This window comes from Corvus moneduloides, chromosome 2 (genome assembly GCF_009650955.1).
Source record: "Corvus moneduloides isolate bCorMon1 chromosome 2, bCorMon1.pri, whole genome shotgun sequence".
NCBI classification, from domain to species: Eukaryota; Metazoa; Chordata; class Aves; order Passeriformes; family Corvidae; genus Corvus; species Corvus moneduloides.
In genome coordinates this window covers 12,421,695-12,565,873 of record NC_045477.1, presented here as the reverse complement: position 1 = coordinate 12,565,873, position 144,179 = coordinate 12,421,695, and the positions used below count along the sequence as shown (strand labels likewise).

At 41.8% G+C, this 144,179-nt stretch overlaps 1 protein-coding gene and 1 long non-coding RNA gene across 2 annotated transcripts; both read left to right on the top strand.

The window, feature by feature from the left end:
* Positions 1-61,529: 61,529 nt before the first annotated feature.
* Positions 61,530-66,232, top strand: LOC116438425. Its single transcript, XR_004237730.1, has 2 exons — positions 61,530-61,704; positions 65,223-66,232. It is a non-coding gene; the product is annotated as an uncharacterized LOC116438425 (long non-coding RNA).
* Positions 66,233-95,225: 28,993 nt separating this feature from the next.
* Positions 95,226-113,999, top strand: C2H21orf91 (chromosome 2 C21orf91 homolog). The gene is made up of 5 exons (XM_032097346.1): positions 95,226-95,259; positions 95,654-95,783; positions 108,234-108,749; positions 111,848-111,910; positions 112,970-113,999. Exons 2-5 carry the CDS (start codon positions 95,660-95,662, stop codon positions 113,128-113,130), a joined length of 864 nt encoding a protein of 287 aa, XP_031953237.1. The 5' UTR covers positions 95,226-95,259; positions 95,654-95,659; the 3' UTR covers positions 113,131-113,999.
* The last annotated feature ends 30,180 nt before the right edge of the window (positions 114,000-144,179 follow it).

Here is a 144,179-nt window from a genome sequence, read left to right as displayed (position 1 = left end):
CCCCCCCACCAGAGTAATGATGGCCAGAACCCAGTTGCCTGCTGCCTTGCAGCAGCTGTTTGTACCATGGAGCTGCAGTTATGATCAGTTTTGATTTTTTCCCTGTTTCCAGAAAATTTATTATCAGATTTTGGACAGTGCAACAAAAAAATTCAACCAGCAAACCAGACAGCAGATCAATAAGCAACAACAACTGACAGAGTGACCCCACAGAGCTACTGTTTTGGTATTGTCCACACTACTCTCATGAAATCTGTAGGTTTAAATTACCTCTGGCAAAGGAACAAATATGCCAATGACTAAGATATTTTGTAAAAAATAGTCACAGTAAGTGCTGTCACCAGCTGCAGATGTATTTATGATCCAGGAGCTCCAAGTCACATGCCCCTCAAATGGAATTGGTGTTCAAGTACTCCTCCTTCCAAGCATTACTGTTTAATTTAATTAGATATCTCCTTACTCAGTCATCCTGCTGCTGTGGATCTCAGTCCCAAGTGTCTGAACAAGTGTCTGCCCAGCAGACCCATTTGCCTGGAAAAGACTCTGCTTGTGGACAAATGAGGAAAAGTTGGAACTCTCAGGTCAGAATTCCCCAGTGTTCCTAAATTCTGGTGAAACAGCAAGGAAGGAGAATAAAGAAATTCAAGAAGTCCCCATGTGTCAGCACTCAAGCACAGAAAAAGGACTGGCTCATTGCTGGGGTTCCTGGTAACTCTGACAGACAGACTAGACATAAAATGAAAGGTTGAAAGCCCAAACTCTCTAGAGATGTAGGGAGTAAAGCTGTGATTTGGAGCAGCATTCAGGACCAAGCAGAAGCTGAGGGAGCTCTGTGATGTTCTGATGTTCTCCAGGCTGAGGTACAGCAATTGAACTGACACATATCTGCGTGGTCAGGAGTTTGCTTCCACTCTGCCTGGGTAACTCCAAATCTTTGTGGAGAGAAGTTGGGAAAGAATTCCACTTGATTTTTGAGTTCAGTGTCAGCTAGTGAGTTTACCGGAGAACATCTTTTAAGGCTTTCCTTGGGCTGCAGATAAAGAAAAAAGGTGTAGGGGGAAAAAAACAAAAGCAAGATTCCTTGCCAAAGTAAAACTTCTCTGATGGGTATGTACATGAAAGTTTTAAAAAGTGGTTGTACCACACATTAGAGAGAGAGAGAACTCCTTTGTGAACTGCAGCTACAATGTAACCAGGGAAATCCACCATCCTCTGGCAAACCAGAAAAAGCAGTTACCAAGAAGTCTTTGTGTGTGCAGAGGTGGGAATGTTCCAACAGGCAAAGCAGCGGGTCCTTTGGGTTTTGCTTCCAGCTTGTATCACTTCCTTTTTCTCTCTGAGCCTGAGCAAGCTAATCCTCCATCAAACTCCTGTCAGCTAGACACTACAATTTCGATTTGGTGCACCTGCTTTAGTCCAAGAAGGACTGGGATTATGTTCTGGCTTATAGCAACGTCTCAGTACCCAGTGTCTTGGGTTGTGGTTTTGCCACATTCACTTTGCTGCCTGGACCATCTACTTGCAATTGCAGACTTGACTTTTAATGTAATTAGTGGCAGAGCTCTGCTTTTTAATGTCTAAAGATTTCTTGGCTGCTTCTCCCAACCTGCTGCTCCCAGTGCTTGAAGCCCGCATTGAGCCTGAAAGCCCATTACTGGCTGTCATCAGTGAAATAAGATATAGGAAAAAAATGCTGATGCATCATTTACTGCAAGTGGAAACCACTTAATTAATATAGTAGTTTTATGTGTTTAGTAATTAAAATTTAATTAATTCATTTTCCCTCTAAGTGTACGAAAAGGGTAACTACTCCACTAACGAGTGCTTTATTTATTGTTTTAAAGGCATTTGGATATCATCTTAAGAGAACTACAACATTCTCTTCATATGCTTCCCTTTTTTCCTTCCAGCTAACTCATGAACTAAGAACTGAATCAGTAGAAATTATGCTCAGAGCTGATGGCTCATCTATTTCCTTTCTTTGGCTGCCTTTACAAGTAGGCAAAGAAGGTGCTGACTTGGCAGGCTTCAGAGCCAAGACTTTTTAAGACCAACTAGTGATTTGGAGTTCTTATGTTTTATATGCCTGGCTTGAAGCGCTGTAGAGGCAATTGATTTTCAGAGGAATAGCACTCAGCACTTTGTAGAAATCCAGGCCCTCTCTAGCACTTTCAGAGTTATTGAATACTTCTGAAAATCTGGGCCCAGGTCTTTGAGTTCAGGATCTGACAGTGAAAATTCAGGTGCAGTTTTTCTCCAATGGTTCTGAGGGCTTGGGCTTCCAGACCCCTTTGGAGGAGAGAGGTTCTCTTCAGATATCTCTTTCCACCTTCTCATGCTCCTTTAGTTTCCTGCTGTTTAGGAGCTGGGAGGAATTGGCACAGATTTTAGATGAAAACAAAATGCATGATATATGCTTCTTTGGACCCCTGGAAGTACTTTGAAGTTCAGCTTGAGATCACAGGTATTTGGGTGGAAAGCAGGATGACAAGAGTATTTTGAATTTCTTATTTTGGATAGAATTATAGGTAGATTCATAGAAGAGCAGGAGTTCTGTTTTCTAGCCAGTGCCCGCTTCAAGTCACAAGTCAGAGAACAGGAAGAGCACAAAACAAGGCCACAAAACCAAAAGAGTTGTATATGTACACACTCTCTCCTGGGATGCAGCAATCCATCAAGGAGTGCAGGCAGGGAAGAGTGTGTGCCTTCTGCCTTACTTCCTGGATCATCAGGAATCACACTGGTTGACTTCTCTGGCTTCCAGCAAGATGGGGCTAAACATGTTTTTGGGCCCCAGTGTGGGAGTAGCCAGAGAGGAATAAAGTTTATAAAAACAAACCTGTCTGCATTCCAGCACTTTCTAACCAAGTGAAGCACTGAGAGAAGAGCAGTACCTACAAAGAAGGTATGATTTTTTTCTGCCCAAATACCTAACAAACAAAGAGATCTTTTCACCTGACAAAAATGTCTCAGTTTTCATCAGTAGGGACTATTCCACAGTCACTGAGCAGGGCTTAGGTTGGCCTGTGTCAAGTAGAACAGTCTGAGACTGAACAATATAAATGGAGTGAAATAACAAAAATCTTGGGTGGGGGGGTTTCTGCAGGTTAAGAAGCAGTTGACCTTAAAACAGAAAATTAAGCTGTCAGTCTAAGATTGACAGCTGTGCTGTGCTATCCAAACTTGAATCATGGGATCCAGAGACTCTTCAGAGTGGGTTAACTCAGCACCTCAAAACAATGCAAATATCAATTTTATAGCTCTCCTAAGCAAACTTGTGGTGCAAAATGGGAGAGAAGATGAGGGACATAAATTAGAGCAGTACATTAATGATAGACCTATAAACATGCACCAATCTCTTCTGGAAGAAAGGTTATAGGGGAAGTGAATAAGTATTGTGATTTCTCTACATTTCAAGGGCAAAAAATTACTCTGATTTGCTGTTCTCACTAAAATACTTTCCTTTTTAGCTATCATTATTGCACCCACATTTTGGACAGATTTGGACAGAATTTAAAAGCAAAAAAAATCACATGCAAGACATTGTGTGGCAATTGGTGTGACAAATCAACTTCACTTTAAAAGTGGTTCTTCCTAAGAACCACTTCAGAGAGACTTAACTTAATCATAATACAAGGACCAGGACAAAGAATATCTAAACATCCAAAAAACTTTCTTTAAGTCATTACAAGCAATATCTTTCCATCCTTCTCTTTGCCCCACTGCTATCATAAGAACCAGCTTTCAGTATTTTAATATTAGATATTTCCCCGCATGCATAAACTAGTTAAATTACAATATAAATCTGAATAATATTTATTCCACTAATATGAAATAATCTCCTTAAAAATTCAGCATTGTGAAACTTGAAGTAGATAGAGAAAGCTTAAGTGTTTTCTTAGGAATTCTTCTGCTAATCCTCTGTCATACCAACTGAAATAATGTAAGAGAGTAGAACAGAAGAAAAAAACCAGCAAATCCTGTAATACCCAGTTACTTTTTAACTGCAGTGAGCTTTTGCTAATTTATTATCAGAGGAGCTTTGCTTTTGGACAAGAATAAAATTAGTATATGAAACTCATTATTGTCCTCCAATATTATTATAATTATAGAAAAGATACTATTACATACAGCATGCTGTCCAGTTGCACTTCCACCATTTTACTAGGACCTTTTGTTAGACACCTGCTATCTTGTCTATAAGTCCATGAGACAAAAGATCAAGGGTTTTTCAAAATTTTTCTTTTCCTTTCTCAAAAAACTTCCGTATAAAACCTCATAATATTGCTCACTGTGAAAATACATGACACTATAAAGGAAACTAAATTTACTGACTTTTTAATGCCACCCTCCATAAGAATGTCTTTTTTCAGACATATCTGGTGCCTTTTAAAGTATCAAATCTGATACTTTGAAAAAGCTAAACAAACCACCAGTCCTTCAAAAAGGTTGACTTTTAAGTCAGTGAAACTAAAATAGATGAAATAGCAAACTAGACACAAAGGTCTCTCCTACTTAAATCTGAAGATTTTTCTTCACCAGCCAAATGGCAAAAAGTACAAGAAGTCTTGTTTGATTTGTCTCAGACAAAGTATTCTAAGTGTATTTCCATATAAAGGAAGTATTTTTGCCAAACTAATCAACAGAATTTCAGCAGAGAAATGTTTATTTGACAGCTTTTTCAGTACACAGTATTTCATTAGCAGGCATACTGCACTGCTTGGGCAAAGCAAGGGGAGAGACCGATCACAAAAATTAAGGGTAAAAATTCTCTCAGGTTTAGGAGTGCTAAGCTTTGATAAATTCTAAGGAAATATATTCATCTCAACCTCCTTAACTTCTAATTCAGTGCTTCCCATCACACCATTACTCTAATGTGTAGCTCATATATGTTCAGGCTGAGAATATTTCTTGAGAAAGACTTGCAAAAATGGATTGCTAAGATCATGTGACTGAGATGAGAAAGAAGGAAAGGAAAACACCTTTAGGTGTTTTACAGGATAAAGTAAAATTTGGATTTAAAATATTTTTTGCCAAATTCACACCCTTGAAAATCTTAGTTATGCTCAGCAGAATTGTGGTAGATGTACCTCAAAAAGCCATATGTCAGAGATTGTTAGTACCTCAGAATGCTAATAAATTATCTCTTCATTCTATGAAATTTGTTTGAGGTTAGATAGCAACAATTCTGCATTTTGTTCATGCACAATTTGAAAAACCAAATGCACATGAATATAATTGGGACAAACAAGCACATTTTAGGACTATCTTCTCTTCAAAAGCACTCATCCTCTTGATCTGATGAAATCAAGACTAAATAGGCCTCTATATAATTTGATTTGAAAATGTTAAAAAATAATAATGAATAAAGCATCACTTTGACATATGAGCAATTTTAAATCTCTTTTATAGACAAAAAAATGTTAGGAAAATAGATTATCACATTTTTCCACTCTGTTGTTTCTCAGAAAAGATAAACCTGTAAAATAACAGTAATTAAACAATATGCCATAAATATTATTTAAATATGATATTAAACTTACAAGCCACCAAGATGAACAAAGGACTGGAGCACCTCTCCTGTGAGGAAAGGCTGAGAGAATTGGAATTGTTCAGCCTGGAAAAGAAAAAGCTTCAGGATGACCTGATTGTGGCCCTGAAGGGAACCCACAAGGAAAAATGGAGAGAGACTGTTTACAAGGGCATGGAGTAACAGGACAAGGGGGAATGGCTTCAAACTAACAGAGAGTGGGTTTAGATCAGATGTTACAAAGAATTTCCTTGCTGGGAGGATGGTGAGGCCCTGGCACACATTGCCCAGAGAAGCTGTGGACTCTCCATCCCTGCAAGTGTTCAAGGTCAGGTTGGGTGGAGCTCTGAACAACCTGGTCTAGAGGAAGGTGTCCCTGCCCATGGCAGGAGGTTGGAACCAGATGACCCATAAGGTCCCTTTCAACACAGACCATTGCATGATTCCATAATTCTAAGAGACTTGCAGCAAATATGCTGTTCTTGATGTGGTTCAGCTAACTGGGCATGACAACAGTAAGAGCTACACTCTCCCTGGAGTGGTGGCAAAAAAGCCCCTGGCCCCTTTTGCCCGCCTATGCTATTTCCAGTCTGGTCCTAAAGCTTTACAGGAGGGGTTTGCAATGTCTTCAGTGTAAATGAACTTGGGGGAGCCATGAATGTGCCAAGACCCTTCCCTGCTGAGAGGAGTGGAGGATTTCCTGCCCAGGGAAAGGGAGGGTAGACAGGGCATCCCTGTCTGTTTTCTGCTTCGGTGATCTTTAAGGTCCCTTCCAGCCCAGTTCCATGACTCTATGATTCCATGATTCTGCATTCATAACTCTGTTTGTGCAGTTGTCAGATGCCAACACAGATTGAAGCAGCAGACAGGTGGGATGAGAAATTCTGTGCTACCCTGAGAAGGTTGTGAATGTGGCTTAAATGCCCCAGCAATACGCACCTGAAGATTGTCCAAGTGAATGTAAAACACACAGGTGTGGCAGCACAACATTAATCTGTCAGCCTCTATTTCAAGAAATTTATACATATCCAAGAAGACTTAGATCTTCTTTTTTTATTCTCAGGTCTGACTTGTAATCAATAAGCACTATTAAAATTAAATCACCTCATTTGCCAAATGCCAGTCAAAGGATTACGAAAGCAAAATATGCAACTAATATTAATCTCAAAGCTGCTCAAAAATAGAAAGTAATAATAAAATATTGACAGTTTAGGAAATGTTAAAATGTAAATACTGAATTTATTTTAGAAAGTTCTGCTTTAACTGTTCCTGTTTGTTTTCCCAATATTGCCGTTTTCCTTTTTTGTACTGGACTCCCTGTCTATCTCTTGCTTCCTATCAAATATTGGACTCTTACCATTTGCTGAGCTGATGTTCAAGTCCTGTTCATAGTGTATGAAAAGAGATACAGTTTGAGGTGATCACTTCATAGAACAGGCAGCAGAATGAACCACAATTTGCATGAAGCAGCAGGGTTTCCCTTCTGAATGAGAATTTTTAGCACTGGTGGGTTTATTTTCTTTTTTTTTTAATGAAGAAAAACATCTGTCTTGTATTTTTAATGTCATTCAAAAATCTGAGAATATCAGAAAGTTCTGAAAATACCCAATTGTCAAAAGTTTTGCTGTGATCAATGTTTAAAAATGTTTAGCAGCCCTCAAATTGAGTAACTCAATTGTAAAAATCTCATTTTTTATCATTTTGGTCAGAAGTTTATTAAAGTCTGTTAGCCAAGCATCCAAGATTTTATGATGCAATTTTAATGATCAATCACAAGACACAAAGTAACACAAAATCATCATAAAGGTCATGGATATTAACTGATAACTGGATATAACTAATCATATCCAATGAACAAACAAAAGATGCAATTGATTTGTGTGAACCAATCTGGTTGGACAATCTGGTAAACAACAGTAAAATAAAGGGATATAAACTTCTTAGCTAGTATTTCACAAGAATAATTCAGCCAGTTTTTGCACAAAATATAGGTAAGGCTGGAGAAAACGAGGAAGAACAATTAGGCAAATTAATCCCCACCTCTGCAGTGCTGGCTGACCTATGGCAATGGCTGAACCCGAACAAACATTCCAGTGAGCACCGCCTTTGGAAGAGGGATACGTGCAGCAGCTCTCAGTGCTTGTATTTCATCAAGTAAATACTGCAGGGGGTATAATCAGCAGAATTAATTCAGTTAGACTGTGTCAGAGCCTGCCAAAAGCCCGTGCTTGATCGTTCACTTCTTCATGAGCATTGCCAGCAACTGTGTCACTAGTGCTAAGTGGCTTGGGTGCTGCTGGTGCTGCATGAGAAGCCATAGGAATATGCTGAGCTTTGTAAATGTGTCCATTTTATACAGTCCATGAAATTCATGCTAATTGATCTGAAAGAAAAAGCAGCTCCCAATCCATTACCATGTCTTCCAAGTGCCTTTTAAGAACCAGCAAAATCAATATGTTTCTGTAAATAAAATATGAACTATATCTGTGTGGTTATAAATTTGATAAAAAGTGGTCAAATTTAAACTAATAACACCTTAATAAAATACATATCTGTATATTGGCAATTATGTCCCCATGGCCACATTTAACTTGGAAAAAAAACAACAAACCTATGAAAACAAATACTTCCTCATGGGTTGGAAGTAGATGATCTTTAAATTCCAAACCAACCTATGATAATTTACTATTATGAGAGAGTTTTGCCTTTATGTTTTGCTGTTTTCTAAATGCATTTTAGTGTTGTTATTTTAATTATATTTTAGCTAGGTTGAAAAAAGGCCTACAAACTTATGCATGAACATAAGGGTCTCAGGCAGTCACCTGTGGCTGCAGCTGTGGGCAGATGTGTCTGGGTTTATCCTATCCTGAGTTGTCCTATGCTCTTAGAGTGTAGACCTCTGTGAGCTCAGCTCTGCACCCTAAGTCCAGCGCTCAGCCAAAGAGCTGCAACTTTACCAGCACACATTTTCTGTAGGAGAAGCTTAGTCTTTGTAGACTGGAGACTTGCCCCATTTTTCCAAGCCCAAAGTTAGTCATGCTTCAATGGAACACCTTTCCATGTCGAAATGCTCCCCGTGGTGTTCAGGCAGTTTACGGGGTGTGTGCTGGCTGCACCTACCAATGCCCACAGCTCTGGCCAGACCATTAGCTATGATGTCCCAGTGCTTGCTGCCACTTTAATTCAATGCTGCTTTTGACTCTTCTTTCTTAACTTCACAAGAAATGCTGCCAGCTCCTCACTAGTGTGTCCAGCCAAGAGATTAATGTCTTGCAACCATGAAGCAACCTATTACAACACATCTGTTCCTTTGTTGCCCATCATGAAGTACTGTTGGCTCTCAGAAATGAAAAATCCTGTCAGACACTTTTATTTTAGTTTCTCTTATCTATTTTTCACTCCGCAAGTCCCCAGTGACTCTTCCAGTTTAACATTCAATTTGCATCCATTTGTAGCTGAAGAAAAAATTATCTCTGTATTTTCAGTCTGCCAGGTGCCTCTAGACCATGGCACTAATCAGTTTATGGGAAGTTTCAGCAAAGGCTGGCCTGTCACAGATGAAGTTATACAGTTTTTATATAAATGAACGAAGGCCAAAACCACCTCCTTTCTTTGGGCAAGTGGTATTTTGGTTTTGCTCACACCCACTGAAATAAAAGCCACCAATCCACAATGCTAACCCTATTTTATTAAGGCATTGGCTCCAAACTGCCCCCTGAATTTTTTTCAGCCAGTTTAATTCTGCGCTTTCTGCTACAGAACCTCAGCAGAGTTAAAACCCCAAGCTGTCTATTAAGACTTAAAACCCATGAATGCTGAACAGTTTTACACATCAATGCTTTTAAGGTATTATGGTTAGCTACATCACAGAGAAATAACTTGCTGGCTTCATTTCTCTCCTGTGGTATCTAATTTCCACTACACAGTATTTAAACATGTTTATTCAGTTATGGGTTTGATAGTTTTAGAACTGGCATCTCAGTATCATTCACATTTTTAAAGCTACCAGTTGCTATGTTTTCACTACATTTTCCAGACAGGAAAGCAGGTTATTTCTGTATTCATCATGTTCAATCCATCCTATCAAGTTAAGTTCCTCAGTGTAGTGGTTTGGTCCAAAATACTCATTACTGTTTACCTTCTGTGAGATAAGAATTAGGAGGAAAGCAAAGGAGGCACAAAACTTGAAAGAATATAAAGAAGTTTATTAGCAGACCTAAAAGAAGAAAGAGGGGGAAAAAAAATCATACCACACCTTCAGAACACTTCTCCTTCCCCCCACCTTTCTCCCTTCTCCCACTGACAATGTAAAAAGACAGCACTTGAGATGTTCAGTCTGTTTACCACTTCCATAATAACCTTGTTCAGTCCATTTAGGAAGAGGAGTCTCTCTTGCCCTTGCTATGAAAACATTATCACAACGAGCCAGCCGCCCAGGTTGGTTCTCTGCTCGCATGTGAGTCCCTTCCCACAACTTGCAGCTTTTCCCACAACTGCTTTCGAGGGTCCACTCTTGAATTACTGGGGTACAATTTTAAGGTTGAGCTGTTCAGAAACAAAAGTTCTCTTCACCCATCTCTGGCAGCATTTCACCTCTAAGAAGAGAGGCCCTTCTCCTTCTGTGGGAGCAAAGGGTCCTCCTCATCCTCATCTTTAGGGCTATCTCTGGGGGCATGTCTAGGAACTGAGGTCTTCTCTTCCATTTGGAGCAAGAGTCCTCATCGCTTCAATCTCTCCCTGTTCAAACTTCTCATCAAATTACAGCTGCGTCAGCATCTGCCTATCTCAGCGCAGGTGCTTTTGCTCACAAGTACAAGTTGAACGCTCCACCCCCCCACCTTCATGAAATTACAACAGGTACTCTGATGCATCGTAGCTTTACAACAGAATTTCAGCTTTAAGCATCTCCTCTTTCTTCTCCCTCAGGTTTTCAGCTCTTCACAGTACTAAAAGGGTTAATCTCACCTAGGCCTTGCAGCTGGAATGTCACTTATCGCTGTTGGTCAGATGATCTTTTGCTGGACCGCGGTGCAGCTTTAGCTGAATCTTGGCTGCACTGGAGAGGGGGGGGAGCCAGGCCAGTCCGTCTGCCCACAGCAGGGCTGTGGGGGGGTTCTGCAGGTGGAACAGGGCCCATCAGCTCCAGGATGGCTGTGGCCTGGCCCGGCCTGGCCCGAGCAGGGCCTGGGCCGGGCCCGCTGGCCCCCACACGGGGCCCGCAGCCACCTGTCCCAGCACCGGAAACAAGAGAGGGCTCTGCCCGGGGTGTGTCTGTTCTTAAATGTGGATCACAGAGGCGGTCAGAATTTAAGTGGCTTAAAAAATTGTCCATAATCAAACTGGCCAGCTGATAGGTTCTGTCAGGTCATAGAGGAGCTGTAAGTACCCCTTTGCAAGAACATCACTTCCGGGACTATGCTTTGCTTACCCATGACACTCAGTGCAATAAAAATTCCCAAGTGGTAGTTCCTTGAAAAGGTGTTTTCCAAAAAGATTGAAAAAACATGACTTGTGCTCTGGTTTCAGAGCCCTGGCAATAATTTAGGCAGCAAAAGTGGAACAAGATAACTCCCCCGTAATTTTTCCCTTGTAAGTAGTGTAGAAATATAGGATAAATTAAGTTGAAGGTTACTTGGGATTGGAGCTTATATGGCCCATTCCCAGAATTAGGAACTATTCTCTTTTGATGTCATCTTTCTTAGAAAAAGTAAAATTAAGCAGAAGATGATTTATAAAGGCATAAATTATGAACTTGTAATAGGATTATAGTTTGTCTGGTATTAGTCCTTTGAAAATTCACCTGTGTCCTGAAAAGTATAAACTGCCCCTCCAGAAGAGCACCTTCTGATCAGAAGGAGCAGACAGATACACTTGTGCCTGGTAATGTTCAGCTTCTCTCACAGTGGTTCCAATTTAATGCCTCTTCAGGGTTTTTGTCCCCTTGCCTATATTTCAGAGAAACAAGACAATGTTTGTTTTATCTTGCAACCCTGCAATAAAAATAAATTATTTGTAAGCATCACTTAGTATCACTTTTGGCACCGTATGCCTTTTTCTGTGCTCAGCATAAATCAGTGAATGCTTCATTTTTTAAATTTTAATATTCCTATGATCACAGAGTCACATAATCATTGATATTGGAAAAGGGTCCAAGATTATCAAGTCCAAAATTTGACCAATCATCACCTCGTCAACTAGACCATAGCACTAAGTGCCATGTCCAGTCTTGAACACCTCCAGGGGTGATGAGTCACCTATTTCTCTGACAGTTTCAATGTTTAACAACCCTTTCTGTGAAAAAATTCCTTCTGATGTCGAACCGGAACCTCCCCTGGTGCAACTTGAGGCCATGTCCTCTTTTCCTGCCATTTGCTGCCTGGGTGAAGAGCCCAGCCCAACCTGGCTACTCCGTTCTGTCAGGGAGTTGTAGAGAGTGATAAGGTCTCCCTTGGGCCTCCTTTTCTCCAGGCTAAACTGCCTAGCAGAAACACTTTCCATTGTTCCTGCAAATAATCCCTCAGCTGTTGTGCATCCTACAGCGTTTGCAAATATTTGCAAAGCAATGAACTGTAGTTCTTGTTTCAGCATCTTTATTCACTGGATGCACACAGGCCTGACATTGGTTGTGTGTAGAGTTTTCTCCAGTCCTCTGGAGGACTCATTTTCATCCTTGCTGCCACATGCCTCCTTTATTTGTAGCTGTCTTGTGTCCTGTTTACTGTGGTTTTCCAAAGCCTCGTGAGGCTGTGGACAGGCCAAGTGGGCTCAGAATTTCCTCAGTGAGTAAGAGCAAATAGTGACAGGACAGGAGGGAATGGATTCAAACTGACTGAGAGTAGGTTTAGATTAAATGTTAGGAAAAAATTATTTTCAGTGGGAGTGGTGAGACATTGCAACAGGTTACCCGGAGAAGTTGTGGATGCCCCGTCCCTGGATGTTTTCAACACGAGGTTGGATGGGGCTCTGAGCAACCTGGTCTAGGAGAAGTTCTCCCTGTCCACAGCAGAAAGGTTGGAACAAGATGATCTTTAAGGTCCCTTCCAACTCAGGCCATTCCATGATTCTATGAGGTTGGAGTTCAGAAATCAGGGCCAGTGTCAGAGTGGTGACCAGGTGATGGAGCTCTGTCTCACAAGTAGGTATCACAGATGTGATAACCCTGTTGTCAGATGAATTAGAGCACTAATCACCGCCATTAGCGCCCGTGTGCCTTTCTTTTCTTGCCAAATTCTAATGGCTTCCTAAGTGATTATTCCTGAACTCTTCCAACAGTTTCTTTAGGGGGGACTTATCTGGTCAAAGAGAACTCTGCAGCAAAGATATCTACAACAGTGTTAGTGATTTAGACTGTGCAATTACAGAAAATACACACTTCTAGGGTGTACTTCACCTTACTCTAAGGTGGTTTCCTTAAATAGATTAGACATATTCCAGAAAATCCTTCTCTCCGGTGCCTGTACAAACCATTTGGGGAAACAGGAACAACCTAGGTATCTGAAATCAAGTAAGGTCTATTAGTATTTCCAGATTTCTTTGAAGGACTCACAGCAAAATATGCCATATAGTCTTATATCAGTAGTACATTTGTGGTGATGCGACTTTTATTTTATTGCATTTTTATATGTTCTCTGTACCCCGATGGTTCATCCCTACCTTCCCCACTCCCACTCCCAGTTGGTTTGCCCTAGACCCAAGCTGCTCCCCTGGTGCTCCCTATGGTTATTCTCCTCCCCTTGTTCTGGCTCTTTCCCTATCAATCACCCAAACCCCTCCCATTGTTCCCGAAAGTTCAGTGTCCATCACCTGAAACCTCCCAGTTTACCCTTATATGGTCCCCGTCAATCCCCCGAGGTCCTGCCCCTCTGGATACCTCCCCCTTTGGAAAGCCCTTAAACCTCAATGCCCCATTGGGGCATGTGATCCCTTTCCCTCCACCCCTTGAGGCTATTGGCCTAAGTGAATGTCTATCCCCGTCCCTATCCCTCCCCTAAGGACCTCTACTGGTCCCCTGTTAAGCCCTCCCAATGGTAATGCCTCCCCTTATTAGGTATCACCCAGAGTTGCTTGAAGCTGTTCTCTGAGGAGACCATTCAATAAACTTGGATTATCTCCTGTGGCAAGCCTCCTTGCTACTTTTTATCCTCTCCCTCGTCCGGACTGATGACAGCCACTGTGCCTGGAGCTTCAGCTCCCCTGGGTTGAGCTGAACTCCAGGGGAGCAGCTTCAAAGCCAAGAGCCTCCGGCTGCTCCCCGCTCCTGCCACACACCGCTGAAGCTAGCCTGGACAGTGGTCAGTGGGGGTCATTGCAACATACGTTCTTTCATGTTTTCACTTCTCTCAAATCTTCTGTGTTTCAATTTTTTGACATAGAATGCAGAATGTGCAGGGTTTGTATAATAAGCAGATCTCCTGCCCACTGTAGCTGAAAAAGTTGAACACGTGAGTGTCAGGACCAGATATGTAGAAAAATAAAATTACTTTCTGCGTATCTTCTGTTTTGATGATGCCTGTGGCTTGAAGGGGCAGCATAGGGCACTGTTTAAAATCCGTCCAGCTGTGCTTCACATTTCAAAGACTATTTGTTATATCCCTGCTATGCCTGGTGTTCAGTGATCAGCCTGGAGAAGAAAAAGCTTCATGGTAACCTAATTGTGGCCTTCCAGTCCCTGAAGAGAGTTCACAGGAAAGATGGAGAAAGACTATGTACAAGAGCATGGAGTAACAGGACAAGGGGGAATGGCTTCAAACTAACAGAGAGTGGGTTTAGATCAGATATTACAAAGAATTTCCTTGCTGGGAGGATGGTGAGGCCCTGGCACACATTGCCCAGAGAAGCTGAGGCTGCCCCATCCCTGCAAGTGTTCAAGGTCAGGTTGGGTGGAGCTCTGAGCAACCTGGTCTAGAGGAAGGTGTCCCTGCCCATGGCAGGAGGTTGGAACCATATGACCCATAAGGTCCCTTTCAACACAGACCATTCCATAATTCTAAGAGATTTGCAGCAAATATGCTGTTCTTGATGTGGTTCAGCTAACTGGGCATGACAACAGTAAGAGCTACACTCTTCCTGGGGAGGGGGAAGAAAAAGCCCCTGGCCCGTTTTGCCTACCTGTGCTATTTCCAGTCTGGTCCTAAAGCTTTACAGGAGGGGTTTGCAATGTCTTCAGTGTAAGAGAATTGTTGGGGGAACCATTAATGTGCCAAGACCCTTCCCTGCTGAGAGGAGTGGAGGATTTCTTGCCCAGAGAAAGGGAGGGTAGACGGGGGGGCCTTTTCTCTTTTCTGCTTCACCAGCAGCAGAACAGCAGTCGGGTAACTATCTACAGCACAAGCAGTCCAACTAACTTCTCACTCTGCTGGAAGCGTGACAAGAAAAGGGGAAGAATGTTCTAGAACACAAAAAGAGACAGATGGTCTGTTAAAAAAAATTAGCGGCAGCAAATCTCTCTAAAAGGCAGTTGGGGTTTACCCAGAAAGAAACTGAAAGAGCCAGAGGAAGCCAAATTACTGCTGCTGTTCCAATTTTATGGATGCACAGTTGGGTGAACCTTCAAAATAGAGGGCCAGAGTCTTCCCTGCATGTGTTTCAGTAGAGATGCCAGTAGTGAATTTAGCAATCAATCAGCAGTCAAGGCAAGGCGGTCCAAATGTAATGTTTGTATTGAATTTTCTGGGCAGGGGTAAGATGAGGCTGAGGGTTTTCTCTCTCTTTCCTTTTCTCGTGTCTCAAATTTAACTGTTGGAAGATTCTCAAAGCAATACATCTGTGAATAAGGTAGATGGGATGCTGAGAAGTAGAAGTTTATTAAAGCTATTGGATTGTGCAGGTAACTGATTAGAAATCCCATCCAAATACTGTATTTCTCTTTGACCTGTGCTAAATGCTGAGACAGGAGGATTTTCCCATTTCTGCAGAACTACCAAGGCCCTGTTTCTGCTCCTAGTGTTTTAATTCCAGTAGGTAAAGCATATTAACAAGAACAGCAGTCTCTCAAAGGGAAAAAAACTGTTGAATTCTGTGACAATTACATTTGCTTCATTGCAACGAGGTTCACCATGCCAGTATGTATAAAACAAGATGCAAGTGGCAAAGCTGTCATCCATGCTTGCACAAAGGCCAACTTCTAAATCAGCAGCAAATGGTCAGAATGAGAGCCTTGTGGCTCAGATCAGAAAAGGTGGCACTGGTTGCTAGGGCAGCATGGACAGTATTGAAGGATGGTGAATGAATAAAATATGTTCGGGAATTTAGTTACTGGTGCTGGAGAAGAAACTGGGGAAACCTTGTGGAAGGTCACTGAGCCATCACATGTGTAATGGGAACTTTTAGAGGACAGAATCGAACCCTTTATTTTTTTCAAGCACAGGATAGAATTGAAAAGGTAGAGCCTGTGCACAAACCAAAGATGCCACAGCCACCTGCTATGATGATCACCAAATCCTGCAATGGGTCACATTGAAAGGGACCACAGTGGGTTATCTGCTCAAGCAGGTTCATCCCAGAGCACATGGCACAGGATTGTGTCCAAATGGTTCTGGATATCTCCAGTGAGGGCCTCCACACCCTCTCTGGGTGATCTGTTCCAGTGCTCGGTCACTGCACAGTGAATTTCTTCCTCATGTTCAGGTGGAACTTCCTGGGCATCAGTTTCTGCCCAGGGCCTCTTGTGCCATTGTTGGGCACCACCGAGCAGAGCCTGGTCCATGCTCTGACCCCTCCCTGCAGACACTGACAGACATGGATGGGGTCCCCTCTCAGTCACTGAGTGACTCAGCAGAAGTCAGTATCTCCAGGCATTGGGTCTGCCTAGGCAAGGTGCACAGGACTGCTTTGTGATTATCTTAAGAAGAATTTCCCATTTGGGTCCAGTGACCTGTGTTAGTTCTCCTGTGCATGGTATCTTGGTTATAAGGCCTTTTTGTACACTGCCTTTCTAGAGAAGTCTAACCAGTCACACAAAGACAGGCTGTTTCTAGAGGAATGCAGTCAGGGGCAAGTACCTGCAATTGCCTTTTAACTTCACCAGTAAAAAAGAAATTACTGTTTCACATTGCAATACTTCATCACACCAACCAATCCTCAAAAATAAAGCACCATGTGTGGGATACCTGCTTACCTCAACTGAGAAACTTTAACTGGAGAGGAAGAATTGGGGATGCTGAAGATGAATCTCATAGCAGCAAGGGCCACGGAAGCAATACTTAGGAAGCTCAGAAGATGGAAAGTGAAACAAGTTGTGGAGGTACACTGAAACTGGTGTTGCTCTAGTTGTATTTGCTGACAGACCACAAATCAATTCACAGTGAATTTGCAATCCCAGTTAACACATGAGGCAAAGAACCAGGTTCTCACTACCTGAAACCTGATATGGAAAACTGTTCCTTAGAAAGAGCACAGTCTCTCTGGGGATTTTAATATTCACATGTAATCCTGGCATCAGCATGCTTGCCAAAGAAAGTGCATTTTCTTGGACAAGCATCACTTTATAGTCTTCAATACAAATACAGGGGTCGTATCACTTTGTGTCTGTTCTTTATTCTTTACTCTGCTGTACCATGCACAGACAAAGACAGAAGGAATTAACTCTTTGAAGACATTAAGCAGCATTTTCTCTGGAAATATTGACTTAGATTTGAAGAGATAGGGCAGGGAACCAACAAAAGCTGCCACAGAGCAGAGTGAGCAGCAGGGCTCAGTACAATAGGAATGGGTGGAGTTAGAGGACTGATACTCTTTCTCTATCCTTCAAGTCTGGCTGGGAAAAAAAAGACACACAAGATGAAAAAGGAATCTCTCATCTGTCAAGTGACCTGGGAGACCGTGAGACAAGTCTGGAATTCCTACCTATTAACGAGGTTGTGATCAGCTCTGCCACTCAGCTAGATTCTGACAGACTTTCCAGATAAGTGAAAGTCAAATCAGAATTGGCTTTATGAGACAAAGTCCTGTTTCTGTTTCTGACATTAGGACCTCATATCTATTCTATTATTGTTCATGTGAAAAAGAACCAAACTTGACCAGCACTAGAACAAGGACGTGTACACATGGCTACATTCTCCTTTGCCTCCCCCTGCAAAACTTGTTCCAGAATGTGTTTCATCCTGCCGTGTAAATATGGCTGCCTTTGTATGTCCTTAGGTTAAATTTTGATTCAGAACAATTTTAATGAAATCAAGCTGCCTAAAGCTTTGTTCTGTTTTCTCTCTCAAGATTTTAATCTCTCCAGTTTCATTATAACAAGACTAAATGTACGTGCCTAAATGTGACATTTCTAAAGCTCTAAAGCAGACTGAAACACCTTTTGAGACAGAAAGCAGTCGTCTGAAAATGCTGATCTACATTTCTGGCCAAGAAGGAACAATAACTCTGTGCTTTCCCAGCATCAGTTCACTCCAGCACCAGTTCACAGCACAGGGCTTATTTGATTTTCACTGATTGCCAGCAGCCTCAAGGGGCCAGCTGCTTTAGCAGCTGGAGACCAGCCAGGAGTAAAGTGGCCCTGGCCACCAGCCCCTGTGCTGATGGCAGGAGAAGGAGGTGCACAAACTACTGCAACAACTGCTCAAAGATTGCTGAAATGGGGCAGAAAACCAGCAGCTGCCAGCTACTCTGGTTTTAAGGTCAGCTTTGACCCAGCAAACTGATGCAAAACTGTCCTCCTTTGGTGGATCTAGCTCCATGCATGAGCTTCCTTACACTTCTTTTTCCCTTATCTTATTATATTGGAAGCATAAAGTGGTTGGCTGTAAGGAAAAAAAAGCCTCCAATATATTTGCTTACTTTCTAAAATCAATTCAACTTAAAATTTGTTTGTTTTCTGCATGTGTACTTAACTTCCTTTTCTCCAGGGGATAAAGCCAGTAGAAGGGTACTTGTGGTGCTTTCTTAACAATATATGAGGTTATTTTAAGGGTCAAAGTAGCTTTCCTTTTGAATGCCACACTTTGGAGTAAAAATAAAAAGCCTCTTTTCTAGTATTATAGGCACACTTAAATATTATTTTCCTTGAACTTCCAGTTATTAGTAAAAGTGGCATTCTCACACTAAAAGATGTTACAAAGCAGCTATGGGTCAATTGACAACAGCAGACTTATACCAAAACAACATTTAAACAGGAAGTTGTGTGTACTTCAGCAGATTCTTAGTAAATCACCTGATAAATTACCCTGTTGTAGCTAAGCTGGGTGAAATTGTTTCAAAACATATTTGCCCAAATTTCATCTTTTGCAATAAACCTTCTGCATGCCTCCAGTAAAAACACTTTTTTTTGCCTTTTTGTCTCAAACCTGTATATTAAACGTGTTGCTAGAACTCTGGCCAAAACCTGAAAAATGCAAGTCTCATTTTTAGTAGAAATACAATAGCAACAGTACTGAACTGTTCTGCAGTATCAACAGTGCTTAAATCTATTCAGTTAGCTGCCTTCATACGTCTCTAGATAAATACTCTTGAAATAAAATTTTACCATTAGTTGTTATAGGCTAGGGGATTTGCTTGTACCTGAATTTATTTTTGTGACAGTTATTTGACCTAAGTGAAAAAAGCCCCTTTATACGTACAAGAAGTGGGTTTTGTCAATGGGTAGTTTGAATAAGATCTTTTCATCCTTTTCAGAAGGATTATTATACATAAATATTTTACAAAATAACCTAGTCCATTAACAATTTAAGGTTCAATGTGTGTGCTTTGATAAATACTATAAACATTCTAAAAAGTTATTCAAAAGAAGATAATGAAATGCCAGATTTTGCACATTTTCAAAATTTGAATATTAAAAGATGTGCTTTGTTAACGACAATTGATTTATGCTGATTCAGGAGTTGGCCCATATGGATATTTTCCATGTGTGTTCCCATAAGTTCAAAGATACTGTTAAAAAATTCTTAAATGGAAAAACATCACAGTATAAATAGATGGCTTCTTTCCCTCACCTATGCACATACAAAACCAAGGTAAATATGGAAAATGCACTTTCTAAATACGTAAACACACTTAGATGTAAAATCTAAGGCTTTGTGCACCTAGACAGATGAAATCCTGAGCACCTTTGGGATCCTAACATTTCTAAATACCTTTGTTGTCAGAGGAAACCTATACTTTCGAGCAACCCTTCACATCAGTCTATGTGCACTTCAAAGGTTTCTGTCTACCTTTTGAAGTGCACTATCCATATCCAACACTAAAGCTTTTCTAAGTGGAGACTGGCAGCTGCAAAAATAGACTGTAAATCTGGTTTCAGCCAGACTGTAAGTAGATTTAAAGACATATTTTAAAAAGTCCTGAGAGCCTGTCTTGATTACAGTGCCAAGAATTTCTACCTTGACATTTTCACTCAGTAACTCCTTTCCCTAGTGGCCCATCAGAAACCTCTCTGCTCCTCATCACCTCCCCTTAATGCTTCTTAAGACAAAACAGGGCTGGAGATGAAGTCCCTGATGTATAATGCCTCCAATGAAAGGCTGGAGAAAATGGTCAAGGCATTATCTGTAGATAAAAACACAAGTATTCTTTCCACATGCTGCTGTGTGGACGGTAATAGGAACAAGATAAACGCTGTGTGCTTGTGTCTGTAATTCTGTTATAGAAAGCAGCTGCTGTGGACTGCGTTCTTCCATTCTTACTCAGAAGCTTCCTCTGCTGCTTCTGTGCTCTGCACTGGAGTCTTCAGTCCACAGCATTTTGAAGGTACAGAACAGCACTAGGAAACTGGGAACCTAAGTCACTTCTTTCTGTACCATTAGATGTCAAAATGCTTTACAAAGGCACCAGATGTAGTTACTTCACAATACAGCTGTAAAAATAAAGGTACGTCATAGACACACACAATCTCTTTGAGGTTGAATTGATCTCTTTAAGCCCACCAAGGACACCAGTGTCAGAGCAAGGAACAGGACCTTGCAGTTTAGGTGCCCAAAAAATTATTACACCAATGAATCCGTGGTGGTTTTTTAGTCTATGGCATCTGGTATTCATAAAGAACACAGGTATTTGTTACAGCTTGAAGTTTCTCATTTGAACGTCTCAAATCCTGGCCTTCTGAACCCAAACACCATACAGTGACTGTCAGCCTTTTCCATAAAATGAGTCTCTGTTACTACATAAACCATTTTGAGAGTGTTTTCCTCTGTAGAAGCAGATGGGATTTTTGCAAAGCACCTACCAATGACCATCAACAGGAAAAACATGTCTCATTTATTGAGACTGAAAGAGCAAAAGAACTTCAGGATCCCTCTTTCTCAGAGTTTGGTTTAATGTTGTATTTAAGTCTGTTATGGTTCTCTATTTGATTGTGATGTTTGGCACAGTTAGAATCAGCATATTCTGGAAATGTACAATTATTTTGAGCTAGATCACCTTAACAGACCTTTGAAGGAATGATGTCAGATAACTTTGTAATATATGGGGCCCACTTACATTGAGCTTGTCAAAATTTTAAATGGATGAATGTCAGTGCTGGCAGGAGACTTGGCTTCTTCCTGGAAGAGTATTTTATTTTGGTTTACGTAGCAAAAGAGAAGGAAAATGAGAAGAGCAGTTAAGACACTCTGGGTAAACCCAAAATAGTTTGAAAATACCCAGGGAAGGTTGATGAGATATTGAAGTGTTGCTGTTTTTTCCTAAGATGAGAAGAAGAAATTATTGCTTTTGATACCTCTGCCAGTAGCTTGAAGCTCTTGCTTCTCATTCCTTCCTGATCAGTGTTTTAGAGAAACTGTTCCAGTTCCTTCCTGTGCTCTTACTGATTCCATTTTTGGTAGAGCTCTATAGCAGTGCAGGATTTATCCCAAATTAAAGCACTTGCAAAGACAGTGTATTACATTCACTAAAGCTTTGGCTTACTTTTCAAGATTTACTGTGAGGTTTTAATATAACTATGGAAAAACAAGTCTGCCTCGTTTTTTGTTTATCCTTTATATTTAGCATTACAAAATCCATATAGTGTTTAGTCCTGTAGTGTTTTCATAGAAAAAAAAGTCTTAATGTTTAAACAGTACAGAATAACTTAGCGATATTAGTATTTGCATTTTTAATAAGTAGTGTCATGATGCCCAAGACTTGCTACTGAAAATTAATTTTCAATGAAGAAATTATTTACAGTAAGAATACACTGGAGGAACAGTAACATCTGGCTTAATTCTTTGATTTCCATTCTGATAAGGCTGTAAAATCTAATAAAATTAGTAACAAAAAAGCAAGCATCCTAGAATGTTTGGAGAGGTGGAACCTCTGTACTATAACTGCCTTGTCTAGATCTGCTTTCCAGTGTATTTATTGCATTAAAATGTAACAGTTCACAGTAATGGAGAGGTGTTGTTTTTTCCTTTAAAAAAAATTATAGGACACCCACTCACCCTGTGCCTGCTAAGCTGTGCAGCTTCTCCCAGAAAGGGATCAAGCCATTTCAATATCTCTTAGCCCTTGTTCTCTGCTGCAGCCACCGAAGGCTTGCTTCGTCTCCTTGGTGCACTTCCAGAGAAACATCTCATCTCCATCCTTCTCTTGGATCTGTTGGTGTCCTTGATTTTCCCATGCTTTCCTGTTACTCCCTAACCTAAGTATTGTGAGCCATCCTCTCCCCTAAAGTCCTCTTTTTGTTAGAGTAGCTACAGGGTATTAGTTGTGGGACCAGGGCTCTCAGCCAGGCCATCCGCCCTTCTAAACTGGGGGCTGGGATCTTGGCACAGGAAAAATGTGGACCTGTTGGAGCCAGTCCAGAGGAGACACCAAGATGATCAGAGGGCTGGAGCACTTCTCCTTTGAGAAAAGGCTGAGAGAATTGGGATTGTTCAGCCTGGAAAAGAGAAGGCTTTGGGGTGATCTAATTGTGGCCTTCCAGTACCTGAAGGGAGCCCACAGGAAAGATGGAGAGAGACTATTGACAAGGGCCTGGAGTGACAGGACAGAGGGGAATGGCTTCAAACTGACAGAGTAGGTTTAGATTAAATGTTAAAATTCTTCCCTGTGAGGGTGGTAAGGCTCTGGAACAGGTTGTCCAGAGAAGCTGTATCTGCCCCATCGCTGGAAGTGTTCAAGGCCAGGTTGGATTGGGGTCTGAGCAACTTGGTCTGGTGGAAGGTGTCCCTGCCCATGGCAGTGGGGTTGGAACTAAATGATCTTTAAGGTCCCTTCCGATCCAAATCATTCTGTGATTCTACGATTTTCAAGCTCATGTCTGAAAATGCACATGCATATATATGTGCACATATGTGCAACATGCCCTGTGTAATTCAGGTGAGTTCCTCTCAGCTTGACATTATCTCTGTAAGGCCTGTGCAGAGCTCAGCAGGCAGGGAGGGGGAGCAAGAGGCTATGGAAAACAACATCTCCCATGCTTGGGGGATGGGCTGTAATTAGAATTTTACTGAACTCCAGCTGATTTTACCAAACTCAAGTGAGTTGTGTCCAGCACATGTTCAGTGCCCTTGTACTGTAGAATTGGCAGTATGATGAGCTGGGACGTGAGCCCATAAGCCCACACAGCTTTGCCAGGGGGTTTACTAGAAGTGGTAGGATACCACAGCTCTACAACTGCTCCAGCAAACCAGGGTATATCCATTCTCTCCCATGAGCTCCAGTCGAGGCTGCACACATGACTGGCCCTAAGCATGTGTCAAAGCCTTGCTCTCTCTTTAGCAAGCAATTGATATGCATATTTTTAATAAAAATTATGCAATAAAGTGAAGGAAGCACTAAGCTGTTTTGTTGAATAACAAGCCTGAAATAATTTCCTGGGTTAAGGAGAGAGGTTAAGAATGAAGTACACCCTTGGACAGAAAGTAAATGCCTAGAAGTTAAGCAGTGATTCACCACAGAGACAGGGAGGGTAGTCTGATGATTTGCATCATCTGAGACATGTTACTGGTACAGCCTGTAATGAACCAACTCTTTGGGGATGGGAGTCAAGATCCACGATCTCCATATTCCCTGAAGAATGTCTCATAGAATCTTTGTAAAGTTTTTAAATATCCCTTTCCAGGTTTTGTGCCTGTTGGAAAGCTTTGCTTATTCAGCATCTGGAGGTGCCAGCTTCAAAAACGATGGCTTAGCCCAGGGGCTTAGCAATTAGACCCTGATCCATTAAGATACTCTATCTAAGAGCTCTCTGAACCCACTCCTTGCTCCCTCCCCAGTGCAGTAGCAAGGAAAGTAAGTAATGTGCTTTTCACCTTAATGGTATTTCAAATGAAACATGCAGTTAAGCAGATTCATATTTGCAGGATTCCTTCACATTTCAATTTATTTGAAGAATTCCTTCTCTTCTTTAAGTTTTTAATTATTCCTTGTTTTTTCCTACATTTTACAGCTAATGCTTTAGTATTACTGTCACAATTGTTTTGAAATTTTCCAATCCTGGTAGGTATTTTTGCATTGCACAGAAAAACGTGAACTCTGGACCATTTCCACAAGAGATACTCTGCCATAATCCATGATAATTCTGGTAGAGCAGGAGAAATCAGCAGGCTAGTCCTAGTCAATACATTGGAGAGAAATTGATTACAAATATGTGTCATTAATTTATGCCGGTAGAGGGTTTGTTTATTCTGAAAATTGAGACCTCAGACTGGGCTATGTTTTAATAAGCACTAACAAAATGCTGTCTTTTTTTAAAAATACTCTCAAAAGTGCCAGACATGGTGTGATTCTTGGGGCTGTCCTGTACAGGGCTGAGACTAGGACTTCAGAGATCCTTGTGGGTCCCTTCCAACTCAGGATATTCCGTGATTCTCTGATTCCATGGTGAAGTTGTACAGCTCATGAACAGAACTCATGACCTTGGGCATGGCCTACAATGATGGTTCCCCAAATGTGCTCATCATCAGGGATATCTCAAAATCCTTTCCTGAATCCATTTGGGAAAATGGTGGCAATGCTAAAATTTCACCAAAGAAGAAAAAGAATTCAATAAAATTCACAAATAAATGCCATAACCTGAAAGGGTAAAATACAAACATTTTGCTTTAATGACTGTATTTTAGTCAGTACCTAGTGAGAACATGCTGGGTGTGATGGGTATAGATTGTGGTTACAGCCAGTGTGACAGCACATACTGTGCCTGGAGACACTGATGTTTCCCAAAGCCCCCCAGTCAGAAACATGGCTCAGCCTGCTCTGGCTTGAGCATCATCCTTTTCCTGTTCCCTCCTCTTCAGGAGAAACAAGTACCTGTAAACTCAGGAATTGTCTAGAGCAGGATTGAAACAGTCACCTCTCTGTCGATCCCTCAGTGGGTCACAGAGAGGCAAACACAAAAGCACTTTAATCTCATTTGCATTTTATGTCATCAGAATGTCTCTAGGGTCTCTAACACATTGCACTATAACTAATCCTAAAAGTTAAAAAAAAAAAAAAAGTAGGGCAAGCCCTGCAAAAATAATCATATTAGAACTGAAGTGATGAGATATTTGTATTTAAGGAGGATCATTTTGACATTCTGAGCTTTTATTCTGCATCCCTTTCAAGCTTTCAACTTTTTGCTTATAGCCAAGAGGGTTACAGTCTTTTTTTCTTCCTTTTCTGCTGTTAATTTATGCAACATTTGACCCCATAACCTGGGCTTTAAGAAAAATGTTCTGTATCACAGGGCACATAATAAAATTGAGGGAATGCAGTTTTTTTTGATAATGGTTTTGTACAAATTAGTATTTTTTGAATGCTGCAAAAAACAGCACTCATTTATATGTGGATAGGAGCATGTGTAAATACGTACATCAATGCCTAATGACTGCCCTTGTTCATGGGACATTGTGAGTACACACTTGTTTTCTTGAAGTATCCAAAATTCTCTCATTCCTAGTCCAAAGACTCTATTTAGAACTTTTGTTCCTGAAGTGCAAAGTGTTTTCAATCAGATTAATATTTTTTTCAGAATGTTATTTCATTCAATAGTCTAATACTGTGTACATCCATGAAAGGTTTCTTGCATGTTTTCCTAGTTTGCTTTAGGAGTGTGAAATATAGGTTGAGTAGTCATTGTTCTATTCTATCAGTTTCTAGACTCTGTAATCTTTTAATAGTCTCTTCAACTCTTATCTATTCTGTTCCTAATTCCTCATTTTACTGCTTTGGTAATCTGATTCTAGTGCAGAGAAATCTCCACCTTCCTCACTTTTTAAATTCAATGCAACAATGACTTATCTTTTGGTATAGTTCGTCATTTCCTTTTAGCTGGATTTTTTTTACTGAATTTTCTTCTGTGCTCAGTTAAAAAAACATTACAGCAGAAATAGCACAATCTGTTGCTAACCTGTAACCCTACCAAAATGTATTACCAAACCTCAAATGCAGAGTAGGGAAAATTTAGGCTGACCTGTGTCCTCTCAAAGTGCCACAAGGAGTAGTGATTCTCCTGAGTCAGTTCCAGTGCCTGTTTCTAGGGGCCACTGAGCTGAAAATAAAGGTTTTGACTGAATATCAGCTTAAATCACTAATTGCCCTGTTCATTAAAGACCCCACGGCATCAGAACAGGTTTGCTCAGGACTTCCTTCCTGGTTGTAATCCCTTTTCCTTTTCTATTCCTTTTTCCTAATACAGTGTTGGAAAAATGCTGCAAAAGAAATCCTGCTTCCTAAAAATTCTTCCAGTTCTATCAGCACACAAATCAGCCGCAATTCAGTGGTGCTCTCTGGTCTGATACAGCTGCTGTCCTCCACTCCTCCTGGCCTTTTCAAGGCTGCATTAAAAGTCCCTCACCGACCTTGATAGGCAATTCCTTGCACTCCTTCAGAAACTAACCCCAAATATGGCACATGCCAGTGATAGGGAAGAGAAAAGCAAGCCCAAGAAAAATTTTCCTAAAGGTATTGGCCACTCTGACTCAACCCAGGGGGGATTATAGTAATTGCTCGACTGATAGCAAGAGGTAATAAATCTAAGGGCTGTGTGAGTTCTGAAGAGCTCAAGTCTGTGGAGAACCAAAGTGTCTATGCTTCTTTTCTTGACATAGACAGAGATGAGGCCAGAAATCACCTGCCAGTCATCTGCTTCAGAAAAGAAATGCTGAAATTTCCCAGAAACCTGTGATCTCTTGGCCCTATTGCAATTTTGTCTAATGTCTGCTGGTATTGTGGTCAGTGCTAGAGATGTGCACAGTACAGACAAAGAGAGTTTTGCAACCCAGTAAACAAGTCATTTCTGGATTTTGGAAATAACTGGTGAAGACCAGGAAAACATCTGGAAGTTCTCAGGCCATGATACTTCTCCACATGCAAGATTTGTAACATTTTCACAGGGTGAGATCAGCTGTGATTCAGGAATAAAAACAGTTCTGTTCAGATTTTGAGGATTTTTTTACACTAGCATGAAAGCTTCTGAATATTTCTAATTTGCCTGGATTTTGCTTTACTCATCACATCTTGTTGTTATCATAGCTTTCTTTAACAACAGAAGCCAAAAACTTAAAAATAAAACCAAAAGTCTTCATGTAAAGATTTTGTTTAGTGGTTGGTAAGCCTTCATAGTTTCTTTACAGAATGAACGCCTCTTGCTTCCTGTACTGAAATTTGCAGCAGTTTTCTTGAACACATCTCTGTCAGATTAACTGAAGCCACAGAATCTGACCAAAATGAAACAATAGCATGTCTTTACAAGCTACTTACTTGCATCTATTTTAAAAAGTTATCACTGCACTCCAGTTAAAAATTGGATTCTTTTCAAACAATTTACCAATGCCTGGCTTATTTTCAATCCAAAGAACTACAAGTATTCACTCCTGCATCTGATTAAATTTGTCTGCAAATATTGCTCAATTCTCCTCTCCCTCAGGTGAGTTTCTGTGATAAATGTCTTTTATCTCTGCTGAAACTTTGGTATCCATCTCTCTCCTTCTAATAAGCCATGTACATTTTAAGAGATATATGTCTTTTCACAAAATGAAATCTGAGGCCGAGATCTCTAGCAATTCATTGTATGGGGCATATTCTATTAATCTTCCAAAATCACAGTTCTATGTGTGTATTTTTTTAGCACATCCCAGGTTTTGTTGTCATTATTGTCCTCTGAATTTGCTGGTCAGTGTGGTAGATACTTGGGTCTGTAGGAGGGTGGGAGGAAATTACTTCTTAACTTTAAGCTAGTTTGTGCCTTACCCTGGATTCTGGGAAAGTAATTTCATAGGTGTAGCATCCTAACCGTTATCCAGGTTTCTCAGGGTTTGATTGCATCCAGGACACTTAGGAGCATGCTGTCTTAAATAACATGTTTCAAACCAATCAAGGGGAACGTCCGGTAAGAAGCACATCCTACAGAGGTGGGGTAATGCTTTTTTGAGGCCAACTTTCCCTTTTCCCCATAAGACACAGCTGCAGAGGAGCAGGGTCCAATGACAGTCATAGCTCTAGAGGGGATTAGGGCCCACCAAGGATGCCAAAGCACCCCCGAACTCTTTTGGGAGCTCTCCACCAGAAGACTGCACATGCCCCATAGTGTTGTACAAAACATGAAGAATCTCCTTCCTGAGGAGGCATCTAGATGTTCCCATGTTAATTTTAATATATACAACCTGATGAACTCTTTTTTTCATGGGCCTTCACCCCCAACAAATTAAGACTGTGACAATCAGTCCAACCACAGACATCAATATTGAAGTGATCAAGTCTTGTCTCTTTATCCTTGGTTGATGATACTCCTCCCCTCCACTATCTCTGTCCTTCCTTCTCTTTCTTATTTTAACTTATATATTTTTTCCTGGTATTCTTATACTTTTCTAGAAAAGAACCAAACCAGCTGCTACCTCCTTTCATTGCAATCACACTGTTTTAAAACAGATCTATCTCATATGTACACCAGTCAATCAGTGTTGTTTCACTCTAACTCACCTCAAGGGGTTAATTAACAGGAAGATCAACTGCCCTGCCTCAGAGGCAGGCTGTAACACGAGAAACTCTTTTGCATTTTAAAGGCCACTGCTGTTTGCTGTCCTCAAAAGGGCAGTACTTCCCACACCAGCAAATATTCCACATAGGATGTAAATAAATTGACTGGGCACCAACCTTTTCCCAGTTAGTTGACTTGTGGGATGCATGAGTATTAAAAGAGAATAGAAATTATGACTGTGACAACCAAGGTGCCCTCATCCATGATCCAACACCTGGCAGAGTGCACACCAGCACAACATTTCACTGATGTGTCACTGGGGAGGTATGGGTGTGATCGAGGCTGCTTGCTGCTGATCATATGTAAGCTCATATGAAGACATTGTTGGGTGTCAGCATAATCCTCCCTTACTGAGTACCCCAAGGGAATGAAGGGATTAAAGGAAGAACAAAAAAGAAATTATCTCAGCCAAGGTTTGAAAGCAGCTGGAGAATCAAGGATGCAAGTGAGAGAATGCTACAATTAAATTTGCTCGTGCAACCTTAATTTACTCATTGTCCATATGTTGAAATAGCTCAGACAGAACCTTTTTCCATAGGTAGTTTCCCCTTTAAATTGTGCAGAATAGATCTCCTGAGTAACAAAGTGATATGCAGTTGTGTCTACAAAATACTGAACAGTGTTTCTGCATCTGTTGAAAGGAGTATAATAAACAGAGCAGACTTCAGGAAGGGAATGAACAATATCCGTCCTAAGTGTTTCTGCATGGTGTTCGGTGCATTACTCTAAGGAGCATTTTTACAAGCCTTGACCAGTTGAGACCTTCTCATTTTCCAGCTGGTCAGCTTGCAGTGTGGATATCAGCTTTGCAAAGTGCTGAGCACTCACTTTTGCAACTGGAGTTGGTGGGATGCATAATTCTAATATCAATGTACAGAGAAATTAGTGGGATACAGATCTTAAATATTAATGGACCATGTCGTGCTGACAGCAGTGTGCAACTACATTTCTAACCCTGGGCCTACCTCAGGATGCTATATGGACCTATATACAAAGGGCTTAACAATGCCAAGTTTCCTGAAAAGTCAGGTTATGTACCTCATACTGAAAACTAAAATTAATAGATAATCAGTTTCAATTGTCTCGTCTAAAAAAAAAATGAGACTAATAGGAGCCCCTTTTCTCACATAAGTAGAATTAAAGTTTATTAAAAGCTATGAAACACTCACTAAAACCAAAAATATATCTATATAAATGGTGACAGAACTGAAGATAAAATTAGTGATGAGAAAGATTGCTTCAGTTTAAGTGTTCCTGTTTGACTTGCCTTTAGGGTCCTGTGGATAACAAGGTGCACAATGATTTAAAGAAGACAAGTGTTTGCAGGTAGGAAGATGTGAGAGTGGGTGTTGAGATGGCTCTGCTGACCTGTTCCTAACTTGAGACTTTTTGTTCTTGTAAGGCTTTTTCAGGTGCTGACCCACTTCTGGGGAAGACAAGCATGGAGCAGATTCTGGACAGCTCCCCATCCTTAGATGTCATCAGCATGTACCCCACTGGTACCCTGGGAATGTAGGATGCTTCTCCGCCTTCTCCCTAAAGGTGCCTCTCTCTGCTATGCATGTGCAATTATGAAAATTAAATAGTTTTGTTTTTTCATAGCAGAGACATATGAGAAGCACAACTGAAAGCAACTCTGCCATTTCTTTCAGTCCTTTCTACTAAAGTATCCTTTTCTGGGGATTTTTTTTCCTGGTATGCCATTTCTGTCACGGACAGTTCCAGGTAGAACTGTCATCTTAAGTAACATTTTCATCAATTTTACTATATCTTCTGGTAGGTGTATTTTCCACAAATGATACTTCTCTCCTGAGAGGAGAGTTGGCAGTTCTTCATTTTTACAGCAGTTCTTGACTTTTTTTTGCAATTTCTGCCAAGCCAAATTTCACACCATATAGGGGCAATAAATTCTGTCTCCTAATAGATGGTTGGAATTGGAATAGATGTTTCAATTTTAACCTCTACCCTCATCAGCATTAAGAAGTGACTGCTTGCCAATATAAACCACACAGTTACCACAGCTGTTTTCCTGCTCAAATGTTGACTAAAGATGAGCTTCTCAGACAGCATTAAAAGGACAAATGATAGCCTGTTACAGAAATTACTGCATTCTGCAGCAGCAGTGTTCCCTTCTGAGTGACTGGTCCCTAAAGCTGGAGCAATAATTAAATCACTGTAAGATCTGTGTATAAGATAGTTCTCATATATACACTGGTATTTGCCTGTATGATCGATTTAGCTACATTGTCATCTCCATGGGCACATTCAGCCACATCCTACTGCTGTTGTGTTCAGCTGAACAGAGATGGAAGTTGAGGAGCATTAAGTGCACCTGGTGTCCCCCTCCCTCTTCACCCCAGTTGTGTTATTCCTACCTTCTCTTAGCCTCTTGAGTGGGCATTTCTGGTAGGAGAGAGTGCCTTGTATAGGCACAAAGAAACACCAAATGTATACAACCACTACAGTTGGAAAGATACGTCTATGTGCTCAGTACCCTAAAATTTGATCCTTTTTTTAATCCATAGTCTGTATTGGCTTCTTGTTCACTTCCTCTGTCCTAATACACAGTTGTACACATACACACGTGCATCTAAATGCTTCCCAGCATCAGATCCTCATCCTGCTCTGCAGAGAGGACATCTCCTGTGAATATTCTCCTGGCTGGTTTTCCTCCAGAATGTAGGTTTCCCACTCATTCACAGCCTCCTCTGCCTACAGTACCTTTTCACCCCTAAGTCACAATCCTGTGCTGTTCTTAGTGCCATCTTTTGTGTGACTCAGGGTGGTGTTTGGTGCTCTTCTGACCTTTTCCAGGCAGCTTTGGCTGGTCTGTTGTTGAGAGGTCTGACTGGGTTGCTACTTACCTGTTTTCTGGCAATTCTGGGCAGCAAGAGCTTATACTGTTACCCTTTATTACAGAACCAGTGATGTCTCCTATAAAATCAATAAAACTTTGGGGCTATGAATTAAGAGGCCAGGCAATGGAGATGGGATAGAATATCAGCAGTACTTATTAATACATTCCAGACACTCTTGGCTCAGATATTATTCTTAATTGTGTACCTTCCTCTGAGTGATCTCTTTGCTTTGTCAAAGTCATAGTGGGTATTGACTAAATTTTATCCATCCCCCATAAATTTGTTGAAAAACTGTAAAATAACTAAAGAGTAACTCTAGTGCAGTTATACTTTGGTTTACTCCTGTTCCCAACATGGAGATGCTAAGTTCTGAAAAGGAGTTTTCAGCTGCAATCTGTAGGATTTATCTCCAAGAGTGCAGGGGATACAATTAGGTGAGCAGTGTTCATCTGGTCCACTGTGCCATTTAACTCCCAGAAAGTCCTTTTACTTCAAGCACATCTCTCTGTGTAGCTGTCACAGCACTATGCAAAAGAGCTGTTCTGCCTCTGCCTTCACTTACTTCACGTGGGTATGCTGGCAATCAGATTTAGCTGTACGTGCATAAGCTCCCAATCTCTTGGCATGATCATCCTGTCATAGCTTCCTCAAAATTTCAGCCAGCAAGGACTAGAAATACCGGGAGAAAGGGAATGTTTCACATAGCACTGCAGCCATCTGTCCAGCTGAGTTAGCACTGACAGGCTCCTGAGAGAGCAAACCTCACCTGCCAGAAGATCAGGATGGAAAATACAGAGGTAGAAACAAAGAGGTTCTTTCTTCCTTTGCTCCACAAAGGGATGTTTCCAGAAATGACTTGCTTTGATTTACTGAAACAGAATGATAAAGCATTTTGGAGGTTGTAAGTCCCACAATAATGAAATATCAATAACCCCACCAGCTGATAAAACCCATCTTGTAAACAGACTTTACATTTATTTAGGTGATGTAAAAACTTACACTTTAAAGAAAAAAAAAGAGAAAAAGCAAATAAGCAAAATAAAAATTAAATTGCATAGCCTATTTTATACTGCAGCACAAAAAATTAATTACATTTTGCTCCTATTTCTCAGTTCTCTGAGAACTATGGCAGTAGACAATTGAATACATCTTTATGTTTTGCTCAATAAATGGAATTGCTGCTAGTGCTTAAGATTTTGATATGCTCATAAAACATCCAGTCTATTGCACCATGGCTTTTTCAATGAAAAAAAAATCTCTGAAACTCAGAGGCCAAGAAACAAAAAAACCAAACCAAACAAACACCCTGCAAGCATCCATATTTTCAAACATATTTATTTCCTCTATTTTAAGAAATAATTTCTCATCTTAACCCATTACCACTCCAAGAATTTAGACAGATTTCTAAAACTTAAATCAAGTGGCTGAATATGAAAATACAAAGTCATCAAGAACTTATTACAAATCTTGTCGGATTTACACAGGCAAAATCAGACCCTAAGAATTTTGCTATGGTCAAAGCAAAGAAATTGGAAATTAATGGAGGATTTGGCTCATTAATTATTGCAGTGCTACCCTGGATTATACTGAACAGCTCTCTGGGGGTCCCAGTTCTTGTATGGAGGGAGAGATCTGGCATTTCAGACACGAAGATTCACATTTGCATCAGTGAGAGGCATTTGCACAGGTAGTGGTGGGCTTCCCACTGTACTCTCAGGGCAGACAGAGGCCATAAATGGCTTCTTCACCTTAGTGGCTTGTGCATATTTCTAAATATGTGACCCTGGAGCTGGTGCATCCAAGGAGTCTTCCATTCTCAGTGAAGGAGGGTATGTGGAAAATTATCTTGTCCTTATTGAAGATTTCCCTTTCCATTTATCAGACAATTTACTATTTAAATTTATTATTTAAATATGTTCCATTTAGCTGGTTCTGAGACTATCTCCCAACATTTTAGTGAGAGAATTAGAAATATATTCAAACAGGCGTGGTGCATGCAGAGGAAATTTGAAATCATGACAAATACACTACAACAAAAATTTCATTTTGCCAATAAACTACATTAAATTTTCAGGCTTTAATGATGGTTGATATGATAGTGAAGGTTAATTTGTATTTCAGGTTTGCCCATTTTTATGTAATTCATGTTCCCATGGTGCAGGGATTTTGCAATAAAAGGAATATTTGTCATGATGCCTGAGATGGCCACCTAAAAACAGAGACTAGACAAAAATAAGGGAATAAAGGTAGGTATTTATTTGAAGGGCCTTCAAAGGTACACCCTGGGCAGGCCAAAGGCTACACCCAAGATGGACCCTGGGTCACGAGTTCTTCACACTTTTATAAGTTTGGTTCTTTTGCATATCAGGGTTAATTGTCCGGTTATAACCTCAGTTAATGATGTAATTACCCCAAGTTTGCCCCCCTCTTCAGAGGCTTTTAGTTTATGCATTTTGGGGCCTGGTGTCCTTGAGGTGGATACCTAAAGAGGTTTGTTATATCTAACCAGCATGAGCAAACAGCAGCTAACAAGACACACGAAAATTCAGAGTTAAACACTAGGCAGTACAGGACTTGAAAAATATAAAAGTTAAAACCTAAGGCATCAGTCAGAAATAGCTAATACCAGTCAGTGCATCACAGGCAGTTTATCCCAGTAAGACACCTTGGCTATGTTGATTTCCAACAGCATAAAATTTGAAGTTCAGTGAACTTCACAGTAAAATGAATTCTGGCAGATCCAGACTCTCACCTTGTACATGGAAAACAGGAGAGGCAGGAGAGAGCGAGGGAGGGAAGAAAAGTGCTAAGCAAAAATACCTGTCATCTCTGCTTATCTCTTATCTCCAGAGGGTCAGTAAGTGATAAAGCAGTAGTACAGACCACGTGGGACAAAGAGAGAGAGGAGTGAAAAAGGTTTTCTTTGGAAGGGCTAGAAAAATCTCACAGAGGGAAGTGACAGATCTGCGTATTTAAAGCCTGCATAAAGCAGCAGTTCCACAGGGAAAATGAGCAGCTTTGTGGGTTTGCTTGGGAAAAGCAGCAGTCTGGAGGCACCTGAGAGCCCTGTTCTGAGCCAAGCAGGAGCAAAGGCAGCACGGTGGCTGAGTGCCCATCCACACACCTCCAGAGGTGATGGATGGACCCATTGGATTTTAGCTTTGTTGTGGAGAAGTCAGAGCGCTGTGCTGTTTCGTGATGCGACGCTGCTCCACCAGGATCTATGCTCAGTGAGTTAATTTGATGTTCACTCGCTAACATTTGCCTGATATTGCTTAAAAGTCTGCATTTTCTGATGTCAAACACCCTCTATCAGTTTAAAATATTAAATTTAGGTTAGGATTAATAAATCCCCCTTACTTCTATGTCCAGAATTCTTTCTGCTGCCAGAAGTCCATGAATAATTGTATTTAGGCAGTTTCATAGCACTGTTGTGAGCAGAAAGGGTCGTGTGCAACAAAAAAACCTCTTTTCCTCTATAAAACCAGTTTTACTATCAAAAATTGAACAATGGACATTTAGTCTTGCTGAGGGTAGAAATGCACTTTAAAACATGACATTAATTTTTAAATAATGAAATTACTTTCTTTACTTTTATGGAAAGACAAGGGATTCTGCTATCTTCACTACTATATATATATATATAAACTAATTGAACTTTCTTTCTGAGGTAGATAGAAAGTTAAATAGATGAAACAGAGGAGGTCACTAGCAGATTACTTTCTCATTTAATTTTGTATGCTGCTACAAAATTTAAATCTCCGTTGGAAATACAGCAAAGCTTGAGGATCTTCAAAACTAAGAATTTCGTTTTCATCCCTTTTGAGTTTATAAATAAAAAATTAAGGACGATCTCATTAGGTATTTTGCACAGTTCAAACCTGGGTCATGTTTTCTACAGTATTATAATGCAAATACAAAATTTGGAAGAATTATAAACAGTTGCTTCATTTTGGATTACTTATAAATATATATCTTACTTTGTTTTTTGCATTTCAAAGTTATTTGAGATCTGTTCATGATCTACTGTTTTCTTACTATAAATTAGTAATATATTTAAAGGTAGGCTAAGTGTCCTGGGTTGCAGTGTATTCCATTACCATCCTCATGAGCTGTTGGAATCAGGCGGGGCAGTGTTTCCTTGCCTCCTCCCCCCAGACTATCTTGCTGTTAATGGCCCATCATTGTCCTGCCACATGACTCAGAGATAACTCCTTCCGGACTATCTTCTGTTAATGAGCCTAATCAACACTTGGCCTCATGACTCATTACCCCATTGTGAGATGCTCCACCCAGAGGGAGGAACCAAGCATCCCATCGTGGATATAATCTGAAATTCTGAATACCACAACCTTTCCACTGGATTTCCAGAGGACAGGAGCTACACAGCCACTACTGGACTTTCTGAGGAAGAGCAGACCCTTTTTCTACAGGATCACCACTTCAGGAGGACTGCAGCCACCATTCTACCAGACTGCTACCACCACCCCGACTAACAGGGTGTCAGGTTGTGTCTTGACTCTGTCAGCTTGAACCAGTGTTCTCTTTTGTTTTTTTTTTCCCTTTTCTTTAATTTCCCCATTAAATTGTTATTCTGACTTGGTGCCTACCACTGGTTTGTTTTTCAAATTAGTACATTAAGTCATTAATGCAAACAATATTTTCTTCCAGATGCTGGAATCAGATAAATACCTGAGACTGGGGAATGTACAGACTTAGCTGACTACACTATTACTTACTTTACTTAGCATGTTCCACCATGCAGGTTGTGTTTTGGTTTTAAATGAAATTCACTGCCACGACCTGATGTGCTTAATAGATCAATTATAAAAATTGAATTGGTGCAACTGGAGGTCAGTGAACTGAAGTTTGCCCGACAGAACTGTCAGTATGGGGAAGGATTGTAGGAAATACATAAAACATATGCATAAATTTAGACTCAGAAATGGACAGTGATGTAGCTTTGATGGCAGCGTGAAGATTCAGCAGCAACATGACCTCAGTGCATAAGACCAGTATGGAGGCCAAATATTCTGATGGCACTGCATCAAGTTCTGTGTTTCTAAATGCAGCTGGCACCCAACATCAACATTTCATGGTGTCAGGCTGGGGAGGAAGAACCTGTCCACATTTGGGTCTGGCACCAGCCAGGCCACTGCTGCAAGCATGCACTTCCTCAGACAGTACCCGGCCATCTGCTGTGGGCCAAGGAGAGGTGGAAAAGAAATTTCTTGGACACAGTGATATTTTCACACATTTCATTAATGGTCTTTGATTCCTGTCCAGTTCCTGAAGAGAGAGGACATTTTCTTTCCCCGTGCATCTACTAAGTTGGTTGTCACTTTTGCCCATTGCCAGTGATGATGTTGCCGCTCTCTTTGACCATCAGTTTCTGGCACCTGCAAGAATCATGGGCACTGCTGATCCTCCCTCTGGGACAAGTGAGCCAGAGAGATAGCATGGATGGAGGATTAGTTTCAACTTTTTTATCCTCCAGTGCACCCATCCAAGCTGTGCAGATGGCCTATGGTGAAACCAACCTTCTGCTACCACTAGAAGTGAACATTTCCACTTGAGGGCTGATTCCTCTCCTAAGGCACTCCAGTGTGTTTTGCACAGCTACATGCTATCCATGCAAAACATTTATATTGGATTCAGGTTGGCCCTATATGTAACAGGATAACAGGACTGCTGGAAACATTCATGTCAATCTGTAAAGCTTCAGTCTTGCCAGAAAATCTTGATTGCTTTCTTTGCCAGAATTATGAAATTAGTAGGGAAGGCAAAGTGCGTCTTTTTCAGCTGAAGAGAGAAGCATTTAATCAGTGTGTCATGATACCCCATTCTAAGAATTATTTTAACTGCCTTAGATAGGAACAGAACCATATGGGTCATGAATTAGCTGAAGGGCTATAAACAAAGGAATGTGTATGGAAAATCATAGGTTTAGGGTTTGGGTAAGGGTTAGTGTTCAGTTACGTTAGGATTAGGGTGGGGTTAGGGTTAGGTTTGGTTTAGGGTTAGTGTTAGGGTTTATTTAGGGTTTGGGCTAGGGTTGGGTTAGGGCTAGGATTGGTTTAGGGTCAGGATTGGGTTAGAGTTAGGTTTAGGGTTGGGTTTAGGGTTTGGGGTTGGGTTAGGGTTAGGTGCTGAATACAATGGAGAGAGCGAAGGGGTTTTCCTCCTTGTACAGCTCCAGAGTTCAACTCCAGAGCAACTGTTGATTTCTAAAAACCACTCATTCAGGGACTTCAGGGAAGCTACTAAGGTAAGGGTTTTGAAACCATAAAGAAGTGAGAATGAACTCACCAGGCCACGGTTCCAAGTTTTAAAAGCCCTTAAAATTGTGCTCTGGCTCTTATCAGCTTCAGTTTGGGTATGGGCATAATGATATTCCTTTGCTAAGTCTTTTTTCCATCTCTGTCTTCTGAGTTTTGTGTTCCTTTATGTGTTGTACATTAGAGGGGAGCAAAAGGCTGCTCTCAGAGACCTGCTTATCAGAAGAATTGGGGTTTTGGAGTGGAAGCTAATGCCAAATGTTTCTGCCTCCTCTTCAAATCCGGCCGTTCCCATACAACAGTAGACAGTGACAGGCGTGGAGAAACATGGCCAGCTGGAGGGCAGCAAAACTGGCAAGTGGAGTGGCTTTTTCTCAGACAGGAAATATACTGGAACATAATGTTGTTTTTCAGAGCCAGGAAAATGCCACCACAGGAGGAGGATGGCTGAAGAGCAGCTAGAGAACCACAGAGAGGCACAGCTGGTCAGAGCTGTCTTTTTAAATTGTGGACTTGTTGCAGTTGGAACAACCTCTTGTATGGGCCAAACACAAAGCTGTGCTTAAAATCAACATCTTTCAGGAATCAAATTTAAATTCTGTTCAGGTGGAGTCTGCTGTAAAGCAGCTGTCAACCTCAACAGCTTTGTGTGAGGTGAGCACCCAGCAGTTATTTTCCTTTCCAGCCTGTTTCACAGGGGTGTGGAGAGGATGGTTTTGAGCCTGCTGGAAATGTCATCCCAGTGACTACTTAGGGTTTGATTGACAGCTGCTCCACACAATCTGATTTTTGGGCATGTTAGGCACATTAAGCTGTCTGCTGACCCAGTGGAAAAGCTGCCCAAAAGAAGTCAAACACTTGTCATTTTTAGATTTAAAAAAGTGCAAAACAAAACAAGGCATTCCTTCACCACTTCCCATGGATGGGCAGGTGTTCAGCCGTCTCCAGAACAGCAGGGCTCCATCATGAGTAACCCAGTTCCTTCTTCTTCCCCCAGCTTTATATGTTGAGCACGACACCTTATGATGTGGAATATCCCTTTGGTCAGTTGGGGTCAGCTGTCACAAATCCTTGCTGGTGGGGTGGTGTGAGAGGCAGAAAATGACGTGGTGCTGTGCAAGCACCGCTCAGGGATAACAAAAATATCCCTGTGTTATCAACGCTGTTTCAGCACTAATCCAAAATACAGCCCCATACCAGCTGATATGAAGGAAATTAACTCTATCCCAGCCAAAACAAGCACAATGTGTTTGCTAGAGGACCAATATCCACCAGAGCGTAAAAACATTTTGGAAACTTAAATAGTTTCCTGGGTGCAGCGTGTCTGGAACTCTAGACCACAAAATCTCAGAATATGTTGATTTGGAAGGGACTTAAAAAGATCATTGAGTCCAACTCAATGCTGCACAGGACAAGAATGCCACTATGTACCTGAGAGTGTTGTCCAAATACTTCTTGAACTCTGTCAGGTTTGGTTCTGTGGCCCTGGGAAGCCTGTTCCAGTGCCCAGCCACCCTCTGGGTGAAGAATCTTTTCCTAATATCCAAACTAAACCTCCCCTAACACATCTTCAGTCCCTTCCCTCAGGTCCTGTCACTGATCACCACAGAGAAGAGATCAGTGCCTGCCCCTTTTGCCAGGCATGAAGAAGTTGTAACTGCAACAAGGTCATCCCTCAGTCTCCTGCAGGCTGAACAGGTAAGTGCCTTCAGCTGCTCCTCATACGACTTCTCCTCAAGGCCCTTCACCATCATCATGACCCTCCTTTGGCCCTTTCCAATAGCTTAATATCTTTCACCAGCACTCGAGATGAGGCTGCCCCAGTGCAGAGCAGAGAGGGACAATCCCCTCCCTTGCCTGGCTGGTGATGCCTGATGCCCTCCAGGACACGTTTGGCCCTCCTGGCTACCAGGGCAGTGCTGACTCACATTCAACTTTCCATAGGCTAGGACCCCCAGTTCCCCTTCCATGGTGCTGCTCTTCAGCCTCTCATTCCCCAGACTGTACACACAACCAGGATTGCCCTGTCCCAGGTGCAGAATCTGGCACTTTCCCTTGTTGAACTTCATATGGTTGGAGATTTTCCATCTCTCTAATTTGTCAAATCTTCTTTCAGGGCCTCTCTGCCTTGGAGGGAGTTGACAGCTTCTCCCAGTTTTGTATAATCTGTGAACTTGCTCAGTATCCCTTCCTGTCCTGAGTCCAGGTCATTCATGAAGATGTTGAAGAGCGCAGGGCCGAGGATGGAGCCCTGTGGAACCCCCCTAGTGACAGGTCACCAGTCTGATGTCACCCCAGTCACTGTAACCCTTTGTGCCTGACCCGTGAGCCAGTTGCTCACCCATCCCGTGATGTATTTATCCAGCTGGGGGATGGACATTTCATTCAGAAGGATCCTGGGAGAGACAGTATCAAAAGCTTTACTGAAATCCAGAAAGATCACATCAGCTGTCTTCCCTTGATCAGCTGGGTGGGTTACCTTGTCATAAAAGGAGATCAGGTTTGATAAGCAGGACTTTCCTCTCATGAATCTGTGCTGGCTGTGACCCATGACTGTGTTGTCTTCCAGGTGTTCAGTACCTCCCAGAATAATCTTCTCCATAACCTTACCAGGCACTGAAGTGAGACTGACAGCCTGTATTTTCTGGAATAATGGATGAGGTAATGGATGTCAATCTAAATCATTAAGCACACCAGCATCGTCTTATCTCCTACCATCTGAAAGCAGCTTCAGTACTTAGGAAGCTTGTTAGTGATGTAGTGGATGTTAATCAAATCTAACATTCAGCTTCAAGTGACAATGTTACCATGGGCTGAGTCTTTCATTTTCAGGTTTATGTGACAATTTGAATACTTTGAGTTGTTTGTGACTCAGTGTCTAAGGAAGATTCCAGTTTCCACACCTTTCTTAAAGACCATACCTCTTACCAAAGACCACCAATATGCTAGTAAACTTTTTTCCTGTGAAAAAGGTGACTGAGCATCCCTGAATCACAAGTACCATCACAACCTTTAGATCATTTGTATTTTGTGCTACTGAAGGATTCTCTACTGCTGAACACAAATGCATTGATAGTATTGTTTAGATGAAAGACAAAATTTTCATTTCACACCATCTTAATAATGTGAATAATCTGAATGTGAGTCAGTGTGGCTGGGGAGCTGGATTTAGCCTCTTACTTTTTTTTTTTTTTTTTTTTTTTTTGCCATGGATATGCTAGCAATGAGCAGCTTTGCATGACCAAATAAAAGCTGTTTTGCCACCTCTCTGTAGCAAGGGACATACTAGAAGAGTGGCACACACAATCTTTCTCCATTTGTGCATCCATCCTGAGTGAGCAGCACTCTGCCCCTCAAGATTATAGTGGCAGTCATGGAGACTAATGTAGTGCCTAACGTGTCATCTGGCCTGCAAATGGATATTATTTAAACAAAGCAGAAAACAGCCCACAGCAAATTTTCACGTATTTGGGCAGGGAGGGAGGAGGGGAGAACCAGCTCAGTCTGTGAGCATTAAAACTAATGATGCCTAATGGGTTTTTGTCTCAAAGTCTCTCTGCTGTGATGCCTGTTGAAGGGTGAGCTCATGCTTGAACCTTTTCCTCAGTAGGGTTACTGATTGTAGACAAGTAGCATCTCTTGCCCCTATTCAGCCACTTGTAGGAACTTAATAGCTTATAATATCTTCTCATCTGTCAGATTTGATCAAAATTGGACAGGAGATTCTGAGGGTATTTAAAAGGAGAGTAGCAATAGACACACATATGCTTGCATACATAGAGTAATCTCATAAATGCCATTTCCTTATTAAACCCAAATAAAACCAGTCATCACTGTAAAAAACTCTGCATGTAAGATATATCTCATCTGATTCTGCTTCAAATCTAGGGCTTGCAGAAAGATTTTCCAAAATGTTTAGGTACCTTCCTAATTCTATTGGATGTCAATATTTAGTATCCTTATGCTCTCCAAGATTTTACCATCACATGTATTGCAATACCTAAAGCTACAATAACTTTAGAAGACTTTTTTCCTTGTCTTGTATTTTTTCTGATACCTACAACAAAAATAAGAAAATATGTTTAAGATATTCTTATAATTATCATAATTAAATCACGTATTGTTTTAATTAAAACTTTAACTACCACTAACTGTAGGAACCCAGAGTGCAGAGAATATTTCTCTGCCTGTTTTGAAGGGTTCTATCCCCCTGGACAACACTGTTTTTGACCTTTGTCCATGGAGAAAATTGCCTACCCTCTGGGAAGAATTTGAATCTACACTGGTGTGAACTAGGTGATAGGATATTATGTAAGATTGTCACAGGGTGAAAAATTTAGAGGATTTGGGTTTGCTAATATAGTAAATAGATAAAAGCAAAAAACTTCAAAATGGAGGATTGTTGTTGTTCTCCAGACCTTCTTCTTCTTCTTCTTCTTCTACTACTCCATATTCTGCAGTAGAAGTAGTTTGGGATGATTGGATAAAGAATCCCACAGTTCCTGTCTATGTGACTAGATGATTTCTTATACATCGGTGGAAAAGTAAAAATAATGTACGCTTTTAGTGACCATTGGTTAATTTACCTTTAAAAGACTGTGTAGATCTTGATAACGGGGCTTTCTCCTGCATTCTCTGCTCTGTGCTATGTCTGGGTCACGTTAGTGGCTCTATTTCTCTGATAAGACTTAGTAAACAACTATCTGAAAGCAGAGAAGGCTGAAGGTCCGTTCGTCTCTTGGACTCCTGGCAAAGACTCTAAAATTCTCCCTCATCAGGGGAGGTGTAACTATGGCATGGTTAGTGTCAACTAACAAACACCTTAGACAAGGTGCAACCATATTTGCTAGTTCTGTTAGATGTGAAGAGTGTCCAGTGTTCCTGTCTGAAACAATTTGTGGTAGGCACTATATGATGCAATTTTGTTATATTCCTTCATTTGTTAGAAGGGTTAAAGGTGGCTGGGACAGGCGTTTGCAGCTGGAACTGTCTTTGATGCTGGGACACTAATTCCCTCTATTTGGTAGAAATGCCCATGATTTCTCTGAAACCTTTCTTTTTTAGTGCATTTTATAAGGTTTCAGACACTAGAGACAAAAAGTTCAAAGGAGAATTTTGGATTTTGTTTGGAATTATGAAAGTTTCCATTCCTCATACCTACCAAAAAGAGCTTAATGTTAGTTTAAACCTAAAAGAGGAATTTGCCTGGTTTTGACCAGGAAAACAAAGCCAGCTGCTTTCACTATTTGAGGAACTCATTACTTTCTTAATACTTTTGGCAGCACTTCCTTCACCAGGGACAGATGCCGGTGTCATAATATCTCCATAAAGTCTGGAGTGGAAGCCATTCCTTCCTTCCTGAGCAATTATTTCGTCCTGCACTTACAAGGAGATGCATCCCCCATTGCCCACAATACCAACCCACCATGGGTCAGCCTCTCCTGGAAGTCAGTCACACAAGTGCTCCATCAATGTTTGCTCATCCCACAGCATTGCCTCCCCTTCTCTGGCTTCAGGGAAAAACAGGGTTTCCAGGCTTTCACATGAGCTCCACTGGGGAGCTGGAATTTGATGCAGGGTGTATGAAGAGCTCCCTCCTGACTCAGGTGGGGTGTGTGTACATTTCACAAATAATGACTGCTCTGAAGCTGGGGAGGCTGTGACGGTTCTGCTGTGGTTTGGAAAAAATTAGATGAAGTCCAACACTCCCAAAGCTGTAGGCTCTAGGATAGCACCTGGAGGCTTGACGTGGAATCAGATCCCTCTAGAAATGGGCATTGTTCAAGCCCACAATAAATTGTAGTCCTTCTGACACTGCTCAAAGTCTAAAGGCAAGTGCCTTATTCAATTGTATCTTTCTACAGAGAAAAACACTAAAATTAACGATAGAATAACAACAATCTATAACAGAAAAGTATTTAAGGGAAGATTAATTTTCTGACTTGATAAAATCTTTCCTATCCAGAGGTTCTTAAAATATTATCACACTCTACAGAAGGCTTGCATATGCTGACACCAAATTGTGGGAAAAGACATTGCTCTCATTATAAAATACAAAAAATTGGCTCTTCATAACACTTTTACAAAGAAGCAATAATGTGCAGTTTATGAGAAGTAGTGTAAATTATACCTGCAACCCATTAAGCTCCCTTTTGTTAAGAAGCTCTGAAGTGCTGATATAGTTTTGCTATCAGCAAATCTGCCATTTTATTGCAGTTATTCATTGCCCACAGCAATTCAACAGAAAATTAATTAGCATCAGCCCACTATAAATCTCAGCAGTATTAACTAAAATGCCAGTTCTGTAATCACTTTTCATTAAAGCCAAAAATACTAATTAAAATTGATTTTTGCCTGTGCTTTGGTAAACTGCTGCCAGTGTAAGGATCTCAGCAGTAATGCTGGATGAAGGGAGACCTTTACTAAAGTGGATTTTATATATTGTTTTATCCCCTTTATAAAGATAACAATGTGTGAAAGGATAAGGACTTTGAGAGCAAAAGCTGACAGGTTCCATGGAGAAGGAGAAAAATGGGAAATCACTAGTGAATGTAACCTTATTAAAACTGCAATAAGCTATATTTTCAGTCTGGACTATGTCTGTCTTTCAGGCAAGTGCCTATTAATACACCTCAATCAATAAGCTATGAAGTTGTTTTTTTGATGGATAGTTCTAGCCATTTCAGTGGCATTGAACAGAGATATGCCAAGTAATTTTGCCTCAGTATAGTCACCTTCTAGAGGCTTTTCATATGTTGTGGGCAATCTCAGTGCTGAAGTTTACATATGTTTTTAGGGCTGAATTTTCAAGATTAACACTTCTCTGCAGTGTAGAGTTTGTGCGTGTGAGAGCAGCAGCTTGTTATTAATGGCAAATTAAAAACTGATTCCACTTTTGAGCAGCACTTTAATACCTGAGTATTAAGCAGTACTGGAACCTTCTCATGAACAGATTTATGCCACTTACACAGTAGAGTAAGAGACAGTAGCAGTAGGTTGTTTGTCCTGTGAGTAAACATTTACTTCAGCAGTGGGGTTTACTGATACTCCCTGGGATCCAAAAGTTGCTGAGATATGGGAATTTCATATTTCTGCCTGGTGTCAGTTGGGGAATGTGCTAAAATGCAGATGGCTTAAAGAATTACGAAGTGAAGGATATATGTCATATGAAAGAAGAGCACGTATTTAATTTTCTGATAAATCTCTTTTTGCACTGAACAGACCCACTTTTCCAAGTTTCAGCCTCCCTGGACTTGATCACTTCTTTATTTTTCCTTTCAGACCACCACTATCCTAATTCTGTTCCTCACCTAACTCTGCTTCAAAGTTGTTTGGCTTCCCTTTCTAGTCCTCAATACTTACATTTTTTTCCTGTAGCCTCAGTGTCCCTGCCCTGCTCATGATCCAAGCCCTAATTTCAGGTAGATTCAGCTCAGCCAGTTCAGCCTATGTTCCTTTCTCAGCTGTGTCACAGCACATTGGTCATCTCAGCTCTTCATGCAGCATCGCTTCTGAATTCTGCTGCTATACCCAAGCTCCCAGCAGAACTGTTCCCCTATTCCCATTTCTCCCTCATCCTTACCAAAAACTTACTCTCTGGCCAGTTTCTTACGCTTGGTCATGTCTCCTTCTTCCCCAGGCTAGTTCATTCCTGATGGGAGCTCCTTCTTCTGGAATTGCTTTGTCTGTTCCCGTTCAGGTATTTCCCTCTGCAGGCCGCTGATCCCTCACAAGTTTTCATCTCAGGTATTCCTGCCCTAACACTCCCCACCTCCCCTGAGGCTATAGCCGTTCACAAATCCATCCCCTGCTGTTACAGAAGTAAAATTTTGCCCCCTTTCAGTGTTTTGTTTGGAGCTGGTTGCCATGGACACACTGCAAACACATTTCTTTTTCAAGGCTCAAAATTGCCAAAGGCATTTTGCCTGGTTGTTTTCATGAGAAATGTAAAAATGTTAAAGGTATTGTCACTATTTCAGATGTCAAAACAAGGGTATTATAATGAATGACTGAATATACTAGACATTATCACATCTCTGTATAGTTCTTCCTTGCATAGTTTCCCAGTGTGAGCAATATTCTGGATCTGCTGTTTCTGCTCTAGTTACAGTAACTCAGATATGCTAAATGTATAATCATAGCCTAGAAACAAACATAAGTGTCAATGACAGGGGTTTAATTACAAAATACATCAAACAAAACTATTTTAATTTTTTTTCTGAAATGGATTATGATAGATTAAGTGCTTAGAATAATAAGAAGAAAAATCTGCAATGCATTAGACAGGCAGGAGAGATTGCTTCAATTCCAACCCAGTGCATTTTCTAAATTTCCAATACTTGTAATGGAAGAAAAAAAGACTAATATTTTCTTATAACTGTGCCATAAATTGGGGGTATAATCTCATCATGCATCTGCTCCATTTGCCATCAATTAGTTTGATGAAAACAGGCTAAAGCTGTGCAGTGATCAGCAACAGAGATTAAATACACTTCAGTTCTGATTATACTTCTTGCCTTACCCATCCAACCACTGGTTATGGGGCACCCCTACCATTTGTTACAGCTCTGATAAAATTTTAATGCTTGTCATTTCCATTTTCAAAAATGTGTTATACTGTAATTTTTCCCATGTAATACTTCTTTTCAATACATGAAGAGAAGACTAAAAAATATGTCTCAGGCTTATCAAAAAAGTTAAGTATGGGGAAAAAAATTTAATTCTTTACAAGAAGTTAGAAGTTAAAAAATATAATTAATTAAGAACATGGTCATCTCACTAAAGCACAGTTTTCCACATAAGATAGTCTTATGTCCAGAATATTCTACTGAAATAATTAATATTTTTTTCATACCACCCTAAAATGAACTTTGCATTGTATTAAAACATCTCAGAAAATTAATAGAACATCTCGGATTGCCCTGATGAAGTACAACTAAGAAAAAAATAGGAACAAAAAAAGAAATTAAGAAAGAAAGTAATTTCAATATTGCAAGGAACATCAATTCTTCTTTTCAGCCAGGTAGGAATTTTTCCTGAGTTGAAATTTTGTAGTGATTTTTAGAATTATTTGAAGACTATTTCCCACAGTTCCAGTTGTCAAACAGCATGGTATAGCAAAGAGCTCATACAAATCTTCCTACTAAACTTGCAATAAAGGCATATCCAAGGCCAATATTATTGGACAACAAACCCTGTGAGGTCTAAGAAAAAATGTGTATTTGCAACCAATTTCAGGTTCTTTTCCTTGTTTTTTTTTTTTGTTTTGTTTTTTATTTGTTTTTTTTTTTTTTTTAATTTGGTTGGGATATGGCTCCAACTATGATTCAACAGTTATTGAACATGGCATTCTGACTACATGAATCATGTGTCTTCTCTTAATGTGACTCATGGAATCCTAGAGTGGCCTGGGTTGGAAGGACCTTAAATATCATCTTGTTCCAACCCCCTGCCACAGGCAGGGACACCTTCCTCTAGACCAGGTTGCTCACAGCTCCATCCAACTTGGCCTTGAACACTTCCAGGGGTGGGGCAGCCACAGCTTCTCTGGGAAACCCATTCCAGTGCCTCACCACCCTCACAATAAAGAATTTTTCCCAATACCCAATCTAACCCTACACCCTTTCAGTTTGAAGCCATTCCCCTTTCTCCTGTCATTCCAGGCACATATAAATAGTCTCTCTCCATCCTTCCTGTAGGCTCCCTTCAGTAAGTGGAAGTCTGCTGTAAGATCTCCCCAGAGCCTTCTCTTCTGCAGGTTTATTTAAGCAGTTACAGCACGAGAAAATAAACCAGTCTTTTCTTTACACTTTTTATCCTAAAAGGCAAAGCTTTGAGGCCACAGTTATACAGCTAAATATTAAAACCACCCCAATTTAAATCTGTAAATCTCCATCTTCTAGACTCCAAAATACAAACTGCTCTTTCAAGGTTTAGTTGCTCCTATTCAAACATATTTAATTGCCCCTGCACTTTAACACATACTTAATACAATAATGATAAATTTTATTCTTTATAGATTCATGGATTTCAATTGTTGCTCAGAGCTTGGAAATGCCCTCCTGAATGAGATCAACCATTGCACAAAACCTCTTAGTAAGAAAACAACACCAATCCACTGCCAAGACCTTAAGTATCTGCTATTAACTCCTCATCAGATTTGAAAGCACCCATTATTTTGCACCAAAAAAAAAGTGCTTTCCTAAAAGGAAATGGTCCAAATTCACCTCAGATGTCAGTTCATAGGCTTCATCAAGGGTTTTTTCAGCCAGCATGCCAAATAAATTAATTGCTTTTCTAGCTCAGCCAGCATTTTGTACTTCAGTTCAAATTCTCTCCCATTATTTTAACTCTGGGTTGAAAAAAATAAAAATCTCATTCTTGTCTTTCTAGCACTTATTTTAAAGGGAAGGAATGAGACACTGTGATAGAAGTGAATGTCTATCTAGAACCTTGGTTAAATATCCATTGGGAAGTTAAAAACTGGTGATCAAAATCACAAGACTCTTCTTTATGTCTGTATTTTCAGCATGGCATTCAGTGATGGAATTCTTTCTTGTCACATCTTTGTCGGTCTCTTTTATTCTCCAAAGAAAGGAAGCTACAAAAAGCACTTTTGCTGAAGATGGTGAGGATGCTTATGGCCCTGAAGAAGTTCAGTCCATGGGCCTGAGCTGGCACTCCAGAAGACTTTTGCATCCTGAAAAGGTGGATCCTTACTCTTTTTGTAGGATGTGACAAGGGTCTGTCACATCACAGACAGCTCGTTGAATTCTGGCAGGTTTTGCATGCTGTATTTGTGGGGAGCAACACAACACCAGGTATTGAAAAGAAAGACTAAAACATTCCACACTGGTCACAGTTCGTGCAGTACTAGAGATTTCTCGTGTATAAATTTTTCATAGCTCTAGACCACACAAAATAAATTAATTAAATCAATCAATAAATAATTTAGTCTAAACTGTTTCAGAATGGTACTGAATTCCTGAAACAATTAAAAACTAGAGAAAGCATTACTCATAGATAGTGCTATGGAGGCTTTAGTACCAACTGTGAAAGTGGAGTGGCTTTCATAAAAAAGCAAATTTCGACATTTCTTAAAACTCATCTAAATGTTTCTCTTGACTCACTCAGAATTATCTCAGTCATGGTGATGGACTTCAATCCATCCCTGTCATTTGGACAGTTTTCATCCAAGTAATGAAAAAAGATCCCTTTCTGAGACTCAGATAACAAAAAGCCAGTAATGTGGACTTGGTTGCCTTTCACTACTTCTTAAATTTTACATTCTCAATAGGTTTTAATCCATTTTCTGCTGTAGTCAGGGGCCCTGCCACTCCTCTCAGGTGAAATGGCATTATCTAATGGCCATCAGAAAGAAATGTTTCAAGAAATCAAAAATGATGAGAGGAAATGTCTGCCCTCTGCACACTGACAGTTGAGGTCATCTATCACTGCCAGTAAAGCTTTTTATTTTTTGTGTTCTGGCCCAAATCCAGACTGTGCCAGGTCTGCAAGATTAGTTTTGATTAGATGATATTATAGTTGGCCTTCAGTTAGCTTCCCTTCTTGCTTATCTTTAGCAACCAAAAATCAGAAATCGTGTCTCAAAGACATAGGATTGGCTATTGCTGCTTATATTTTTGAGGTTCACTTTGATTAAGCTGTCAATAATAATTATTAAGACTAGAAGCTTACATTTAAAACAAAAAAGAGAACAAAAATTTTAAAATTCATCTAGTCACATGACTTCAAACTCTCTTCTGTAAAAAGTTAATTACAATTAGACTCAGGAAAAATCCTTCAACACTGGTGTCACAGAATGAATCTTTTATGGCTGTAGCTTCTAAAATCCTGCTTTCAGAGCTGCTTGTGAACAAAAGCCTGGATATACTTGAGGGTATTGTAACATTTCTGGTCTGCTTGCATAAAAAAAGAAAAGTAGCAAAAATGAATTTATTGCTATCAGATATCCAAATCAAATAAACTGGAGAAATCCACAAAATAATGGGTGCCTTGTTCCTCTCATGGAAGTACATCCTTTTATAATTGGACTTTGACATTAATCAACTTTGTCATTCCTACCTTTTACATAATCTTTATGACTCAAATCTTAAGATCTGACTGGAAATAAAACACAAAAAAACATTAAAGGGTACCCATAGATGGTGAATATTTGAATAAAAGGATAAGTCTTCTGGAACTAAAACTCTCCAGTGAAACAAAGTCAGGTTTCTTTTAGCTATGAAAAAGCCAAAGAATATTACTTTTTTACCACAGACACCAAAACAGTGTCTTTGTCTGTCTGGGTGGTTTTTCTCCTTAACATACATCCTACTCTTGCTGTCTAAAAGGCTTCTGGGTGGGTCAACAAAGAATGAGAAAATTAATACACCTTGAGAGCCTGTGAGGAATAATATACCCCAAAAGACAGCATTTCGTTTCACTTCATGTACTATTAGACAAGCGGCAGTTAAAATAGTAATGATTTCCAAGAGATGGCCAACATTGGCCTTTTTTTGTTGTTTTTGGAGAGGTTGAGGTGTTTAGGAGAAAACCCACTGAAGCCAGATACACAGAGTGCAGCTGCAGTGTCCATGTCCCTGGCCAAGGCCACTTGTGCACCCAGGGAGGGAAGGAGGATGAGGAGCTGAAGGCTGAAGTTCTCCCAAAGCACATGGGTACAAGGAATTTCTGCCACCCTCAAGTGTGATGAGTACAACTCAGGTTGGTGTTACAGAGAGGTGAAATGGGAACAAGGAGAGGTGCCAGCCTGCGTCCCTCAGCAGCCAGCTGGTCAGGCCATGGATGTTTCATGGATGCCACTTTTATTTCAAATAAGAGCACAGTGGACATTTCCAAGAAACTGCCAGTTGACAAGAACCAGCACGAAGAGATTGTAAGGGGTTGTACTGGTAAAAAGTCTCTACAGGGAAATGCAAGGTAGACAAACACTGTTGTAAAAGACATTTCTCCCCACCATCTTTCATCTAAAAACATAGAGAAAAATGAGGATTTTACATTTGAAGAGCAAGCATTCAGACAGTTTATGCTTATGGCTTGAATCTTTTTATGGTTTGAATTGTAAGTAGTTCTGTTAGCAAGGGGTGCAGCAAATTGATGTAGGGGGGAACGATGCTGAGCTCTCAGGGATGTGATGGATGCACTCAGGTCACTGAACACCACACAGAGGACAGGGCTTGAGGAGCAGGATGCAAAGGGCACACAAATCCCCCTCTCTAGGTGTGCCAGCAAACAGCCTGAGCGTGTTTTGGCCTGCCAATATGCAAGTGAATATACCAGCTGATTTCCTTGGATTTGTCTCATACTTGTGCCCTGTTGTCCTTTCAGAAACAGTGGAGCAATTTGTTCTTTCCGATTTATCAACTCCAGATACACTCAAGCTTAAAATATATGATTAAATTATTAAGGTCATAAAATGCTGCAGTTTCAAAGAGGCTTGCTCAGATTATGTTTGCTGGAAACACAAGACAAGGCTGTAAGTTTGTGTCAGCTGCTCAGGAGAAGACTCACTCACCAGAAAGATGGGTTGCTTTGTCCCAAAAAGTGTAGAGGTGAAGGGATGTGTCCATGTAAGAATGGCATGAAATCCAGGAGCTAGAGGGAAAAGGAAACCTATACCACACAGTGAAGAAAAAGGGCATTAGCAGCCATTCCAACTGTTATTACAGCACTGTTATAAATACTAATGACAAACCATTTTTTAAGTTTAGTAAAAAAAAATTCAAAACTAAATGAAAATACTTAAGAGAAAATATGCCGAGTCAAACAATTAGGGGCTGCTCCTCAAAAGACACATCTTTCAAGAGATGATTAACAAATCTAGGTAAAACATCATTTTCCAAAATGAAAATATTATTTTTAAAAATGTCAACCAGCTTTTTTACCCAAATGTCACAAAAAGCAATGGTTGCTTTTCACAGGAATTCAATCTCAATCCACTCTGTACTGGTGAAGAAACAGAGGTTTTGGTTCTGTTCCAGTGACAAAACCATCACCTTCTGTATCATAAAGGCAGACTATATGCTTGACATCAGAATGCTGGCAAATCTAACCTCTGCTTGACACCACAGACCACAGGAGAACGCAGCAGGTCTTTTCAGCTTCATGAGTACCATAAATCTTGGTTTGTTGCATTAATAATACTTGTTAAAAGTTATCTGAGCGTCCATATATACTGCAGTTGGGAATTTTCTATGTAGATGAGTTTTTTTATTTCAAGGATATGTACCAAAACTTACAGCATGCTAAAATAGCAGTAACAGTTTTGGGACAGAAAAAAGTTATCTGAAAGTCAAATGAGGACTACAGAGGTGTAACTGGTTGTTCATTTTCACTAGTTCTTTCTCTTTACAGCCCTTGTGGTCAATCAGGGAACCGCCCTCAAGAGAGTCTCTGTACCTGAGCAGAACACAGTCCATCAGCTATGTCGTTTCAACCTTAACTCCACATTTCCTGACTCTGGTGAACTGTAGCAAATCATACCCTTAGTCTAATTTCAGCAAATTTTCTTCATAGGAACATGCCTTTACATTCTGCTTAAGCACGGAATAGTAGCAAAAATGTAGAATAAAAGTGCTTTAAGGGATGGTGAATGATTGAAAAATGGGGCTGGAATACACAGACAGAGATTTCTCTTTTTATTTCAACGGAGAGATTTCATTACATTAACCCCACTGTTCACTGTGAACATTGCATAGATGAATCATTTTGATTCTCAGGCTGTGCTTATTTCTGGCTCATTTGGGTTTGATCCTGGAAACCCTGAGACTGGAGGTGCTTAACAGCTCCCTGCAGAGCCCAGTGTCTTTGCAAAAGACAAACCTTGGTGAACGTCACATTTTCTAGTTACCTCTGGGTTTCATAAGAAAAGAGTTAGCCTGTGTAATTTAACATCATTACTGTGCTTTTCTTAAGCCAGTTTGGCAGAGATTCATCTCACTAACTTTAGACATCTAAAGGTGCACTGAAAATGAGAGAACATGAGTTCTCTGGGCTCCCTTGAGAGCCCGTGGAAAGTCAGGAACCTCTCAGCAGCACTTCATCACATCTGTATCACATACTTACCTTGGCAAGGGATGAATCACCTGCCAGAGGTGCATGTACCTCTTGACAGTGATTCATTTTAGCCCTGAACAAGCTGGAAAACTATCTACTACCAGGTGTTTAACTTTTGGACAAGCTAAAATAAGTTTGATGAATCCCATCTGAAAGCCCTAAGTAGCCTTTGCTGTTTACTTTGCTTTATTTCAAGTCAGAGGAGAAGGAGAGTTTATTCAGTTAAGACCGTCTGGCCATTGTCCCTGGTGACTTCATTTGATGTGCAAGTTATATATTTACCCACTCCTATTAATTGCGCTCCAACAAGGAGGATGACACAGAGGCCCAGGGGACATGTATATTGTACCTTTACACTGAAATGGGTCTGAGACAGGGCCTCAAGCTGCCCCTGACAGTAATCCCACTCAGCTGAATGTTGTACACCATATGATCCTAAAATTTGTTATGATAGTTCAATTAGCTTAGAACTGGTTTGTTTTGTCTTGCCATATTTCATGGACTTGATGCCAGTTCCAGTGCCTTGTAATACCAGAACAAGGGATTTTCTTATGCATAAATGTATAATTTTTGGTAGCTGTATTAGATGTGTGCAGTAACAGCAGGCATCAGCAAAAAGGTACATAGCATTCCACCGCACCCAAAAGACAAGGAACAAAATTTACAGACAATCAAACTTTAAGTACGCTGTTTAGCAGTAATTCCCTTTTTTTTTCTTGGTCTTAATATGTGTGGATGGAAAACAAAAAGAGCAAATGAGCACTTGAAGAACATACAAAAACAAGGGCTTCATTGAAAGGATCTGTTGAGAAATGAACATGAAAAAGGAACATGAGACTCAAGACTTCACATTTAATTTTTAAAAAAAACAAACACAAATACAGACCTTTATTCATTTATATGTAATACAAAAGAAATGCAAAAAACCATAACCATTATAGAGGATTCATGGCAAGATTCTGACTTAATCATGTAGAAAATTCCCATTATTTGAAAGATGTAACAGTATTGTGTGTTTATACATGTCTGAATTTCATTCCATACATTTAGATTTAGCGGTCTTACGTTCACTCGGGTTCAGTGACTAAACTGTTGCAAAGTCAAAAATTTTCTGAGACCCAGATCCAGTTGGATTTGTTTGAAAACTGCAGCTCTCTGTCTCTTAGAGGAAGACAACAGAAGCAATATACCTTCATTAGAACAGGGAAATTCTGTTAGGACATAAAATTGAATCCTAGCAATGCAGGAGTTGGGATGACTGCTTGGAGAGATTTCTTTTTCATGAAATGATGAAGAACAAAACCTTCTTGTCTATAATCAATATGACTGTCCTACTAAATCAATTTTTACTTTTTGAATAAAATTAATAGAGTAAGAGACACTAATGCTAAGTCAAAGCAAATAGGATTTGTCCTTTTCAGCATTACTGTCTGAGCTAAAGCATGCAGAGTTTTTCATGATCCTTCCATCTAGTCACTGCTTGCAGAGGTCTGGGCACCAGTCAGTGCCTTCCAGATCCATCACCTGCAAGTTCCAAACACTTCTGGATGCTGTGAGTTGTACTAAAGGACATTCAGATGAAAGAATGTGACTCAAATAATCACAGAGGAAGACCTGCTAAAAATAATGAACGATGCTTAGACAGCAAGGGGCTGGGTTTTTTCACAGCCAAGGGCTTCTCTTACTGTGGAAGCTGGAAGTGGAAAGGTTTTCCATTTGATTTTTCTTGCAGGTAGTAGGTTTCCTCAGCTTCAAGAAGTTCTGCACGTCTCTGGGCCTGGCACCAACAGCAAATGAATTCACTCTCAGCAGAGAGCCAGTGAAAGGCTCCTGAAGCTTTGAGAACAGAGGATCTTAAAGGCTTTGCAGATAAGCTTTTAAGTGCTTTGCAGATAAAATCAAAAGGTGGGGATGAAAATGAAATAAAAGGCTCTAAGAATGGGACGTATTTAAAAGTCTTAGCTCTTCTTGTCTCTATAATCGCAATGAGTTTATAGGTTAATTACTTTCAAGGGAGTGAAAATTAGACTGTGATACCAATTCAATATATTCACTACTAAATGTAGACCATTCTTCCACACTTTTATAGACATGCTTTTTAGTTTTCTTTTCCCTTCCTCTCTGCAATAAGCATTACTGCAGACATTTCTCTTTGCTCTTAAAGTATTCGGAAAAATTGGTTCTTGCAATTTGCATTCTTTATATGGTCGCTCCTATACCTATAAAAATTGAAGTGAGAGGACTGAGACAGAACAGGGTAGTTTCATGTAATCATCAGCCTGGAAATCATTCAGATCATTTTCTCTAATCTTTTCTTTTTCGCAGAATTAGTTTGTTTCAAATATATCTCTTTCCTGATGCTTTCTCAAATTGCTCCCTCACACTATCTCCCAAGAAGCAGCATCAGAGTTCCCAGATTTCTAAGAAATTGTCACAGATCAGACTCAGTACAAAAGTAACCGTTCTGTCATGCACATATGTATGTGCTCAATAGCCAAATGGCAAGAAAAGTGAATTAGGATGGGGGTTCAAGGGTTGCTCTGGACAGACAATGTGATTGTTTAGAGGCTCAAGACTGGGAAATCCATTTGCATTATTAAATCCCTTCTCCACCACAACACAACACACAGACAAGCCACAAGAGAACCTACTGCATGTTTATTTTGCAGCATCCCTGAGGACGTAAGCTAAAACTTAATAGTACGAAGCAGAAAAATTAATGAACAACTGAATACACTGAAGGAGATCTGAAGACACCCGAGACATCACTTACATTTCTGTGATAGCACAGCATTTCTTAAAGTCATCTGGCCTCCTTCACCTAACAAATAAGACACACCAGAGAGATTTACTTTGAGCTAATCAGGCCCTTAGGCTATGTCTGTACTAGTACAGGCCCAGGTTGAAGCTCTGGCCTTCGATTATCCAGACTGCTCCCTGGCTGTGCGCTCCCCAGCCCAGCTGTTGCCAGCTGACACTCTCCCAAAGAGCAGGAGGGATGTTTGGGAAATACACACCCCAAGGGCAATTTCCAATACAAAGTACCAAGTATACCTGATTTGGGTCCCTCCATCTACCACAACCCTCCAACATTATCCCATTAGGCTTTGCACCTTTTACTTGCCCTTTTGTTTCATCCCATGGCAGACAAATTTTATTAGCATCTTGTGACAACACAGCCCTACATTATTCCAGACACTTCAGGATGAGAAAACAACATTATACTGTAGTTAAGGGGTCTGCTTCTCAAGCCCATTAATTGAGCAGTTATGTAATGACTTCAACGTAATACATCTGAGTTGAATTCTCTTAGTTTAACCTTAAATTTATGTAAATACCATGCTGACATTCCCATCTCTAATATTTACACTATTATTTGCTCTCTCATTGTTAACCTAATTGAAGTGTGTGAGATCCAAAAAATTATTGCAGTGCTCACTTAATATTTACACTAGCAATGAAAGGGTCTTCTTACAGAAAATGATCCAGCAGTCTCTGACATTTTTAATGTCATGTGTCCAGAAGTGAAGACTGTGGCTCTCTGCCACCTCTGGAACAGGGTCCCAGTGAGATTCTCCCTGCAGCTCAGTAGAGTCACTGTTCCAGCCCACCACACTCTTTGTATGACATGCAAATATCTTTTTAGGGCCCTTTTCTTTCACTGGCCAGGCAAAGCTATAAGGACAACCAAATGACTTTATTCAGCACATGCTTCAGCTGAAAACCAGAAGGCATCACATTACCTGTCACTGTTCTTACATGAAACTATTGATGGAAAACCTGGATGCCAAGAACATTGCTGCTCATTTTGTGCCATTCTAACGGCTCACTTTTAATAGATTACTAAATATTATCTCTGATTTTCATTTTTATTGTAGAAACTGTGTAAGCTATGACTGTAAATTCAGATCCAAGCTTAAGAAAATGTTGCATTGTAAAAGTCAATATATCCAGAGTGGCGGGAAGGAAATAAAGAATAAAAGTAGTATCAGTAAGTTTCTTAAATTAAATCATCTCTTATGCTTTCCAGATGGAAGCAGGACAATAATTCCCACTTGGTTATAATTTTTATCTATTCAATATCATTAAAGGAGTATGAAAATAGTGTTTATATCTGCAGGCACAAGTGATGAAAAGAAACTGTTAGATGATTCTTGCTTTTCAGCAAGAAACTGTCTCCTTTTCTGATATCCACTCCAACAGAAGTATTTTTAGGTTAAAGTGTATATATACATATATTTCATATTGAAATAAGAAATAGGCTGAAAAATTTCCTTTGATATTGTAATTGCAAATAAAAGATCAGCATTTTTCTTGCAGAATATTTGGAGCATTGTGGATTGTACTTCTCTACAGTTCATAATTACACTTTTGTACTCTTGAGAGTCAGATAATTTACGACTTGCAAACCTGCTGCAGTCAATTCACTTGCAATTTAAAATTAATAGTATATATTGACAAAGATTTGGATTCATTATCTTTATTATGCCTTTTCTACTCCTTAGTTAAAGAAAAAACCAAAACAAAGCCAGATCTCAAGAAGAGCTCAAAATTTTAAAGTAAATATTATATATCTCAAAAATTTTATTCCTTCCAAAGGAAAGTTGACATCAAATGATTAAAAATTTAAGAGTACATTCCAAAGGAAGAAAATTGCAGCTGGAGCCATGTCTGTTAATCCAGAGTTAGACAGCTAGGCTGAGGAGAAGGAAAAGGCTCGCTTATCTGAGCACCCCCACCCAGGGCAGGTTAATCCTCACAAGCCTTTTAAAGGTCAATCAAATTTTTTATCACAGCAATGACTTTTTTTAAGGACATCAGAACAGTCAGATGTTGTAACAGCGAGCACCACACCCCAAAATCTTTTTGTGGTACTTTCTTTGATTATAACAGTGAGTCATGAAAGCTGATAACCAAAACTGTAAAAAAGCGTAAAAGAACATGGGGAAATTACTAAATGAAACAGACAGCTGCAATGTATATCAACATGAGTGACTTAAAGTAAATAATAAAGGCAATAAAATCACCAGTACAACTTTTCCATTAAAGTTATAATTAAAACAAAGTAATAGTTCATGATACTTAAATGTAATTAACATTAGCTGGCAAGGGCTGGCTGAAAGATTGCTGTTTATCAATGTGCTTCTACTGTAAAAATGGAAGTGACAGAAAAATGAGTCTTTGAGGGCCTAATGGTCTGTCTTGGAGAATGAGTGTAGCCCACTGTGTGAACGGGTTCCACATTAGGATCTGTGGGTGGGGAACAGCCTTGCTGAAAGGTACCTGGGGGTCCTGGTGGACAACAAGCTGCAGATGAGTGCACCACTGCAGCAACAAAGGTGAAACATGTGCCAGGCTGCATCCGCAGGGGCAGTGCCAGCTGAGATAGGGATGGGATCATCCCACTCCACCTGTCAGGTCATACCTGAGCACTGTGTTTAGTTCCCGTCCCCACAATTAAAAAAAAAAAACAAACAACAGGGAGAGACTAGAGAGGGTTTGAAGGAGTGAAGATGTTATCAGAGTATTTTATGCAGTGAGAACAGTCAGTCACAACCTCCCCAAAGACGTGGTAGAGTCCCCATTACTGCAGGTTTCCAAGATGTGACGGGACAGGGTGACAGATACTCTCATTGAAGATCCCCTTCCCATGAAAGCTTGGACCAGAGGAAATTTCAGGGTCCTTTCCAACCTGGGCAGTTCTATAATTCTATGATTCTGTTATTTGGAAGTCTAAGCCCAAATCCCAAAATGTTATCAGGGAAATCATATACCTGAATTACACTGTGAAAACCATGCTGCCAAGCAATGATAAAAACAATCCTGCTACAATAAAAGCACAGTACGCAGCAATATTTGCCAAAAAATATTTATCAAATTTGAGGTGAAAATGTGAATTGTTTATAGGTACACTGGTCCTAAACAAAAACTAACAGGTAGAAGGTTACTCACTGTGTCTCACAGTGGCAATTTTTTTCTGGGATATATGTTTCTGGAGAATCATTTAAATAGCTGACAGCTGAATCTTTTGAAATATCTGTGCACTTTTCTGAAGGACAACTGTTTCTATAATCTAGCATGAGCAATATGAACATATTTAAAGGTATCATGTGTTCACCTGATGAATATTGACTATTAAAAGGCTTTTAATTTTTTTAATATCCTGCTGTTCTTTTTACAGTTCTGAGTAGGCTGAAGTCTCTTTATTTATCTCATAGAAAAAGATTATCCTCTCCCTATTTTCTGCTAACTAAAAGTAGAAAGAATATGAAGAAAACTGTGTTTTGGGGTAAAAGTGACCCTTTTTGGACCAAATCTTCCTTCCTTTCTTACAGAATTTTGCTGATGCCAAGTCTGATGTGACGGTCTTTGTAGCACAAAGCTATTTTTAAAGCTAGAGGGAATCTGGAGAAGCGATTTCATGCTATTGCTAAGAAAAGATTTGTCTTTTCTCATCCATATGACAAATGCCTAGCAGATGTGAGAGGATTTTTCCCTTAGATTAAAAATGACGATGCTCCCTCATAACTCATAAAATAATAGGATGGCTGAATGAAACCCAAAATACATCTGTGTTGTACATCTCCCTTTTTCTGGTGCCAGCACGTCAGGCAGGAGGCTCACAGTCAATTAGCACCTCAGCACAATCCCAGCCCCGGCGGGCGGGTGGGCAGGGAGGGGCTTCAGGCTTCATTTGCAGCTCCGTTTGTCTTGCTGCGGAGTTACCCTTCGGAACCTGACATGCACAGGCCTACTGGAATATTTTTTGGCATCTCCTTCCCCAGAATCATTTACACTGCTAATCGACAGCCCGTGACTTTCAAGGACCTTCCTACTATTCACTTTAGGAGTGCTATCCTTTTATACAAAAGCACAAACAGGTTTATATAGCTCTATATGTAGTTTCTTAAACTTGCATTATCTCAGACACGAACTGACTTTTAAGATCTTATTTTTTCTGATCATAAGGGAAAAAAAATTTGGCATCAATTAAGTTTTGGTACTAAAAATAAAGCAGAGAAAAGGTGAAAAAACTGAAGAGTACATGGCAGTTCAGTAACATTTATTTTCCATGGCTCTCAAACACTACTGCACATTAAAAGACTCCTAATCACAACTCATTGTATATTAACTTTGTCCTAGTGCCATTTACGAAATGCCTCTTCCTTACATATGTTTCCTCCCATTTTCATTCTTGTTCATGTTGTCTGCTCACCAAAGCACAAAAAAATACTAATTTTGAAAGTTCGATTTTTAGGTGGTTTCCAATTACCTACCCAGAAAGGCTGTTTTATAAAGAAAGAAAGAGAGCAGTGCTGTAAAGGCTGAAGTTTTTATCACACATGGGAGTTGAACTGTAAAGCAACAATGTTAATATCAGGATCCTCAAACTTGGAATCCAGGATCCATCTACACGATGCAATGGAGCACAGAGACGAGGTCTCTCAGAACCCTGAGATGGCGTCTACCTGCAAAGACACTTCCACAGGCTGTGCCCCACACAATGCCAGGCAGATGTATCAGCCTGGCTTGTAAACTCTTTAATGGAAGCCATTAGGGCAAGTATTTAGTCTAATGATCTCAGTTACATTGTTTCCTGTTTCAAGATTAGCTTGATCATTACCAGTTTCATGATCTGTGCACAGCTCTTAAATTCTGCGCAGATACACCTTGAAAGCTACATCCTGAAAGGCATTTAGGGACTTAATTCCTTAATTACTATTCGGTAACATCGTGCAAGTAAAGCATCTAATTTTTTTTTTTTTTTTTTAGTTTGATATGTTAATACTCCTGAGAAGTTCACCTGAAGGGTTACAGTCAGGGTCTGTAGCTGATTTCCAGCATCAGACACTGAGGGGGTGGGGAGCAACCAGGAACGCTATGTTCAACATACTTGCTGGAAAAGCTCAGGATTTTTTTCCTGGTAAACATATTAAATGTGGCAAAACCATGAAATATTGTTTGGTGTATGTGCACTTAAAAAAAGGGGGGGGGGACGAGGGAGGAATTGTGGGTCATTTTTCAAATACAATTTTTGTCTCAAAACACAGCATTCTAGTGCTGGAAAACAAACTGCAGTTCCAGCAAGGATGATCTGGTAGTTCAAAAAGGAGGAAGTGAATATGAAGAGAGGAAAGAAAAGCCCCAGGGCCACCCTCCATATGGCCACTCCTGTCAGGCAGAAACAACTTCAGCACCCTGGAACACTCCCCGTACTTTAGGGAATTCCTTTCCTTAACTGGCACAGGTACCACACTGTCTAGAAACTTCAGGATGACTCAGCCTGATTTCCATGGACTGTTTCACTTCTGTAAACTACAGCAACATCTTAAATCAGATTATAAAATGGGTCTGGGAACAGGAATGCTGAATTTGCCCCAGTAAATCAGATCTCACATCTATCTGATCTGACAGTCATCAGCATTAGGCATTTTGGAGAAGAGGAAAGAGCACCTATAGGTCAGTTCTCATGACCTTTTACCATCACCTCCTACGTCTATCATCATGATTTCTGCTGATTCAATATTAATTTGATTGCTGAAGCACGAGTTTAACATCCTTTTGAATTTGTTATTTTTTTTAACTGCGACAATATTAGAGACACATGGGAAGAGTTTTCCCCTGAAGTCCTTTTAAAGCCACCTAAACAGCAGATTTTGCAGAAATGTGTTGGCTTTATGTGTAAGAAAGCCCATGTCCAAACATGCTCAAATTGACCTAAATCAACCCACATCCACCGAGCCCGTCACTAACCAGGACTACACAACGCTGGCGGTGAAAGATCCAGGCAGAAAAGCTATATGCGCCCAGCAGAATTTATGAAAGGGCCTGGAAAATCCCGAGATTCTCGAGATGCTCGGGAGCAGGGAGGCTCCTCCCGCCGGGCGGCGGCTGCCGAGCGCGGTGTCCTGCTGCCCTCCTGCGGGCCGAGCCTCCCGCTGCCGCCGCCGGGACAACCACCGGCAAAACCACGCAGGAAGGCACATTTTCATCGGGAAACTTGCCACGCAGAACATATCCAGTCTTGGGAAGTGCTCTCTGCTCTGTTGTGGCTCTCCTGCGCGTGGCATCATCTACATACAAAAGGTAGGCTGTGAAAAGCAATCAAAACAACCCCCCAAACCCCCAACCAAACACAAAATGTGTTTTAGCTGTGTTCTTGTCTCAGAAACATTCAGGATCTCTTGTGTCATTGATAAGAAAAAGCTATGCATTTTGTTTTCACACCTATTAACTGAGCAGCATCTTTTAAATTACAAAATCCTAGTATTGTAGAGTCCTTGAGGTTGGAAAACATCCTTAAGATCATCAAGTTAAATGACAACACTGCCAAGTCCAGCACTAAACCATGTCCCTACGATGAGTATGAACTTCTTCAAACTACAGTGAACTTCAGTCTTTCCCTCAGCCACTGCTTATCAAACTTGTGCTCCAGGCCCTTCCCCAGCTCTGTTCCCCTTCTCTGGACACATTCCAGCCCCTCAATGTCTTTCTTTCAGTGAGGGGCCCAGAACTGCACACAGGATTGAAGGTGTGGCCTCACTAACATCCAGTAAAAGGGAACAATCAGCACAAACTGATTGTAGTGCAGACACCTCATCCCAAAATATTTAATCTGACTGTAACTCTGGGAACTTCTTCACCTTTGTACCTCTAACATGCAAACTGCTTCAGCTGAGGTAAGAATCATATCAGAGCCTATGTGGAAACTAAAAAAGTTTCGTTTGGTTTTCTTTCAGTTCACTTATATGCTTGCATTACCTGTTTAGAAGAAATACCAGATCTGAAATAGTATAGAAAGTTTTCCCTGGCCTGGCTGACACAGAGTTTCACTGGAAACACAGCAAGAAAATCTTGGCTTTGAGCTGTTTCTAGGCCAAAGATGTCTGGGTAAGCAACCAGTTTATTCTGAGCCCACCTTGATTTTAAACTTCATGCAAGCAAACCAGTGCCATATTCTTGATGAACCAGACACAGGAGCTCCACATCTGTTTGAGAACTCCCAGCATGTTACAGCTGGAATGCCTCGAGGAAGTGAACCAACTGACAAGAGCAGAAGGAGCAAAGAATCTGCTAACAGAGCAGATTTAAATGGTTCATCCTGGACTAAGAGGAAGGTTGTGCAGTGGTTAGAGGACTAGCCTTTGCCTTGTTCCTTATTAGGCACGTGCCTGACTAAATTGATCCATTCTATGTCTCTCTTTCTGGGTGTGAAACAATAAAGTTTCCTTACATGTTTCAATACATAGGATATTAGACAGCATGAAATTCTCAGCATAATTAAGGTCACTTACATAGGTACCAATGGTGTGAATTTGCAATAAATTAATTCCTACTAAAACTGGGAGCAGGAATATGTGCTGCTTGGCACATAATGCTCCTGGGTACTACTGAGGAAGAAATAATGAGTAGTATTCAATGTCATCGGTCATGAATATATAATGATAAGTATTTCTCAGATGTTTCTGTTCACTGAGTAAACTGAGTGGATCCTTTACATTAACTTAAATTGGCAGAAGTGGGATCCTGTTGTGCCAAAGAACTACTTAAATGCAATTTATTCTTTTACTGGAATGAAATAAGGAACTAGTCTTCTTATCCTCTAATCAGCAGAGGGCAGAGCATGTCTTGCAAAGCACAGAAGAGAACTAAGACTCAACAAAATTGCTTGAATTGCAGCATTCAGGGTTTGTTATTATTGTGGATTTAAACTCTACTTCTTTTTTTCTTTTGACTTTCAACATTGGTTTTTATTAATAAAATTGCAATCTTACTATGATTCAATACTGAATGAACACACCCTGCATGTGTTTAAAAGGATTGAAATTAGTTAAATGAAGAAGGAAAGTTGCCATTGATAGTACCAATGATTTAGTTGAAGTATTGATCAGATTATATGCTAAACAATGCATTAATTAAGGTCAAGTGACTATTTAATTACTGAGATAGTTTTGATTAGTTTTTTTTCCTGATCAACTGGAACTAATTTATGGTTGAATTACCGCATTCAGAAGAAATTTAAACAGAAATCCATACAACTAAAACTTTGAAAGAAAAACAAATCAATATATAACTTAAAAGAAACAATTCTCCCAAAAGTATAGGAAAATTGAAACAATTATTGCAGACTAACAGACTGCCTTTATTGGATTTGTGTGGCCATGTTCTGGTAGCAGAGGGGCTGCAGGGGTGGCTGCTGTGAGAAACTGCCAGAAGCTTCCCCCGTGTCCGACAGAGCCAATTCCAGCTGCCTCCAAGCTGGACCTGCCCCTACGGAGGCCGAGCCCATCAGGGACAGTGGTGGAACTTCTGGGAAAGCAAATTTTAAAAGAGGGGAAAAAAACTTGGGCACCTGCAGCTGGAGAGAAGAGTGCGAATGTGTGAGAGGAACAGCCCCGCAGACCCCAAGGTCAGTGGAGCAGAAGGGGCAGGGGGCCAAGAGCCAGAGCTGAGATCCCCCTGCAGCCCATGGTGCAGCCCATGGAGAGGCAGCTGTGCCCCTGCAGCCCATGGGGGTGCAGAGATCCACCTGCAGACTGCAGAGGAGCCCATGATGGAGCACGTGGGTGCCTCAAGGAGGCTGTGACCCCATGGGAAGCCCATGCTTGAGCAGGCTCCAGACAGACCCCTGGAGAGAGGAGCCCATGCTGGAGCAGGTTTCCTGGTAGGACTTTTGACCCCGTGGGGGATCCACACTGGAGCAGCCGGTGCCTGAAGGACTGCACCCCACAGAAGGAACCACACTGGAACAGTTCATGAAGAAGTGCAGCCCATGGGAAGAACTCATGTGGCAGAAGTTCATGGAGGACGATCTCTCATGGGGGCAAACCAACACTGGAGCAGGGGAAGAGTGTGAGGAGAGCAGAGACGTGAGGAGGTGACCACAACCCCCATCTCCCTGCACTACTCAGGCAGAGGAGGTAGGGAAATCTGGAGTGAAGTTAAGCCTGGGAAGGAGGGAGGGGGGGGGGATGGTTTTTAAGATTTTTGTTTTCAGTGTTCTCAGTATCCTATTTGGGTCTCAGAGGGCATCTGGTCTGGCACTGAAAGGCTTGGACAGTGAATACTGCAGCCAGGAACAGGAATTGAAGGTCCCTGCATTTGGCCAGGAGGAGAAAAGGGGTACTGGGTACACTGGACTGTGTGGATTCAATGCCCGACACTATGAAAAGAAGCAAGATCAAGGGACCTGCACAACAGACTCGGTTCTTGGGAATAAAATGGCAGATGGACGTTGCCATCTCCCTATGAATGTGATCCAAAAGGTATCAACTGTGTCTCCACATGCTAACAAGAAAGAAACACCAGCTTTCCTAGGCCTTATGGGATTCCAGGGAAAGCAAACTCCAGGTTACATCTGCCTTGTGAACCCTTTTTACCAAGGTATCTGAAAGTAGAACAATTTTGAGTGGCGCCTTGAGCAAAAACAAGCCTTTGAGCAGGTCAAAGAGGGCACAGCTCATGTGGTGAGCAAAGAGGTTGGAAACACAAGACCTAGAGGCTTGTGCCCAGGGTTTGGATTCTAAACCTCACAATCTGCCTTAAAAAAAAAAAATACCATTTCAGAAAAAAAGTTACATGAAGACCTTTACTCTGTTTCATAGGTGCTGTTTTGAACTACGACATGAGATACTCTGGCAGATAGTGACATGGTGAGGAAGTCCTGTCCTTTTCCCCACTGGTGTTATGAATGATCCTGCCTCTCAAGACTTTTTGGACTGGAAAAAGCAAATGTAGAACTGAAATTATTTGAGGAAAGGGGGCTTAAGTTGTCAACAAATAAAGAGAGAAAGGAGATGCTATTTTTCACAGACAGCTTAGTTGCCTATGGTAAAAACCTTCTTTCCTGTTTGGTTTTGCTTCTCTCTCTTTTTTTCTGTGTTGTTAATTTTACATATAACTTCTTATGTCATTTCTCTTCATCTTCTTGTCACAAAGCAATTTGTCAGGACCTCTAAATCCATGAATTTCCCAGATCAAAGCGTTCATGACGCCTTTGTAATTGATCCATCCATCCTCCCCTATGGTGACAGAAAAGGAGAACTGAAAATTATTTGTCATCCTGGGTGGTGGCCCCACTCTGTATGAGTGCAGTTTTAGGGACTGTTTAATTTAAGCCCCATGTTTTCTGTCATCCTGGAACATGTTAGTTGACCACAAGCATCGATGTGCTCCATAAAAATGTTTTGCATTTCTGTCTGGCTTTATTCTAAGGATTTTAACATTAATTTTATCTTCGTAGTGAAAAGGTGCTGACATTAAACAGAAAAGTGTGACAGAGATTAAATCTGATTTGCCTGGTTCCAACAGCTTTATTGAGAAGTGGAATCCACATTTGTGTCCCAAGAAAGACAGTCCTATTAATTTATGTGGAATTTACTTTCTACTAAGTCACTTATTTCCCTGTTTTATTTTTTCCACACGCTATTGCTGAAGTAATTGTTCCTTTCACCCACCGGAGGGCAGCAAGAAGTTTAAAATCCCATATGTTACATACTTTTGCTATAGCAGGGAGCTAGTCAAATTTCCAAGTTACATTGCAAGGAAAATTCCATTCAAAACTCTTCCTCACAAAACATGATGAGAAATTAAAGAATCTTTCTTCCTTAAATTATTTTATTCCTTGAGAAAACTGAATTTAAAATGTTGAAATATTATATTCTGTCTTGGTGCAACATTTTCTCCCTGAAACACAGATGTCATAGTCTGAGCGCTTGGAGTCAGTCTTCCATTTGGAATAGATATTCTGAGTCTTAGTTCCATGGTGTTTATAGGAAAAGAGATGCAACCAATGCAGGTAAGACCATCTCACAGCTACACCATAAAGGCCAACAGAAGCACAGAAACACAGGCCTGCCTATCTCAATGAATTTCATCAGGTAGCACAAAATGGATTATTAAAAAATACCTGAGAATCAAAAATATCTTAGTTCAGTCTGTTCCAATATATCATTAAATATTTTCTTGAGAAGCAATTTCAAAATGGAAGAAAAAGTGTTACTTAAAGAAAGCTTCAATCAGTGAAAAGTGTCCTGCTCATGGAAAAATACAATTATATGAAATTCCTAAAGATGTCCATTAGAGGAGATGGCTTTCACCAATATTAACCTAGCTGAGAGCTTTGCAAAGGCTGAGATCATCGATGTACAGGTTTATTTTAATAAATGTACATTAATAATTCCTATTCATACTGTTGTACTAATGTAAAGGAAGAAATTGAGATATTATGGCATGCAGAGATAAAAGGTTTAATCCACTCGGGATTATAAAATATCCTCAGTTATACATACATGCTTTTTAAGGAAAATTAGACTGACAGGGGGTTGTGAAAATGGTTTAGACTACAATTTTTATTTGCATCTAATTACTTCAGGGTTATGTGGCATTTTTAATGAAAGAGTATTTGCTTTACTGCTTCTGATAAATCAGAAATTATAGATCATGATATAGCTCAGTCAAGGCATAGCTCAGTCTAGCTCAGCTTCCTACCATTGGTGCCTCTTATTTTTGTCAGGAAGTTGAGGCAAAGTAACTTAAGATAAACCTGAAGGAATACTGGTGGCTTTTCAGAATCAAAATCCATGTCATAAGTATTTCAGAGTGCTATCAAATCACTTATTCAGTCAATAAGTACACAAGTTAGAAAGGCTTTGGCTTATATATTCTTCATTATTATCCAAACAAATATTCTGTGAATTCCACTGGAAATGAGATCACTCCTCAAATAAGGATGGTAGAAACTGAGGTACAATTCCTATACCTCTTTAAAAATCTGTTTTTCTGTTTGGTTGCTGAGCTTTAGAAAAGTCACAAACTATATTAATTCATCTGCTTGAACAGGAGGGACTCTTCCTGTTTTTTACAGGTCTTTCTCTCATATAACGTGTTTTAAAGTCCAGTCCTATTCTGGAGTATGGTCAGCACAGCAGAGACCTCACCATGTATTCCAAAATATTGTATGTCCAAGTGTGTCCATATGTGAGTCTACTCCCTTAATATTTCAGCTACATTTTGAACTGCCTCCTCAGCACCTGCACTCAGAGATGTGAAAAACATTTCCATCTATTCATGAGCTCCTCTGTTCACTGTGGAAAGCTGTGATTTGTCCTTCAGCTTGGGCTGACAGCGCAGACTTGGTGGAAGGGTTCTGAAACAAAATGACATTGTTTAGTAGTTCGTTTCTCATTGTGAATTGCTTAATGTGGTGCCTGAAGCCATCCTACAGGACAATACAGTGGCTGTGTGCTTTGTTTTCATTGGAGCAATAGTCCAGTTCCTCACTCTACCTGATTGCATATCATATTTTGGTGGCAAAACATCTCCTTGTCCTTCTAGCATTTGGGATCAATTTTGTTAAACAATCCAAGGATAAGATTTGGCTTTGGGAACCCATCAGAAGAAAAAGCATTACTACAAGAAGGTCATTGAGGGGCTGGGAGTGTGTTCAGAGAAGGGCAGTGGAGCTCAGGAAAGGTTTGGAGCCCAAGTCCTATGATGAGCAGCTGAGGGAGCTGGGGAGTCTCAGCCTGGAGAAAAGGAGGCTGAGGGGGTACCTTATCACTCTCTACAACTCCCTGACAGGAGGCTGGAGCCAGGTGGGAGTCAGGCTCTTCTCCCAGGCAACCAGTGACAAGACAAGAGGACATGGCCTTAGGTTGCAGCAGGGGAGGTTCAGGTTGGACATCAGGAAGAATTTCTTCACTGAAAGGGTTATCAAGCTTTGGCTGCCCCAGGAGGTGGTGGAGTCACCCACCCCTGGAAGTGTTCAAGAAACAACTGGATGTGGCATTTAGTGCCATGGTCTGTTTGCCAAAGGTGGTAACCAGTCAAATGTTGGACTCAATGATCTGAGATGTCTTTTCCAACCTCGGTGATTCTCTGATTCTGCTATCACCTCAGTTTCCCTTGTTATTTATAAACTGACATAGAGGCACCTAAGGGGCACAATTAATTTCTTAGGAGCACGGACATTGCTTATAATTAATTTTGCAGCTGTTGACACAGAATTTTCACTCTGGCAAGCATGGTTGGACTTTTTATGTCTGAACATCTTCCTTATTCACCTCTGGGTTCCATCACTGTGTGTGGGGAATGCCCAGCCCCTGCCCTGGAGGGACATCTGCTGAGATAAGGAGATTGAGCAGTCTCCCAGCAGGACTCCCTGGAAAGGCAACCACTTTGGTCATGGCGAGGAAAGGCAGACCCACAATCCTTTGGGAGACACTATGCAGATCATTCTGTAACCCACTGGTGTGTCCCCAGATCCTCTGTAATCCATTGGTCCCTTGCTGATCCCCTGTATCCCTATAAAAGCAAGCTCTATGGGGCCCCTCCCAGAGAGAGGGTGCTCATCCCTGGCTCCCCCCTTTGCTGAAGGGGACACACAATAAAGCTACCTCTGTGCAGAACCAACCACACGAGCCTCTCGTCTCTCTCCCTGGTCTGGCCTGGAGGCTGCCCTGCAGAGCTGAGCTGGAATCACGAGCTGATATCACTAAAGAGCTGACAGCTTCTGCACGGGCCCTCCTGCCAGCAGCTGAGGGAAGACACCGGGCCTCGGGAAGGCGATTCCTTTCGGGACCATCTCCCCGGACCGGTCATCTCTTCCTGGGTCAGAGCCGCTGACCCCCTCCACCAGCTGTAATAACTGTGTAGCGTTAGATTTCTTTTTTCTATCGTTCTATACCCAAACAAATACATAACATGTTTTTTGACAAGTTTGTCTGTACACTGGAAGAAAAACAGCAGGACATGTGGGGTTTTTTCTGATTGGTAACGACAGCCTGGATCCCCGAATCGCCGCCAAGCAACAAGTGTGGTGGCCAGAGAACCTACGTTACAAACGACAGAGAGTTCTCAGTAAGACAAGTCCCCAGTACCACAAGAACCACTTTATGTTAGGGTGACCAGAAAGGCTTCTCCCAGTATGCTTGTTCTGTTATGTTAATTTGTCCCAGTTTGGATTCCCCGGTTGGCTGTTAGCCTCTACCCCTCATCACTCCCCCAGAGCTTCCCCACTGGGTCCCCGTTCCCTAGTCCTGCCTTTTCCCTGCCCCTGGATAAAACCCCTGAGTTCAGCATTGTTCTCGCTTTTGCCTCTGGACCCTTTCACAGTGGGGAAGCAATAAACTGCTCCTGTGGAATGCCACGCAAAGACCCTTCCCATCTGTTTTGTCACCGACTTTATACTGAAGCTAGCCGAGCGTTTGTGCATGCACACGTGTGAGCCACAGAGCTGGACAGAGCAGTAATAACGAGAACACATATTTGCTGTGCTTGGATCGATATTTCTTAGTTTAGACAGCAGCATTTGAGGCTGCATTGTCAGTGGGAAGTACAAAAAGCTTAACTCAGAAAGTGCTAAGCCCTTTTAATGAGCCCTCAAGGATGTCACACCTTGTTTGTCCAGCTCTCAGACGCACACTCTGACATATCTAAAAGCTGGTACTTTTGTCAAAACAGCCAACTCAAGTCCCCACGGGCCTTTCACGTCACAGTGTCAGTACTTGGCTCCAAGTGTGCAGGAGCTGCCACAGCACATCAAACACGGTCTGTGTGTCTGGTCACACAGCCTGTCCCTGGCACTACCTGGCATTGGTGGCCTTGGAGGAGTCTCTGTGGTGGGCAGTCACCAGGAATCTCTCCAGCAAGGGCATCTCCTGACCACTTGAGCATGAGGGGCTAACTGTATGGGTCCATATGTCCCAGACACAGAAGGAGTTTGAGGTTTGCCGGTTGTTTTAATCTCCTTTAATGTAACTTGTGGTTCATTTTGTTCTCCTGTTTTTAAATAAGTTGCATAAATGTCTGCACACTACGGTATCTTTTGGCAAGAAGTTCCACATAATGCTCTCTATGTGTGTGATCTGCTTGCTAATTTTAAACCATCATGATTTATTTTAGGGGAGGGGAAGTTTCTATATGCTTTGTATATCCTATATGCCGTTCTTTATTATACATTATGCTTTTGTCCAGCCTTCTCCCATTGTCCTGGGTTGCAGTGTATTCCATTACCATCCTCATGAGCTGTTGAAATCAGGTGGGGCAGTGTTTCCTTGCCTCTTCCCCCCAGACTATCTTGCTGTTAATGGCCCATCATTGTCCTGCCGCATGACTCATAGATAACTCCCTCCGGACTATCTTCTGTTAATGAGCCTAATCAACACTTGGCCTCATGACTCATTACGCCATTGTGAGATGCTCCACCCAGAGGGAGGAGCCAAGCATGCCATCGTGGATATAATCTGAGATTCTGAACACCAGAGACAACCTTTCCACTGGATTTCCAAAGGACAGGAGCTACACAGCCACCACTGGACCTTCCGAGGAAGAGCAGGCCCTTTCTACGGGATCACTGCTTTGACAGAACCACATCCACCACTTCAGGAGGACTGCAGCCACCATTTTATTGGACTGCCACCACCACCCTGACTAACAGGGTGTCAGGTTGTATCCTGACTCTGTCAGTTTAACCCAGTGTTTTCTGCCTTTATCTTTTTGATTTCCCTATTAAATTGTTATTCTGACTTGGTGCCTACCACTGGTTTGTTTTCAAACTAGTACACCCATTTGCTGTGCAGTGTGAAACATCTGACCTATTCTTTCCCTCCCTGAAAAAATTGTCATTAAATAATTAAGCATCTTGATCAATTTTGCTGTAATTCTTCATATTTTTATTTTCAATTTTTCATTTGCTTTTTTTTTTAATTTTGACAATGCGACTAGAAGTCAGAAGAAAACTTGGGATGGCTTAAGCAGAAATGATGAAGACCATGGATCTATATATAGAGCTAACTTACAGATGGAGATAAATTTTATAATTTAGCTGTTCTGAAAGAATAAAAGGCCTAGTCTGTCTTCACTGCTGCTCTTATTCTTGTTCCTCAAATTGATGGCCATCCTTTCTGACTCTTTAGTCCTCATTCTTTCTGCTTCAGAGATAAACTCTCAGCTCTATTAAAACCGAAGGAGTTTTGCAATTCAGCAGAGCGAGGACTTGACACTTAGGATGAAGATGCTGAAGAAACTGGAACATCAACTGTGGCTCAACAGATAGAAGCAGATATGTTGACACTTAAAGGAAATATTATGTATAAATAAAATATACATTCTCTAGTCAATAGCCTTTTGAAGTACCAAGACACCTAGTTCCAAGGGCACCTAAGCCACACCTGGGCCTGCAACTGCCTGAGGTTTGGCAGTATTGTGCAAATAAGCACCCCAGACTAAAGGTGAGCCAGTGACATGCTGTTGGGCTACTAAACAAAAGAAACTTAATGTATCTGCCTCCTTATATGCACTTTATATAATAGTCTCCTCTTCATAAAGTAGGGACCTTGGATAGAGCTGGAAAAGGCAGAATCACACCCATGAAACACAGAATAAATTGTTTAAGGCCAAGATAAGAGCAGACCTGCTCATTTTTCAGTGTTTTCTTTGTCTGTTTCCTGCTCTGCATGCATTGGTATCACCTTGGGTATCTAATTCTTCTCATGCATCACAGAGGAATCCTAAAATCCTAGCCCTGGACTGTGATTTTACTGGGACAGACCAGGTGCCCTCAAGGTTATATGTAGCACTACTCCGCACTGTACAATCAGATGCACATTTCTATTTCTAGCTTTTAACTTGCTTGAAGTCATAATAGTAATAAAAATAGTAACATATAATAATAATTACACATAGAAGAAGCCAGCTTTTATTAAATGAACTTATATAGCTAGGGAAAAAAGGCCAAAATTCCAGATCCATAAGTTCTCCTAGTCTAATGTATTCCTTCTCTTTATAAATATTGATGAATATATTCTTAGCTTTAGTGCATTTTTACCAGGAGAATTGGAATGGATCTAAAAAAAGACATTTATCATTCTCTTTTAAGCAAGCTGGGCACAGACAGGTTCTCCCCTAGCATGCAGCTTTATCACATTCCTGGATGCTGTAACATAGCCCATCTTATGAGGTCTGATACTGGAGAAAAAGCACTTTGCTTTTGCTGTCAGATATACAATAGTTAATCCTTTCTACAGAGGTCTTGCATTTCTCCCCAGACTAATTACCATCAACTGAAATTTGCTGCAAGGTAACTCGCGGTGCAGAAATAACGTGCCTGAATGGCCGGGACGTAATTTAGTTACGTCTACAGCATGTGAGCAATGCTCAACCCCAAGAGCAGCACGCTCCAAATGTACTGAACAGTACAAAATAATTCTATGGATAGTTTGGATCAAGCTCTGCTTGCATTCGCATCATTTTTGGAATGGTGACATCCTTGCATGAGAACAAGTCAGAGCCGATTCTTCTGTGAGGAGAACATATCTGCTGTGAGATGATTAGCAATAAACAAACTCAGCCCGGGTATGATCATTATGCTGTCATTCATCAAATGCCTATGAAGGAACATTTGCATTTGAGCCAAGATCTTTACTTGAATGAAAAAGTATCCCCACTGGAATCAAACAAGGCTATTTGACATAAGTACAGAAATCAATTTAGTATCTCTCTCTGCCAAGGGACTCTGGGCCTAAGCCTGCTGCTGTTGAACTCATCAGATAGATAGAGCTCATTATCCTTGTAGGAGATTAAGGACCACTTCTACAGTCCTGCAGAAGGCTTCTCATCAGCATTAAGACTTAAATATCCTCATATGTGACTTTCATTCCTGCACAGGCATAAGGTTGCAAATACTTCTAGTGGTATTTCCAATGCCAGAGGAAAACCCTGCCCTCAGATTTTTAGGCTATAGGGTCATGCTGTGGCTGTATGAGGAGGGTGTAACCTCAGTATGAAATTTTTCTCTTCCCACTGTTTCAGTGAGGAGAAATTGCAATTAATATACTTCAGTTTCAAAAGAGAAAAAAAGTAATTACAAAAATTACAGTAATTGGGGCATTCAGCTGCACTTCAAAGGATATTCATTTCTTTAGCATCCTTGCTGAAATGTACTTTCAGATTTCCTAAAGAAATGTCCTCCCTCCATCATTAGTCTTCTGTAAAAATGAATCCTAAACAAATATTATGGCATGAGTATGAGGTCACTGAAATCAAAACATACAAGTCAATGACTCGTTATATTTAAAAGTCCTTGATCTTAAGGGAAAAAACAGCAAGGGATTACATAAAATTAAATCCATATAGTTGATATTGTAAATGAAAATATGTTTGAGTTTTGGACAATGCTCTCAGGCACATGGTGGGATTCTTGGGCTGTCCTGAGCAGGGCCAGCAGTTGGACTCGTGATCCTGATTGGCCCCTTCCAACTCAGGATATTCTATGGTTCTACTATCTAGGTAAAATTGCAGTCATACCATACAAAGACAAACAAGGACAAAAAGCATGGGCATAGCCACCTGGTCATTGGAAAGCATGCTGTTACACCTAAAATACATGTAGACTAAGCTTCAGGCAGGCCAAGACAAGTTTAAACTAAAGAAATCTGACAAGTCTTCATCCTGAGGTCTTGCAAAATCCGTACAATTCCTGTGACCAGTTACTAGCAGTAGTTTTTACCAAACTACTACGCTGCAGTACAGTCACTGTAACCTTTTGTCTGTAGAAACCAAGGTAAGATGCAGAAAAGGAAGTAGTTAATTTCCTTTGTGAGTTGTCTTTTTTCTTTACCGTAGTTCTATACATATCTTTCATTTGTGTCTTTCTGTGGGGGAAAAAAAAGCAATTAAAATGTTGGCACAGGTAGGAAGCCAATCTGAGTACAAAAGAGAAAACAATGTCTAACAGAGGCCTCAGAGGCATGGAAATGAGGCATAGAAATGCCAGAAATCACTGCAGCCCTTCTCCTCAGTTTTCCTTACATTTAGGGTTTGCAGGTTCCCAGTCAGCCACACTCTCCTGTTTCACCTGCAGGTGCTGCTCCCTGGTTTCACAGAGGTGCCACAAAACATCAGAGACTTCTCTGGGAGCTGCAGAACTTACTGGGCCCCACTCAAGTACCCTCCTAGATCCACACAAGGAGCAGCTGAGGTCTCTTGGTTTGTTCAGCCTGGAGAAGAGGAGATTGAGGGGAGACCTCATTGGGGTCTGCAGCTTTCTCACAAGGAGAAAAGGAGGGGCAGACACTGATCTCTGCTCTGTGCCCAGTGACAGGGCCCAAGGGAATGGCCTGAAGCTGTGTCAGCGGAGGATTAGGTTGGATATCAGGAAAAGGTTCTTCACCCAAAGGAAGGTTGGGCCCTAGAACAAGCTCACAGGGAAGTGGTCACAGCACCAAACCTGACTGAGTTCAAGAAGTGTTTGGACAACACTCTCAGGCACATGGTGGGATTCTTGGAGCTGTTCTGTGCAGGGCCAGGAGCTGGACTTTGGTGACTCTTAAGGGTCCCTTCCCACTCAGCATATTCTGTGATTCTATGTTCCAAATTTTTCACACGTTACTTTATAACCCAGACCACATGGGTCATGTCTGAGCCTGACAAATGATCCACATTCCAGAGAGATGCAGGATGACCAGGGAAGAGACAGCAGGAAAAGCCATGAGCTGTCCCTGGATTGCTTTAGGACTGCGGGCAGGCTACTGCAGCCTAGAAAAGGCTGTGGGGGCTCAGGTGTGCCTAGAGGTGTTTGGAAACACAGCAAAATTCTCCAGCATGTGAGAGCATGTGCATCGCATGATCACGCTCTAAGGAGTCAGTGGGAACAGCAGCCAACCTTCCTCTCCCAGCGTGCCAATCCCCATAACTTCCACTGCCAGTGGGCCTGGCTTTTCTCACACCCAGACACCAGCCAAGATGCCATTGCCTGAGCTGTGTTTAGCCATTCTGTGGCTGATCCATGGCACTCACTGGCTGCTTTCTGCTCCACATCAGGCAGTGGGATCTTCCCTTTGAAACAGAATCATCAAATGGCCTGGGTTGGAAGGGACCTCAAAGACCAGCTAGTTACAACCCCACTGCCATGGGCAGAGACACCTTCCTCTAGACCAGGTTGCTCAGAGCCCCAGGTTGCTCAGAGCCCCATCCAACCTGACCTTGAACACTTGAACCCACAAGGATGGGGCAGCCACAGCTTCTCTGGACAACCTGTGCCAGGGTCTCACCACCCTCACAGGGAAGAATTTCTTCTTCATATCTAATCTAAACCTACTCTCTGTCAGTTTGAAGACATTTCCCCTTGTCCTGTCACTCCAGGCCCTTGTAAATAGTCCCTCTCCTCATGGTCCAGCACCTCGGGTACTACCAGGTGGGTATTCCAAAGGGAGGCACCACCATGGAAAAGCCATGGGCAAAATGCTCCCCAGAGGCTGAGTCCTTGAAGAGACCTTTGAATTAGGAGGGCATTGCAACTGCATCCTACTGATCCCATTTCCATAACTGAGAGACAGATCTGTTGGCCCTTAATACGGATTTTTATGCTAATCCTTCGCAAAGACTAAGGCAGTTGGACAAACACTTTAGGAAGGTGAGGGCAAGGGAACTGCTCTGGGAGAGATCCCTGGCAGAAAAAGGCTGCGTGTTTCCTTGGCATCTATTTTATTTCCTACCTGGATGCGCTCATCTGTTTACCCACTGCTTTTCTGATCCCATATCCACCTTCCTGCTTTCCCCTGCCCCCAGCCCTTGCCACTCCCTCAGGCTCTCCCTATTGGTTCCTGTACCCCAACCCCACCCATGTACCACCCCTGAGCCCCTGACAAAACTCCCCTGCACCCGGATCAGGAGGTCTCTCTGCCTCTGAGGGTCGCCAGGATAAGATATAACTATTAAAGGATCCTCTTAAACCCTTTTGAGAGACCCTTCTGGCCTCCTTCGCCGTCACTGGTTGTAGCGCTGCGAGCTGCCGGAGTGAAACCGCGGAGCCGTCCGAAATGGACTGCGGGAGGGCGACACGGTCACACTGCCCTGAGCAGCTCCACTGAGCTCTCAGGAAAGCTGCAGTGTGCTAAACTAAACCTAGCACTACAACAACTGGAATGTATTTAAGGACTAATAAGAAATAAACATAGTTATGGGAGGGAGCAGTTGACTGTGAAAATGTTTAAAAGTAATAGACACAGGTTTCCATGGCCTTTTGTGAGATGTGAGTAACATTGTTGAGTCTTCCCGCATCCTCAGAAGATCCATTTAGACTAAGAGTGAGCTCCCTGCAGTTTTATGGGCTCAAAAACCTCATCTCTAAAACTAGTGAATTACCAATTAAAAGAGATAGTGGTAACTGCAGCAAAGAAGCCATGACAGATAGTAATAAGATCTTTTGTGTTTAAAGAAGAAAATGAAAAGTGCATTTGCTTTCAAGAAATGGTGATTCTCATAAGGCATTAAGAACAGCTTACCTCAAGCTCCATGTGGAGCAGATGGAAAGAAAAATAATACTTTAGATTTGGGAATGAGTCCCCTGTGGGGCTGGTCAACTGAAAGATCTAGTTCATTATCTGTGGAAATGTAAATGTTATGTCACCACTACAGGGAAAAAAAATGGAGTGGGCTTCTGTTTTAAAAGTCAGAGCCTTGCATTTTATTTAATTTAGCTGCAGTAAGATTATTTGCGATCTTAATTCCCTCTTATAAAGTGGTGCTCCAAAATCTAGGTTTTTATCTAAACCAGCAGATTACATTTCTGCACCGCTGCTGCGAAGAAAGTCTTCAAAATGTCACCTTATCTGAACCAATAGACTATCACTGTCCTTAAGCAGAAAATTATTTGAAAAAACAAAGCCCATTTCCAGTTTTACTGATGTTTTTTTCACACTGCTGAGGTGTTGTAAAGGTTCCTCAAAGGGCAAGGACATGGTCTGTGCACAGATGATTTCCTGTTTTGACCTCTGCTGTTTTCTGCCGACTTTGCCTCTGTCACCTGTGTCAGCTGCAGAACTAAAGCACAGTGCGCAACAACAAAGCCACTTCCCGGGGCCCACAGGAATTTCTTTAGCAAATAAGTATCACTAACCACACCACTGTTAACATTTCCTGTACATAGAACAGTAATTGAAATAAGATTTGGATGTTCTTGTCTCTTGCTGCAGTTCTTTCCCCCAAAACTGTTTACCACAGTCTGCACTTCAGCAGCTTCAGAACAAAATAAATGATTCCATTGGTCTGTCTACTCTTGTAACTTATGCTACCAATTAACAGGGCAGTTAAGTGGAAATTAATGACCAATTTTGAAATGTAATAATCACTTCTCCTGTGCTCTTATTTTTATTCACTATATTGTACATAAAATGTCTATATGAATTTGTACATCATTTTCACGGGCAATTTGAAGTAAATTTATCACTGTAAAGTAGAAATTGACATATAAAATTTATTTCTTTATTAAAATTCAGCTCAGAGTTTCCTGATGACCATTTACTTTAAATTCCCTCATAATAAGCTTTCTGTTTAATGACATGTGATGCTGTTTAGGCAATTAATTTTCATTTCTCCAAGAAGGCCATATTCGTAAAAGGATGTTTATTGCGTCCCCAGCCTGGTGCCATGCAGAATTGGAGGAGGACAGTATGAGTGACAATTGTAGTGTTATGCTTACAGGAAAACACTATAAATAGAGCAGCTAAACTTAGGGACACACCTGCTGTGCTCTCAGAATTTAATCCTCACACAAGGTGCTGAGCACCATGAAGCAGAAAGCTTAGAGAAATCACTAGGCATTAAGGTGATCCATCCACTGCAGAGTGGGGCACGGGTGACAGAAATGCAAGTGTTGCTGCAAAACCCCCATAGTGTGTTTTTTCTGAGCATATTGAAACATTGTGTGCAGAACTTTCATGGCATGGATACATGCTAAAACATAAAAGACCAGAGGATGACTAATGAGCCACACCATCATCTCCAGTGTAATGTAAGGGGTGCATAAATGTGAATTTCTCCCATAGTGCTTCCAAAAGTACCAGCTCTTCCCAAGAGTAAGCTCTCTGGGTAACTGCCAGGGAGGAAATTCTCTCAGAACCAACATTTAAAGCCACTGTGTAGATCTTTGTGGGAAAATGCCCATCTACGTACCTTCAACAGTTTCAAATCTTTTTTTCTTGCATGCTTATTTTTCAACCAGTGCAGTGCACTCATGCTCTTAACAGGGATTTGTGAGCCTGCCCTTTAGCTAAAAGAAAAATCAATGTCATGTACATTCAGGGAATTGGGAATTAAATAAAAATGTCACATGGTGTGAAAAATTGAGGCTGAAATGTGAAAAACTGGTGAAAGGGAAACATATATTGCCTGCATCATAGCTTCATCTCCATTTGTGTTTTTTATATGTGTACAACATTATCACAGAATCATAGAAGGGCCTGGGCTGGAAGGGACCTCAAAGATCACCTCATTCCAACCCTCCTGCCATGGGCAGGGACGCCTTCCACCAGACCAGGTTGCTCAAAGCTCCTGGCCCTGAACACTTCCAGGGATGGGACATCCACAGCTTCTCTGGGCAACCTGTGCCAGTGCCTCATCACCCTCACAGGAAAGAATTTTTCCTAATATCTGATCTAAACCTACTCTTTGTCAGTTTGAAGCCATTCCCCCTTGTCCTGTCACTGCAGGCCCTTGTAAATAGTCTCTCTCCATCTTTCCTGTGGGCTCCCTTCAGGTACTGAAAGGCCATAATTAGGCCACCCCAGAGCCTTCTCTTTTCCAGGCTGAACAATCCCAGTTCTCTCAGCCTTTCCTCATAGCAGAGCTGTTCCATCTCTCTGATCACCTTGGTGGCCTCATCTGGACTGGCTCCAGCAGCTCCATGTCCTTCCATGAGGATATTTAGGACAAAGGACCTCAGAAATAAGACAAGAATGGAAAATTTCAGTCAGTCCAGCATGCTGCTCTCACAGATATTAATATAATTTCTTCCATAAACTTTAGAAACACCCATCTGAAAGCTGTCTAGATTTCTCATCACACTGCTTCAAGAACCTTATTTTTCCTGATTATTAGGACATTTTGCTAGGTTTCAAGATGAACTGTGCCAGCTTATATACATTTGTTTCTATATCCCCACCATTCTTCAGTGTTTGAGCCTTTTCCATCCCATTCATCTTCTCAGTGCACTAAAAAAGAGCAATCATATCCCTTCAGGCCTTCCTGCTACAAGTTGAACAGAACAAAAGCTTACCTTCATACTTTTAGAGAAAGAATGGTATAATTAATAGGAAAAGAGACACATAGGGAAAAATCCCAGTTCTGCCTGGAATAAGGACAAAACTATTGTTCATTTATCCATCACAGAGAGAGACGTCCAGAAAACACTTCTAAGTCATATAATCAAAGAGGGACAAGCCAGAGGGAATGTTAAATGCAGAGTAACATCTTATTATGAGGTTGTGATTAGTTGTTTCTAGGTGTATGAAAGGAGAGTTTTCTGCTAAGTCAGAGGCTAAAACCTTTGTGAACCATACAAGATGAGGGGGCTGAGAATGCTTTGTGTGAGTTTTTTCCCAGGATGGAAGCAGGGTTGGGATTTTTCATTTTCAAAAGAAGATAAGGGATGGGTACAGGTGGTTCTGTTTGGAGAATGTGTTACCAACATGTGTGAGGCCCACAACAACCAATTCAGTCATAGATTCTGCTCAAGCTTGAGCTACAGGCAATGTAAATGCACTGAGCTCATCACCAGCTCCAAACATAATCATTTTGCTTTATCTTCTATTATTTTTATTTAAAAAACACAGAATTTTCAATACCTTATAGTTTTGGTTTGTAAAAAAAAAAAAGAAGAGCTGAAAAACGTCTTGCATCTGCCATAAACAGAGAGTGGCACGCTCCAAATAGCTGATGAATTATTGCATGCAAATATTCCATAAATAATAATGTCAGCTTTCCAAATCTAGTTTTCTTTTCTTCCATTTCCTCTGATCTTTACTGCAGTAATGGAGATTGCCACTAGGAACTGTAAATTCACTCAGGAGCTAAAGAGTGTCTGAGAGTTTTGCAATATTGACTGGAGGGATGTTATGTGGCAATCACTAGTATATCAACCCAAACAGCTATTATGCCTTCCATGGGTCCCATGAAGCCTACCTGGAAGTTTGTGGAGTTCTCATTTCCTAAGATGAAAGAAATTGCATTTAGAAGAAACTCACAAAGGACTTCCAAACTCGAGAAAATAGCACAAGTCAGGCAGTTAAGAAATAAAGCCAGAAAAGGTGGCCATAAATAAAAAGCTGCTGGCAGACCTGGGTGCTCCACTGAGAGCTTCCCAGGGAGAGATAATTTTGCATGGCAGGTCAGAGTTGAAGGAGGAAGACAAGGTGGGTTTCTTAGGCTGCCATCCCACGAGTGTGCATGTGTCATCTCGATTTAAAATTAACATCATTTGAGGAGATTAACTTGTAAGTTACACAGTGCTTTATACTAATCAAAATATGTGAAGAAAATTAACACCAAGTCCTCAGTTCTCCTCAAGGGAGACATTTTTTAGCATTGTTTCCAGTTGATTTAGCCTTTAAATGAGTAAGGTTATAATTGGTAATTAAGCTTGCTGCATTTTGGGCATAAAAATGAAGACAAAAAGTGGAGTTGCAGCTTCTGAGGGGAAAATGAGAGTAAGCATAAAGGAAGCTAATGAGGCTAATATGACACAATTCACAGCTTCATTAACATCAGCATGCAAGTCAGGCAGGCTCCCTTGGACGTTAACACTTCACTTGCTGAACTTCAGCATCAGGTGTTCTGTAACAAGCCTAAAGAAAGTAAAGAGGTAAAACAGATATGAGATGAGAAAGTGATGAAACACAAAATATCCTCAGGCCTCACTCATGCTTTTAAGTGTAAAGATAAGCCAGAATCACACTACTGAGTTGTGGAAGAGGATCTGGAGCTCTCTATAACTTAGAAAATATATCAATCAGGTTTGTCTGCTAAAGATATAAAGCTGCTTTGGATATCACTGTTCATTGCATTTTGTAAAATAAACCATTTCAATTTTTTGGATTTGGCCAAATCTTCTGTATTAGCACATTGGTTGAGTATCCAATGGATTTGCAGCAAGAAACAGGAAGTTTCTATACATCCAAGTGACAGAGCATATGGAAAACTGAGAAAGACAACAGCTGAATGGACAACTACCCTTTGGGCCAAAACCCACTGAAATGTCTAGGAATCCTTCAATTGAATTAGTGAAGTTTTATGTGAGTGAGCTGTATAACTACATGGTAGCACCAAAATTTGGGATACTCATGATAGAGGTCACTTCCCAATAGCAGACTGTGATTTTCCCTTTCTTCCAGCTGTATATTACTAGTCCTTCCAACTAACAGCTTTGGTTGCTTCTGCCTCTATTCATCCAGGCACTTCCCTCCAGATTTTGGCATTAATGTCTCTTGGGTGCTTTTCTCAATGTGCGCAGTCAGAAACAGCTGCATTCAGGATCATGCAATGTGCAAAAACTGCTGCAGTTCAAAAGAGAAACATGCTACCTTGGCCTCTCCTACACTCAGCAGTAATTTAATTCTACTTATGAAAGAGCTTTCTAAATACTTGAGCTCCAGAAAACCTCTAGGTCAACAATCTTTCTCTGCTAGGATTTTTATAGCTGGTACAAAAATGTGCCTTTGATAAATATATCAGGAAGGATAGAGAATGAGTGAACCAATTTTTCTTAAAAACAGTAACCAGAAATATTAAAAGCTGACAGAGCATTTGGCAGACTTGTGAAATGTTAGTTCTAAATCCTGTATGTCTTGTGAATGTAAACATCATCTAAGCAAACCTGCACTGAAAAGCAAGAGAAGTTTCATCCAGACTGCTCAAGATTTCATCAAGACTGTTGTTACCTTTGCCTTCAACAAATGAGTAGCAGTGCTATTTGACGCACCTGTTCACCAGCTTACTTTGCCAAGAAACATCCTAAGGAATAAATTTCTAACAGTTTCTCATAGCAAGACCATTCCTTATGGCCAGAATACATCATTCCACTTTTTTCTTTTCCTTCCCAATGAAGCTATGCTTTAAGGGTTTTTGATGTGTGGGCAGATGGAAGAGAGAAAGAGTAGCAAAGAGAGATGGCAGGTAGAGTGAGGGAGTCGGAGAGTTAATGAAAATACCTCCCCTCTGCAGATATTTGTGTCTGCTTTTTGCAGCCAATGTCCTTGGCTGGCAGAAAATTGGCTTTCAATTAGTAGGCATTGCATCAGTGTGATGTAAGAGGTGGCTTTGTGGGCTGGAGATAAAGTCAGAAGTTAATAACTGCATTGCCAAAAGATATGTCTGGTCATTCAGTGTCTCAAATTACATTCCAGTTTGGGAGGTCACACACTGTTTTGCTGAAATAGAGCCAGAGCTGCATGCTGGTTGCACACAGCTTGCTCAAGTAGGTCAGCACTGCTGTGCTGCCAGGGTGGCGTGTCTGTCCTTTCGCTGCTCTGCTCCATGGATCGTAGCTTTTTGTACTGAAACACGACTTTATACCTGACACATATTTACAGGTGGAAACCTCCTGTAGTTCCAGCCACTTTTAAGTCTTCTGATAATCATGACAGCCCATCATTTGCAAACTTGTATTCTTTTCTCAATGTTATGAGAAACAATCATATCACAATATCATAGAGAACTGCTAAGGTTTTGTTTCATCCATCCAAAAAACATTTTGCCTTTTAGGCTGTTGCACAGAAGAAGGAAGAATCATTCAAACTACATGGAAAATTAGCAATGATTTGGTATGATGGTAAATACTTTTATGCAAGTCACTGATCCCAAGATGCAAAGCCTGAAATGCATGAAAAATACAAAAATTGGTCTGCTGACAAGTGTGTGGTGAAGTGACTGAATGCACTGGCCTTATTTACCTGATCTTTAGTGTCACAAGCTTCCTATTCATGACATCAGGTCTTATTAGGACATCAGGTATTTTGCAAATATGCTACTGCAAGTATTTTGCTATTGAGGGAATTCTTTGGGCTGACTGTATACATAAATAGGCTGCCCTGGCTTGAAAACTGAACAAATAAACCAACAGAGGATGATGAGAATGTCTAGGCTGAAGAGAATTGAACAAATTATTACTGCAAGCATTCCCTTACATAGACACCTGTATATGTAGATGTATATGTATATGTACTTTTTAATTAAGGCTCTACCATTTTAACATGTTCTATGTTATTTTAACAAATTTCTAGATATCATGCAAGATAAAGACATTTTGGGGAATGAGGATATTTTTTTCCCCAGGAATTCTGAAGCAGACAGAAAATTAATATAGTAGATGCTGAGAGAATAAACAGTACTAGGATAATAGCTGATGTCTACATTGAATAACAGAATTTACATAAATATACTTTTGTTTCCCCTAATGTCATTATATAGCTATCAGAACAATATCAAGCTAATATTGATAATCAATAGAATTGGGTCACTATTTCTTCATTATCCTGGATTCTGTGTGAGCATTGCTATCAAGGGAGATAAACATTGCTAAATTAAAATGGTACACAACACACTGTCGTGGTTTGATACTCATTCTGCTGACATTGCCTTTGGCACAGGGTAATGAAAAATGCCCCTCCTTAACCTCTGTTAATAGTTTTTAGACCTTTCTCCAATTTTAGCCTTATTTGGCAGTGAGACAAAAGTGCCAATACTTTTTTTGCAAATTTAATGGAAGTGGGCACATAGGGTGGAGAGATCTTGACAGAGCATCTACACAGGAAAAGAGTGCAGTGTGAGTGTATAAAATATTTATTGAATACTAAAGATGTGTGAAGAGAAAGATGTTTTTAATGTCTCAGCTCAAAGACAATCTCCCATACCTTTATTTCTTCCTACACACCAGAGTTTACTCACAAGGTACAAATCTGTAGGAAATTTCATTAGTACCAGTGCTCACAGGACTCTATGCTAATTCAATTTTCTGGGTATTTTCATATGAATGAAGTTCAGTGTGTGGTTTGGCAGTAAATATGGTAGTTAGCAATGCATCATTGGTCCAGCTATAGAAGCAAATACCTTAACAGAATTGATAAAAAACAAAATAATTTTTTTAAAGCAGAATACTGTTATAGAAATTAAAATATTTTAGGGCTAAAAAAGAAACAGACATAATGCTCATTAAATGGAACCAGCAGGTGTCTGATTTGAAATGGGATTAGTTCTCCAATCCTGCTGTGCTGTTTTCATGTACATGGATGGATTGACAAAACAGGTTGTGTTTGAGCTTTTTTTCTTTTCCCCTTATTTCAGATCAGGACTATCAGCCACTACTTTTTCCTGACTTTGCAGACTAAAACTTTTAATGACTCCATCAATGGAAACTAGGCCACTGTCAATAATGAGCCTAATACTAACTGGCACTCTTCGGAGATTAAGGCTCGGCCAGCACATACAGTGATGTGTCATTTTAATTTTAACTAAGTAAAAAGACACAACTAAACACAGCCTTTGCTTCTCATTAAGTTTATTAGAGACAACATGTATGTTGAGCAGCTGCAGGGGGTACCACCTGCATTTTTCAGAGGCTGATAAATGGAATCAATAAGATAGTCAGGAATCTGGTATGTCCAGGGTTAGGGTCAGGAAATCCAACAACCAACGGGTTGCTGTGTCTGGTGAGGGATGTGAAAGGCAAAAAGAGCTCCTACAGGTGCATCAGCAGCAAAAAGAGGACCAGGAAAAATGTGAGCTCAGTATTTAACAGCGTAAGGGATCTGGTGACACAGGACATGGAAAAGGCCATGGTATAGGATGCCTTTGATTAAGACTAAAACCAGCCTGCGGAAATCCCAGGCCCATAAGACCTGGGACCTTGTGGAAAAATCTGGAGCAAGGAGGGCTTAACCCTCATTGGGGGAGAACCACTTAGAGAGCATATAAACAACCTGGACATACCCAAAGCCCTGACACTTGATGGGACCCACCTATGACTGCTGAGGGAGCTGCACAATGTCACTGTGAGGCCACTCTCCATCCTGTTTGAAAGGCTGTGGCAATCAGGAGGGGTTTCTGAGGACTGGAAGAAAGCAAACATCACCCCTGGCTTCAAGAAGGGCTATAAGGTGCATGAAGTGTAGGTACAAAAATGCTGCTAGCAAGGATTTTCTTGCTATTTTCTAAGTCCGTGAGAGATTTTTCTCTCTCACAGAAGAGGTAGCAGAGTATGTAAACAACCAAGCCACCTGCAACCTTGAAAAGTCTTGTTTATGGTATAGTAGGAAAATATTTTGACAATGGATGTTTTAGGATTTTGGCTATAAAACAAAAAGGGGGAATATTCGGTACAAAAATCCTCGCTAGCAGCATTTTTGTACCTACACATGAAGAACTAGAGGCTGGTTAGCTTTCCCTTGATCCCCAGGATGAAGATGTGACATGTCATCCTGGAAATCATTTCCAAACACATGAAGGACAAGAAGGTAACTAGGACTAGCAAGGATTTATGAAAGGAAAATCATGCCTCATGACCTGAAAGCCTTCTTCCAAAAATAACTAGTTCAGAGGATAAGGTACAATCAGTGGTGTTCTTTATCTTGAGTTTAACAAGGCTTTCAACATTGTCTCTGATAACATTCTCATAGAGAAATTGGTGTCATATGGACTAGATAAAAGTATGTGAGGTGGACTGAAAACTGATGGAATTGGGCTCAAAGAGTTGTGATCAGTAGCAGTTAGTTCAGCTGGAAACCAATTCCTAAAGGTGGAGCCCAGGGGCTGATGCAGAGCCAAGACTGGTTAACATCTTCAACAGCCACCTGGATGATGGGACAGTGTGTCTTCAGCCAGTCTGCCATTGGCACGAAACTGGGAGGGGTGTGTTCCCCTTCAGATGGTCCTTGACAGGCTGGAGAAATTGGCTGGTGGGAACCCCACAAACTTCGACACAGAAGTGCAAAGTCCTGAACCCCAGGAGGAATAACCCCATGCACCAGGACAAGCTGGAACCAGCTGGCTGGAAAACAGCTTTGTGGAAAAGGAGCTGAGGCCTCTGGTGGGCAAGAAGTGGGACATAATCCAGCAGAGTGCCCTTGCTGTATAGAAGGCCAACATCCTCCTGAGCTGAATTAAGCAGAGTGTTGCCAGCAGGTCAAGGGAGGCAATCCTTCCCCTCTGCTCAGCCCTGCTGAGAATATAAACACCCTGCAGGGCTGGGTGAAGCACTGGGCTCTCACTGCAAGAGAGGTGTAGTGTCACTGCGGACAGCCAGTGAGTGCCACAATGATTGATGGTGTTTGTCCTACAGGGAGACGCAGAGAACTGAGAGTGTCCAGCCTGGAGCAGAGAAGGCTCAGAGGGATCTCTTCAGTGTGTAAAAAGACCCGATGAGGGGAATAAAGGGGAGGGATCCAGGCTGTTCATAGTGGTATCCAGCAACAAGACAAGAGGCAACGGGTACTAAGTGAAATATGGGAAATTTCACTGAAACATAAGGAAAACCTGTTTACTGTGAGGGTGGTTGGACACAGGCACAGGTGGCCAGAGTGGCCAAGGAGTCTGCAACCTTGAAGGTATTGAAAACCCAGGCAGACACAGCCCTGAGCAACCTGCTCTGGCTGAGCTGCCCTGGGCAGGGGTTGAACCAGGCAATCTCCTGAGGTACCTTCCTGTCTCAGCCAGTCCCCAGCTGCGTGTGTGATTAGAAATATTGCAGAGTGTGTCATGCCCAGGTGATTCTAAAATTGACAGCCCACATTCTCCCTTGTTTTTCATTTTCTCCAATGTTTAGGCATCTAGGCTGGATTAGTAATGGTCACTTTCAACACTGTGGTATGGCACTACCTCTTCCTCCTGCTGATGTAGGCAGTTTCTGGATGTACAGTTGGTGCAAATACACCCAAACATATCCACCAGAGCTGGAAGGCAGGACTAAGCTAATAACCTGGACACAGGGATGCCAACAGCCATGCTACAGTGAAACTGTCTCCACATAAACACACAGGAAAAGCCTTTGCAACAGGGAACCTCAGTGGCCCAGAGTATTATGGTGAGTTCACCATCCACAGAGGGGCAAATTCGTATTGCTGGAAAGTGCTGCTTGCTTCTGCAAGTACATCCCCTCTGATGCCCGACTGACGCTTTCCACTGAAGCAGTAACTTTTAAACGTGTGTGTGTGTGTGTATAAATACATAAACAGCGACAGCAACAGGAGGCATAAGTAGCAGCGGTGTCACTGGTTAAATGAGTTTCCAAAGACAATGATTGTGTTGCAGCAGTAACTGGAGTTAGTGTTGCAGTGAAAAATTCACGCACTTCAAGCAGTTTCTTGAGGCAAGCCTTACCATCACAGAGGAATCCTACCACCTGGAGGATTATTATCACCAAAATACAGAGGATATACAGAGGATAGAGAAGAAATAATTCAAAAAATGTCATTGAAAGAGAAGGTGGTACTCATTTTTGACAGCCTTCACTAAAGGTTTTTAGTTTGTCATTACAATTTTACACCGGCATCTGATTTTTTTCTTTTTTTTTTTTTTTAATGTATTGAATTTTCACTCTGGGAAATAAATGGGGGAAGGAACCACATAATGGATCAGTCCCTTCTGATATCCTGTTAAAGAACAGTTTAGGATTAAAAAGAAAATGTGAGTTCAGTACTATGAGGATGCTGTTTTCTTTGCATTTGCTGCTACAGAAGACTGTAGTATGAGGACAGCATATTCTGTATTTCAATAGCACAACTGATGCTGCCAGTTCTCTAGGAAAGTATAGAGCATTTGCCAAGATCCTGGAACACCAATATGCTTCAGAAGCCACTCCTTAATCTGTATAGTAGTGATACCCACTTCTCTGCTCTCTTGGACAGGTAACTATATTACTGTGTCCTTTCCATGTTGATATTTCAACATGTGGAAAGCCATTAAAGACCACAGAACTGTCATAATGCTGTAGGTGTATATGGAGTTTCATAACTCTGTGTTGATGTTGTTACAAAATATTATTACAAAGATTCTCTCAAAAATCAGCGCTTTCTGTGCTAGTCAAGTGGCCCTCACATTTAAGGCACTCCATCTTTTTCCAAAATTTCTCACATAATGTTATTTACCAGTTAGACAAAACTTTCACAAAACTTTTACTCAAGCAACATGAGACTAGCAGACTACCTAAGATGATTTTCAGAAGACCACAGTTTGGTGGCTTAAGGCTTGTTAAGAACTGCATTAGTATTTGTAATAAAAAGAAGACTAGAATCTGTAGGTTGCAAAACCAGGAGGAGTAGAACTGGTGAAGAGAATGGAGGGTACAGAGCACAACGACTGCATTTTACATGTTCAGCTCTGGGCAACAATGCAGAAATAAGTCTTGGGTGAGATAATAGCATGGATTAATTCCTTTGAAGTTTGCAAGGAACTTCCAGCAAAGGAGGAGGTACTTTGTGAAAAGGCCAGAGGTGGCTGTGTGAGAAACAACTAATGAGACAGCGAAGGCAAGTGTTACTGACAGAGAGCAGCGAGGGCTGTGCTCAGTGCGACAAGAACGCTGAGTCATTGCAGAGCCGATTGATCAGAACCTTTGAAGAGGACAATGAGCTTGCCTTTCATGCTGATGAACCAGAAAGCCAGAAGAGAGACATAGACATTATGTCAGCAAGGAAGATAATCCTCACAGTGCAGTTCTGAATGAGCTTTCGGAGAACACGGTGGAAGTCGCAGGAGACACACAGAGAAGTTGGTAATAGCTGAGGTGTGAAGTGACAGGGGCACGGGGACAGTCAACAAGGCTGAATCTCTTAATTGACATGTAGGAAGAAACAAGATACTATAGGCACGTTGTTCATGTATAGCTCCACAGAGACTGCAAGCAGTATTCAATTTAAAGACCTAAATGGCTGGAAGGGCAGTGAGGCATTTACAGTACAAAGAGGGAGAAAGAAAGGTTTGTGACAGAAGAAAAACAGGACCTGAAAGTACTGTGCCAAATATAAGCTGTGGTAGCTACCCTCAAGGAGGTGGCAAAAAGGTACTGATTTTAACTGGGTGTGAAAAGACAGGCCAGCAACAGAGCAGAAGAGCTGTGAATCACCCCAGTAAGATATGAGTCAATGCCAAATTCATGGATAAGAGACCTAGAGACAGGGCTCACAGTCATGAGGACTTCAGGGGATGTATCACAGATCCTGATTAAAAGCTAATTAACAAGAGTCAGCTGCTTGAAGAGAAATAGCCAAGAATTAGAAGTCATACTGGACAAAACGCAAAAGCCAATACGAAATCTTGATTTTGGAAATGATGGAATGACTTGCATTGTCAGACGATACTGAGACGTCAAGGGAGATTCAGGTGGAATTGGAGGGCTGAGATTTGGGCAGGAGGAAGGCATGCTCAGCTTGGGACAGCACTTTCTGTGACTTGCAGACATCCACAACTTGTGCATTGTTGTGATGATCAAGAAGGAAAATGAAGCTGTGCCAGAAACAAGGCTGTGGAAGTGGACAACACATTCCATTAACCTTGGAAAAAGAAGTGTAAAGAGCTTTAAAGGGCACTGTTGATCATTAAAGGGGCAAGAGGCATTGTAAAGGATATCTAAATCTATGGATGAAAAAGGAATGCATAAACACCACTTAGAAATTAAGTGGTATTTCATCATTACAATTAATCAATGAGTTCTTGTTAGGATTAGGAAATCTTGTGCTCTTCTGAATAGAAAATCAGGATAAACTAGTTACCAGAAAGTCTTTTACCAGAGTGTGAAGGCATAGAAGTCACTCCCCTCCTCTGTCTCTCATTCATGACTTGTTTGAATACCCACATACTCATCTATCATGTCTCTGATCCACTGTAGCCAGCAACCTGCTGCAAGCCTTTGTTTAGAAGACAAATTATTGCTCCACCCTTGTGTGCTGTGACTCACGTGTAATTTTAGGTTGGCTCAGCTTCTTTCATTTTGTGGCCAATAGATGAGTGGCAGATTTGTTTTTCTAACCTCAAAAAATACAAGACATGACTTTCCAAGGAATATTTTTTCACACTAGCTTGGCATTTCATTTCAGAGGCCAATAAATATGAAGCCAAAAACCAATGAGTAACCTATCCTTTTCTCACTGCTTTGCTGAGATGACATCTGTGAATCAGAACAGTGGTATTATGGAAAGCTTCTGAAATTTTCCCTTGCAGTGTCTCTTCAAGTCCTGAAGTTTACTGAGTGTTCTGAATAGCCCTGTATCTTCTGGCACTGATTAATGAACAAAACTAAACTTCCACAGGAGGAGATCATAAGGAAGGCATGCAGTTCAGTGAGCTCGAGAAGAAAAAGAAGAGATAAGGGAGAAAGTCTGGTGGTGTGCCACAGCACAGACAGGGTCTTTTACAGTAGGAGCAGTGGAGAAACTGTGTGGTTTCATATGGCAGAACAGGAGGAAAGGGACAGGACAAATACAGTCACAAGGAGAAGAGAAAACCAGAAAAAGGCTGGAGAAGAAAGACTTGGGCTGTCTTTACCCAGGTATTCAGGCAGTTGGCTTAAATTGACACTACTACTGCTCTCTTGAGGGTCTGGGCAATCACGCAGGAAACTGGACAGGAATCTGACTGATGCTGATTACTTTAGAGGATCACGAGATCATGGCCTGGAGGGAAGATGAAGCAAAGGGACTGGATAAAGGAACAGAAGGACTAGGAGCAAGAGATAAACCTAGTGTTTACATCAAGTTTGATGCAATTTCAGGCTGCTCAAAGGTCAGTCACATTCCCACCCCGAAAACCCTTACACCAAATCTACCAGTGATATATATAGCTGAATATAAAGATATTTCAGCGAGCTGATGAAGAAAGGCATTGATTTTTCTTTTTAATTTTGTTTTCTTCCTTTTTGTATCACCTCAGTGACTCATTTCACCTTGCAGCAGCCATGGGATCACCAGATCCAACACAAAGAAAATGGCAGGGACAGGGAATGTGGAACTACCCCTTTTCAATTAGGTTTTATGCCACAGAGTAAGGGGGCAAAGACCAGTCAATAAAGATTTTAAATAGGACATTAGTAAAGGTTGCACACTGAATGAAGTTGAAAGAGGACTGGGAGAATAAGAAGAGATAACAGGTCACAAAATAGAGGAGTGGGTACAGGATAGGGGGTATAGCAAATCATTCCTATCTGTACTTGTCTTCCAGGGGTGAAAGATAAAATAAACTAGGAAAGGTTAAAGAACATAAGAACGAAAGATCTGTAAAAAAAATGGACAGCAACAAGTAAAAGAAATTAGGAAAAATCCACCACAATACAAAAAAAAAGCAAAACAGAAGAGTTGGAGAAAATGCATGTGTTTATTGTTTGCAGACAGAAATGCCTGAGAAACATGAAGATCTGCCAGAGTGCCTGGAAAAGCCACAGTCACCTGACCTACCAAGTGGAAAAATATCCCCAAGCCCAGGGGACAGCAGAAGGGAGAGAGCAGAGAGGGCAGACAAAAATGTCAGGGAGGCAGACCTACTTCATCTAGTCTGAGTTGAACATTCAAATTTTTTACAAACTTTTCTCATTTCTTGACTCTCTTTTAATATACAAACCTACACAGATACTTTCATTTGGGCAGTGTCAATATTATTGGTGATCTCCACTGGGGATCTCCACTGCAGTATTTTTGATAATGCCCAAGAAACCCCACCTTCCCCTGGACTCCTGTTTAACACTGTATTTTTCAGTAAAAATGCCTTTTAGCTTTAGAACTCCTAAATCTTTGCTCAGGAAACTGGAACTAAGTATGTCTATAAAACGCTGCCACAAGCTTTCATTTCCAACATTTCAGTATTTGGAGGGAAGACCCTGATGAAGCTCAAGCCATGATTTTATGATACAGGGTTCAGAGTACTCATTTTCGTCTATGCATTACCCCTTCAGCTGCCTTCCCCCAGTGTTTGTAGGGCTGCCCTGTGAGCCACAGTGAATCAGCCAGAGGTAGAATTAACTCTCGTCCTTTAAATCAGCGATCCAGTCCCTTGTGTCACCTCACAAACACAGAAATACAGAGAGAAAACAGTGTGGGAACATGACCAAGCAGCTGGGGGAAGGTGAAGCAGTGGGAATTACTGAAACATGATCACTGCCAAAGCCTCCCTGTTAAGAAAATGCAAACTCGGTAGGGAAAAAGAAACATAGAAAGACCAGATTTGTTTCCTACTAAAATGATTTTCCAATGTAAGTAAACTGTTAGCTAGAATTACATGCACTGATAAACCAAGGGAGGAAATACAAATGTGTAATACGTATAAACCACACCATGGGCTGCAGCTATGATTGCACAACCTTCATCTTGGTATTTGCTGTCTTTTTTTCAGAAATTTGTGCCTGAAACATTAGTTCTCCTTCACTACTTTTACTGCAATGACCTCTATATTTTAGAGCAATATTTGACAAGAAAAGCAGCTCAGTTACTGAGAGCCATACTGTCTCCCACATGTCATTTATTAACAAGATTCATGACTTTTTTGCCCTTGGATTTCACAGCAGCTGCTGCTGCACTGTGGTGATGAGCTGTTGAGACTCAATAGACATCAGATTCTGGAGGGGAAAGTATTTCAATAATTATAGATTTTATAAAGCTCTACCATCATTTGTCCAGTCTCTCCGTTCTGTTTCTAAATCTTCCACCCTGGGCTGATGTGCCTTTTTCTGTCTTAATATTTCTTCTGCAATGAAGTCAAGGTGCCGCTTCTTTGCTACCTTTCATGTATATCAAAAAAGCAGATGACAATGGGAGAAGGAAATGCAGCCCCTCTCCCAGATCCAGTTCTCAGCTTGTGGCAGAAACAATTTCAGGAAGATTCCAATGAGCTGTCATAAAATACGCTTCATCATCCTCCAGCAGAAGCAAATCTAAAGTCAACTTGCTGTCTAAGAGCAGTAAAGGATGGCACTCTAGCACAGTGCGGGACTTCTTTTTTTCAGAAAATCATACAAGCATAGAATGGCCTGGGTTGGAAGGGACTTTAAAGATGTTCTAGTTCCAACCATGGCAAGGACACCTTCCACTGGACCAGGTTGCTCAGAACCCCATCCAACCTGGCCCTGAACACTTCCAGGGATGGGACATCCACAGCTTCTCTGGGCAACCTGTGCCAGGGCCTCATCACCCTCACAGGAAGGAATTTTTCCTAATCTCATCTAAACCTACCATCGTTCAGTTTGAAGCCATTTCCCCTTGTCCTGTCACTCCAGGCCCTTGTCAATAGTCTCCCTCCATCTTTCCTGTGGGCTCCCTTCAGGTGCTGGAAGGCCATAATTAGGTCACCCCAGAGCCTTCTCTTTTCCAGCCTGAACAATCCCAGTTCTCTCAGCCTTTCCTCATGGCAGAGCTGCTCCAGCCCTCTGATCACCTTGGTGCCTCCTCTGGGCTGGCTCCAGCAGGTCCCTGTCCTTCCTGTGCTGGGACCCCAGAGCTGGATGCAGAACTGCAGGTGGGGTCTCAGCAGAGCGGGGCAGAGGGGCAGAATCCCCTCCCTGCCCTGCTGCCCACAGGGCTTTGGATGCAGCCCAGCACACGGGGGTTTCTGGGCTCCCAGAGCACACGGCCGGGGCATGTCCAGCCTCTCACCCACCAGCACCCCCAAGTCTTTCTCCCAGGGCTGCTCTGGATCTGTTCATCCCCAGCCTGGATTTATACCTGGTGTTGCCCTGATCCAGGTGCAGCACCTTAGACTTGGTCTTATCAAACATCATGAGATTCCCATGGGCCACTTCTTGAGCTTGTCCAGATCCCTCTGGATGGCGTCCCATGCATTTGTCTTTTTTTGATAAAATTAAAGAAAACACCCCAAGAAAACACAATGAAAAAAACAATCAAAACTGCAGAGATGTGTTTCAACACAGTAGCTTCTGGAAGATTACTTAGCTCTCCCATAAATAATCCCACTTTGACGTGTAGGAATGTGCTGTACGTAATTTCCGTCAATTGTGGAAATTCCCCAGACGATATGATCGACCTCTTCCCAGTGGTGCCAACCAACAGAAAAACAGGCAACGGGCAAAAAGTGGCACCGAGGAACTTCCACCTAAACTTGAGGAAGAACTTCACTGTGCAAATGAACACATACTGGAACAGGTTGCCCAGAGAGGGCGTGAAGTCTCCCTCGCTGCAGATACTCCATAGCTGTCTGGATGCAATCCTGTGCCATGTGCTCTGGGATGACCCTGCTTGAGCAGGGAGGTGTGACCGGATGACCCACTGTGGTTCCTTCACACCGTACCCAGAACCTGTGATTCTGTGACGGGTTGTGGCTTCACCTTCGGAGCGCCAGCAGAGCCCTGGCCGGGTTTTAATCCCGGTTCCTGAACGGAATCGATATTCCATCACTGTACACTTGTTTTTTTAGCCCTCACCTCTAACCAAACCTAGTCTCCCCAGAAGCCGGGCTTGCTCTGCATCCCTGCTCTCACCAGGTGCGAAGGCGCTCTGGGTGAGGCACCGCGGGCAGCCCCGGCCGCGGCAGCAGCAGCGCCGCCACAGCGCCCGCCCGCGCGACCGCCTTCCCCGCGCACACCCCGCCCGCGCGGGGCAGACCAACTGCTGCGGGGGGGAGCGCGGCCGCTCACCGCCGCTGTGCCCGCTCGAAGGCCCGGGAAAACCGGAGCTCCTCGCTCATCCCGCCTCGCCGCCCGGTTCTGAGGCGACTCCAGCCGCCCGGGTGCGGCGGGGCTCCGCCTGGGCCCCGCGATACCCCCCGTCCCGCCGTGCCGTGGTGGCGGCCGGAAGCGGCGGGCGGTGCCCGGCGCCGAGAGCTCCGGCGGCGGCGGCGCGGGCGGGCGGACAAAGCGCAGCGGGGCCGGGGCGGGTGGCGGTGAGCGGGGTCGGGATTTGGGATTGGGGTAGGAAATGGGGTAGGAAATGGGGGAGAGCCGGGGATATCGCGGTACTGGTGGTGGCGGGGCGTCCGCGCCGCTGGCGCGCGGAGGGAGGGAGGGAGGGGGCAGCGATGATGGAGGTGGTGATGGAGTTGCGGGGGAGCAGGACGGGATGGGACGGGGCAGCCTCCGGGCGAGGGAAGGGGGAAGTCTCGGTCCGTGCCGGCCCCGCTGTGCGGCCTGGCCTCAGTTTCTCTAAAGGGAAAACTTTCCCGGGACGCTCCCGCCCTCGTTCCGCCCCTGCCCTCCCCCTCCGCGGGCGCGGAGCTGCGCCCGAGCGGCTCCCGGAATAACCCTCCCGTCCCTTGTCGCCGCCGTCCCCCTCCCCAGGGCACTATGAACGAGGAGCAGTTCGTGAGCATCGACTTGGACGATGACAACATCTGCAGCGTCTGCAAGCTGGGCACCGAGAAGGAAACCCTCTCCTTCTGCCACGTCTGTTTCGAGCTGAACATCGAAGGTAAGGTGGGAGCAGGAGCCGTCCTGGGCCAGCCGGCCGGGGCCTGAACGCAGAGCCGGCTCCTCTGAAAGCTTCCATCGAGTCGCAGGTTTGGAAACGTGTATCTGTAGAAAGTTTTAAATCAGTTTGTTTTCTAGCTCGTTTCCGGTAAAGGTGGGTGCTGCTCCTCCAGATGTGAAGGTGAGCCCCCCTTTCCAGAACCTCTGAAATGCCCTGGTGTTTATTCTGTCGCCTGGCATTAGACCTCTGATGTTGAACTCGGGATCTGAATCACGTTCTGCCTTTATTCAGCGGGTTTGCTCAATAATTAGAGAGGGGGTCTATAAAGCAAGCTTAAATTGCAAGTTTTAAAGCGTAATATTTGGGGTTTTTGGAAGCAGATCACGTTGCTTTCACTAGAAGTACTCGGAATTATTTCTTTTTGTTTTCATAAAGTGTTGGTATGTGTAATATCATAAAATGAGGTTCAGTATTAAAGCTTCCTAAGGTCTTCAAATTGTAAAGTAGGAATTTTGGCCATCTCTTAAAAGACTAATCTTGTCAAACCATTTTGGCCTCCAGAATAGTATTTTTAAAATTTTAAACCTGTTTTGGCAAAGAATTTACCCATCTTGTTGCTTTTCTTCATGCATGAATGAGCAGTAGATTATCTTTGTCCCTTTTTTACGTCAAATTGCTTGGCGTTGGAGCAACAAAGTAATTTCTTCCACTTACATAGAGTGCTCTTTGCCAATTATATGTGGATAGGACTACCTAGAGTGATTTCTGTTGCTGTGAGGCTATTGGATATGAAGATCTTAACAGTGTTCTGTGATTAGTCCTGTATCTTGATAACGGATAGTAGACTTTTGTTGCTAGTACAGGCAGTGTATTTCAATCTGAACCATACTTTGGTATTTCAGTAGTAATTGCCATGTTTTATGCTTTTGTTTAGAAGAGACATGCCTGTGTACTTGCACTTCTTGTTAAAACTCAAGAGCAGCTGTCTAAACTAAGGCAACCGGTCAGTCTGTTTGACTTTTCTTATTGCTTTTAGACTTCTCAATATGGAGAGAGGCTTTTTCTCTCTCTAGGCTTTAAAAACATACTGACACAATGATAATTAAGTACTTCCATTACATTACTAATCTAGTTTTGTTTTGAAAGTGTTGAAAGTGGTAGAGCACATTAAAAAATTGCTGGATGGTTCCTGTGCGCTGTTGTTTCAGATAAGGTGTGGATTTGTGAAAGCTGCTTGTTATGGCTGTGACTTTACAAAAAGATCATGTGTTTTAAGTGGAATAGCTTTTTTTTTTTTGGCTCTAAATAGCCTTGATAGTAGGAAAGACTTAATCTGTGCAAAGCAGACAACTTTGCATAATCTGCTAAATTTTCAGTTAATTTTAAAAGGCGGCTATTTGGAATAGAATAGTGATGAAATCTCCCCTGAAGTTATATGAACCATTGTAATTCTTTTATTTTGCATAATAAAAGTATACATATCTTTGATCATTGTAGCCTCAAAATGCCTCCATTTCTGATAGTCCGTCTTTTATGTGCCACTTTGAAAAGATGTACTGTTACTGCTCATAGGGAGGGGAAGCTTAAAGGTGGCAGAGGCTGTGTCAGTGACTTTTTATGAAGAGCCATTTTAAGACTTTTTAGCTTAACTACTGCATGAGTCAGCTCTTTACCATACCTGTGGTCACACTCATCCTACTTTGGACATATCTCTACATTCCTGTATTTTTTTGTGACAAAGACTGATTTTTACACATCTAAAATAAGTCTTTTGGCAGCTCTGGGTGCAGCATGAATTGGATAATTCACTAAAGCACAATGTTATACTGGATATTTTCATACTGACCTTCTGGTTATGTTTTAATGGAGTTCAGATGCATTATAACTTGTTGAACAGAATCAGCTGCAAGTTGAATCAACTCTTGTAGATGTGTTATCCCACACTTACAAATAGGTGTCGATCTCACTGATAGTTTGTCTTTTTATTTAGCATCATATTTAAAACTGCCAGCAATTAAAACCCATACATATATATTAAGTATTTCAGGAAGTGAACTAGGCATTTCTAGAAAGATATTCATGCAACAGCTAGGACAGGCTTGCTCATTTTCGGTGTTGATGTGCATGTGGAACTGCTCCCTCAGAGAAGCAGGAAATAGCTGCTGGTGGAGAGCAGGCAGGCTATTAGTCACAGCTCAGCATCTTGCAGGATGCTTGAGTACTCCCACTGTTTGCAGCACCCTGTTAACTTCCATGTGTTAAGTGCTGTCTGACTTAATTGGAATGTATGGCACCTCTTCCATCTTTCCTGACCGAGCAGTCTGCACTAGGAGCTGGGTCAGGATAGAAAGGAACATTACAGATGGATGTGCTTGGCAATCTTAGGTTTGCAGTTGGACTCAATGATCTTAAAGGTCTTTTCCGACCTAAATACTTATGGTTTGTAAGTTTAGGTATGAAATTCTGGAAGTAGGTTTCCCAGTTTTCTTTTTTTAGTAGGGCATCATGTTCTAATGCTTTAACAAAACTGATGAGGACAATTGTGTTTCCCCTCCTGCCAGCAGCGTCTGACTGCTTAAAGCTGGACATGGCAAATCCATGCACTGGGAACTAATGCAGCTGAACCCACCTTGAAACAGACTTTCTCAGGTGTATATGAGCAAAACACTACAGAAATGTAATTTACTTAGCTGCACTTAATTACAGTGTAATCTAGTGATGGTGAGTCTTTGCATCTCCTGGCATCTGTGAGTTCAGCAGCTGTACAGGTTTGCCTGTCTCTCGATGGTGGTGTTGTTGATTCGCTTGGGTCAGTAAGAGGAGGAATTAGAAATGGGTGACTTGGAGACCATCCCCATCTGTAATAATGACTTCTGTCTGGATTAATGTTGTGGCATGGCTCAGCCCTTACTTGCCTGACACTGGGGTGTTTATTTGTAACCTTTATTATATTTGCACTGTAGCTTGGTAACGTTACATAACTGGGAAAAATTTAGTTTCTCTTACAGCTCTGTAAAGGATACTGCCATACAGAAAGCTTAATCTGTGGACAGTCGTGATTAAATAACTGTTGAATTTCTGAATAAGGAAGTCAGTTACTGTATCATAAAACCTTTGCTTTTATCAGATATCAGGTCTCCATGATATTTTTAATAGTAGATTTTTAGTCTTTGTGAAGTAAAATGAGCTTAACCTAAATTGTGATTATGCTTCTTTACCAAGTTCAGTGAAGTCACAGAAACTGCTGGTTTGAGTGCAGTTGGGAGATCAGCTGTGGTGTCTGTCCCAGAATTTATTCAGGAGTGATATATATGGATTATAGGATCTATTTCTCCGAAGCTGTCTGAAGGAGTGGTAGCAAGGGGAGAAGAAAAGAGAATATGGGCGTTGGAATAACTAAACCCAATATGCAGGTTTAAACTTAACCCTATTAAATGTCATCAACCTTTCTTGAACGAGGCAAGAGCAACGCACCTCAGGAGAGTTTAGTAGTTCTGGTCTTCAGTCTAAAAGGGGTAGGAGCAATGTTTCGTTTTCCCTGGAAAGGACTGTATTTTTTTTCCTGTTGCACTGGCTCATCCAGCTCACTTAGAGGATTCACACGCAGGGAAGCTGAGTGGACTAAGACGCACATAAATACTTCTGTTGCCAAACTAGCTTTTGTGTCTGAAGGATCGTTGTCAGGTGATTTAACACAACAGAATGCTGATGTGCTTCTTAAAGTTTAAAATACGCAAAGTATTTACGTGTGAAATACTAAACATTTTGAGAAATGAAGCTGATTCTGGACAGCGTTTGTAAAGCTCTAGATGGGGTTTAGAATATCCTGGTAGGGTGGATCTGCTGGAGTTTGATGTTGGCTTTTGTTTGCTTTGTGCAGATGAAGTGAACATCAGAGATCGTGCATTGTTTGTTTTTCTGAGTAGGTGTCACAGTAGTAATCAGGGGATTGAAACAGGAAATGTTTTAAATTCATACGTGACTGGTTTTGCTTCAGGCAGGAAATCACGTGTTGGGTGTTAGTTGAAACAAAGTTCTTCTTTTTAATTTCATCAGAATATGAGAAAGTGATTAACTGAGCTCTGCTAGCAGAGATACAGTACTAACAACAGATCTGCAGTGATACCTCGAGGGTGAGGAGAACGCATGAACACTCCAAAATACACATGTGTACATGTATATAAACTGTCTGTAAATGTATACATCAACAAAACAAAATCGTCTGCCTGAATATGGTGTTTTGAAGCTCCACTTGTAGTATTTCCAAGTTGTGTATGCTCCATCCCTAGAAGTGTTTTAAGGACAGGTAAGATGGAGCTCTGAGCAGCCTGGTCTAGTGGAAGGTGCCCCTGCCCAGGGTAGGAGGTTGGAATGAGATGATCTTTAAGGTCCTTCCCAATCCAAACCAGTCTGTGGCTCTGTATCCCATGTCTCGCCCCTCACCCAGCAGCAGCCAGAGGGTCATGTCCTGTGCTGCTTAGAGGTGTTCAGGTTTCTTCCCATGGGAAGGCATTGCACACAGCAATGTGTCCTGGGATCCTCTGGACACCTGTGGAAATCCCAGCTTCAACATCTTAGTACTTAAATGTTTTTGTTCAAACATCACACTTGGAAGTCTGCAATAATTATGACTTACCTTTACATTATTTTTCATAGTGTATCTGTCTTTAGCTGGGTTTATGCTGGTATTTCTTAATGCAGAATTATTTAAAAACCTGATGATTCCTCACATTCAAGGGTCATAATGGAGACAAACAGTAATAGAAGTGGAAAATCTGATTGTTTGAGATGATTTTTTTACTCTTTTGCTTATCTGGTGCTGCCAGCTACAGTACCATCTTGGAGAATGCTGGCTGACAAGCAAACTGGCTCACTTCCATTTCTGTTTAGAGCTGAGCAGCTGAATAGCAAATGACAGTTCCCATCTCAAGTCTTGTAATACAAGAGACAATGTGTAAGTACTGGGCATCCATTCCCCTGATTTATGTTGAGATAGTTAGGTTTCCATGGTCCTTCGAAGTGCTGATAGACTCAGCTTTTCAGGCAATTTCAGCATCAGGTTAGTGCATCTCAGTTTCCAGGCTGACCAAGGATGCTATAAATAAGTCTGTCTTACCACATAGCTTTTTTCCTGTTAAGGTCTATAAAATCTTGTATAATATCCTCATTCTGTGTTCATTTAAAATAAAAAAAAAAAATAAAAGGAGGAGGTGGGTTTAGTTGTTGCAAACTGTGAACTCGAATTTCACTTTTTTCCTTTTTACACCCTACAGAAGAATATCTCACTGCAATAAAATGTGTTGTAAGGTGTAGTTGAAAGAATTGGAAATTGCTGTGTAATTTAATTCTGTTCCAGAATATTACACATCCTTATTTTTTCAGTGTTAATGAAAAGATAAACAGTAAAATAGATTATTCTGGTGATAAAAGCTAAAGATTTCCATCATTGCCCTTTAGACTAGACAGATGAGAACTTGTTTCAAGGTAGCATTTGCAGGCCAGGGATATGACTCATTTCTGCAAACTTGAATGGATCTGTGAAATTAGCTGCAGTTTCCACTAAAGCTCAACTACGTATTCAAGTCTGAACATGATTGGAGATGCTGTTCTTGCTCTGAAAGCTTAATGGGCACCACTGAGTAATGTCAACCTGTGAGTCTGGTTCGATAAGTACATTTTTGCATTCTTAATGTGTAAATCTGGGAGGTTTGCCCATGCAAACAAGATAATTGAGTATTTATGTTACCTGGCATCATCCAGACTACAGAAATACTGGCTCATGACTTCCACTCTCTTCTAGGTCTGTTTAACTGATTTTTCTTACAAAGTATGTGACATAATATTTTCTGTAGTAAAGTTTTCATCAGAATGCATTGCTTTGCTTGATACAGGAGCGAAATCTCTTAGTGAAGTAGTTTATAAGGAACATGACTCTTGAAAATATATTTAAGGGGCCAGCTGGATCTCTGTTCTGTCTAATATAGTATGTCTTTGCTCTGTGCTAAAATATAAATGAGCTGATAGAAATTAAGTGGGAGGTGATTTGTGTGCACACTTGATGTATGGAAAGTACTGGCATTATCATATGAAAGCAAGGAGAGAACTTTAATTTATGAACAAGATAATATCTAGTCTTTACAAAGTGTCTGGTTTTAGAAGTTAATGAATGGCACTGGCATTTTCCTTCTAGCCAGTCTAATAAATCATAAGATTTAACTCTCAAATGAGATTGCATGTAAACCCTTAAAAATAGCAGTTGGTTTTACGTCTTGTCAGGCAGATGTACTGGAGATACACATCGCTAATGATCCTGCTTTTCAGTGTTGGCAGAATTGTACAGCTGAAGGATATCAGTTTTCCCCACCCTTGTCATTTAGACATGTGGATAACTTGTTGTCTTAGGTTATCATGGACTGCTTTTGTTTCATGTATTTTGAGCAGGTCTTGGGATATGCTTTTCTGGGACCTCCCCCTCCCCCCCCTTCAGCACTCTTGGTAAGCAGCCTATACAGCAGTGGCTTAAAATAGACAGACAAGAACGTTTAATGTCATGTGAGGCATTTCTGTGTGCTGCAGCTCTTGGCCCTGCACACTAGGTAAACCACACTTGAGCTCATCTGAGCGTTGTGTTCCTTGTGGACACTCGCAGATGTCTGGGAGCTGTTCCATGAGCTGGCTGAACTTCTCTGTTTACACAGTGAGGTGGACAGCTGAGGGGAGCAGCAACTGGAACATTTCAGAACACACAGTGAAGACCAGGGTTCTTAAAGCGGGCAGGCACAGGCAAGGGCTCTTGCTTACTCTAGGATTAAAGGGGAAGAGCAGACGTGTCTGTCACAAATCTCTGGAGGTCACTATTTCAGATGAGGTGAATTGTGCCTGAGAAGCATTTCTTCACTGGCTGTGAAGGCAGGTCTCCACAGCCAACTCAAACTGGAGACAGAAGAGATGGTCAGGTATAAATCTTACCCATAAGTATTTGTAAATTCTTTTAAGGGGTTTTATGTAAGTAATGGCATAGTACAAACTTGTCATCGACTATTCATGTGTCTAGAAGTATTCTTGTTCATCTTATATTCAGGGGGGATTTTCCACTTCAGCTGCTATTCACCATTGCAAAAACCAATTAGTTTCCAGCGTTACATTAGAAATTGCTAAGAAGGCAATGCAGGTTTTCTTTAATGTTATTTCCAACTGATTGAGCTGAAAGACCAAATAAGAAGTTTGGTTGTTTTTTTAAAAAGAGAACAGCAAACAAATGAAAAAAACCCACTGTTGAAGATAAACAAGTAGGCTAATGATCACTGATATATTTTTTCTGTGCAAACATTTGTGAAGGAATGTGAAATAATCTTGGTATTCAAGAACATTCATTTTGAAAAGGACTTGTTGATTACTATTATAATCTCCAAATAAGACTATTCTAGCCAGCTTTATATAAACTTGAGCAAACATTTCAATTTAGTTCTGTATCTTTATAATGAAGAAGAGTTATACATAGCTCTCAGTGAATCAGTTGCAAAGGCAGAAATAAGGTCTTTGTAGGTTTCTTACCCTCAAAAAAACCAGAAAGCAAAAAACTTTATTATGACGGAAACTCATTTACTTTCAAGTACAAATGCCTTAAAATGGGGTAGGATTTGTTGAGAGGTGATTGCACACCTGGTTATCTGGTAAATATTCTCCCTGTTCTCTACTACTTTACAGTTATGAATAAGTAGAAGTTACAAAAACGTGTATTAAACTGCCTGATCCCTGGTCATGCATTTACAAAAGCACTTTGTAGGAGTGGATTAGGAGTCATGTTGACTGCCTGCCTTGCATAGCTTAGAAATTGAAATACTCGGGGTTCAGGTTAAGGTGTTTTTTGCCTAAGCATTAGGCACTTATGTAGGAAGTCCTGTTCTTCAAGTCAGTATTCAAAGATATTGTTGAGTGAAGTGATACATTCATATTTCGTATAGGACACATGAGTTACTAGAGTCAGAAACAAATAATGGATTGTAAGCACTTACACCGTTTCATGATTTGTTTGGAGGTTTGGCATTAGCCTGTGAATCAGGTGCACTTGAGGAATGATTTCTGGCATGAGCTTGTTTCCTAATAGCATCTGTGCTGTCTTAAGTTCTTAAGTTTGTTAGATGTGGTCTTCTAGATATTAGTAAATTTTGAGGGATTTTTTTCCCCTACAGATTAAACTTTTCTACTCTGGGTGGTTGTGGGCTTTTTTTTTGCTTTTTGAGGGTTTTTTTCTTTCTCTGAAAAAATAAATATGAAGCCTAGGACATACTTGGACATAGTCTGCAGTCCTGTTCTTGGAAAGTAAGACAAGGAGCAAATGTACACATACCTGCTAATGGGGGGGAGGAGGAGGGAAATTGATGGGTTTATGATTGCAGACTTGAAGAACCAGACAAAAAGTAAGAAAGATTGACGTTGATATTGGCAAACAGAAATGTGGAGACAGAACTGAAACCCTGTGAAAGTCCCCGAAACTCACAATAGCTGTTAACCAAAATTACACTGTTGCTTCTTGTTTTGTACAGAAATCTTGCCATGCTTTATTCGTTTCTTTGTGTAGTGTTGAATAAAGTAACGTGTGTTCTAAAACTGCATCATCTTTATGTATCACTTGGTTCACTCCAGCTCACCAGATTGTAGCTTTTTCTGCAGTTGTGATGAAGGGAAAAATATGAAGTAATCTGAGTGAAGTATGAAGTCTTCCCGACAAGAAATGGACATCTTTTCTGCCTCATAAAGCTGATGGTATTGCCCTCAACAGAAGGATTTGTTCCAAAGAACCATACCCTTACTTGCGGTAATTCTGGTGTGTGATTGCTAGTTTGTGCTGGCACAGCAGCTGCTGTCCCTGCTCAGCTCTTCCAGAAGGTTATGGCTGATGTTCTCTGAGTAGGAAGGTACTAATTGTCACCTTAGGACAAAAGAGAGATTGATGGTTGTTTTAGTTTTGTGTGTGTTTGTTACAGTAAAAATCCAAGGCAATTACGTGAAAGCTGAAGCAGTTCTGTAGCAGTTCTGTACAAAAGTGGTTTTGCACATTTTCAGTTCCTTACTTTATTCAAGATTCCTTAGGTAAGACCCCTTTTGTTTTTTTTCAGCGGAGTAAGAGAAGGGGTAGGATGTAAATTCTGGTCTTGTGTACTGGAAGTGTTTTGCAATAACATGCCCTAAGCTCAGAAAGAGGGACATTGCAGCCGATATGTGGCATATAAATAGCAAAGCTTAAACTCTTGAAGTAATGTGGTTTTTTCTTCTGTAATAATTGCTCATTTCAGGCACTCTATTACTGAGTTCAGATAAAACAGATTTCTTTGCGCAGCATGCCTCTAGAATGGGGAAGTTAGCAATATTCAGAACTCTTAAAAGATAAATTCATCAGAAGGAAAGACTTGAATAACCTTGAACTTAAGACTTGGACATAATTCAGTTGGGGCTTCATAAAGTCACGCTGCACTTGTTCTTTTTTTGTGTAACAGTTTGCGTGTTGGCTGTTTTGTGTGGTCTCATGCTCCTCTCCTACTGGGCAAGTCATATTTATTCTCCTTAAAATAATGAAGCAGCCTCAAAGGAATTCCCTTAAGTGATTCTGTCAGTATTCTGTCACTTGCTGTGCAGGTGTGTTTGTTAGGTGGGTTCCTGAGCATTATTGTATGGAAAATTGCACAAAACATGTTTTTCAGCCCATTGACTGTTTTCTGTAAGTAAAAGAAAGCACTACAAGCAGCAGCAAAGTAGAATGTTGAAGAATCACTTGGGTAAAGCAAATAACATTGAACAAATCACTCTGGTTTTCTAGGGTTTGTAGTGTTGTGAATATATTTGCCTTATAATTTCAGTTGACAGTGTTTGCTTTCCGTTGATGGCTTAAAGATTTAAGGTTTCCTTTATGCTACTTGAGTTGAGCAGGCTTGCTCTATTTAAAGAGTGCTGATAAGTCATGAAAACAAATGAGTTGTCTTTCCTTGTTTTCACTAGAAATGGTTGTTGGGGTTTTTTAAGTCTCTGTAAAGACAGAGGGAAAACAGCATTGCAAGTAGGCAGCAGAGCATGCAGCGCTTAAGAAAAATTGGTGAATATCTGTTTGCTGAAAGAGGTTGAAAGGTATTTTGAAGAGTGGAGTGAGAATCTTGACTGCCCTCTGAAAGGGGGCACAGAGTGTACTTTACTCCAGAACTTTGTTCTTAAAAGGTGCCTCTGGTTAGTTATGTGAGTTTTGTTTCTTCTAATAGTTATCTCAGGAACAGAAGGAACATCTGTTTTCATGACTTTACCTTTTTCCCCCTGCTGCTAAGAACAAAATAAATTCCACTGCTGTTTTCTTTTATTTTCCAGTTTTTTTAGACATTTTGACCCATAAATTGTGTGCACTCTCAGAAACTCAACCAGAAGATAATGGACTTAAGTTTCAGTGCTGCCCAAAGAGTGGAAAATCAACAATTTATAATGGCTACTCTTAGTGTTTGAACTCCCCAGCTTCAAACAGCAGTTACCAGCAAGGAGATAATCAAAATGAAGTGCTTGGATTTGTTTTCACCGGATTCATGTTAAGAATTTTACTTTTCAGATTAGTTTTGAGAGTAGTGTGTGATTTTGTGGTATTCCGTAACTTAAAAAAACACTGTATCATTTGTTAATCGTTGAGGGTGGGGAGATTAACCTTTACCACAAGAATTTAAGAGGTAAATTAGGAACTGAGAATTGTAACATGTAGCTTTCTGCTAATTGTCGGCTAATGTCTCTATTTCCAGATTTTGTTACCTGTTGCATTTCATGGTTTTTCTTTTACTTTAGTCACTTTGAGTAGCTAAAAGGTAAGATGGCTGCAGCTTGGTTCACGTTGCCTAGATTCAGATGTCCAATTACACTGTTTGTTGGTTTAAATACTTTGGCATTGAGCACTGTCAACCAGTGGGTCACAGGTATATTATTGTTATTTTCAGTGACAAACTTGTTAGACAGGATTGTTTTTCATTGTATTGGGAACCTCCCAAGTAGTATAGGGGGTGTTGAGATAAATGGCTAACTGTTCATTACTCTGGGCTTGGGTTCTGAATTTACTGTGTAGGTGAATCTGAAGAAAAATAAATATCCCCTGAAGTTGCAGAAAGTAATTTTGTACTAGGGCACTATTAACTTTCTGGAATAGTCATTTCTCATACCATCTGTGTTCACTCACCAACTGTAGATCTTCACAGATTGTGTTCCTTTTTAACCTGTCAATCACTAGCAGTTACTTAGAGGTTTAAGTTACCTGCTGTAGCTATTTGAACAGTCTTTGAGGGAGGATGAGCAAAGAGGAGAATAAACATCTTGTGTGATGTCATGGTTTAACCCCAGTGGGATGGGGAGAGAATCTCAGCTCGTGGGTTGAGACAAAGAGAGTTTCAAAGGGAGAGCAAAAGCTCCCCATAGAAGCAAAGCAAAATAAGGAATCCATTCACTGCTTCCCATGGTTGGGCAGGTGTTCAGCATCCCCAAGAGAGCAGGGCTCTGTCACACATAGCGGTGGCTTGGGAAGACAAATGCCATCACTCCAAACATTCCTCCCCTCCACCTTCTTCCCCCAGCTTTATACACTGAGCATGATGCCATATGGTGTGGAATATCTCTTGGGTCAGTTGGGATCAGCTGTTCCAGCTGTGTCCTTTCCCAGCTCCTTGTGCGCCCCCTGCCCACTCGCTCTCAGGGTGGTGAGAGAGGCAGAAAGGGCCTTGACTGTGTGTAAGCCCTGCTCAGTGATAATGAAAACACTGCAGCACAAATCCAAAACACAGCCCCATATCAGACTGTGATAAAAATTAACTCCATCCCAGCCAAAGCCAGCATACCTCAAATGAATTTCAGGGCCGTTTAATGTTGGCAAGCATCGACAGTATTAGAGCTTGCTTCCCTAGTTAAGCTGCAGGCTTGTATTAGTGCAAAATAATAAACTATGACTGAAATCTGAGTTACATTTGACAACTTGAATGAGATAGGCCTGCACCCTGCCGTATTTGAACAGATGGCTCATAACATTGTGCATACAAGATGGGAGCTTATATGAGTGCTGTCAAAATGCTCTTCAGGATCGTTCTATAGAACTTGCTGATACACATTTGGGTTTATTTTACTTCTGCAGCTTATACTCTTGTGTGTAGGGGTGCTGCAATGTGTGTGGAGTTGTCAATTTGCTTCATCTCTGTCACCATCCAAGAGGCACACGCTGAAGTCCTGCACTAGAGATTATGGTGTGCAAAACGCTTTGCATGCCAAGGACTCCAGCCTGAGGGAAACTACACAAATTTTGGACTGTGAGGTACCCTTGTTTGCTTCAGTGAAAAGACTGTTAGTAGGAAAGCATCACTGAAGTTTTTGTTTTCTTGGTTGCTTGTGAGTAAAGATTTAAAAAAATTAGCAGTAAGTGAACTTCTTTCTATTGTGTCTTTACAGGAGTACCAAAGTCGGATCTTCTACATACAAGGTCTTTAAGGGGGCACAGAGACTGCTTTGAAAAATTCCACTTAATAGCCAATCAGGACTGTCCACGATCAAAGCTCTCTAAAAGTCCTTATGCAGAAGTAAAAAATATCTTGAGCAAAAAAATTAACTGGATCATACAGTACGCACAGAACAAGGATTTAGACTCTGATTCTGAAAGCTCAAAACCATCCCAACACCAGCTTTTTAGCTTCAGACATCAGACTGATAGAAAATTACTCCCCCAGTTTGACTCCCCAGTACCTAGATATTCTGCAAAATGGATAGATGGGAAATCTGGAGGCATCTCAAGCTGCTCACAGACTCTGCTGGAACGAAGAGAATCCACTGATTTCAGACTTGGTGCTACCTTCTGCTGCAGCAGTGTTTTGTGGTCCAACCGCAACCAAGTCCAGAAAGCTGAAAAAGCTGAAGGTGATTCACCTGCCAGTGTTCATAGGAGACATCCTCAGCACAGCAGGGAGGAACGTGAGTATACATCTATTTACACACAGCCTAGCAAGCATGGGCATTCTTTCAAATACCTATTGACCACTTCACGTCCCCACAGGGCCTTAATGCTCATCCTGAAGTCCAGAGTGTAAAATCTGTGAGGAAAAAGGCTACATGGCTGAGCAAATAGGGTGGTTTGGCTGGTGGGATTTTTTGAATTCTAGTCTTAGCTATAGCCCAGTGTGATACAGGACATGCCTAATTTATGCAAAAAAAAAGTCGTTTCAATATCTCATTCATGGAAGTTGTACAGCCCTGCCTGTGAAGGTGGAGGTTACTCAGATCCTGCAAATCTCTCTCTTCTTGAATTTGCATAGTGCCCTGAGTTACATTTTACAGAGAGCTGCCCTAAGCAACAGGGGAAATTGGATGTCACGTAGCAGAGCAAACTTGTGGAACAATCTTAATAGTAGCAGACTTTGCTTGTGCATTTTACTGGATTTGTTTTTTCCTTGTGTTTGTTGAGCATAAGAAAATGAGAAGCCCCTTATGCCATCATGTCCTCTTAAAGGCTGTAGCAGAAGACCTGAGCCATATTTTGATGACTGGGACGATAGTGAAAATAACAGAAAATTAGTTTTCCTGTTGTTTAAGATCACTAGAATCTTTAGAAAAATCTAGGATGTTCTAGTGTCTCTGGAATCAGGCTGCATGAAATAGGTTCCTAGAGGTACATGCTGTTACCATCCTGCTTTTAGGCAGTACTTGGTCCTGAACTGGTGTATGTCCACTCTTACTTTTGTAGATGAGGAAAGTAGTTGGAGAGGGTTTCTGAATTTCAAAAGACCCAAGAAAGAAAGCAAAAACACTGCTAAAAACTGTTAAACACTGTTCCAGGGAAAAACAAGTGATGAAAACCAAGGTAATAATGAAATTCAAATGTCAGAAGAGTCAAGAGAAAGAGGTACTGTAAAAAGTTGGAATTGGCTTCTTTAGGCTCCCATTTTTTTTAACAAACTGACAACTCTGTCCTCGCAAAGCTGAGTCATTTCTCATTCTCTATAAAAGGATTTTACTTAACTGCTGCATGATGTGTCATGTTGCATTTGTAGTGAATTAGTAGCCTTAAAGCCATAAATCAAAACAGATACACTGGACTGTTTGACCACCTGTCCGCTGGAGTCATAAACTGGGATTACATAAATCAGGACAGCAGTTAACAGAGGAATTATGAAAGCTTGACCTGGTTTATGGGGTGGTCTAACTGAAGTTAGTGACTTGGAATTTATCTCCAATCTTTGGTTTCGGGACAGGAACATAAAGCTGCATTGAGCACAATAACAGGTTTTTTCTTCTGTTTTGACTACATAATGCGGCTTTGAGGCATTTTTGCGTGTATTTTGCAGTATTTAGCTTTAAAAGACATTCATTTGGAGGCTCTGTGATTGTATAAAGCTTGTATTTTAGATGAAAACTTAGACTGCCAGAATTAGGTACCTTCTTACTGCAGTACTTTCACTCTTAACAACATACCTGTCTACCAAAAAAAGTATTAATGGAACTGTAAATAGCTTGGCCAATATTTCTTTAGAATTTACCTCAGCTGTGGATAGAATAATATTTTACCATTTAAATTCAGTGCTTGGCCTGTCTGCCAGATGTCAAAATGTTAATGAAAATACTGAAGAAAGGGGAAGTAACATCTTTCCACTGGGTATAAAAGAGGGAAAAAAATCTTGTCCCTTTTATTAAATTAAATATTAAATTTGGTCGGGGTTTTCACAGTGTTTAAAGGGTGTTAAAATGTGAGAAGGGACTTTTCAGGTGTATTGATAGCTGAAGGTAGGAAGGAGCACCATTTTACCTGGCTGATGGAGGGGAAAGGTGAATCTATTTCTCTCTTAACTGGGATTATGTCTTGAGTACCAAGTCTTAGCTATTGCCAGCTTCTTTGGTTTGGCAGTACTGTCAGCAATTTAACATCCCACAACTGCCAGCTGTGAAAAAGTTTGAAAGGGAAGGATTAGGATAATCAAATAATCCAGTGGGTAGGTAAAACCCATCTTTGTCAGAACTCTGGACTTTAAATTTGCCATGTAGAAACCTTTTGCACAGAGAAATCGCTGAAAAAAGCTGCACCATCGTTTTTTCTCAAGTATGAAGTGAGAGCTTTGCTAAGCTGCAGCAGAAACAGCTTAGCTAAAGTTTAAAAACAGTATTTTAAAATTGCAAGGTCTTAAAGCTTGTGCCTGTGCCCTGTACCCCCTGTGGTGTTCAGATTGATGCTTTTCACCGTGGTGACAAGGGCATCTCAGCAGCAGGCATGGCACCATGCGTGTCCAGTGCAGGGTTCAGGGAATCTTAGGAAGCAGGCCAGTGCTTCCCTGCTGTTGATCAAGGGCAGTGAAGAATACGTTCACAGTTCCCTCCTTTGAGGTTTAACGTGTGTGTTCTGTGAGGATGATCAGTACACACAACCTGAGATACAGAAGGGATTTTGAATGATACAGAGGATCTTTGAGTTCTCACCAGGAGCACAGAAGGAAACCTGTTTTTACATGCTGGTCTTCATATCAAACCAGGATTGTCCTTCATCATTTGTCACTGAGATACTCAGTGGAAACTGTAAGTTATTCCTGTGTGCATAAAGCACAAACCTTGATAACCAAAACAGGGAGCCTCATGGTAAAAATTCTGTCAGGAAGTTGCTTCTTGGAGGCTGGGAAACAGGGCAGGACTTACCTCAGAATTGTCCCCTTGCCCACAATTAAACAGATGTGCTCGCAGGGGTTACACTGGGGAAATCATGTTTTGCAGTCAGAGGAGGGTGTATAGTATTTAAATGTGCCAAGCAGTTCTGATTCTGGATGCTGCTGTTTTCAGGGGTTGATTTTCCACCTTTTTGTCATTGAAGAGAGGTCTTTCCAATGGAGTAAATCCTTGTCTGTGTCAACATTAAGAAGAGAATTTTCAAACTTTCCTCAAATAACTGATAAATACTGTTGTCTCTGGCTTACTGCCATGCATCTGTTGATTATTAGGATGCAAATAGGAGAAATCTTGAGAAAATAGGAGTCTGCTTAGGGATGCTTATGTGACTTTGGTAGTAGTAATAACAGATTTTATTGTTGCAGTGACTACAATGACTCTAGGAGAGTTAAAGCAACTTAATGAAAAACTGCTCAAGCAAATCCAGGGTGAGACTTTTTCAATACTTTTTGTTTTGTGTTTGTTGTGCTTTGTAATAACAAAAGGTCTGTTTATAAAAAAGAAATTTTGATTGCTGTTCTGTCAGTTAAGTTTTTTACTAAAGTCTCTTGTTTTACATGGAAATACATGATATAGAGAGATTTCTAGGTGCTTTCATGATGTAACCTGCTTTGGTGCTGCAAACTGGCACAGTATTTTCTTTAAGAATTTGACTAGAACCATAGAATTCTTAAGGTTGAAAATGACCCTTAAGACCATCAAGTCCAACCATTAACCCAGCACTGCTAAGTCCCCCACAAAACCAAGTGGTTCCTAAATGCCACATCTCCATGTCTGTTAAATCCCTCCATGGGTGGTGACTCCACCATGTCACTGGGGAGCCTGTTTCAGTGCATGGCAACACTTTCCATGAAGAAATATTTCCTAATATCCAATCTAACTTTACCTGGTGCAACCTAAGGCCGTTTCCTCTTGTCCTGTCACTTGTTATCTGAGAGAAGAGCCTGATCCCACCTGGCTCCACCCTCCTGTCAGGCACTTACAGAGAATGATAAGGTCCCCTATGAGCCTCCTCTTCTCCAGGCTGAGGCCCCTCGGCTGCTCCTCATCACACTTGTGCTCCAGAGCCTTCCCCAGCTCCACTGCCCTTCTCTGGACTTGCTCCAGCACTTCCATGTCCTTGCTGTGAGGGGCCCAAAACTGAATGAACAGGATTTGAGGTGTGGCCTCAGCAGTGCCCAGCACGGAGATGATGGGATGATCTCTGCCCTGCTCCTGCTGCCACACTGTGACTGATACAGGCCAGAGTCAGCTTTGTTCTGAGTTCTAAACTGATCCACCTTGGCTCAGGTTGCCCATAACTAGAAACTAAGTGATCCTGTTCCGTTTGCAATGCATACAAAGCTGGGCTGGAACCAGGAGAAGCAGAGTTCCTGTGCGTGCTCCCACTTAAATGCCCTGCCTCTTCCCTAGTGTTGTTTGTCCCTGCTCCCTAAGCCTGTGTCGGTGCAGGGAGCGAGTGCATTGACCCACTGCTGTTGTTGCAGACGTGTTTGAGGAGCTGACACAGCAAGTCCAGGAGAAGGACTCCCTGGCCTCTGAGCTCAACGTGCGCCACATCGCCATCGAGCAGCTGCTGAAGAACTGCTCCAAACTGCCCTGTCTGCAGATGGGAAGAGCGGGGATGAAATCCAACGTCCCCATATGAAGGGAGACAGCTTCCAGCCCCCCCAGAGAAACTGTCCCTAACAGCATTGACGACCATTAAGTACAGCTGCACCCATATTTAGAAGCTTTTAAGAAAACTTGGGCAGCTTTCTCTTTGTATTCATAATTTGCGGGAAGTCTTATTCCACTTTGGGTTTAACAAAAAGGGCAAATATTTTGGGTATTAAAATCTACTGTAATAAGGTTTATTCACACTTGGGGATTTTTTTTTCCCATAATTACGCATGAGACTTGAAATGAATTCTGTGTTTTGTTTATAATAAAATTGTTTCTAGCAAAGAATGACCTGAAGCCTGTAAACCTGCCTCCTTCGTACAGAGGACAAAATAAACATTTGACTTTTGATCAGGTCAGATCCTGTTACATCCAAGAGAGCTTTAAGAGGAGAACAGTATTAATGAAACTCATGTTTTCTTATTTATTATGAGCAATATTTTATTATTGAAATTTTATACTAAATAAATATCACTATTTTAGGTACTTTTCCAGATCTCTTTATAAAAATGTCTGAATTACTCTGTGTAACGTTTATGCCTTGTGTATGATTGTTTATCCTTTTTCAGGTCTGTATCTTTCATGATACAATTTTAGAAAGTATTGTTTCCCAAAGAGATGAATTTCACATGTTGAAGAAAAAAACTCTAGTGGTGTATCACTTATTTTTATCAGCTTTATAACTGAAGGATTTGGTTCATGAGATGTTTAAAAAAAGCACAGCACTTGCTTTAAATTAAGAAAAGAACCCATACTTTGGTTTTAATGCATAGAAGTTGAAGTTGTTTTATATGTGTGAAATTTTCAATGCTGAAAAATAACTTTGATGAAACTCAATAAATTTGTAATACTGCAGTGCTTTGTTATGATTTCTTTATAAAGTTGCATCAGGCTGATAAAGTGGTTTAATTCTGAAATGCAAGTAGTAATGATACATTATAAATCAGAACAGCCTTTGCATTTTTTAAACCTACATCAGTCTACCATGACAAGAAATCTCAGTCTTCGCCAAAAATTATGCAGGGCTGCATTTGAGTAGCTGAAAGTTGCTGAGTTGCACTGGAAAAACTCAGGGGGAGGATGGGATGAGTGGAAAATACAGGCATACACACATAAAACTTAAAAGTCTCTGTTTTCAGCTCTTTAAGTAAAAATGGAGTAACTTTTGTAGCTGAGCTGAAGGCATGAGTAGCATGAAGAAAGGTTTAGGTTTGATTTTAAACTGAAGCTGAGAAATAAGCCAAATTTCAGAGTAGGTTTATTGATTGGCCTTTGTATGGTGATAACTGGGTCACATAGGTTGGTTTGTGTTTTTATTATTTTTTATTGTTTTCTTCCATATCCTCCAGCTGTTCCAAAGCCCCCCCACAAATGCATGAGAAGGTCTTGAGTTTGTGTATTTTGTGTTTCAGGAGGGGAAAAAGTCAGTAGCATCATTGCTTGTGTATGCAAGTGGACTTAGGAGTAAGTGGGCACTAGAAAATCCCTAATTGTAATTGTCAGAAGATGGATTAATCTCCATGTCCAAGTCTGTTTGTAAACCTTGTTGATTCAGTACCAAGGTAAGGATCAGGTGAGAGAAGTATCACTGAGAAGGACCTGAGCGTCCTGGTGAAGAACAAACTCTGAGCCAGCAGCGCCCTTGTGGCCAAGGAGGCCAGTGGAATCCAGGGATGCATTAGGAAGAGCGTTGCCAGCAGATCAGAGAGTGATCCTGCCCCTCTGATCAGCCCTGGTAAGGCACATCTGAAGTGCTGTGACCAGTTCTGGGCTCCTCAGGACAAGAGAGGCATGGAGCTCCTGGAGTAGCTCCAGTGGAGGTTACAGAGATGATGAAGGGATGGAGCATTTCTCTTATGAGGAAAGGCTGAGGGGACTGGGGCTGTTCAGCCTCGAGAAGAGATGACTGAGAGGGGACCCCATCCATGTCTGTCAGTGTCTGCAGGGAGGGGTCAGAGCATGGACCAGGCTCTGCTCGGTGGTGCCCAACAATGGCACAAGAGGCAATGGGAGAAACTGATACCCAGGAAGTTCCACCTGAACATGAGGAAGAAATTCACTGTGCAGTGACCGAGCACTGGAACAGATCACCCAGAGAGGGTGTGGAGGCCCTCACTGGAGATATTCCAGAAGTGTCTGGATGCAATCCTGTACCGTGTGCTCTGGGATGGCCCTGCTTGAGCAGGGAGATGGGACCTGATGACCCACTGTGGTTCCTTCCCACCCAACCCATTGGGGGATTCTGTTACTCCTACCTGTGAAGTGGCCATCGTGCAGTCTGAGGGAGGCTGGATTTAGCATTCCCCAGATGTCTGATCAGACTGATGAGGGTCAATTTCAGTTCAGCTGGATAGTGAGGAGAATTAAGTTATACTTAACACTTCTAGTGTTTGCTTTTGTGGGAATTAAATGTGGAATATCTACATTTTGAAGTCCTTACTATGATTTGAAGCATTTTATTTTTGTTACATTAGATAGGTTATTGATCCAGGCAAGGTTGAGGGGGGATTCTTTTGTTTTTAAGAGGAATTATAATTAGGAATGTTGACTGTGGGGACACGTAAGCCATGGAGAAGCAATTTTTTTTGTGCTTTGCCGCAGTAAGATTGTGACTTGGGGGAAAGCTAAGCGTACACCTGGCACACATGGTGAAAAATTAACTGTATAGCTTTTTTTTTCTCAGGCTCAAGTTCGAGAGGGGGTCAACACATACCCCAGTGTCTGTCAGCTCTGAACTGCATTTGCTGCAGCACACCTCTGTAGCCCAGAGGATTTCAAGAGGACAGGCATGGCTATAAGAAAATGTGCAAACCATCACATGTGTGGAGGATTTCTTTCCTCATTGCTTTCCTGACTTTCACTGGAAAATATGTGTGGTGTAAATATAGAGTTAAATGCGAGCTGTTTACCTAGATCTTGCATTAAATTTGAGTTGCTTCTGTATATGAAATGTTGAATCTCCAGTATTCAGTATTCAGTTCAGAGATGGATGTATTTTGAGAGCAAGTAGTGAACAGTCTTTAAAGAGGCCAAGGGGAGAAGGTTTGGATTTGTGAAATTGGTGTTTGAGACCATGAACACCTGTCAAATCGACCTGTTGGAGAGAGGACAACAAGATCATCAGAGGGATGGAGCACCTCTCCTATGAGGAAAGGCTGAGAACTGGGACTGTTCAGCCTGGAAAAGAGAAGGCTCTGGGGTGGCCTAATTGGGGCCTTCCAGTACCTGAAGGGAGCCTACAGGAAAGATGGAGAGAGACTATTGACAAGGGCCTGGAGTGACAGGACAAGGGGGAATGGCTTCAAACTGACAGAGAGTAGGTTTAGATCAGATATTAGGAAAAATTCTTTCCTGTGAGGGTGATGAGGCCCTGGCACAGGTTGCCCAGAGAAGCTGTGGCTGCCTCATCCCTGGAGGTTTTCAAGGCTGGGTTGGGTGGAGCTCTGAGCAGCCTGGTCTGGTGGAAGGTGTCCCTGCCCATGGCAGGGGCATTGGAACAAGATGATCTTTAAGGTCCCTTCCAATGCAGGCCATTATGTGACTATGATTATAAGATTCAAATACAATCCAATCTGAGAGTCTAACAGTTAAAGTTTACCAGTTTTCGTTTGCGTTACAAGCTACTGCTTCTTAAAATGGTAGCAAGAACTGGCCAGAAACTGGCACTTAACAGAAGGATATTAATTAATAGTCTCTGAAAACAGGTAGAATTGCTACAGTTTTGGGGGTTGTTTGTTTTGGGTTTCTTTGCAGTTGCTAGTGGTAAAGGGTAGAAACTTAATTCCTTTAACAGAGGAATATATTACAAATCAAATATTCACTGAAACTGAATTTCGAAACCTTTTGTGACTTTATTTGTATTGCAGTGCCTGGAGACCCCAGCAGTGAAAACACAGCTGCATCTGGGGCTGGGTTAGGTAATAATTAAATTCACAAGGAGGCATCTTGATGGGAATAAGATCCATGTGATAGAGCACACCACAGTTAGATCCATTTAAGATCTTAATCTATTATTTTCATGCAGAATCTTCGTTTTTAGGAGCAACTTGGTAACTGCACTAGAAAAATGTTGCTCTCCCTGTTTCCCAGTTTGGGAATTCATCTTGGGCAGGTGTATTCTACTAGCAGCATGGATAATGCCTGTGCTGGTTTCCATGCCAGGAGGCCATGTCCAGAAAGTGGGAACTTGGGGCTTATTGCTGTTTTTTAATTAATCAAACCCTCAGAACAAAATTGATTTTTTTGTTTGGTTGGTCAGGATTATTTTTTTTTATTACAAATATTTCTGCTATATAAGAGAGTAGGTTTAGATGAGATATTAGGAAAAAATTCTTTACTGTGAGTGTGGTGAGGCCTCGGTACAGGTTGCCCAGAGAAGCTGTGGCTGCCGCATCCCTGGAAGTGTTCAAGGCCAGGCTGGATGGGGCTCTGAGCACCCTGGTCTAGTGGAAGGTGTCCCTACCCATGGCAGGGGGTTTGAACAAGATGAGTTCTGAGGTCCCTTCCCAACCCAAAGCTTTCTAGGATTCTGTGATAACACTGTCTAGGTAATGCAACTGTTTCTGTCAAAATGGGAAGCGCTAATTCCATGTGGCAGACGTAGTAGATTGCAGGGGCATTTACATTTGTTTTGCAGCTACAAGGTCTAGATACACATATTTAAATATTGGAGTTAATTTTGAGGGAAAAGTAATAAAGCAATCTGCTACTTTCTTTTTTTCAGATTAGCAGATTTCTTATTTTATTTTTTCCCCAGGATTTTGAGTTCTAAGAAATAATAAAATGTTGTTTCTGGTTTTTACTGGATATAAAATTGATGACATGTAACTGCAACTACACTAAGGAAGCTGTATCTGTAGAAATAGCATTGAGGCTATTAAAGTTGGTTGGGTTTTATGTTAAGGGAACTTCCACACAATAGCTGTGGTTCCAAAACATCTTGAAATCATGATGCTTCTGGCTAAAGAAAGTCAGCGTTTAAATTCATAAAGTCTGCAAGGAAGTCTGTTTTATAAAAAGTCCTTTTTTATTGTGTTGTGTGAAACAGCCCTCTGTTCATTTTTTTTTTTTTTTGCAATATTAAATGTGTTAGCATTGCCTGGCTTCAAGTTCTAAAAAATTATTTCATAAGGATGGTATGTTAAGACAGTGTGTTGGAATAAAGGGAAGTAGGAATGCCAGTGGCCATAGCTCTCAAAGTAGATTAAATTCTGCAGTAGAGTGGAAAAAACAAAGATGCTACTAAACTACTATTGTTTGGTAGTGTAATAATATCACAAGTCAGTGGCGGATCCTGTGGTGAAATGAAAGATGGAACTTTACTGGGTTTTTCACCTTCATTTAATTTGTATCCCATAGGGTTCCCATTGCCATAAAGTCCTTAAACCTGCAGGAGTGTCTTGCAATCACTTCTTTATCTACCATCTGCTTAAATGTTTATTTAAAGGACTGTTTTTCTCAATTACTGAGAACAAATTAATTTGCTGGTTGTAGTTATGCAGTTAATTCTTTTCCATAGGCCTTTCCAAAGGTAGCCACATTAGACACCTCCCAGTCCTTGCCTGCAGGAGCATCCTGCTCTGTTTGCTGTCATCTGCAGTCCTGAGTCACCATGAAAAGCCTGACAAATGCCATTGCTCTTCCGTTGGCATGAACGACAACAGTGAGCTCATGGTTCACTTCTCAGTACTGGTAACACCTGAACATTTACTCTCTTCCCCTGCAACACCCTTGGTAACCCCCAAGTTCCTTCCTCACTCAGCCCCTCACCTTCCATGGTTCTGGGCACAGCTGCTTAACCCCAGCTCAGGTGTCAGAAAAGGCACTGCCACGTGAGACTGCGCCGTGACAAAGAGAGGCAAAATTGCAGGCTGAAGTCGGGTTGTTGACAGAGCAATTTATTGGTGGCTCAAGGATTCAGGAGTAGAGCATAAATATGAAAAGGCAGAAAATCAGGAAGAAATTGGGTGTCAAGCCCAGAGCTGGCTGAAAAAGTGGCTACCTGCATACTAAGAAAATGTTCAAAATATGTTTTTTTGAGGAAGATGTTACTTAGCGCTGATGAAAAATGTGCATGATTATTTATAATCACCTAATGGCTAACAAGGGAAGGCTTATGCTGTTCTGTCCTGTTCTCTCCATCTACCTCAGTAACTCAGGAATCAAACAGGGCCTTTTTCAGTTCTTTAAAGTGTAGTTTTGGCATTAGGCTAGCATTAAAAAAAACACATTGTAGCATTTAGTTTTACTCACAACAACAAAGAAATGAATGCAAGTACCTTATTTACTGAGGTGCTGGATTGACTCCACATCAAGATGCCTCTGAGCAAAACCCTCTGCAGTAACAAAAGGCCTACAGAGACTGATCCTGGAGCAGCTCATATGTGAACCTCTACTGCAACAACTTCAGGATCTTCATCATCATCTTCATCCTCATTTCAAAAGTGTGCAGTGCTGAGATGAAGCAGAAATAGACTATGGGATAGAGGTGGCCTTTGCAGTCTAAGTCACATGGGGCATCTGTGTGGCCATACTCACAAAATTGATGAGGTACATTCACATCTATCTATAATGAGAACTTGGGTAAGAATTTTTCCTGCCTCTTATTTGAAAATTTATTGTGTTTTTTTGTGTATTCTGAATACTTTCGAGCCAGTGTGTTGGTTCTGTGGTCCAAGCACATAGCAGCCTTCACTGACTTCTGTTAAGGAGAAAAAATATCTCTGTGTATAACATAAATACAAGAGTGTATGTTACAAAGCATGGATTACTGTACCACATGAGTGAAGAAACATAGCTGAAGATTATTAGCCAACGGTGGCCTAACTTCTTTTCTTATTTACTAACACCAGTCTGGTCCAGGGTCCTGAGCAGAATACTTCCAGTAGTTCCTCTTTAAAGTATTTTTTCTTCCTGATAAAGCAGAAAAAAGAAGTACTCTGTGAAGCCAAATACCAGCTTTAAATGATAGGACTTCTTTAATCCACCTAAAGCAAGATGAAATTATCAAAAAATAGTTTCAGGGTTTTCACCATTTCAATGATTTTTGCTAATCTGCTAAAAAAAAAAATACTGTGGGTAGCCAGTTTAAGGGGATTGGGGCAGGAGAAGCAGTGGTTTTGTGGCTTCCAGTAAATAAAGTAATTAGAATTCAAAATCCAAGGCAGCCAGCCTTCAAAGTAAAAAAATCATAGATGGCAAATTATTCTGTCTAGAGCTGTGAATTGAAATAAACAATTATGGACTTCTCTCCCCAGATGGCTTTAAAAGGAAATCCTGAATAGATGTTTATGAAAGGTGCACTTTTGAGAATCACTTGTGCTCCTTTCTGCCTAGAGGTTTGTTTGAAGTGCCATCACTTTAAGCTCTTTGTGTAGTTAATCTTTAACAAGGCCTTTTTACAGGTGGCTATAGTTGGTCCTTCAGTGTGGAGGTAAGTGAAGGGATAATACAGTGTCAATCCGTAAATAACTTTGGAACATGCAGTATTTCCCCTCCCTCACCAGAGTACAGGCTTCAAGCAACAGCACCCTCCAAAACTGCATCCAAAGCCCCGTGGGCAGCAGGGCAGGGAGGGGATTCTGCCCCTCTGCCCCGCTCTGCTGAGACCCCACCTGCAGTGCTGCATCCAGCTCTGGGGTCCCAGCACAGGAAGGACAGGGACCTGCTGGAGCCAGCCCAGAGGAGGCCACCAAGGTGATCAGGGCAGCTCTGCTCTGAAGGAAGGCTGTGAGAATTGGGATTGCTCTGCCTGGAATAGGGAAGGCTCTGGGGTGACCTAATTGTGGCCTTCCAGTACCTGAAGGGTAAGGAAAGGAAGGCAAGACAAGGCAAGGCAAGGCCTTTAAAAAGTGCTCAATGCAGTCATGGGACAAATGCACTCACCTGCACCACTAATGAGCAGGCAGGTCAAGCTCGTCTTCATTAGCCTGAAATCCTCTTGTAAATGTTTTTCCCAGCAGCAAATGAGCACTTGTTTTTTTATTACTGTATGTACTCAGAGCAGTTTCATCCAAACTGGCTAGTTCTAAAAAATTGTATTTTTTCTTCATAATCAACTCTTGAGAAGGGAAAGAGGTTAATTTTTGAAGGCAAGGTGCTGGTGCATTATACTGAGAGGCAAAGGAACAGGAAGGAGAAGGCATGGCCTTCTTTCTCTTTTTTTAGCTTTTTAAAAAAAGATAATGAGATTTCTCACAGCAGTAACTAACAGGATCCTACCCTTGGAGGAGGCAGTCAGCATCCACCCAAGGATTTCAGTGAGTCTCAGCATCAGCTACCTCTGCAGCTGACTCCACAGAGAATTCACCCTGAGATCTGGGGGACGAGGATGAGTGGGAGGAAACCGCTTCTTTCCAGCCCTCCCCAAATGAAGCTGTAATTCTGTGGTTTGAGATAGCCCCACGCTGACCCCAAGAGCTGGGTTTCTGCCAGCAGGCATAGGACTGTTTCCCTCCAGCCTCTGCTCCCACAGGAGCGGGGCTGAGCTGGCCTTGTCCTTGTGCTGTCTCCCAGCACCCACCACCCATTCTTGGGCTTGCAGGGAGGGGGCTGGGGGTGAAGCACAGCCTGTCCCGAGGCTGTGTTTTTCTGCTGGGTGACCGTGGCCCACAGCAGAGCTGCCAGAAGGCCTTGGCTCAGTCACAGAGACAAGCCCGGCCTGTTGCTCGTGAACAATTGCCATTGTTTTCTTTCAGTGTGACAAATGGCCAAGGTCGTTGGCTTGTGCTTGTTTTTGTACATGTTAAAATAACACAGCACTTAGACAAGCTTTCCAGTTTTGGTGTGTGGGTCAAAGAAAGACATTGATCCAACAGGAAAAGCAGACCAGTTTTTCTCCCAGTAATTGCAATGGTGTCTTTCAGTGCCAGAAAAATAAAACTAGTGGCCAGATGCTTTCATCCATTCCCGTATTTCTGTGCCATCCTATTCACAACAAATCTGCTAATTAACTGCATTGATCAAAATTAAGTGCCTAATGTTTAAATTCAACATTTTAGTGCTCGGTGCCACATCATGGTCAGTGTAATCTCTTTGCTAGCTCTGGTTTTGTGCTGCATGTTGTTTAGCAGCTGAGGTTTTCCACAGAGGAAAAATCAGATGACAAAAATATTCTTCTGAAAGCAGATGACTTACACACAGTAATAGTTAGCATTTATTTGTAAATACAACACTCCTGTGTCTGCAAATCTCAATCAGAAGTATATTCATTGTTCTATCTGGCCAAAGGGCTTTAAAACAGACCCAGCAGTGACAGTGAGACACCTGGTTCAGTGTCTTGGAATCACGGAATGGTTTGGGTTGGAAGGGACATTAAAGCTCATCTTGTTCCACCACCCCTGCCAAGGGCAGTGACACCTTCACTAGACCGGGTTGCTCAGCACCCCATCCAACCTGGTCTTGAATGTTTCCAGGGATGGGGCACCTACTTTCTTCCTGGGCAATCTATTCCAGTGTCTCATCACCCTCATTGTAAAAGAGTTCTTTCTGATAGCTAATCTGACTAGGGCCTGGTTTAGTTTAAAACCATTACTCCTTGTCCTATCAAAACAAGCACAGCTAAAAGATTTGTCCCCATAGTTTGTCATCTTCAACAAGACCTGAGCAGGCCCTGCCAAAGGAAGTCATCATGGAGAAGTTACTTCACGGTGAAGGTCAGCTCAAGGCTTTGCCAATTTAGCTTTGATATTCTTCATGTTGTTATCAGAGAGGCAGATCCTAGACACTGTGTAGCTAACTGTGAAATGCAGCTTTTCACCCTGCTGAAAGCACACGGCTTAGTCATCATTTATATTATTTATATTAACCTTCTACTTCAATGCATCAATTCTTCAGCACAGTGCCATTTCCTATAGGGCTTTGTGAACATTTCAGTTTCATTTGCTGATCATAGGCTTTTTTAAAGGTGTGATTGAGGCAAGACTAATCTTTTCTGAAAACTTGTTTTTAGCTGCGTATTATCTCTTGAGAAAAAATTACACATTTTACACAGCTGATATAAGCAGGGAAAGAAAGCATTGCCCAGCAATGCAGATTTCAGACTCCACTGATCACAACACGATCCCTCAGTTGCTAGTTTGGCATTGCTGGTGTACACTCCTCAAGACGAGGTGTCTGCTTCCTTTCACACTGCTGGTAGCTGCAGCTCTAATGAGCTCCTGTGCCTATGTACATTGGCATAAGGTCTTGGAACTCTCCCTGGAAGGATGCCCTCTCCTGCCCCTGTGAGTCTGTGTCCAAAGCTGACTGAACTACAGACCTCTGAGACATCCCTTGTGCTGTGATAGTCACTTAAGAGATTGTGCTTCCAAGCCTGGCTGGCAGGGCTGTCCATGCCAGGCTAAGTCCTCAATCCAAGCCAGCTGTCCTGTGGGATGTAACTGGCCACGAACTCCACCTTCTGCTGGCTCAGTGCTGGGTCTGGTGAGGCAAAGGCACCTCTTGGTCACCAAGGGGGCAGATGAGGGAAGTCTGTTCCCATCCCTTTCATAGCTGTTCCACAACAGAAACATAATTCATGGTGTTAAATGAAGTCAGAACTAACCTGGCTCATGCTGAAAGAGAGCGAGTCAGAGACCAGCTCTTGCCCTACAAAGCCGAGGAGGGTGCAAGGGCCTGACGGTGCTGGAGATGGGCTGGGACCAACAGCTGCTTCTTGCTGCTCTGGTAAAGCCCCCAGCCCTGCTGTCAGGTCATTGTGCTTCCATCCCTGAAGCACTCTCAGGCCACCAGCTGACCCTGCTTGGTGCGAGTGGGAGCCCTTGGCACCAGCTCCCTGAGAACCCTGCCAATGGATCCAGCTTCCCTGAGAGGCTCATGCTGGCAAAACCCTTCCCCTGAGCAGCCAAGTGTGATGAGCCCTGGAGTCAGGCTGAGGGGGAACCACAGATGGGGAATTACCCCCAAACAAGGCTGGAAGCTGGTCAGGATGAACAGAGCTTGTTGGGCACCCGTGTGTCCATGTTGTTTCTCAGTGCACGAGCAGACAGACTGGTCGAACACTGAGCAAGGTTAAAAGACAGTATCTCAGGCTGCTCATTCAGTGAGTTCCATCTATTGTGGGAATGCGGGGGAGGAGGAGGAAAGCATAGAGAAAAACCATATGTGATGGTCTGAGCAAAGACTTTCTCATCATGACTAACCACAAAGGGACAAACCACACTGTGCTGCTAACTTTAACTGCGGCGTGGCAAACCAGAACGCTTCATTTTGCAGACTTAGCTCCACATGCTGCTAAGAGCCTTTTCACTGGATTTAAGACACCTTTCACAATTTTGAACTAAAACTGGAAAAACTAAAGATATTTCCTTCTTGCGTCATATTCAGACACAAGATCAGATCTGTCCAGAAACACATATCATGTTAATACCTTTGCTTACACTTGAAGGAAAGGTGAATTCATGGTGCTCTGGCAGAGCTCTCATTCCCAAGGCATGCTTGAGGTTTGCCCAGCAAGCAGGGACTAAATGACAATCTGGTGATAAGCAGCATGCACTGGCTGCAGGCCACTGAGCAGCTCTTGCACTCGCTGTTGCTCTCTTGCAGGCAGACACACACCGTCACTCACTATCAGGGATCAGCTGAGGCAGGAATGTGCCTTGGGAGATCACCTGGTCCAAACCCTGCCCAAAGCAGGACCAGCCAGAGCAGGTTGCTCAGGGCCGTGTCCAGACAGGTTTTCAATATCTCAAAGACTGGATAATCCACATCTTCTCTGAGTATCCTCCTCCAGAATTTAAACACCATTACAGGTGAAAATTACAGAAAAAAAGTACAGCTGCCTGCATTGCAGTGCCACTAGTGCCACTAGTCTCTGCTTCTTCTCTTTTTGGGAGGATTAATCCTTCCAAAAGTTCTCTGAAATTGACTGCAGGGTCCTTTGGACTTACTGAAAAAATGTAGGGCCCAAAATACAAACAGAAAGTGTTTTGTGCACTACAGTCCTTGCTCTGGTAAATTTGAAATTGCCTGAGATCCACTGGGAACTACTTCCTTTCCCATGGTTTAAAGCAGTCTTGCCTGGCAAGTCACTGGTAAGCAAGCATGGTGCCAGGTCACCTGTAATAGGGTGGCTTTCTCACTGCCTTACAGAGCCTGCTTGTGTTGCCCGTGTAGACAGTGATAACCACCGTCTCCCTCTGCAACTGCTGCATGAAAATAGTTGCAAATATTCCTTATTCCTTTCTTTTCCCTTTGATATGAGTCAGCTGTTCTATATCACAAGGGTGTATGCCACTTCCATTTAGAACTGTTGTGCTTTGGAGCCAGTTTTTACCTCGTGGTATTGTCCTGTGCTAAGAAATATACTGAAATTGGAAGCTTTGGCCTAAGCATTGGTAGAAGAGGAAGACAGGTAATATTTGCAGTCCCTTGTTTCAAAAATCCAGTATAAACTCTCAGCCTAGCACTGGAATTTATGAAAGCAGCACAGAGCAACTCATCTGTTTTGTCACTTTCTCTTTATAAACTTTGCAAAGGTACACTTGGAAAGGAAAAAGGAGGCATTTGCAGGGAAAAGTGTTGAGATCTGTCAAGACAGATCAGGCACAATGGGGGTGACAGTGCAATGGAAAAGACATCCTGAGACTGGAGTCCCTGTTGTTCTCATGGCTTTTCTTCAAATGGAAGATGCTTGACCCCACCCAGAGTACTGCATCCAGCTCTGGGGTCCTCAGCACAAGAAAGACATGGAACCTGTTGGAGTAAGTCCAAGAGAGATGGAACACCTCTCCTATGAGGAAAGGCTGAGAGAATTGGGATTGTTCAGCCTGGAGAAGAGAAGGCTTTGGGGTGTCCTAATTGTGGCCTTCCAGCACCTGAAAGGAGCCCACAGGAAAGTCAGAGAAGGACTTTTTACAGGGACCTGGAGTGACAGGACAAGTGGTATGGATTCAAACTGACAGAAAGAAGGTTTAGATTAGATATTAGGGTATTAGGAAAGAATGCTTCCCTGTGAGAGTGATGAGTCCCTGGCACAGGCTTCCTAGAGAAGCTGTGGATGCCCCATCCTTGGAAGTGTTCAGGGCCAGGCTGGATGGAACTCTGATCAATCTGGTCTAATGGAAGGGGTCCCCATCCATGTCAGGGGGCTGGAATGAGATGATCTTTAAGGTCCTTCCAATCCGGGCCATTCTACTGTTGTTGCTCAAGTCTAGAAGCCTTCAGTCAGCAGTGATGGAACTCCACCAATACCTGCTCTCTGGGCAAACCAGGAGTCTCCAGGTGCAGCAGCTTTTGAAGGGGGCTGCCTTGTGCTGGTGCAGTGCTTTCCCTGCCAGCTGAGCCAAGCAAAGGCATCCCCACTGCCCCATCTCCCCTCCTTCAGTACCAGAGTGCTCTGTCTCTCCACTGCAACCACTGAGCCAGCCCTGGCGTTTTCCAGACCCTTCTGGAAGTTGGTCCTTAAAGAGGCACAAAACCAGCTGCAGCCTTTGCTGAGTCCCACTGGCTCACGAGGAGCACCCACAGCTGGGCAGGGAGGAAGGTCAGGCAGGACAGGGATGAGTGGGCGTGTTGGTGCAGCTGTTTGGCATGAGGTGGGCTGAGGAGGTTTGTGCTGCCAGCTCACACCCTTGCCCACCCTATGTGGAGAAGAGAAAGAGCCATAACCTCGTTCATACCGAGGCACAGTGTAACCAGAGGGTTGGAGTGTTCTCACTGGCTTTGTGCCTTCTTTTCTCCACATCCCTTTCCTTTTGCAGGTGGGCAGGCACAGAGTGTACATTGTGTTCTGGTGGCTTGTTTTCACCCAAAGCAGTTCCCTGAGCTGATTCACAGCGTGGTCTGAGAAATGGCTGAGTTGATGCTGCTTCACAGGCCATGGCAGGGCTGGTCCTGGGAACAGTGCTGGGCAGAGGGAGGGCCCTTGCTCTAGGCAGTGCCCTGCTCCAGTATCACACCTTACCCTTCATGTGGGGGAATAGGTTGTAGAGCAACAGCAAAAGAGCCAAACTGCATCCACAGACACAGCCAAGCACTCAGTTTAAAGTTTTAAAATCAGAATCACAGAATCATTTCAGATTGAAAAGACCTTTCAGATGATCAAGTCCAACCATTAACCCAGCACTGCCAAGTACACCATTAAACCACATCCCTCAGTGCCACATCTACACATCTTTTACATACCTCCAGGGATGGTGATTTCAGCAATTCCCTGGGCAGCCTATTCTGATGCCTTTACGGGAAGAAATTTTCCCTAATGTAAAATCTAGACTTGCCCTGGTGCAGCCTAGGGACGATTCGTTGTGTCCTGTCACTTGTTACCCGGGAGAAGAGCCCAATCCCACCTGGCTCCACCCTCCTGTCAGGCAGTTGTAGAGAATGAAAAGGTTCCCCCTGAGTCTCCTTTTCTCCAGATCAAACTCCCCCAGCTCCCTCAGCTGTTCACCAGATTTGTGCTCCAGACCCTTCCCCAGCTCCACTGCCCTTCTCTGGACACTCTCCAGCCCTTCAATGTCCTTCTTGTAGTGAGGGGCCCAAAACTGAATGAGCACAGGATTGGTGGTGTGGCCTCACCAGTGCCCAGCACAGGGGACAGTCGCTGCCCTGGTCCTGCTGCCACACTATTGCTGATACAGGCCAGGTGCCATTGGCCCTCCTGGCCACCTGGGCACTGCTGGCTCATGTTCAGTCCTTTTCCCCAGGGCAGCTTTCCAGCCACTCTGCCCCACCCCGTAGCACTGCTGTGACCCAAGGCCAGGACCTGGCACTTGGCCTTGTTGAACCTCAGACCACTGTCCTCAGCCCATCAGTCCAGCCTGTCCAAAGATTAATTCTACTATTATTAACTCTGAAGGATGAAGGTGGCTAAGAGGAGAGTTTCACATATTACCAAAGGCACACAATGCCTTTCAGGGTCAAATCCTGTATGGTTTATGACAAGTTTTCACCTTTTCTTTAAAGTACAGTCTCAAACTGTAGCAAGTCTAAAACCTCACTTGGAGATGATGAATTTTTAATATGATCAGCTCTGACTGCATACCTGGTCAGTCAAGTAGTGCAGCATTGTGTCTGTTCTCATTGATGTAGAGGCCTGGAATACCACAGGATTCTCAGCAAGCATCCAGTGCAACGATCACAAATAAAGAGCTCACAGTGGGGTGAAAATTAGGGTGGAATAAATTTAAGAACTCCATTTTTGTTAAAATAAATTTTTGAAAACTACATTGGAATACATCTACTGCCACAATGATTTTTTTGAGCACAGAAATAAACTAGAGCCTGCTTCTGTACTAGGATACTTGAGCATAGTCACCCATTCCTAGCAGGAACCACTGAAGTTTGAAGTCTTGTCTATATGAATCCCAAACCGACATGAATAGCTTAGCTTTTTTAGGACTTCACAAAAGCTTAGGCTGTCAGTGTTGTTATTTATTTAGTGACACACACACACACTAAACAAAAGCCGTGAACATGGCATTAAAGACAGCCTATAATTAAGCTGGCTTGATATAACATGCCAGAATAATCCATGTGACCTGTGGTATGGTCTTTTTCTCCAGGGCTTCTTGATGTTCATGTCTACATACAATTAGATTGTGTGGAGTTTGGTCATGTGTCTGGCTCACTTGGAGGGTATGTGTTGCTTTGGTGGCTATTTAATATGCTCTTTGATCTCTTCCCGCAAAAAAAAAAAAAAAAAAAGAAAAAATTTGAGTGCACTGGGACATATTAATGAGGAGCATTTAAGACACTAAGAAATTACTAGGTCAGGCATTCCTAGGACTAGATGGTTTCTGGAAGAGAACAGAGCCAGCTGCAATTATTCTACCTGCAGTGAGAACTGCTTCTTTACAGGCCTGAACATGCCTGTTCCCCAGCAGTCCCTGAAGGTTTAGTGTGGGAAGGACTGGCGTGGCGTGGTTAAGGGAAAGAACCGAACGATAAAAATCGTCTTCCTGTGAGAATGAAGGACATGGTTGCCTCAGGGAAGGTTTCCATCTGCTTTCACACAGGTCTCAGGAGGCTTGCACGATGATGGTATTGTTCACCTTCAAAACTGCAAACACACTTCTGCAATAAAATTGGAGAAGGGATATTGGAGGTGGGAGGGCAGGGAGGGGGATGCTTCCTCTCAAACCACAAGGCTGGTGGAGATGCTGGATCACAGTTATCGTCCATTTTGCCTAGTATCCCCTTTGGAACACTGAAAGCCCAGGAAAGAAGCTGGGAAACCTGGAAACAAGTCCTGACACTTCCCAGAAACAGCTTCAGAGCTTTGACCTACCTCATTCTGTTCCTGAGCCAAGGCTGGTATTTTGCCACAAACAATGCCAGATAAAATACATTCCAGACTCTACCACACAGACAAATGAAGAGTGAAACAAAAGTTTCATACAAGTGAAGTTGCATGCATTTCATGGAAGCTGTTTTTCTCCACTTAAGAAATCCAGAGTGATAAAAAAGTATTTCAAATCTCTATGAAGGCGTGATTGCACACATTTGACAAATATTTTGCAATTGTGTAACGTGTCAGTTGTGGAAACCAAAAGTTATGCCTGAGCTTTATTGGTCAAATGTTGGATTTGATGCTCTCGGAGATCTTTTCCAACCTACGTGATTCTCTGGTGCTATGAATCTATGATTCCATGGCAAAGGACAGATGTGCAGCACAGGCCCCCACTCAATTCCAAGGGAAGTCCCATCACTCTCAGAGTGCCCCACACTTTCTAGATTACACCAGCCAAAATCAGAGGAACCAGCACCAGGCCAGGGCCTTTGTAGGTAGGAGACATTCAACTTACAGCAGCTTTTCCCTGGCTGACATCAGTTGAACCAGCTGTCCTGATCACTTCAAAGGATCAAGGGTGCAGTTAAAATTACTTGACTCGTGCACACACACAGAGCATTTCTATTTCCTATCAGTGCTGTGAATTTCGATTCTTACTCTCCACCTGGTAATTCAACACTTACAAAAACTTCCATTGCGAGCTGAGAGCTGCAGTACAGCCGTGTGCAGTGTCCCTAATAAAGCCAGCAAGACAAAAGCTCTCTCTGGTGGTACATTTCAGTCGTTGCATTTTCCTTTCCCTCCCATTCCAAGCACGCCGAGCAGCCCGGTGCTGTCCCTCCCTTTCCTGACGAACCCACCCCGAGCTAGACCAGGGTTAGTGACAGCACTGGAGCTGACAGTGAGCAGGACATCATTCTGTTCGAACAGAGCTGAACACACTTGGCATAAGACAAGACTATGGACGGTGAGCTGAAAACTGTATCTAAAGCTTTGAGGTCAGAAAATTCCCATGTCTTGGCATTTATGAGTGCTTCAAACATATCATGAAGCCCAAACACATCCACGAGCTCAGGAAACAGAACCTACCTCAGGTTTTACTGATTTACTTATTCTTACAGGTACAATTTCTTACCACAGCAAAATGTAACCTGTCCGCCTTTTCAGCCCCAGGAGACAGCTTGGAGCAGCAGATGTGCTTACGTTCAAGTCCACTTTCTGTGCGTAGCACTGACTGCTGAGCAGCTATCAGTCTAAATTCACTTGCTGCTTCCAGGGTGGAAACATAACAAGTAAGTTAATGCCCTGGGAATGAAAGGAGGCAGAATAGCCATAGCTTGTATAATTTGCTGCTGATTTCTCCGAGTACAGTTCACATCAGTGGAAGACTTATATTTAATATGGATAGGGTTAGTGCATCTAGCAATAAATTATAAGACAATGTGCCTTCCCATCCTTTCACATAATGCCATTATTCACCTTTTTTGGGGGAATGTGTTCCAAATAAAAAAAACTTCTACAAGATAAAAAATTCATGATACCAAGGAATCCTTCAGTCTCCAAGTCAAAAGCTAAGGCACAGAGTGTGTTGTTTCTTCACATGCATATAATATTCACTTGTCTGTCAACTACAGCCCAGTTACGTTTGAACACTAGAATAAAATCAGATATCACACAGTCATATTATGGCTGTCTCCTTATTAGGCATTTATGTGTATTCAGCACAGGTTTGCCACTCACCATATCATGTGAATGATGGATTTCAGTGAATTGCCTTCTCTTTCTAATGACCTATTTGTACCTTTTGGCACACACATCTAAGGAAGGCAGGAGAGTCTGGAGTCCAGATCCTCTGGGTAATGCTCAAAACCTCATCTGATTGCTATTAGGCTGTTGTATACAGCATTGTATTTTGTACAGATAGATTCGTATGTATGTGTACACATGTATATATACATATGTGTATGTAGATTGAATTTCTGCTTTCTATACAATGGACTAACACATGATTGGGGACATCAAATGCAGAATTTCAGACCTGTGACTTCAGTAGAACTGTTCATAGGTACAAATGAAACTTTTGTTTAGGTACTTGGTTAGGGTTAAGGTCAGGGTTGGGTTTATACTGGTACCTAGGCATTTTGAAATGATGTGCAGGGGGAGGAAGATTTCCTAAGCAAATTTTTAATTTCCTAAGAAATAATTACACATGCTAAGATTAAAGTGCCTTTAGCGCTTTGTCTTGTTTTGGAAGAATTTTAAGACAAAGAAACATATTTGATAAAAATCTGATGTTGATTCTGTTTCCATCATGGACACATAGACAGGTTTCCAGTCTGCCACATGAAGAAAACTCATTAAGTTTTATTTGTTGTCCCTCTAAAGTTTGGCATTCCTGTTAAGTAACAATGCATTCTAAGCACAGGTGGACTTAGAACACCCCTAAAGCAACCAAGAAACTTGTGTCCTGTATCATAGTCCTAACAATTCTTGTGAGCCTGCATTTCCATGTGTTTGAAGAAATATTTCTTGATTAAAAAGATAGGTTCTGATGTTTGCTTTATGGCAGAGGAGCAGCATGCTGTAGATGACTGAGAGCACGCAGAGCTGTATTACAAATATACATTAAAAATAGTGTGTATTTATACTGCTTCTTGCAGAAACATACCTGAACATCTTTGTCACAGCCCAGGTGGACAAAGAGGCTTTCAGTGGTGGTTTTGCACAGGCAGGGTAGAACATGTATCTGGCATGGCTGGCAAGGGCTGTCTTTTAAAGGAGGATTCCTCCAGCTGATGTAAGGCACTGTGCCGAACTTGACCTCATTCCATCCCAGCAGTTCAGAGGTGTAAGTCTCCCTGTCACTTTTCATAGTACTTAGTGCACTGCTGAAACTGGTGTCTCACCTAGGACAGTGGGCACCAGGGAAAAAACCTTTTCATCCATTTCAAAAGAAGATTCAAGAGTAATTGTGTATTTTCTTCTTCTGGCTTACTTCTAGCCTGCTGCAGAGCCCAGAGGAGAGAGCAAGCTGATGACACAGAGGAGGAAGCCTCTGACAGAACAACCAGTTTGGGACTGAATCAGAAGCAATGTGCTGACCTTTGTCTGGAGCAGGCACCATGCTTGCCAGCACTTGTTCAGGCTTGCTGTGAACACAAAAACAATGGTGCAAAATCACTGTTCACCAGTGACTCCTGAAATTTTAGCTTGCTCACACCTCTCCCCAGTGTGTCAAGGGGTGGGGGTGATGCCATCTTGGTTTTTGCCTTTTTTTCTTTTATATGTTCTCCGTATTCTTCGCACATATATTTGGAGTTCTGTAGCCTATTGTTGTATTTTAGCTAGTTTTCCCAGTACTTTTCCATGCCCTTTCCCTAGGCAGGAAGACAAAACAAATTTCAGAGCTCCAAGCCCCTGAGGGTACAAGGTTCGTATTTTATCTTGGTTCTCCCTGGCTACCAAAGTTGAGAACAACTCTTCGAGATACATTTCATGGACAATGTACAGCTAGTGCCAAGCAGTGGGGCTCCAGAGAAGGGGCTTGACCTGGGGGGGAATTGCATCACCACTTGTCCTCCTAATTGGTGCTTTTTATCAATTATGCTAATTTCCTAAAACCTATGAACACTGTATTCACCCCGTGTGGGTGGGCTTTTGTGGATATTCACCATAAACTGCCCCTAGAGGCCTCCAAATAAAGATCCACTTTTATATTACCTCCTACACTAAAAATTATCTTGAGTTTCATTTTTAGGTTGATAAAGGCCACAGGGGCAAATCTGGGACTATGAGCTGGAGCTGTTACTGTCTAAACAGAGGAGAAAATAATGCTGCTGGTTCTGGACTTGCCTTAATGTAAAGCTGCCTGAATCTCAAGCTTTAACATGTTTTTTTCCGCCATCACAGTAAGAGTTGGCTACTTCTGCTCTTCTTCCACAGGGATTTTATACTGCCCAGGAAATTTGAGCTTTCTATCAGACTACTTTCCATGCATACTGAAACAGATGCCATTTCACACACAGAATATGCACAATTTTCCTCTTTAATACAGGATGTCCAAGTGAGTTCTTGTCCTTCACTTCTTTTCCAATCCCTTTACAGCCACTCCAGAGACTGGTTCTGGATAGATGGTGCTTCTTAAGCCAATAAGCCAACTTTGTGACATGGGAAATGCAGCCAAGAATGGTTTTATCTTTATTAATAAATGACCAGAACCCAGGTAAACAGAGAGGTGGCAAAACAATTGATTGTGTACAATACTGACCTCACAGCTACACCATGATGGAGTAAAACATTAACCTGAAGAAATGGGATATTGTGTTCATAAATAGATAGGTGGTGTTTATGATCACCTTGTTACTTACACCAGTCCCATGAAATAGAAAAGCAGATTAATTTAGCAATGTATACTCTCAGTAAAATGGTATTAAAGCTTTTCTTCAAGAGCAGCCCTGGGAGAAGGACTTGGGGGTGCTGGTGGGTGAGAGGCTGGACATGCCCCTGCCGTGTGCTCTGGGAGCCCAGAAACCCCCGTGTGCTGGGCTGCATCCAAAGCCCCGTGGGCAGCAGGGTAGGGAGGGGATTCTGCCCCTCTGTCCCACTCTGCTGAGACACCACCTGCAGTTCTGCATCCAGCTCTGGGGTCCCAGCACAGCAAGGACAGGGACCTGTTGGAGCCAGCCCAGAGGAGGCCACCAAGATGATCAGAGGGCTGGAGCAGCTCTGCCATGAGGAAAGGCTGAGAGAATTGGGATTGTTCAGCCTGGAAAAGAGAAGGCTCTGGGGTGACCTAATTGTGGCCTTTCAGTACCTGAAGGGAGCCCACAGGAAAGATGGAGGGAGACTATTGACAAGGGCCTGGAGTGACAGGACAAGGGGAAATGGCTTCAAACTGAACGATGGTAGGTTTAGACAAGATTAGGAAAAATTTTTTCCTGTGAGGGTGATGAGGCCCTGGCACAGGTTGTCCAGAGAAGTTGCTGCTGCTCCATCCCTGGAGGTGTTCAAGGCCAGGTTGGATGGGGTTCTGAGCAACCTGGTCCAGTGGAAGGTGTCTCTATCCCTGGCTAGGGGCTGGAATGAGGTGATCTTTAAGGTCCCTTCCAACCCAGGCCATTCTATGATTCTATGACTCAAGCAGCACTAAAACATGATATCCTTAAACTAGAGAAGCAGTAGGACGAACCATGACCAGACAGAATTGTCTCCTCCCTGTCTCAAAAATCAAGCTCTAAGCTGAAATGGACATTCTAGACAGAACCTCCAAACCAGTGTTTAAACCTGCACCTGCTGTCAACCAAAATGCAGCTTGGGCTGCTTCCTACCAAGCCTCCTCCCTCTCCTGAAAGTCTGGCCATTAAGTTTTAGTTGCTTAGTCTTATGTCACATAATCAGTCTTCTAGGCACAAACGCTGTCAAAATACTGTTAATTAGTGTATGAGAATCCATTTGGTAATGTTCCTTTAAAAAAAAAGAAAGGAAAAAACAAGCAATGAATTGGCTCATGTTGGAGCTGTCTGCTGCATTGTACAAAGTGCCTGCTTCACTGGACAACTAATCCAAAGTAATCCTCTTTTGAGATCACCGATTCACCATCTGATTTGTACTCTGATTTGCACTGGGAATGCCTGCTGTGGCAAATTATTCCAAAGTGGCAGATTAGATTATTTTTCACTGCCTAACTTTGATCTCCAGAAACTAAGACAGCACAGTCTTTCCAACAGCTGATGAAATAAAATGGAAAAAAATACGATCCACACATTTTTATAAAGTCTCCTACTGGGAATAAACCTAAAATAAACATTATATTTTGGCAGTCATACCTCAACTATCTGTGAAGAGAAGGTTCATAGATTAAAAGCTTTGCTTTTAGCTTTTCCATAATCCTATCCTGCAGCTTCCCATTTCCTCTTTTTACCTAATGACTCACAATTCTGTCAACTTTTCCAACTACTGCTTAGGTATACTTTCTCTTCTTTTGCTCCCATAGCTCTCATTGCTGGAAGAATTCTGACGTGGTGAATGCTGTGGACTTTGATACAGGAAACCTGGTTTGGGGTTATCTTTCTGTTGCAGGGCCCCTGTTCGATCTGTGGTATCTCACTGAACTAATTGCTGACTTGGTTCCCCCTCTGTGAAATAAAGACAACCATCTGCCCACTCCTTTACCTCTCAGCATTTGGTTGTATTTATTATTTAGATTACAGGATCTATGTTGTAGGACAGGTCTGCCTGCTGTTTGCCTGTAGTGTCTAACACAGCAAGGCCAGTCTGGGTCAGAACATTGGACTCAAGCCTACCACAAAAATAGCAATATGCTATTATTTGCTAGTGATAAGAGTGTGTTTAATATTTTAACCAAACTAACACCTGAAAGAACATTATTAGGTTTCTGTCTTACTACATTCCTATTTCCTACCTACACCATCAAAGATAACAACAATGCACATGTTAATATGTGTGTGTGGTGGGTTTTTGTATATAAAATACTATGGGAGGTTTTGGGGTTTATGGGATTTTGTTTACTTTTGTGTGATTGTTCCATATTCTTAATCAATTATTTCCCCCCAAAAATTGCCCTTTCATTAAATAATTCCCGCAGTTCAAGACTAAAGCAAAACAAAAACAAGTGTCATGAGATACAGTAAGAGTGCAGAATCTAGTACTTTCTTCATAGTTGTATGTGCCACTTCATTATCATGAATGTATAATACCAAGTCATTAATGCAGGAATTTTTGCCATGTGATTTTTTCTCTTCAGTTACATAGATTAACATTAACTAAAACCATAAGATAAATCAGGATTACAGGAATAGAAGAGTACAGAGGAGACGGAAGGACAGAAATACGTTCAGATTTCAGAAAGTTTTGGATTCATGGCTATGACACTTTGCCATATCTCATGAATACACAGGGTGATGGTCCCTGGATGAGGTACAGCAATCATATCAACACTCATTTAAAAAACATTGACATTACTAATTAGCTTGAGGCTGACTTTATGAAGCCTGTCATATTTCTTAGGTAGCTGTATGATATATCCAGCAGAACTGATAATTGGCAAGAAGCAAAATTAACCACATTTCTCTCTTTGGTGCCTGCCAAAAATATTTTAACTTCCAAATAGCAACAGTTCCAATGAATATAAACAAATGCAAACTTCTCATGGCAGGTTGAGCTGCTTATGTAGTGAATTTGACAGAAATTGATGTTTTCATAATGCACCCAGGTTTGATTGACAGAAATTTCCACAGCACATCCTTTGCACCACTTTTAATGAAGCTGCAGTTTTCATTCTCAGCTACATCTTGTTGCCTGAGCAACAATGGTTTGGACTTGGCTTTCTTTGTTTCACAATTCTAGTCAAATTAAACAGGGGAAAAAAAAAAACCAAGCAGCATGGAACTCAGCAAAAAAAGTTCTGTGCTTTTCTAGCCACATCTCCCACAGATTCACTGCCTACCCAAATTGTGCCCCAACAGAAACAAAAAAGAAACAAAAAGGTTCTTGCTGCACAAGTTTAAAGGCACAGAGCTTCAGCAGCATCTCTAAGTTATGGCATATGTTGGCTCTAACAGTGAAGTTGCTTGACAGGGAAAATTGAAAAAAAAAGAGAAAGGCAGGAAGGTAAAGAGGGGAAAGTGGCCAGCAGGAAAGCAGCAGCAGGGTCCAGGAGGCTTGGGAGGCTCCCTCTCATGCAGCAGTTGGCTGTGATGAGGATGATGAGGCCTTTTTGCCATGCTCTTCCAATAGCACAACACTCCAGTTCTTATCAGCCCAGCAGCCCTGGCCACCAATCACGTCTGCAGTGCATGGTGAGGTTACCTGGCTGGGAGGACTGAAATCAGTGGCATGAACAAGTTTCACACAGGGTTTCCAAGCAGTTCTCCAGTGGCCAGAGCCTTTCCTCTGCTCAGACAGAAGTCAAACTAACAAGCTAAAGACAACCCCAGCATGAGTTGTGGTTTTGCTTTATAAATCTTATTTTTCAGGGCTTGTATACCAGGACCATGTTGTCATGCCTCAGTTGTTCACAATGAAGACAAGAACCGGAATCTAAGCAAAAGAGCTGTTTCATTTTTGGGGTTTTTTTCCCCCCTTTTCTGGAGGGGAGAGTTCAAATGCAGATTTCCTGAAAGTGCTGTTTAACATAACATGCTGTTTGGAAATTAGGCACTTATACCCCAATGAAAGCCTTTCAGAGAAAGCTCTTTACTGAGAAATATGTTAAGCTTGATATTATCTTTCCCATCAGAATAAATTAATAGCACAGAGAGAAAATCAGCCACACTCAAATGCACAGCTTGTTATATCCTATGAATTTCCATTGTGCCTTAAAAACAAGTAACAAAAACAAAGTGCATTTCCTGCAGTGCTCATTGCTGGATAGAATTCATGCCAATTACAGGGTTATGTTAACATCTCTGGGAAAGTATGAATAATATAAAAGTTGGGAAACACTTTTTTTGCTAAATATTAGCTTACGTCCTTCACATTTTAGATAAAGGAAATAACAGTTTGACATCTAGTTGCTGTTACATTAAGTATACAGCCCTATTCTAGTATTACATAAATGTTAACATGGTATTAAAGCAAAATCATGTAGTAAAATTGGAAAAAAAAACACCTCAGAGAGTGCATAATTTTAAAATATATACACATAAAATATGTAATATAAATATGCATGGCTATGGATATAACATCTAAAATCCAAGAATAAATAGTATAACGAAAGACATTTTAAAAATAGAATGAAGAACAGCAACTTTACCAGAAATGGTCAGACAAGCAATCCTAACTGCTTAAAATTTCACCTGTAAATTCCTTTTATTAAATACATTTTTCCCTGCTCAGCTGTTGTTTTATTGCTGATTCTTATAACAAGCCTCTCTCCAGTCATGCACTCTTGAAATCTCGCTGCTTCTGAACACGCACATTCCCCATACATGAATCATCTCACAGCAGGACAAACCTAATCCTTATTCTTCCGCATGGAAGCACAGTGCCAAGCCAGGCCATTCGGGGGACACGACGGAAGAGAACCCGACACCACTCTCAGTGCACGATACATCCTTCATCTTCTTCCATACATTTTCTTGCTCCAGGCAACTCGCTGACATGCCAAAACACGGCTTTTTAGTGTAATTCAATAGGACAACAATTTACTTGTGTACAATGCATTTTATGAATAGTAATAGCATTGTTTTAGGTCAAGTAACAGTCAGGCTTACTTTCCAACTAAAAGGATCAGTGGAGTTGATCCTGAGTGGATCCTGATCCCTAGGAGTCAGGGAAAGTGGTTCTGAATCCCATTTTCCCCTTGGTCCCCCAGAGCTCCATTGGCTGTGTCAGCCATTATTCTGCTACTAAATCAAAAAAAGCAAAACATGAGTTTTCCATCCTCCACAGCGGTAGTCAGGGAGCCTGGGAAAGGTGAAAACCCTCACTTTTGCAGAAAACTCCGACACCACAAGGCATTCAAACCCTCCGGGATCCCTTCCTGGTCCATGACACCACTGTCTCCTGGCTGTGGGTGGCAGGGGAGCCCAGTGCACTCACCTGGCATCTTCCCGTCACTTCTGGCACCCTCAAAAAGCTCATGATCAACAAGTCAGAAGGAAGATGAGATTGCCAGATCTCAAGATTATACACAAAATGCTGACAGGACAAAGGTCCAGTCCCGGGACGGCAGCTTGTCCACCTTGATTCCTTTTTACAGCAGAGTTGTCAGGTTTAGTGCTGTGATCGCAGCCCTGGGGAGCCTGTTCAATGCCAAACCACCCTTTGGGTGAAGAACCTCTTCCTGATATCCAACCTAAACCTCCCCTCACAGCTCCAGCTGTTCCCTTGGGTCCTGTCACTGTCTCCACAGAGCAGAGATCAGTGCCTGCCCCTCCTCTTCTCCTCATGAGGAAGTTGTAACTGCAGTCTCCTCCAGGCTGAACAGACTGAGTGACCTCAGCCACTCCTCACACGGCTTCCCCTCCAGACCCTTCACCATCCTTGTGTCCCTCCTTCGGACACTCTCCAACAGCTTAATGTCTTTTTTTATATTGTGGTGCCCAAAACTGCACACAGGACTCAAGGTAGTTTCTTTCTTACATGTCTCAACATTTTTTAAAGAAAGACTAAACTATTACCATTTTCTCTTATCAGCAGTGTAGAAAATTATATTTAACTCTTCATACTACAAATACAGACTTTTTTGTTAGCATTTCCATTTCCTATTACCATACAAACTAGGCCAAGAGCAGCTCCTGCAGAGGTCTGCACAACAGTCATTCGAATGCGTCTTGTGACATCGGACAGACCCGTTGCTTACCACACCTCTGTTCTACCCAGGTGCTTCTCGACAGCATCTCCTCCTTTTCTGTATCCAGATGGAGCAGCTAAAGGCATTACCTACCCACCTTTCTGCTGACAGATCACTCTGCTAGCACAGTAGAAACTGTACACACACACATCAAATTAACCCCAGCAAAAGCCTACCCAAGCTCATTTAATCCATCCCCATTAGCTTATTGCACTGTAGCCAAAGCAGAGGCCTTAGAATGATAAACAGCCATCAGACACTATCACTGGTCATTGAAATACAGCTTTGAGAGATGATAAAGGATTCCTCTTTAAGAAAAAACAAAATTCAACACCAAAAAAATTTGAGCAAAATGTAGGACATCTCCTATGTCCTAGAAACGTAACCACCCCACCTCCCCAGCCTCCTGCAGCACATGGTCCAGGGTGAGAGACCAAGAGCTCAGAACTGTGTGGCAATTCAAACCTCACAAAAGGCCAAGATTTTGTTTCTGGGGAGAGGCAGAGAACAGAAGCTGCCCCTCAGCTCTGGTTCACCTCTGGGCTAGAACCAGCCAGGATGGCAGCCAGCACTACAGGGCATGGTGTCCCTGGTTTGGGACTGCATGCTCAAAGCTAATCCAGGGCACAACTGCTACGGACTGTACTACACGCTTTGCATGTGGAAGGATTATGACAGGCAGTGCTCACTGTTAAAGACAGTTAATCTTCTAAAATTTTGCTCTAAGGTTTGAAACCAGCCTAGCTACTTCTAAACACACCCATCACAGAAATGCCTAGTTCCTGATTTAAATGATAAAAACATGTATAGAAATTGTGGAATTATGGATTTTAACGTGTGAAACTTTTTTGTCTGTCACAGGACAGGATTTGGTGTGCCAATGCTCCCTTTCCCAGTTTCAGCAATTCACTCCTTTGAGGAGTCCTGCAAGGCTTCCATGCACCTCATCTCCATGTTAGTGCATGACATGAGATTAATTAGAATTACTACCTTCTTTTCTGTTAACCTCAGAAACAGGATAATTGGAGTTGATGGAAAAGTCTGATTTCTGTTAAGAGGAAAAAGGTCAGAAGAACATATGTGAAGGGAACACAATTTTTCTGTAAGGACAGCAAATTCTTATTGCATTAATGTCATGAGGACAGAGAAAAGACATTGTCAAGTTAGATACTCAGAAATGGTAAAATGCAGAAGTGGCCCAGTGTTAATGAAAATGGCATTAATCCCATTATCATATTTTTGCCAGCCCAAACTTTCATGGCTTATGTTGTGATAATTGAAATTAATATAGTTTACTTTGTAAAGGCAAATTATTCATAAAGAACATGGTACATACAGCGCATTGTAAATATTTTTGCATTTTCAGTGTCAGCTCATGTCTAGCTGCCTCCTGAGCATTAATTCAACCTGCAATGTATTGCAAAATAAATTACTTGAGATTCTTAATGTATCCCATTTTCCTGTAAACAATGAAAGTCGTGTGAGGAATAGAAATGAGCTGGAATGAACGACACTGAAGTTGCAGCTACGTTATGTTAACAGTGTTGTTAAAATCCAGTCGGCTGGGTCTCCAGCATGCAGATTTCAGCAAGGAGTCTTTGAATGTGGCATTGAATTACAGTGAAAGATGCTGGGGCTCCCTTTTAAGTAATGATTTCCCTGTTTACCTTCCACATGCTACTGGAGCTGAGATTGAAATAAGTTATTTCCCTTTGTTTGTGTTTGACCCACCTATATTTTGTCAGTAACTCAGGAGACCTGGAGCCTGATGAGGGAACTGCAGTGCCAGTCACCCACCTGCATGGCTGCTGAAGCCAAAGGTGGTTTGCCCACGTGGATGTTCCACAAGATGCCTTAGGGAGAGACTTGGAATTACTTCAGAGTCACATGAAATAACTGCATACAGTTTTTGCAAGCTCATAGTTGATGACAACATCAGTATTATCACCTACCATCTCCTTTAAGTCTTAAAAGGAAAGTGGCAACTGCTGCCAGCGTGCTCTCTCCCAGCACTGACTGGAGCAGGATGCCCTGGGAACATGCTGTGGATACCTATGAACACAAAGGAAGGCTCATACGTGTGGCAGGCAATGGGATGCACATGCAATACAATGCAAGCTGTGCATCCTACTCAGAATAAAAGGTTTCTGCACATGGTAGGAGGATAGAGGTGCCTGGAAACACCAGTGCCAAAAGCTGAGGATTCTGTAGCCTTCGAGCACCGCAGCTGAGGATCACCTCTTTTTGAATGCAGAGACAATTTGACTATTTTTTACAGGATCACAGAGCACTGAAGCTGGAAAGCTCCTCTGGAATTTGCCTGGGCCAAGTCCCTGTGCAGATCATGGCAGTTGAGTGCCTTGGGCCCTTCTAGCCCTGCTGCTGAAAGTTGTTTGTTGTCTGCCTTTTTCTTGTACTTTGATCCTTCTTTCCACTTTCACACTGCCTCCTTCCCCTGTTGTCAGCACAAATACCAGTGCAGCTGCCTGCTGAACTGAATGATGAATGTACCCGAGTTCAAACTACACTTCACCATATGTAAGCAATTTTAAACCATATCATGTCTCTGATGTGGCTCACAGCAGCTGCACCAGTGCTTAGGCTGACAAGATAGGAGGGAGCCCAAGGCCAGGAAAGAAGAGTCAAAGCAGGCTGGGCCAAATCTTTCTGCAGCATGCCAAATGCTGCCATTCAAAACTCACACGCCGGAGTCACGGTTTGAGGTTTCTTAATTTTATGCAAACACTTACAACGATACCACTTCAGACATGGATACAGCTGTAGCAACGTGAAACTGCCTTGCACTGGCACAGCTTCTGAGCCTGTTGCACCCATACTGCCTGCAGGGCACTGTTTGAATCCAAATCCCCCCCTTGACCATGGGACAGTTCACCTGGTAAGCCGCCTGGCTTGCCCTGTACCGTACGGAGTGTGCAAGACCCCACCAAGGCAGTCTGAGCCCACAGAACCAACCTCGGCAACAACACAGTTTTCCCAAGGTTCCACATGACTGCAAGGCCTGGCCACCACAGAGAAGATCCTGGGAAGGGTGAGAACAGCTGAGCATGACGCTGCTCCTCAGACACCCAGCATTATAATGGCTTTTGGAGAAACAGAACTGAAGTGGTCTGACCTAAATGGAGAGAAGGAGCAGCTCGATCTCACTGCTCCCATTTGGTACAACAATGTCGTATGCAGGGATGGAGGGAAGGCACTGCAAGTTAATCTGCTTTGCAGCAAAGATACAGCTGCTATAGATGACAATCGGGCTTTGTGACCCTCCAGGTCCAGGCCAGCTGACTTGTATGCAAAACACCACACAAGATTCTTTTGGGTGTGGACAGGAGCACAGCTACCAAACAAACACATGCTTAAACTCTCCTGTAACAAGCAAGCCCTAGCAAGAAGTGAAGTATGTGAAATGCACTACTTCTCCTTATTTAATAGTGTTGGCACAAGTGCCAGGGAATTTTCCACCTGCTAACCATGTGTGACCAAGCTGTTCTATGTAATAGAAAGGATAAATGGTTGAAAAAATAACCCATACTGAGTAAAAACTTCCCCTGATATCTCCAATCAGTCCTAAACAGCCATCTGGTCACAATAATCTACAACCCCCAGGCTTCTTCATCATATCTTTCAAGCCTGAAGAAGGTGGCAGAGAACAGACTGAGAGTGAGAATAAATCTTCAGACTTCCTGTATGGCATCCGACAAGCTTTCAAACCTGTGTCCTGCTTATACCACAGCAACATAAAGTTAACAGCCTTGGTGACCTCAGGCAGGGTTGACCTCTGGACTAACTACTCAACACACAGCACCTTCAGAAAAACCCAGTATCTGGACATCCGGTACGAACATGGGTATTAGCCAAGCAACTCCTTAGAGAGATGACAGGGAAGTTTTACAGTTACTAATTTCTTGGAAAAAAAAATAATGCAAATTTCTTTGCAAAATTGACACACGTTTACCTTCAATAACAGCAATTGTACTTTTTTTTTTTTACTTACAATATATACCTATTAATTTAGACAGGAATTTAAGTACAAAAGAAGTTTATTTCACTTATTCCTTTAAGAACGTACTTTGGTGCAGCAAGCTTTGCAAATTTTTCTGCAGAAAAGGAGTTCTATGAAATTCACTTTCTAAACAAAACTATAAGCTTGCACAGTTACTCCCACCTTTCTCCTACCTTCTTAAACACCAGCAATGAAGCACTTAGATGATGGTGATCACTGAGGGCAGAAAAAGACACTCATATGGAGCACACTGTAGTAAAAAAGGTAAATTCTGTCTACAAATCATTACACTACAGAACATACACTAAACAGAACAGGCAGTTGCTGCTTCTTGACAAGGCAACTTTCATACTGATCCCAGTGGAATTTTACCCTTATTAATTACTTGCCAGTTTCACTCAGAGACAGGTTTAGGCAGCATGGAGTCAAAGGAGAGAACGCGGAATGAAATATTTTGGCATAAAAACAAGTGCT

What these genes read in the sequence shown, in the direction of transcription:
- C2H21orf91 (XM_032097346.1), top strand. Translation starts at nt 95,660, where the DNA reads ATGAACGAGGAGCAGTTCGTGAGCATCGACTTGGACGATGACAACATC. An exon ending in TCAGCACAGCAGGGAGGAAC is followed by an intron (nt 108,750 to 111,847) that starts GTGAGTATACAT and finishes TTATTGTTGCAG; the next exon opens with TGACTACAATGACTCTAGGA. An exon ending in ACTGCTCAAGCAAATCCAGG is followed by an intron (nt 111,911 to 112,969) that starts GTGAGACTTTTT and finishes CTGTTGTTGCAG; the next exon opens with ACGTGTTTGAGGAGCTGACA.